Source organism: Ruditapes philippinarum, unplaced genomic scaffold (genome assembly GCF_026571515.1).
Source record: "Ruditapes philippinarum isolate M1 unplaced genomic scaffold, ASM2657151v2 ctg1213_1_1_1_1, whole genome shotgun sequence".
Taxonomy (NCBI): domain Eukaryota; kingdom Metazoa; phylum Mollusca; class Bivalvia; order Venerida; family Veneridae; genus Ruditapes; species Ruditapes philippinarum.
The window spans coordinates 68,360-212,538 of NW_026865813.1; the positions used below are offsets into that span (position 1 = coordinate 68,360).

Genomic DNA, 144,179 nt, shown 5'->3' on the forward strand with positions numbered 1-144,179 from the left:
AGCGTGGTCTTCAATATTGATTGGTTGTGGGTCTTCCAAATTTTGTTTTCTTCTGTTATTGTTTTAATCTTAAAGTATGAATAAACACGAAGTTAAAAAGATATTGAATTAGCGTTGTCATTCATTCCTTCAGGAACTTGAGTTATATATCTTGTCATCAGCGATACCAGAGTAATTGCTGTCTTCCCAGTCTCTTTAATGCTGATAACTTAATTATGTATGTATGTTGAAATTGAAATTACTTGAGCATTTAATATAATGTTTAACTATAAATGAATATGAATATATTACAACAAGTTAACCAGTCAGATGTAAGAATACTTCCATATACATGTTAGGGTTTATATCAGTTATTGTACATTTAATTCACAATCCCATCTTAGCACAATGTATGTAATCGAGTTCTTAAAAATATGCATTTTCTGTAAGAAATTTTTTTATAGAGGAACTGTTGCCCAACTTACCCACATAATGAAAATATCGAGAAAGCATGATCACTCGGAAGGATTAATTGAAACCTTTTATGAATGGATGGTGCATGACTTATATTGTCGCTGTATGAAGCTGATCAATTTAAACCACGTTATTTATTACTATTGTTGTTATGTTAGTGAGTACACTAACGGCTGACAGTGCTGTCATGTTGATAGTATACCATTCGCGTCGGTGCTTGAATTGTTCAATTCTCTTTCATTGTCATTAATAGATTGATGGACAGCACCATAATTTTCGGCAAAGAAAATTAATTTTGTTACAGTTCTATTATTAAATCTTACAAGGTTTATATCCTTAATAGGAAACAAATTGTCTTAGGAATCAAAACGCTCTCATACCGTAAATATGAGATATGACAAGACCAACAGCAGGAGAGCTAAGAAACTATTGTTTTACGGCAAAATATTGTAAAATACAGGTTTACCAATTATTTAATTAATAATTACAAGTGACGCCGCTTTTAACGCTCACTTAAGAATACCATAAATAGAACAGAATAACACAATGTCAAGACCCTGTTTATTTGTTGTTTAAGTTTATGCACCAGCTGGGGACCGAAACGAAATTGATCCTTTAAAATGAAAAGTTAGATATAAGCAATTCACCAGAAAAAATTTATGTTTATCCCAAATCATATGGATGAAGAAAAATGAGCTTGCAAATTTCAGAGAAAAAAATATTTGTAGATTCAATTATAATTTAGTTACATTTTAATCTGTCTTGACAGAACAGAAGAGAACAGATTTTATTATTCAATATGACTCGAACATAACAGTTCCTCGTCATTACACAAATATACAGCATACATTATATACAACGAGAGTGAAATACAAACGTACAAATTTAACATTTAGTATTATCATAGTAGTCATATACATTATTCATATTTCAAATACTAAATGCTTTATTACAAAATATTGCTAATCTATTCAAAGTATTTGTATTACATGTATTTAACAGATCAATCAATTTAACCATACTGGGATGCCTATAGTAATAATGTGGTATATAAGTAGGACAAATTAAAACAAAATAGTATTCATCTTCTATGTCGTTTAGGTTGCAAAATGTACATTTTCTTTCCAATCTCACAATGTTTCTATGTCTACCAGTCTCATTATTTAAACGGTGTGAAGACAATCTTAGTTTAGCTATTGTATTTCTCAATTTTGTGCAAAACATTTTATTTAAATAATTTGATAATTCAATTTTTTTTTCAAAGAGAATGAGCTTTTATTTTTTACATATTGTCTCCAGTTACTGATATAAATATCTATAAATCTTGTTCTAAGTATTGGAATAAAAATATTAACATTGACAGATTAAGGAAATAACCAGACATCATTAAATCCTGTTTCTTGTAACAATTGCTTAACTTTAGAAGCCCGGTTAGTTTGATTTGCATCTCTATCGGCAATATATCTAAGTGACATAATTACATTTTCTAGCAAACAAATATTACTTTTTTCTTAGTGTAATTTCAAAAAATATTTTACAATTATTATTTACCGTTATATAAAAAGCGGAAAACGACCAGTTTCACCGTACAAAGCAGCATTAAATGTAGTCATTTAAAACCCATTTTAAAAGCTTTCTATGAACCCTTTCTATTTGTTCAGACATTGTAAATCCCCATACTTCACAAGAATAATTAAGTATGGATGCAACATAACTGTATTGTCAAAAAGATAAAACATAATTTGTGCTGGTATTTCTGAATGTAAAGAGCTCATAGCTTTAAGTGCTTTTCCTGATAAAGTCTTTATAGCATTTGTAAATGAGCCACCGCTAGATAATACAAGTCTAAGATTGTTAAAAGAATCAACGATTTCAATTGTTTCTCCATCATACTTAAAACAATAGTTAGTGTTTTTGCTGTTACCACCTTTCTTGAAAATCATAATTTTTGTTTTAGCAATATTAACTTTAAGTTTCCATTTATCACAATATGTCTTGAACTTATCCAAAGATTTTTTGTAAGCCCTCTTCAGTTTCTGAAAAAATTACTGGATCATATGCAAAAAGTAATAAATAAATTGAAAGTTGATCTAGAGGCATACAGGCATCTTAATGTAAATGTAGTTCTACGTCGTTTATAGGGGCGTCCGTGGCCGAGTGGTTAAAGTCGTTGACTTCAAACCACTTGCCCCTCACCTCTGTGGGTTCGAATCCGTACAGGGACTTTGGATTCTTTCATGTGAGGAAGCTATCCAGCTAGCTTACAGAACGTCGATGGTTCTACTCAGGTACCCGTTCGTGCCTGAAATAATGCACGGAAGGGCACCTGAGGTCTTCCTCCACCAGTAAAGCTGGAACGTCGCGATATGACCTATACTGTGTCGATGTGACGTAAAACCCAAAACAAACAAACAAAAACGTCGTTTATAAAGAGAGAAAAGAGCAGAGGAGACATGATCTCCCCTTGCAATTATCACAATCGTATACATCGGATAACTGATTCAAATGTTTAACCCACAATTTAACATCATTATAAAGTGACCGTACAACATTAAATAATCTACCACTAATCCCCATTTTAATAAGTTTAATCAAAAGGCCATTCCTGTATATTGAATCAAAACACTTTTGAAGATCAATAAAACAACAGTACAGTTTAGATCTATTTTTCAATTGTTTTTCGATAAAGGAATTCAATAACAATATTGCATCTACAGTACTATTAATAGCTTTATAACCATTCAAAATCATTCGCAATAGACCATTTCTTTAATCTTTCATTTATAACATAGCTGAGAGACATTTTCATAATTTTTTTAGATAAATCAAGTAACACAGCAGAATTGTAAAAAAATGTAAGACTGAATTATCTTTTAATCCTTATTATCAATACTTGCAGAACAGTCGTATATTTGCTTTCCAAAATCATATGTACTAACGAAAAACCTATATTCCAAGAGATAGCATACATGTATAAGATATTTGCAAAATTTTGAAAGAAAACTAAAGTACATGATCATTGCTTTTTGCATGGACCCATCTTTCGCTCCCCCCCCCCCCCCCCCCCCAAAAAAAAAAAAAGAAAAAAGAAAGTAATAAAAAGTAAAAAATAATTAAATAAATGTGTGTATATAAATAAAATAAATATAAATCAATAGATAACTCTTGTTATAACTTGTTAAGTTGTACGTGTGCTATTTAGATGGGCGTCAAGCCTTCGACAATGTCTGGCATTCGGGATTATTTTATAAACTGATGCAATGTGAGGTACACAATACAACAAAAATCTCCATTGTCGAAATGTATAACGAGTGACTAGCTATGTTAAGTACATGAATCAAGGTATCAAATCAGACAGTTTTCCCGTATTACAAAGAACTAGACAAGGAGGGAAAAGTTCGGCATTATTTAACCACCTCTTCATTGATGGGTTGATAAAGGAATAAGAGAAGTGTGGATATGGCTTTTGTGTATATGACCTAAATGTTTCAACCCCAACTGTAGCCGATGATATGGTCCTAGTGTCCTTGTCGAAATGTGGTATGGACAAAATGCCCGATATATGCTCCAATTATTCCCGTCAATGGAGATATAACTGTAATGTCATGAAGTGTGGAATAATTGTTTATAACGAAAGAGATACGGAATCAAACGATAATCATGTGTTCAAATTAAGAAATGAACTGATCAAAGAAACAAAAAGTTATAAACATTTAGGCCTGGAGACTGACAAAACCCTCAACACCAAGAAACAAATTGAAATTGAACACAAAGAAACAAATATTTGATACCGAAAACAAACTTCGCGGCACTTTGCTTAGCATTCATAAATCGTCAACTTTTAAACCCAATCACCTCTAGAACTATTTATTGCTCTGTTGTCATTCCTCGTGCATTGTATGGTTGTGAACTTTGGAATAGTTACTCGTCTACAGATATGCAACAGCTTGAAATTTCTCATAGGTTTTGTGCGAAATTCATTCAGGGATTCAAACCAACAGACTTGGACTTAGACCTGAATGCAATTAACCTCAATGATATTGAAACTATCATACATTACAGGAAGCTTCAATTTTTCGGACAACTGTGTCGTTTACCTTGCAGGTATTTGGTAAAACACGTATCAACAGACTGACCAAGTATCTACTCTTTGATAAACAAATACATGTATTTGGATTTTTTCCTGACATTAACCGCCTGCTTCAAAAGTATAATCTTGAAGAAGTAGTGAGAACCTTTGTGAATTGTGGTTTATTTCCTTCTTAACAGTCTTGGAAATCGGTACTGATAAAAACTGTTTTACAGAGTGCGAATGATGATAGATTTTAAAGGTTGCTCTCAAAAAGGCAAGAGCTTCAATGGATTGTTCTGTCAGTTTGCTGCAGATAATGATGGGAGGATATTGCACAATTATAGTATTGCAAAATGCCTATACAAGTTGTTCAAGTATATATAATTTCATTATTGTGAGACATAACGTAACGCCTTAAAGGGAAAGACAAGGTTAGAATAAAAACTTGATTTCAGAAAAAGAATACTATAAATAATAAGTCTGCAAATTTTCTGCCGCCAAATGATAATATTAAACGAATGATAACAAAATTTAAATCGCTAAATCACCGATTTCTACAAATCAGTAAGCGCGGCCATGTTTGTGTATTGGCCGTATAAAAACAGGTGCGCGTGATGTCATTTCCCCACATCTTTAGATTCATGATAAATCTAGTTGAATCGTAAGGAAAATATTAATATAATAAAGTATTGACCAGACGATTTAATTTTCACAGGAGGTGTAGAGGAGATTTTTTATGGTTCAAAATACGTAACAATATCAAAAATAATAATAATAATAAATAAAGAAACGTACGGCTAGCCAAAAGTTCTAGCCGTACGTGAGTCACGAACGACTAGCCAGGACGCACTGTACGTATTGTCTAGCCGTACGGCACTTTTCAAAATTATATGGAAGTCGAACGTTATAAAATTGTTGATTTTCATGCTTATCATTTGTTGTTTTATTTGTATGAATTATTAAATCATTTTTGTTAATTTTAAGCACATGGATCGAATAAAAAATGATCGGAGTGGAATAAATAAATAAAAAGAACATTGAATGAAAAAAAAAAACGGTGAAATGCAAAAATAATTATATAATTTTCAAAATAGTAGATAAATATCGAACATAAAAGCACAGTCAATCAATTAATAAGCCTTAATTAAAACCTATCCAGGGACTGACAATAGAATTTTAGAATGCCTTTCACGGAACATGCAAACTTTCCTTGATGGACAAACTTCTATACAGTACCGTCGGTAATTGTCGCAATTATCAAGAGCCTAACAACAATCATTTTCAGTGTTTGTTGTTTTTTTCTCATATAAAAGGTGTCGAAAATTAAACTTAATGAAACAAAAAAGGATTATTATCAAAATTTTGTGAACTATTTCAATTGGTGTAAATGCAAGCAAAGGCTATTTTTCTCGACATCTTGCGATGACAAAGATCGATATATATAGCGATCAAGGCGATTAATCTCTAAAAAGTTAACATCCAAAGACAATTAATGCTGTTTCTTGGTTAAAATCCTCGCTTAAAGTCATAACATATGCATTTTCGACTTCCATAAAATTTTGAAAAGTGCCGTACGGCTAGCCAATACAGCGTGTCCTTGCTAGTCGTACGTGACTCACGTACGGCTAAAACTTTTGGCTAGCCGTACGGGCCCGTACGATAGCCACTTCCATTATAAAAACCCTACTAAAACGTGTTCTTAATAGTACATATAATTAAATTTTTGCAGTTTGATTCTGACTTTCAAATTTAAAGTTGTGAACATATGTTATAATTGATGTACACATTTCAAAAATATAAGCAACTCTTTTGAAAAGTAAATTGTTAACATGTCTGTCAACGTATGATGCTGCGCATCGTAATCGTAGCCTAATATTAACTGCAGGCAAATCATTTTTATTGGCTGCTCAAAAATCTAATTTGCATAATTTATTCACACAATTGCTGGTTCTTACTACTTATGTCTAATACTGCGCATTGTCCATTTGAATTGTTCCTTATTTGCACCAAATGTTCCTGTCACACTGTGTACTGACGATTTTTATTGCTCCTTGTATGCCTCTGTGCCGACAGACCTTTTGATCATGCACAATGTTGCCCTGATTGGTTAATCACCCTCGTCAAATATTCTAATGACGAAATAGTCACCTATTTTTTTACGCTTCATCAGTGAACTGAATGACCTTAGGGGGAATTAGGTTCCACACCTGTCAAATTATACTGTAGTAAATTACAGCACGTCATAAAATAGCAACACATTTTTTTCAGTTACCAATAATCATTTTAAATATTAAGTAGATTTATGATTTTTTTGTTTTATTGGATTAAATTTACGGTAGTAGAAATGCGTATCTGTCGGGGAAAGGAATTTGGTAAGTAGATAACGTGGAAAAAAGCTTTAGGGAACTTGATAAACCCGAGAATATGCGTTATTATAGGGAATGGGCAACCTGTTGCTGTTGGTACCAGTTTTGACTGGGTGCCTAAATAACCTAACGGACAGTTTTGTTTTCATACGATATTAGTCTGGCTGCCGATTTTCCTGCGCCTTTCTCATTTTTAGCGTCAATGGCGGAAAATCGCGTCCTCAGCATACTGGATTTAGTTGATATTTTACCTGAAAAAAAGATACATGACCGGCGATGTACCCTATTTGGACAGCTTGTCTAGCGAAAATTAATTACAAAATAAAAGGATATATCGTCAATTTGAAGAAGTTTCTCATAGTACCCAAATTAAATTTATGGTTTATCTTTGAAAATTAAGCAGTCATTGCTTAAATCATGTGGTGGGATCATCAGCAAGCTTGAATATCGGACAAATGATAATTAATGTCGCGGCGTCTTCAATTAATTAATTAAAGCAATTCAGTTTCATATGATGTTTTCATAAATAATATATAATGTACGCAATAAAATTAATAAGTTCTTCATCAAGATATATTTCAGTTGTACCAGCGTGTACACCTATACCGGAAGTGGGTATAACACGTCACAATCTCGGTCTCGTCTGTCTCGCGAGAATGACAGAACGCCAAAATGGCGGCGCCCATGAACTTATTTCTCAAGTAAAAAATAGTGTCTTAAAACACGAATTTCTCTCTTATAGGGTTGATGTCAATAGGAAAACTGTCATGGTTCCTCTTTTTAAATGATGAATATTTATATTAGACAGACATCAATCCATCCATTCCTATTCCTTTAAGGTAGAACGCGACACTTTGCGAACTTTCGAGTATAGTGTCTTGAAAATTGGCATGCAGAAAGTTGACTATATTTCTGATTAGGGTCCGTTGATATACAGTTGTTTGGCCGGCTCCGGCGCACTTTTTTCTACTTTTCCTGTCTGCATATAATTTAACAAATTGTTGGTATCCGATAGTAGATATTTATTTTAACTTCAAACCAAACAAATATTATATAAATTCGTCCTTCTGCTCAATTAAGAAAACTGCATTCAATTCCCAAGTTCGTTAAGCTTTTCAGTGTAGTTCTCAATGCGGATCGAGGCCCTGCATGAGGATCTTAGTTTTAGTTGAGCAAATACAAAAGATTAATACAGTAAACCACGACCTTTCGCCCTAATAATCATTTAGTTATAGATTTTGGCTTTATAAAACTTTAATGTGCCATCATGGTTGAAGTAAAAATAAAAAGGTCTGTGTCATTAAACAGTACCATCACTTTCAAAGCAAACAAGCATGTTAGTAGGCTTATGTGCATCATTAGTATGGCTACCAGAGTTGGCCACATTTTCAGATAGAATGCGCAATACAGTCAATGGTGTATATCGATCTCGAAGAATTAAGCTTAATGACATAGCAAAGCTACTTGCAGGTCACGTTTCAAGATCTATGCCTAAAGCATGTCAGAAAATTATTGAATCAGATGGATGTATTCATAATAGTTAAAGATTTTCGACATGTTCAAGAAAAAATAAGTGTAGATGTACTAAATTAAGTGTTTCATTTTTACTTTGAACAGTAACTTTAGTGAGGCAATGAACAATAGTATTTTTACATATATATTAATTGTATATTTAGTGCATGTCAGAAAATTATTGAATCAGATGGATGTATTCATAATAGTTAAAGATTTTCGACATGTTCAAGAAAAAATAAGTGTAGATGTACTTAATTAAGTGTTTCATTTTTACTTTGAACAGTAACTTTAGTGAGGCAATGAACAATAGTATTTTTACATATATATTAATTGTATATTTAGAGGATGTGCAAATATGAATATTAAACATTTATCAGCTTCGTAAATACGTTGCGTTGGGTTTTTTACCCGATAATCTCTCCATACAGAATATGGTATTTGGAACAGGTCAAATTAAGTATGTTGGTTCATACAGGTATAGATATCTTCATTATTTCTTTTTAGAAAAAAAAAAATTTGATACAGTTTTTGATCGCTTTTTTCCGCCAATTCTTACATTCAAATGATTTTTTATTCACAATTTATTTATAAATTGACACATGTATGCATATCGTAAAATTTTATTTCTGTAATTCTTATCTTTTATTTTTATTTTTTTTAAAAAAATGCATATATTGCTTTACACAGTTTGATTAATATTGCGCTAGCAATCGATCTCTGGGTGCCACACTTGGATAATATACCAGGAACCTCAGTTGATTTGTGAGACAGCATTGCTAGTGTGCTTTCATCGTCACCGGGAGAAAATTCTACTCCCCCACGCACACAGAGACGGAAAAGCTTGCTGACATTATTCGGACCCATCAATTCATTAAGAACAGAGTTTTTAAAGATTGCTCCGTAAACTTGCTGTCGAGACATCTTCGGATAAAAAGAAAACATTTATGAACGGCTTTTCCAATAGAAATACATGCAGTCATTAAATTTGGCTTGATAGTCTGTTTTCTTTAAAAAAGAAACAGTTTGAAAGTATATTTCGGCTCAAGCTATGGGGGATATTTTTGTTTATTGTTAGCACTTATTTGTTCTTATCTTTTTTGTTATAAGTTATTTGTTTATTTGTAATGAGTTTCTGTATTGATCGGCCATTTTGTACATCGTGAAAAAAGAAAGGACTGTGTTAAGTATGCCAGATATCATGTTAATAGCGTATGCATGCATTCTATTTATGTCCATGTGCAGAAAATCAAAAACTTCTATTACAGATAGTGGGAAGTGTTTGTGTATAAGACTTGTAATGAATTTTATGCAGTAAAATATTTTATGGACGAAATGGTCTCTTTTTTAAGTTAGTGATGTACAACAGCCGTTGTCCGTATTCATCTTTATCAGTTGCGCAACGTGATTTGCCTGCGCGTGCTTTCCCTGCGCATGCGCTCTTATTAGCGTCACTGTTGTAAACAAAAGAATTCATATACTTTTGTCAGCTTTAATTTCACGATTTTTATCGTAGCATTGCTTTTACCTCCTCCTCCCATTTCCTCCACCCAATAACTAGTGTAGATTATTTTCAATGTCTAAATTTTATTCTTCATGTTAATTTTGGCATAATCAAATATTTTACTTGTGACATAATCAAATATTTATTGTTACTTAATGTTTTGTGATTCTAGTCTTATGCAAGGCGTATTTTTATGACCAGATATAACATTTTATTGCGTACTATTTCTAGTCAAAACAAAATCTAAAGGTGCACTATATATACCGGCCTTAACAAAAGCCCAATTAACACTTTCTCATTTGTTTGTCGTTATATATTATGTTTAACAAGCTTCGCAAATTCTAGAACCTCGTTTTATTGGACCACTTGCTGGCCATAAAAGGATAATAGGATAACTGTGAGAAGAAGCGAAGTGATGCAAATTATGAAACACCTTAATCCTGGTGTTTCTGAAGAACGAAAGGCGCATAAATTATCTACAGCGAAGGATGTACTGAAAAAGGCCTAACTACGTCTGACAAATGACGACTATGACAAATTAAAATCGTTGGGATTCTGTATTCATGTGTGAATTGACCGGTCATGGGGCTTGAAGTAACATCTGGTTATAATGATCCCGCTGTTGTCGTGAAACACTATCTATGTCACAGGGTCATTTTGTCTTTTCTAGAATATTTCATAACCATACTCAGCTTATCATTCTCTTCATTTATTCATCTCGTAGAAATCACTTCATTGTAACACGTTGACGGGCCTCATTCAATTTATACAAATAGACACAGGTCATATCCACATACAGTCTGATTTGATTGACCTGTCATTTATGGATACATTATAGCACTCATTTAAATATTCGCTCCACCTCGGTACGAGAATTAATATGGAGTACAAAACTAATTCATTGAAAGAATAAGTCGTCGTTACAAGCGCATATGAAGAAAATGTAAATTAAACAAAGCCAGACGTGGCCATGAGTGTAAAGGTGGTGTATGTGAATGTTTTTGTGTACTCTTTTTTTACGACTCGAAAAATAAATCTTGTCATTCCGCAGTAAATCGTGCATCTTATTTATATAGAATGGACGACAAATGAGCCGCGTCACGACAAAACCAACATAATATGTTTGCGATCAGCATGGATCCAGACCAGGATGCGCAGGCTGGTCTGGATCCATGCTGGTCGCAAACCCATTATATATGTTGGTTTTGTCATGACGCGGCTCAAATTATGTTAAAACTTTAGGAATATATCACGGTTACAATATAGATACAAACGAGATTTGGATGAAAAAGATAAACAAAATTAAAAATTGTCTTCAAGTATGGATACCTGTAGCTAGGTAAAATTCTTCGTAAAATGAACAGGTAACATTACATAAAAATGTAAAGAAAATATTCGAGGTCTTTGGCAGTGTCCGTTACTTGTACGGACAAAAGCCGGATATTAGAAATGTAAACGGTTTCTTATATTGATATTGATGAATACATGTATAGCACAACAGTATAATGTATTCAAAATTGACAGATCGTTAACATTTGAAAATAGACAAGTATATGTTTCACATGCCCTTTTGTTTTTAGTTATTTTGTGTCAAAGAACAAAAACCGGTCGTAGTACTTTACATTCATTGTAAATCAGGAAATTGACACCCTGTATCCTTTATAACTAAATGCCTATTGTCTAATGCCTATTGTTTTAGATTTGTAAAGTTTATACACAATAAGCTTAAGAAAGTTTAAAACAAATGATTTGATTTAATACACAGGCATAAGTTAACTTATAGTATATTCTTAAAGGGGGTCATTATTTACATTTTTTTTTGGTTTTTGACACTTTTAAGATGAATACAGGTTATTTTATCAATCTGGTCATATTTTTTCTTCTCAGGTCCGATACTCGTGCCTGTGATTTTAATACATGTAGTTCATTTAAGTAGCGAATCTTATAATAATTTCAATGACTGCGTGTAATAATTACTTTGTATGAGTTAATTACGGGTATTTGGCGATATTATGACAATAATTAAACGGCATTTAGAATAAGGACTTTTTCTCATTTTATGATATTATACTCGTGTGGATAGAATGATGGAGAAGACAGAGCATAAAACACCATCACAGCCACGTGCTACTGGGATGGACGGGGTTGAGCTCTTTAATACGAGTTGTTCAATGTGTAGGAAAAAGAAGACTTTAACAGAGGGAGAGTACCACTGTAAGTTTTGTGGGGTAATGTGTGAGAATTGTTCAGCAAAACATCAAAAAACACCCAAACAAACTGGTCACTGGGCGCAACAAATCAAACGCATCCGTCAAGAACTGACAACAAACCCAACTTTCAATTCAATAAAGAAATGCGAGATTCACCCTAGTAGACATATCAAAGGTTACTGTTTGGACCATGGGGAGTTATACTGTAATGACTGTGTTAGGGATCGGCACTTTGATTGCCCACTTGAAAGCGTTGAAGTTATGAGCCAAGATGTGTCGCGTGAAACCCACATGATTGATGCAAGAAACGAACTGGTCGATCTTAAACGAAGAAGTAAAATAGCGAGTAAGGCCAAAAATGAAGAAATCGCTCATATGCAAAAGCAAAGTGAAAAGTTCGAAGTACACCTAAGGAAACTTAGAGACAAATTAAATGTTATTTTCGATGACATGGTTAAATCTGTTTTGCAAGACAGGGATGTTTTCGTAAAAGCGGAGGAGAAGTTGATAACGAAAAATATTTCTGAATGTTCGGATCTCGCGACAGTTCTCGAAACTGCGTCTACGAATTTGGACAGCGCTTTCCGTAGTGGGAGCAAGCCGGAAATGTGGATTTCGTTAAAGAAGCTAGAGCGAGTGGTAACTCACTATGACGAAATGGTCACGAAAATTGAAAATGAAAAAAGCAAAGTTGCATTTGAGTTTGTGTCGAACAGTCATTTGCAAGGTTTACTCGAAGACCCGGAAAATATCGGAAAACTGAAAATTACGTCGTCCAGGTTATATGGAAATGAGCTTACGGTGAATGATAATAAAATTGAAGTAAAGCCTACTCGTAAATCTAAAGCGACTCTTCCAGGGACAAGTAAGTATAACGAATTTAACAGAGATATCTTTTGCATATTTCATAAAATATGTTTTTCATGTCCGCACGAAGGCTTTAATTTTTCTTCGAAATAGTTTACCGTATTTCATATTCACGATTTTTTTGTTAAGCTAACAATTTTATGTCACCAACAGACAGAAAAAGTTATGGCATATGGGATTAAGATTTCCTTTATTAAATCAGTTAAGAATGTTGCTAATTTCAGTTCCTTAAAATAATGGCCGGTGTGACGTTTTTGTGTATACGTACTGTAATCTCAGCATTGGCATATTTTAGAAAAAAGCCTACCGTAATTTTCTTTCGCCTAATCTTTTAAAAAAAGATTTATGTAGCATCAAAATTTTCTTTTTTTTCTTTCCTTTAGAAACCGGCATTCAACAGGACCCTTGGAAAATCCAAAGAGTTGACACAAAAGCAAACGGGATGCTTCCCAAGATTACCGCTTTGTCAACAAATGAAGTCAGTATGAACACACCAACGACAAACTTTCGAGCAAACTCTCGAAATCGTGTAGCAACATCGTCTAGGCACGACTATGGAGGCGGTGATAAGATATCTGGTCCCGTGTTTGGTCCTATTAAGAATGTAAAAGTGACTTACATTGGACGGAAGGAGATCTTTTACCCTTCTGACACGGAGCTTACATGTGTAACAGGTTCAACATTTCTACCTAATGGGCGGCTTGTCCTGATCGATAATCACAACAAAAATCTAAAATTACTAAGTGGTGAGTTTGAGCTCCTGTCGAGCATAGTTCTTGAAGAACGTCCATGGAACATTACTCATTGTTACAAATCGGTTGTCGCAGTGTCATTTCCATACGATAATTCCGTGGATTTAATCGCAACAGGACAAGACATGCAAATTGAAGGAAAAATTAAAACTGATCGCTCTTGCCAAGGTCTGGCGTATCATAAAACAGAGAAATGGCTTTACATTGCATGTGGAAAAGGTACAGACGCCCAGATTCAAGCGTACTCCTTAGAAGGATATCTGAGAAAAGTTATCATTGCTAAACCTGGGGTTTTAATAGAGCCCTTATACATGACTATGTCAGACGATTGTACCAAGTTGTTTATATCTGATGTGGATAATGGTATAATTGGTTTCAATACTAAATCAGGTGACTTGATCAGCCAGTACAAAGACCATAGAATCAAGCGTTACTGGGACTTGACAGTTGATTCTGATGGACGCTTGTATGTAGTGACAACTGAACCGGACAGCATATTTGTTCTGATGGGTGAACACAATGGGCAACTATTGACCGAGTTCAGAGCCGGGAACAAACCATGTTCTTTAAGTTACAGTCCAATTATAAAAAGTTTAATAGTGACAAGGTGGAAGGTTGAAGACCTGGAAGTATTAAGATTTGTGTAAATGGTAAATGTCTCGAGAAGATACATTTATAGATTATGAAACATTCAACTTGGCAGAGTTTGATTCTTTTGTTACGTATGTGTTCTAAAACAATTATATCTCGAGAGTTTCAAAATACATGCAACATGTTAAGTTAGCAACTTGATATTATAAAACCTTTGAAATCGTGCAAAAAAAAAAATGTTGCAGTAAAAACATATACGTTATAGTTCCAAAAAATGAGACAAAACAACACTGACATTGTCGAAATATTCATGTTGTGAAAAAATTGCTTAATAAGTTAAGTTATATTAACTCTGCAAAGAGATGGAGTAAGTTTTGGTAGACATTTTTTTCAATCATTTAGATATCCATTCATAAGTTGTGTGCAAGTACGCAATGTTACATTACCAAGCGTGGACACTTGATTAATGATTATTTGATCAGCATACGTAATAGAATATATACATGTATACATGTACACTACAACGGAATGAAATATTTTGTCGTGCGCACGAGATAAATAAACACACACACACATGTCACCTAAAAATTTGCAATTTATATATTATTAAATGATCTAAATATAGCTGCAGTCTCATATTGGTCCAAACAGTAGTCAACATAACTATTCACTGGGCGTAGTATCATATTCACTGGCTGATATATCTGTGACTACATGCTAATTGAAACAGATAATTGCTGCGTTTTGTTCCTTATGGTATATTTCTCGATTAAAATGTCATTACTTTACTATTAAACGCAATGATGAGAATAAACTTGAATTACTTTTGTTTGCGCAACGTTCGTGTAGTTGTTGTACGCGCGTCTTTTTTTCCCGTGCTTCAACGAAACAGGCGAAGGTTGTACAGGTTGTACTTTCTGTGACTTTTTAGCTCACCTGAGCTAGCTCAGGGTGAGCTTTTAGGGTCGTCCGTCCACACTTGTTCGTTGACACTCTAGCGGTCACATTTTTGCCTCAATCATTATCAAACTTCGTCAGGATACTTATCTAGGTAATAGCTCAAATGAGTTCGAACATCGGTCATCTCGAATGAAAAACTAGGTCACAGGAGCTAAAAATAGAAAAACGTTGTTAACACTCTAGCGGTCATATTTTTCCCTCAATCATCATCAAACTTTGTCAGGATGATTGTCTAGGTAATAGCTCAAATGAGTTCGAACATGGGTTATCTCAGATGAAAAACTAGGTCACAGGAGCTAAAATTGGAAAATCTTGTTAACACTCTAGTGGTCACATTTTTGACTCAATCATCATCAAACTTGGTCGGGATTCTTGTCTAGGTAATTGCTCGGATGAGTTCGAACATGGGTCATCTCTGATGAACAACTAGGTCACAGGAGCTAAAAATAGAAAAACCTTGTTAACACTTTTTTTTTAAAATAGAGAATTTTTGGCCAATCATAACAAAGGAGGCAATCACTTTTAGACCAATGGGAACAGTCTTAACTAAGCAGGTGCCAGGGTGAAATATACCAATTAACGGACAAATTATATCATTTCCATGCTAAAACAAACTTGTTTTATAAATGTGGCACTCCATTGTGTACATATCTGATCAAATTAGTATCTATAAGAATCTACCACATTGAATTGGGGAATTACGTTCCTGACACTGCTTTAAAAAGACTTTCTTTCTTTTCTTTAAATATAGCATATTATAATAGTTGACCTGTTATAAGAGACGGTACTATTTATAAACGTCTCGGCCCTTTTAACTTTAAGTAAATTAAATATGCTGTTCACTATAAATACACGTAATTTTAACTTAGTATGGGAGCAATCCCATCTTATTCCTATCATGGGTTACGTACTTCTGTACGAACTTGTGATAAGAATTATGGCACACACGTAAACACATGTACCGATAAAACTATAGATTAATTAATACTAGTTCCCATATAAATTCAGTATGTTTTAAATGAAGTATATGCTCGCCCATATGGTTCATTCCGGTGGCGAGGGTAAACAAACTAAACACACACACACAATAGTGGTCACATTTTTTATTCAATTATCATCAAACTTGGTCAGGATGCTTGTCTAGGTAATTGCTCAGATGAAAAACTAGGTCACAGGAGCTAAAAATAGAAAAATCTTGTTAACACTCTAGTGGCTACTGTTTTTGGTCTGATTTTGTTGTTGTATTAGGTTTATTTTAGCTCGGCGCCGGAAATTCCATATGTCCGAGATCTCAGCGTCCATGCCGGTCCACTCTAGTAGTCTCATCGGGGACGTCTTTTTCATGCCGATCTTCCTAAGTCCTGTTCTTCGTTCGATGGAGGAAAGACAATACCGGAAAAGCATCAAGTTCCGTGACGGCTGCACACAGGCGGTTGACATAAAACGGCTCTTGTTAGCGCCACCCTCCAGAGTTAGTCACGACAGGTCAAGCAATCACCTCTGGTACTAAAGATGACTTGACCTTGACCTGCCGTGTGTCTTTTCCGCGACGTGCACGCCTCTGGAGGGATATAGAGAAGATTTTGGTCTGAAAGTTTGTTTTGGTGATTTATACGTCAAGATCGAATATAGGTCACCTTGGGTCAAAACTAGGTCACACTGCTGAAAATATGGATAATCCTTGTTAACACTCTAGTGGTCACATTTTTGTCTCACCTGTCATGAAACTTGGTCAGAATGCTTGTCTAGGTAATTGTTCGGATGAGTTCGATGGGTCAGGTGAGCGATCTAGGTCCATCTTGGCTCTCTTGTTTTTAATTATTGTAGCCTCCTTCTGTTTGGGGGGTTTGAAGGGGGCGGTAGTCCCCCTCATCGCCAAGAAAATAAATTTTGGACTTGTGAGAGGCTTAAAAATGATCCCAGGCCGATCATAAGGTAACGTGTAACCAACGCTGAAAAGCCTTTGACTCTATCTCAATCCATTGAGAAGTGGCAGCACTTTGAAATCAATTTTTGATGGAAAAAATCAATGCAAAATAGTGATTTTTGGCAATTTTGAGATGTCCCCTAGTTGCCATGGTAACAGGAAATTTAAGACTTACAAAGGCAATGGTCCAGTCAACATTTGCGCCAAGTTTGATTAGTATTGAAGCAGTTTTTATAGTTTTATAGCAACTTGATCTTGTAACGGGAGACTTTTCAATGGGTTAATTTAAATAAGTATAAATCCAACCTTATCCGGAGTTTGACGGAAAGTGAAGAAAAGTTGGTATTTGTTTAGTCTCTGCCTTAAATAGACTGGCCGGATTTCGGACAGAGCAGAAGCTTTCGATTAAAATTATATATTTATTATTTACAGACACTAGAAACTGACGTGAGCCAAAGAGATAAATTATAAGACATTATTTTCTTCAATATCATTGTTAAATTTTCGTTAAAAGCTACGTCTGTTTTACTATAATTTACACAGTTGTTGTCTTAGAATACAGCTACTTCCGGTCTTGCATGCTTGTGTTGAAATAATTTTTTTATTCAAAAGTATTGGTATAGTACTGTATATTTAGACTGTCAAGTCTATATAAAGTGGGTCTTTGCTATTCGAGAGATATTATTAGGATCATTCTATTATTCTGGTGAGTATCATAAAAAAATAAAGTTATAAGGATTGTACTGCAAGTTAGACTTGACAGAACTCTTATCACCTGATCACTTATTACTGTCTGGTTAGCATAAAGCTTTGATTTTTAGAGGTATACTGGTATATCAATATTAGCCAAATGAATCAGAGTTACTTTTAGTTTATATTTAAATGTAAAAAATATGTTCATTCCTAGTCAAACTATATTCAACAACTGTTCAATGAATCTGAGATAATAAAAAATTGAGACTAAATTATCTTTTGACTGCACTCAAATTCTTATATCAACTAAACATACATGTACATCCACTTTAAATGAACAACCAAATGACATTACATTAAGTGAAAATATTTTCATATCTTTATATCTGTAAAAGATGTCATTTTGCTTGAGATTGCTCAGCTTTGTGAATATTATGTGGCATATAAATTATAATACAAATTATACAAGAGCTTCAATCTGTAGTTATTTGTACCATATGGCTGGCAGAATCAATTCAACAAATTTGCTTGTTGTATTGGTTATTGTTTATTGAATATTAAAGAGCTGGCATTGATTCAGTTAAAAGCATACTGTTGATGTATCAATGTCGGATGACAAATGACAACAATACACTGATAAGTGATATAAATATCAATAACTACTCAGGAATACACTAACTAACTAATTAACTAACTTATTAACTAACTAACTTAAACTAATTAACTTACTTACTTACTAACTAACTAATCATCATACTTTAAATTAATTTACATCCTGTAAATCATTTATTATGGTGGAAAATTTAGAAATTATTGAAGAGTAGATGGATTTCGTAAGCATGACGTCTATTAGAAAGTATCATGATAAATTAATATTTTAAATGAACAAAAAAGTTTTACTCTTTCATGTTACTGTAGCAAAAAAAGCGCTGAAAATTGTTTCCTTGAACGGCTTTCAGCGCTATTCATACTTGCCGATGAATGGCTGTTGATGTTATCATCAAAAAGAGGCGAACGGCTGATGATGTTACTAAAATTTTGATGACACGCCAACTTAAATACCCTATAACTTTAACAGAAAAGCATTTTTAGCTCGACTTTTCTATGAAAAGGGGAGCTATCCTACTCGCCCCGGCGTCGGCGTCGGCGTCACACCTTGGTTAAGTTTTTCGTACCACCCCACTTTATTTCAGAAGTATTACAAGTATGGCTTTGAAACTTACCATACTTGTTCACCATCATAACCTCCATCTACAGACAAGAGTACATAACTCTGTCAAGGTTTTTGACAGAATTATGGCCCTTTTTTGACTTAGAAAGTGTATTGAGCTTGGTTAAGTTTTTTGTACCACCTCACTTTATTTCAAAAACCATTGGAGGTATTGCTTTGAAACTGACCATACTTGTTTACCATCACGACCTTCATCAACAGACAAGAGGACATAACTCTGTCAAGGTTTTTGACAGAATTATGCCCCTTTTTGACTTAGAAAATACATTGAATATGGGTAAAATCCACTTATTGCCTTAACCCTTTGAGATATTGCTTTGAAACTTTTAATGCTATTTCACATCATTACCCCCATCTGTACGCAAGAGAAGGTAACTCTGTCAAGGATTTGTTTTAAAAATTAAGGCCTTTTATCGACTTAGAATCTTGGTTAAGTTTTTAGTACCAGTCCACTTTTTGACTGAACTGTTTGAGATATTAATTTGAAAGTTGGAATACTTGTTTACAATCATGATTCCCAAACATGTCCAGGAGAAGGTAATTCTGTCAAAGATTTTATTTGAATTATGGCCCTTAACTGTCAATGTTTTGTATTATAGGCAAGCACTAAAAAACTTAAAAAATCTAAAAAAATTCATTCCTATCCACTTGTTCACTTTACCATAAATTATGTCATATAAACATTGCTGTAATATTCAAGGGTATCACACAATTCAGTAAAATAATTCTTCACTAAATATCTTAATGCTCATGGCCATTGTTCACTTTAAAAATACAGAGATTCTTGTATTGCCTTTTACTGCAAAAACTTTTTTTATTGGCAAGCAATAAAAAAGTCGAGCGCGCTGTCTTACGGACAGCTCTTGTTGAAGATATGGTTTGGAATATTTAATGACGAAATGTTGATGTTTACAAATCGTAAGATAAAAGGATTTATTATCATGAGAAAATATAAGTTATGTGACTAAAAAAATAAAAATGCCGCATCTCATCAGATAGTGCGGTTGTTTTCAGTCAAAATTCACATGAAGTAAAGCTTGCACAGGGCCAGAAATTTGTTAGTATGCTCCTTTGGATGTTGACTATGATTCCATAACATTGATTTACTCGAATACAGTTGGGATATGTTAAAAATAGATGAATACTTACCGTCCTTCAATTGTGTTTCGTGCGCTGACATGTATATACTGGTACAGCTGTCTGCCCATTTGATTGTACAGTGTGAAAATGTGTATTTTATATAGATTGACAGAAAAATTTCAATGATATCGTTTCTATCAATTACTGTTCTAATAAAAGAATGTATTTTATTTGAAATAGATAACTGGTTATTACTGTTAAGATAACATTCACAGTTTCAGGAATTATCAAAAATGAGCTCTCAAAGGGGAAATGTTCAGAAATCAAGAGCACCGAAATACCAGAATAAATCTGCATTTAAGAACGTTTATCATGATACAAGCAAAAAGACCCAGCAAATTGTGAGCACGGTGGTGTCTGGAGTTTGTTCGAGATGCAAGGACTGTATTGACTGGAAGATCAAATATAAGAAATACAAGCCACTAACACAGCCTAAAACATGGTATAGTTAAACTTCTTATTAAATAAACACAATGACCCTGCAAAGGGGGTAGGGGAAGGGGTAGCATAAGGTCGCTTCTTCATCCATACATTTGCATTACATATCAGTTTGAAATCATTTCATAAATTTTCCATTAAAAAAAACAACAAAAAGAACAACAATGCATAATGATATGATTATTAAACTTTTAAGTTAATATAAATATCAAACATTACAAGTCTTAGTAATGTAACAGTACTTGTGTAATAACCATTTCTTTCCATTCACAATATTGAATTATTATGCCCTTAACATGCTAGAAATGAAAACTTTGCCACCAGACCAGCTGGACATTAGTGTGTGACCAGGCTCTATTATGTTGGATGACAAACTTCAAATTTTCATCTTTAAATCCCTAAAATTGATAATGGATAGTTCCAAAAAGGATAACCAGACAAGTCCATTTAAAAAAAAATTGCTGGTCAAGGGTCAGATAGCCTGAACTGAAAACTCAACAACCAAGATTTTTGTTATGAGTATTACTTGGAAACTATTTTATTATCAAAGAGTCATAATTCTGTCAAGCCCTGTATTTTTTATTATCTCCTTTTGTTTATTGTGTCGCCTCTACGGAGTAGTGGCGACATATAGGGATCACTTCTCCGTCGTCTGTCTGTCCATCCGTCCGTCACAAAACTTGTCCGGACTACTCCTCATAAACTACTGGTGCAATTTCATCCAAACTTTACAGTAATGATCAGTACCAAGTGTAGTTGTGCATATTGTCAGCATTTTCCGGTTCAATGATTTTTGTCAGAGTTATGGCCCTTTAATAATTTTTATTTTTAAAGTTTGTCCGGACTACTTCTCTTATACCACTAATGCAATTTCAATGAAACTTTACAGGATTGATCTGTAGCTCAAGTCCTTACGCATATTGCAAGGGTTTTCCGGTTGCTTGATTTTTGGCTGAGTTATGGCCCTTTGTTAAAAGGTGTTTTTTTCTGTGTGTTGCCAGAAACACAAAAGCTTGTCCGGACTACTCCTCATAAACTACTGGTGCAATTTCATCCCAACCTTAGTGGAATGATCAGTACCAAGTGTAGTTCTGTCGAAATTTTATGGTTCAATGATTTTTGTCAGAGTTATGGCCCTTTAATAATTTTTATTTTTAAAGTTTGTCCGGACTACTTCTCTTATACCACTCATGCAATTTCAATGAAACTATACAGGATTAATCTGTAGCTCAAGTCCTTTCACATATTGCATTGGTTTTCTGGTTGAATGAATTTTGACTGAGTTATGGCCCTTAAATGAAAAAAGTGGCTTTTCTTGTGTGTTGCCAGATACACGAAAGCTTGACTGGACTACTTCTCAAAAACTACTAGTGCAATTTCATCCAAACTTAACAAGAATGATCAGTAACAAGTCTAGTTGTGCACTGTCCATCTGTCTGTCTGTCCATCTGTCACAAAACAATGTCTCCCAACATGAAATTGGCCATTATGAGGCGACACATGTGATTACTGATCGCTCTTGTTTTTAAATTACAACAATGTACATGTATTTTACTAACTGCAGCACAACTCTAGGACTATACAAGAGACAATACAAGACTTTAAAAATAACAAAAGAACAATGAGAAATGCTTGTTTTGGTTAATATCTACCTTTCTTGTGACTCAATTACAATGATACGTTTTTATCTTACATTCTATTTCTGTCAAACCTTTTGTAAGACTGTAGACTTAACCAGTGTCACTTTTCTTTATTTCTCAGCGTAATATGTAAACAGAAGACGGTGAAGCAGGCTTACCATGTGATGTGTAATAAATGTAGTGCAGACAGTAACAAGTGTGCAAAATGTGGTGAGAAAAAACAGGTTGTAATAAAGTAAGTACCAGTACAATGTGTACGAAAAAAAAATCTTCACCATTTGCTTTACAAGAACCTGAACTGTGTTTAATTTGTCTAAATTTTACATTTTGTAAATTCTTTTTTTCGTAAATTGTTCATTGTTTTTGAAAATTGTTAATATGTCTACTTATTGCAAGTAATGTAGCAAGCAAATGATCAAATGATTTGATAAATCTTTAAAAGCAAATCTTTTTTTATTTTAGACCTAAGTTATCAGAGGCTGAACAAGCTGTTGAAGACAGGGAGTTACAGTTTGAATTGGAGCAGTTACCGGAGAGGAAAAGAAGTAAGTGCTTATAGTAAAATACAGATAAACCTTTTTACTTTCAGGCCCAAGGTATGTTTCACTTTATGAAAATATATCCAACAAAGTAATGTGTGGAGGAGCAATATAGGTCAATAGTTCTGTTAGGGTGATGTCCTGTGCCTGAACTAATGCACAGGGTGTCACCTAATGGTTATCTTTCTCAACCATTTAAACTGAAAATTCTCATGTAAACTTAACAAGATAGGTATAACTTGGTAGCTAACCATCGATAAAAGCATAAGTCGAAATATCAAAGAAAATACAAGATTTAAAAGAAAATTTAATGGATGAAATGGCTATACATGTATCAGAGGTGAGGTGTCATGATTCTTAATATCGGACACCTTATGTTTGCCACCAATTTTATAAACAACATCTGGTTCCTTTCTGTCAAATCTACCCAATGGTGAGGAAAGAGTCGTTGTTTAGTCAGATCAGAATGATGAAAATACTTGTATGGATGGACCATTAAGTAGTTTTCACAAATGATTACAGTCTGAGACTGAGTATTGCTAGCATTATTCAGGTCAGTGTACAAGGTCATGGGACACCAATGATTATTAAATATTTCAGGGATGGCAACAAATACCAAAACTAATACTCCAGTACTCAGTCATTTTTCCTATCGAGTACTCAGTTACTCGAATGATTTCCAATGATCTTCTAAGTTTTATCACACAATATCAACACCGTCTGCATGCTACTTTTGTTTCCTATTTAAATTCATATAATTTGTAACTATAAATAGGACTGCAAAGGAGGTAACTTAGAATAACACAATAAACAAATTAATTAAAATTAAATCAACAACATTATATTTAAAAACCTTTTAATTAATGAACAATTTAAGGTTATTAAATATGGTAAGAGGCTGAATGACTTAAGGGTATGGTAAGAGGCTGAATGACTTAAGGGACACAGCTGTTCAATCCCATGTGTGTCAAACTGTTGATCACCTGGTTAAATTTAAGATATCATTTTTGCACCTCTGCAAGGATGTTTTGATTGCATTAAACAGGTATTTATGATGATACGTGTACATCTCCTAATAATCTTTCTAAATGACAAAAATAAAATAATAAAAAAAAATTATATATTTTTTCCAAATAATCGAATATCAAACTGGTATTTGAACGTTCGTTGGAGTGCTCCGTTAACCTAGTTACTTCTTGCCATCCCTACAATATTTCCTAAATGCATGGATGCATTTTAGACTTACTTGGTGCATATGCTCTCACAACCATCAGGTGTGGTGGTGCTCACATGAACCAGGTCCCTAGGTCAAAGGAGAGGGTCAACTTAGAGATCAGACTGTTGTACATTTTGTTCATTGAACTATTTATTCTAAATTTGTGTAATGATTCTGTCTTGATGTTGATTGAGATTAGGCTATTGTTAGATTCATTGTTATCAACAAAATCATCTTTGTACATAGCATTCATACTTCTTCATTCATTTTGGCAGTAAGTTATGTTACTTTTAATTTATATGCAATATGTTTACTGCATGAAGTTGGATTTAAAATTTCATTTCAGGAACGTTTCTAAGGTTGCAAGAGAAAGGACAACTGAATGGGATGGATGCTGATAACCAGTTTAATGGAAGTGATAAAGGTTTTGATGATGATGATGCTGAAAGTGGTGACGAAGATGATGATGTTAGGGCTCAAGACGATATGACCGATTCATCACCAATGAATACTGAAGACTGTAATAAACAATTTGCTGAAGGAACAGTGAGAAATGAAACAGAAAAAAACACTACAGAGTTAAATTCAGCTCCTGTTGTCACGAAAGTAGAGAATGACAACAAACCTGTAGATGGAAAGGAAGACATTGATGTATCTAAACTAGCAATTTCTGCATCTAATGAAAATGATTGAGTAAATATTTTAATTCTATGACTAAAAAACTTTGTGTAATAAAAGCTTGATACATCATTTATTTGTTTTGTTATTATCCCCCCACAACATATCTATGCAGAATTATTTTAAATCCATCCAGGAATGATGGAATAGTTCATCAATTCACTTTCATGAATAATTTATATCATGACATTGTCAAGTTCAATTCAGAATTGCACTGTACGAGTACACAGCATAAGACAAGGCACTAGCGGAGTCTTGTGTAAGTTTTGCAGCCTTGTACTAGTCCAATAGAATCAGTATTGTACTCATCAATATTAAATGATATCTTTAATAATCTTTGACATATTGACCATAATTTTTATTTTGAGAACAATAAAGATTTGACATGGATTATTGCTCTTGGATTGATGCAAGGTGAAACATTACTTACTCTTTTGGACTTGCAAAAGGAAAATAAGGCTCAATGGATAAGATTGGATCCAAAACTGATTTATTTCGGGAAATCACATGGTACAAACACTTGAAGTTCATTGTTTACATCTAATCATCTTGTGTGTAATAAACTTGGATATTTAAATGTATAATTCTGATCTCCTTAAGGAAATATTCTAGACATTGGTTGCAGTATTATGAAAATGATTTTGTCAACAAATAATAACAGTCAATGCGAAAGTCAAAATTTTTTTCCAGCCACAAGGACTGGGATCCTTAGATTTATTTCCGGCCCTGATGATTTTTTTGCGGCCCGGACTCTGAAAGGTATTTTTTGTAGGGGTGGGTGAGGGATTATTGCCATAATTAACAAAAATATTCAGCAAATATGAATTATCAGACTCAACTATAAGATACTATGAAGAAAAAAAATACAGAAACATAATAAATAAAACAGTTTTGCATATTTTAGGCCAAAAATTGTTTCAAACTGGCTGAAATTTTATTCGGACATGAGGACTGACTGTATCGAAATTTATCTCGGCCCTCCTGATTTTTAGTTGGCGAGGTCCGAGGACTGACAGACTTTCGCACAGACTGTAATAACATGTATGTATTTAAATTTGTCATTAACTATTTTTCATTTATTTTTTAATTCCACAATAAAAAAAATACAAAATAAGTCATCATACATCATTTCAAATTTCTTTCATTTTGTAAAGGCTGAAATTATTCATTTAGATGGGTAGAAAGATGGAAAACATTGCTATGATCCATTAATACAAGTATATAGCCCTAAATAATTTGAAAGCATTTGTTTAAATACCTGAATACAAATAAATACAAATTACATTTTTTATAATAACAGCTTCTATTAAAACATTAAAGTGAAGATGTTGCAGGAAACTTGTACAAAACCTGGTTTTCAACCAATATTACATATTTGGGGTCATAAAAATTATGACCATTCGTTTTTCTTCAATATACAATGATTAAATCACAAAACCCTGACAACATGCACATGTACTAGGACACTTGATGACAAATATTCTATGTTTCATTGAAGTTTCTTCAGACTGTAAGATCTGCATAATGAATAAACCATTTACGTCCAGCTGTGTGCTGAAGTTCACCAACTAATAAATGTAGAATAACAGTTTTCCAATGAAAAATCTGCTTTGATATAAGGAAACGATTATAGTTTACTACTGTAATCAAAGGATGAATTTCACTATCTGAAACAAAAAATTTTCAGATCATCTTTTTGAGATTTCTTTAAAATCATATCAAAATCATTAATTATTTGACAAACAAAATCTGAAGAACATTAATTCAAAGTTTATACCTGACGTGCACACTCAAATACATATATCACAAGTAAATTCTGATATTTAGCACTTATTTAATGATTCTTATTGCATGGTATAGTCTTTGTTGTTTTCCTTCTTCGATGTTTCGAAATATGCAAATCATATTTTAATTACATGTAGTTTTGAAATATAAGTCAACAAATGTGCATCTTTGCTTTCACATTCTTGTTGATTTCCAGCTACTGTCATATCCGAATATGGAATGTGCTGAAAATAGAATTTAGATTTTTTACATGATAGTGAACAAGAGGGTACTTAATTGCTTACATTGATACTCATTTTAATGACTGATGGTGTATAACTGTGAAGAAACCTTGTATAATGTGTAATCTTGGTGACTTGGAACATGCCAGAGGTGTTGTAAATTATATACACTTTCCAGTTGTTGATTTCCTCATTAAGTTGTTAACCATAATGCCAATTTGCAATAAAATTATTGCACCTCTGAATGGATGTTTTACTTACATACAAGAAATTTAAATGTTTTTGTAGTGAACATGTCCTCTTCGGAACATAACAAAAATATTAAAAAAAATGATAATCTTACTTAAGAAAATCTGGGGACCTTGAAATCACGTGTTCAAATTCAATGTAAGATAACATATTATCATCATCTAGATCAGCTTCCTCTATAACCTGAAATATTCAAAACAGTGATAACTTTAGTAATTATGTTCAAAAGGTTAAGTGAAAAAGATAGATAAGCAAGCCCTTTTATCATACAATAGAGGCCTTTATCACACAACACAAGTTTTTACAATAAAAAATAATCATACAATGTTAAGTCAATGCTAATCATATCACATGAGCTGATAGTAGGACAGTGTGCTTGACTATTATCAGTGTTTTGATAGTAAAAAAAAAAGTCTGGATAATGTAGAAATTATCATAATGGAAGATTTCATTTAAAAAATAAATGACATTCTAGAGTTTTGAATACTGTTGAAGGAATTTTGAAAATTCACAAAGGGCCATATTTAATAAAAAATTCACGCCAAAAGTTATAGGTCTTAGAAAGTGACTTCTTTTTAAATTAACTGTTTTAAGGGCATAACTGGTGATATGTCCGGGGTCAATACTTGACAGCTTACGATGCTTTTCATGCCTTAACAAATAGACCCTCATTAAACATAGGTATCATTCATATGTGGGTCAGTCTGGTGTTGTCCGTGTAAGAGAGGTAACAAAGCTGTAAATACATACTTATACACAGAAATCTCGGGGAAAACTATGCAGACTGAATTTATACTTAAGGCACAGGCATGTTTGGGGTAGAAGATAATGGAACTACCTTTTCCACAATAAAGGCAATCTCATCTTCTGTTAGCTCATTTCTTGTCAAGCATCTCAATGTATTTTGCAAATCTAAATGGTCCAAGTAATTGTCACCATCAAAATCTGAAGAAAATTAATGTAATTATGCAACTTTTACTGTATAAATATGAATTCATGAGTTACAAACATAATACATTTGTAGATTGATTCCTACCAAAAAATTCATCTGCTATTTTTAGTAAGTGTAGCCCATGTGCCATCAGCTGGTGTACAATTTCAAATTTTATTCTTTATGAATTTTATCAAGAAACAAACTACCAGTTATAAACAGTCCAATATAGGTTTTTACTTTTTAAAACTTCAAAGAATTTTACCATATATTTTGAATGCATAAATACATTTTATGTCCCTTGGAGCTGCCTCTGAAAACACAGAAAACATGTCCAGAAAATCATCAAAGTTCATATCACCTGACCCATCCTCTGAAAATACCTGGCATATCCTTTCACAAAATGGGTTCTCCTGTAAAGAAAAATAAATCATGGAGTGTTTATTATAACATATAACATATACTGGTTTTACACACACCTGGTATGCTAAAGTTATGATAAGTGAGCTTCAAGTCTTGTTTTGTAACATCAATTTCAACAGATGTAAAGGATTTTTCTTAGTATGACAATTATATATAAATCTTGAATATAGCAGAAAGGCAAATAGAAATAAATGATTTTATTAATCTCCATCAGCATTAATAATAAAGACTGACATTATTAATGACAAAGCTGAAAGCCTCCAGATGAGCAAAATATTTCAAGAAAATCAACTTAAGAAAATTGTTCTAAGATTTTAAGAAAAGCAAAAATATTTAAGATTCAAGTAATAATTTACATCTTTCATGTAATGAATGACTGATTTTGCAGTATTAATCATCATATTTCTACTGTGTGACTCACTGACTGATGCAGTAAGGGCTTTTCTGCATATTTTTAACATTGGTAATTTACGTGGACTGAAAATGCTGTTTTGCAATGTTTAACTTACTTTCTTGATTCACTTGAAATATTTTACTTTTTAACACATTTTTAAAATTTTCATGAAAATTAGCATTAATCTGAAGATTTAATTAACTTTTATACCCTCAGCTCTGGCAAAAGTTCCAGTTCTGTGTATGGTATTCTGCATTTTTTGGCCTTTCCATTTTTCATATCTGAAGGCACACGTTTAGGTGACAATTCTTTAAATCGTTTGAAAATTCTGTAACCAGAAACAAACAATTTAAGGTAATTGACTTGTGATATGATAATTAATCTTTAATCATGAAGTTATGAAAACATTTTTTCCATGTAAAAAAATGAGCAAGGAAATACTTCTTCTGAATTTGAACCAATATATTTCATCCTGTTTTAGATAAAAGCTTGTCATTTCAGCCACTCAGATAAAAGGTAATATTTTTCATATAGGTATGTCATGTAACAGTTTTTAACCAGGTTTTCCGAAGGAAAAAACTGGTTATTAGATTGAGGTATGTCGGCGGGCGGATGGGCGGACGGGCGGGCGTAAACAATTTCTTCTGTGCGCAACTCCTCCTACATTTCTCAACGGATTTTGACCACACTTTCACAGAAGCTTTGTCATCAAGTGCCCTGGCGCATATTGTCGGGGTTTTGCCATTGGATAATATTTGACCTAATTATGGCCCTTTGTTGTTTTTTCTTATATAGAATATATAGTGAACAATTTCTTCTGTGCGCAACTCCTCCATCATTTCTCAACGGATTTTGACCAAACTTTCACAGAAGCTTTGTCATCAAGTGCCCTGGCACATATTGTCAGGGTTTTGCGATTGGATAATATTTGACCTAATTATGGCCCTTTGTTGTTTTTTCTTATATAGAATATATAGTGAACAATTTCTTCTGTGCGCAACTCCTCCATCATTTCTCAACTGATTTTGACCAAACTTTCACAGAAGCTTTGTCATTAAGTGCCCTGGCACATATTGTCAGGGTTTTGCAATTGGATAATATTTGACCTAATTATGGCCCTTTGTTGTTTTTTCTTATATAGAATATATAGTGAATTGGGCAACTCCTCCATCATTTCTCAACGGATTTTGACCAAACTTTCACAGAAGCTTTGTCATCAAGTGCCCTGGCACATATTGTCAGGGTTTTGCGATTGGATAATATTTGACCTAATTATGGCCCTTTGTTTTTTTTCCTTATATAGAATATAAAGTGAACAATTTCTTCTGTGCGCAACTTCTCCTACATTTCTCAACGGATTTTGACCAAACTTTCACAGAAGCTTTGTCATCAAGTGCCCTGGCACATAATGTCAGGGTTTTGCGATTGGATAATATTTGACCTAATTATGGCCCTTTGTTTTTTTTCCTTATATAGAATATATAGTGAACAATTTCTTCTGTGCGCAACTCCTCCTACATTTCTCAACGGATTTTTACCAAACTTTCTCAGAAGCTTTGTTATCAAGTGCCCTGGCACATATTGTCGGGGTTTTGTGATTGGATAATATTTGACCTAATTATGCCCCTTTGTTTTTTTTCCTTATACAGAATTATCAATATATAGTGAACAAATTCGTCTGTGCTGAACTAGTCCTACATTTCTCAACAGATTTTGTTAAAACTTTCACAGAAGCTTTGTCATCAAGTGCCCTGACCGTTGACGCATATTGTAGAGGTTTTGTGATTGGATAATTTTTGACCTAATTATGGCCCTTTGTTTTTTTTCCTTATACAGAATATATTTTTTCCTTATACAGAATATATAGTGAACACTTCTTCTGTGGCAATTCCTCCTACATTATTCATGTTTTACTTTGCACATAGTTACATTGTTTATTGCTTGTATTTGTATTTCAAATGCAACATATTTATCTACAATGGAGATAATTGAAAACCTGGTTTCGTGGCATTGCCATGTTTCATGTTTTCCTTATCTTACAGTTTTTGATGTAATAATAATGTCAGAAGTGGGGCTTTGTAGTCTCAGAAATGGGGCTATGTAGTCCTCATTCACACAGCTTATGTTTTACAGTCATATACCTGCTGAAAGTTGTCGATCAACAAACGGCTGCATTCCTGGTTTTTAAACCAGTATTAAAATGTTGTTAAAAGTTCCATAGTATAGCTACCATCATTTTAATATCTTTCCCAAAATAGACAGTGATTTTTCTCACTTCATTGGGAAGAGGCCTTAGCCTCTTGATTTTGGGAAAAATTATCGCTAAAATTGCTGATTTGGGAAATAAAAAAGCTGGTTTAAGTTCAGATCTTTGGGAAAACTGCATGATTTCAAAGAAAATTTCAATTGGGAAGAGGCCTTTTTTCGGAGTCTGTTATTTAAGTAGGAAAATCACTGATAGACAAGAATAAATTGCAAAAGAATGGAGCCCAGAATATAACATTGTTATTTTCTGGGCTCCATTCTTTTGCAATTTAATTTATTCTTGCTTTAAGGACTGTAATTACAAGTTCAACTCTTAAAAGTTACTTGTTTGTGTATGATATCAAAGACTGGTTATAATTTCATTAAAATTTTACTTCTTTTAAAAAAAGTAAAGTAATAACGAGAAATTTCATTTACCTTAGAATTTCTTTTCTTGTAAAGAATGTGCAATCCTGCAATTATAAAGTTAAAAGTGAACAACATTATTGATCATTATCAGTAAAATAATTATGTCATAAAGATAGCAAACTGTATAGAATTCATGTTTATAAACTTTATTTAAGGCAAAATCTTACAAATTTCAAGTGAAACTTTAAAATCCAGAGTTATATCACTATCCGAAATACTACGCATTTTAGTTTACGGTAATATAATAATCATTTCCCCAAAAGTCGTGACTATATTGCCGAAAATGTTTAACCTGATATGCCTCTAGTTGTTCTTCACTAAATGCTGTCACTTTATTTCCCATTTTTTATTTGTAATTTAAATAAACTAATGTTTTCATTTTGTTGTTGTTGTCGTTGTCTGCTCTTTGGACCTGAAATCAACTCAAAGTTACAAAACTGGTGGCAAGGAAATGACTTGCCTTCCCATGTTTCGCTGAACAGTTTGGGGCCTTTCAATTCAACAAATTTTTTTCCTCTTTTCAGTGCTGTTTTTGTTTAAAAAAGAAGATTTATAATTAGAAAAATATAATCTTCCATACAGTAGATCTATCTAGTTTGGTCTTCTTAGCCATGTGTGTGTATTATATAAATTGGCTGTCGGGGTGATAGAGGATATTGTCAATTCGAGAACGCGAAATCACCCCGAAGTGCACCCTTTTCTTTAGATGTCAAATCATGATCAACAAAAACGCTTAATATTGACTAAAAATAGAAAAAAATAGTCAAAGGGAATTAACTAGTACAATATTAAATTCGGAATTATGTAGGTGTTATCTCCCTTACACACCAAAAAATATTGTTAATTGCTGAATAGTGAGTTATGCCAGAGTTGTGTACCTCAGGTTGTATATAAGAAATATTCCCCGGGGAATATATCCTAGGAGGGAGATATTCAGTCAGAACACAACATATGCATATGTGAGATATATAGAAGTATAATTATCATCTGTGCATGCCTTCGAAATTTTAGAAAGACCATATAAAGCCAATGTACAAACCTATAGAGACTCTACACAACTAAAGAGGATTGTTGACAACTTGACAAGTATACGAAGAAATTAAGAAAGAAGACTTAAAGAAACTACATGAGTTTTATACTGGTGGTAACAGTTTATGGACAGTTGATATACAAATTAAAATATGCCGTTAATTATATCTAAGAAATCGGTGCAATGCCATGAGAACGTACAGTAAGAGTGATTGAAGGAAGAAAGGACAAACACGAAACTATATTTTCAACCCAAAAGTGTTATGGATCTTGAACACTACACTACTTATTGACACATTTCCGGCTAGAATTAATTCCAATACTTTTTGTTGTTATGCTCCGCACATGGCCGGACAGACGGACAAGCTGATTCCAGTATAGACTCTTCCAACTTTGCTTTACAGTGGAATAAATATTGATTGAGATAATTCTTAAATGCAATCAGGTAAAATTTTGACAAGGATTACTTCGCGTTTTCTACTTGCTTTTTCGCTGATTTTTGAATGATGGTTAATGTTACATCACGTGATACAGGTATGATATGTTACCGATATGTAAAAAGATAATTATGAAATGGTACCCAGCAAACACGGGACGTTAAAATAACGTCGGATTGACGTTAGATTTTGGTCATGACGTCGACGACCAAAATACGACGTAAATCTGACGTCCAAAAATCGATGTCTATTAGTCGTTTCTTTTTGACGTCGTACTAAATAGAGGATATTGAATGAGTGTAAGTCCAATACTGAATTTATTGCACGAGTTGAATAAAATTATATTATGCGAGCCTCTGGCGAGCATAATATTATTTTATTCAACGAGTGCAATAAATTCAGTAATGAACTTACACGAATTTAATATTCTATTTATCACAGACCCAAAATAAAGACCATTTAAAGTGAAATAAGAGTCATTTTTCATTGACGCGCCTATAGTATAACGCTAACATTTAGCGCGTCTTTACACTATGTTTGTATTACGCTAATGACGGCACGTCAAAATATATGCACGGCCGTGCAATACCATATTTACGGAGTCGCAAAATCGGCACGGGTGTGTGATAAAGTCGGGTTCTGGTCGGTGACCTGAGGGTAAGTAATTATAACAAACAAAAAAACCTAATTACGCTGTTGTTATCATTTTTTTTCAAATGTTATTTGGCATAAGGGGTATATATACAGGTGCCTTTCGAAAGCGAAGTGCGCGGCGTTACAACCTAATAAAACATATAGGTGGCACTGTATATAGGCAAGTTGCATGTTATTATTATGAAATCTGTTTATAGCCACAGTACCAGGTACGTTGTACAAGTATAATTATGTTGACGCCTTTGTCTCCGTCACGGTTGCCGTACATTCAGAATTCGTACATTATTTCAGTTACATGTACCGACTTTCATATTCAGGACATTTCGAAGATTACCAATAAAATGATAGTAAATATACACCACCGGCCAGTGCAATGAAAATCTGCTTCTAAAAGTACGTCTATGGGGCCATTAGGTTTGTAGTTTGGTGCAAAATAGCAAAGGCTTTTTTCCAAGTTGCAGAGTGAAGGACTTTTAGCGAAAATTTTACCATAATTATAATTTTCCCCGCAGGACAGAGCCTTTAAAAGAGGTCTGTTAGTGCAAACTATGGCAATTTCAAGTTTTAGCTTGTAAGTACTTAAAGTAAGGAGCTTGTTAGTATTTAGAGTCAGGGGCCTTAAGGTGCTTAAAGTAATGAATATTGTAAATTTTTAAAGTAAGAAGGCTTTAAGAAATTAAAGGAGCTTAAAAGAACTGTACTTAAAGAACTTTTAAGACTTTAAGAAAGAAGTCTCTAATTAAGAATCTAAAATGTTCTATACTGTTAGTGACAGTTTGTTGATACCGACAAATACACGTACTTTCAAGCTTTACTGGTGGAGGATGATCTCAGGTGCTCCTTCGTACATTATTTCAGGCTCGAACGGACACCTTAGTAGAACCACAGAAGTTGCGTAAGGCCCTGTCACACTAGACTGCGCTTTTATTTTTGATGACACGGAGACTTCACGGCGATCATGGCGTTGCTACATAGCTTCCACGACATTGTTGTTCTCTACGCTTTCACTGCGCTTTCATGGCGCTCACACTGCGCTGAAATCGTAAAGTACTATCCGATTCCACTGCGATGATGCGGCCATGCTTGTGATCTTACTGCGATCACTTCGGCGTTCTGAATTTTCTTAGTTGGACGCCGTGAGAACGCCGGGCTAGTGTGACACGGGTTTTAAGTAGCTAACTGGATAGCTTCCTCACGTAAAAGAAGAATTTAAACTCTTGCTGGACCAATGGAATTCCTATGTGGTTACAGTTTACACCCTTATTGAATAATAAAAAAAACGCTAACACGTGCCGTAACTTAGCGCAAGAAAGACACTGGCAGTAACAAGTTATCAAAGAACTCTAGCTAGGCATTTGAAAAATCGGGCCTTGTTAGCCGGGGTTTTATGTATGCAACTTTCCATTATAATTAGGTAACCATGTACGGCAAGGAATAAGATCACAAATGAACAAGTCAATATGACCAAATAATTTGGAAATTTTACCCTACCAGAGTTTAAACAAGAGGCGATGAAAAATGGACTATAAAGTGTTCTTTTTTCTGACACATAATATAATATGTAAGGCAAGCTTAATCATCAAAGTTTAATAAACACATCAAACTCTCTTTTTAAAAGTTACAATTACCATTTTTGAGGAGTGTCTCTTCAGTATATACAAATGTTTACCGACGAAATCCGTACCGTTTCCAGAAACTCCGTGGCAGTTATCAGAATTATCAGAAGAACTCCTGACAAGTTACCATAAGAACTCCATTCTCCGTGTGACTGTCCCCCACCCCGTGATTTCTGAAGGCGCCAAAAAGTCGGATATCCTTTACTTATAAAATAATATAACATACTGAAGAGATTGCTTAATGACGAGGTCTAGTGTTTTGAATGTTGACTGGATTCTTTCTTTTTGAGTTCGCCTATTTATAAAAATCAGAGATTATCATATATCTTTTAATTTAAGTTGTTACTGTGATATTGAACAAGAAATCTTTTTTGAAATGTCCAGGGGTAATGAACAGATGGTAGGTATTTAACGGTAGTCAAAGTCCTGACTATTTCTTAGATATAAGGGAAATTGTGGTTATGAGTAAATGGTGCAGCTTAATATTCTTCTTGCTTTGTGCTGGTGATAAGCATTCGATTAAAAGTAAATCATGCTGAATTTGGTGTCAAAAATTTCAAGAGTTATATGAATATGTGTTTGTAAAATTGTAAAAAAAATCGCTTTCAAATTGTGACATACATCTTGAAAAACACAATTCGTGCTACGCTTCTGCCTATGAGTTTTTCAGCTCGCAACAACCGAGTGAGATGCAGTATTGTAAAATGGTTTGCGATCCCTTCGGAAAGGACTGCACAGGGTAATTATTATCAAAGGGAAGTAACTATCACATATCAGGTTTTTTATTATGAATGTACGATTTGTCTCCCTCATTTTGAAATGAATTTCTGTATATAGCTAGGCCAATGAAAAAAGTCGATGTGTTTCCTGTGTACCCTTCAGCTTCCATCCATATTTTTGTACCTAGAACATAGTCTTTACACCTTACAAGTCTTTTTAAAGGAATATTAAGTTACAACAAGTATTATTTTCACATTTCAGTGAATCTACCTGAAATTTCTGAGGACAGTATGACAAATACTGTTTCTTCAATGAAAGCGTGTGTATTCGAAGATTTTATTCATGGTTTCAAAGATATTTTGAACTATAAAGATACTAACATCAATAATATATGCCTTAAAATCGGTAATTCAACATTTTAAGAGCACACACACGTTTGTTTATTAATATGGAGACAGGAACCACATTGCTTTTTCTAATCTAGCCTTAGGAAAACAAAATTTCATTTGAAAAAAAGGGAAACTAATCTAACCTGAAAATCTACACTGTAAATTATCTCCCTTAGTTAGAAAATTTGGTGAAGTGGTAGATACATGATGTAGTCTTCTATTCAAATGTCAAGATGTGCTAACATTTATTATTATTTACCAGCCATTTATAGCCAAAATCGCACAACACCCCAAGAAAGCAAGGGGATAGTTGCGTATACTTTTATAGTCATTCCTACACTGCTTAAAGAGATGATGCGGGTGTGTCGCTTCGTAGTGTTGAGCATTTAGTGAAGATTTACGCCACTGACCAATGCATTCCTTATTATTTTACTTTTAAAATGCATGATGGTGGCAATTTTTTTTAAAGAATGTCCTATATGATGTGATGCTTTCTCGGGTCTTTCAAACAGAAGACTTATTTCATCAGTAGAAAAAAAATCAGGATAGATGAAGTATCTTTATAAAATTCATTTTCATAACATTACTGAGATCTTTAAACACTTACTGAAATTATGATCTTGGGTGCTATTATCTTGGTCCCTCATCTTCCACTGTACTGAAGCTACAAGGCTTTGATCCAGAGTCCATTGCGCAATTCAAAATAATAAATACCATACAACGGAAACATATTAAGTAATTAATATTGTGTAAATTTCAGGTTATGGTAATATTTCTTGTAAAACTTGTCTTTTTTTATAGGACAAGCAGCAGGTAACTCATTTACGAGGTTCTTGTCCTCCTCGTGTGCAGCTGAAAATGTTTCTTTTATAATACTTTAAGTTAGAAAAATAGTTTTCATTCTGTATACTAGTATCTGAAAGCTGTAGAGAATATCCTACATCCCATCAAGGCATAATAAATGCTCCCAGATTGATAGATCGGGAGATAATATTGACCAAGATTCGTAAGTTTGTTTTTGTTTGACGCTAAACTTTTAATCTTGACCATTCACCTTGGTGAGCTCTATCCGCCAGAACCACTTAAATGTCAAAGTCACCAAATAGCCAATATTTACCGCGGTCATAGAATAAAATTCAAAAATTTGAACTTCAGGTGTGTATGCATCTTCATAAGGTAACAGGTCATTGTTAATATCAACCGTGGCTGCGAAACAGATTCTTTCTTTCCGTCTTCAAAGCCTTCAAAGTCCAAAATGTATTCCACCTGATTCGCTCTACCAGTAAGACCCATTGGCAGGTCACATGGTTAAATTACAAGGGACAATTGATATTAATAACTTTTAATGAAGCGGACAATTAATATTAATAACTATTACTGAAAAACAGGCATTAGTTCAAAATGTAGGTCAACTGATATATATGTTAAAATTTACAGTTCTAGTTTCAAAACAAACAGTAGTCCACTAGTGCAAACTCCAGATTAACAAAAACAAAAAAATAATGTAATGTGATACTGTATAAAAGGTCCACATTTTAAAGCAGTAACTCAGAACACAAGAAAGAGGTCATGCACAAAGTAAAAGTATAGTCAACTGATAACAAAATTAAATACTGCATCTGAAGCTATCCAGATAGTCCAAATTTCAAAGCTGTAGCTCTTAATACAAAAAGTAGGCCACTGAGGCAAGTTCTTGGTCATTTGATAACAAACTCATTGGCATGTAAAAATGTACTCATTGTCAACAAAAATCGTCATCTATACAACTTACATCAAAATAATTCAGTGGTTGCTAAGAAAAGCGAACGAATGGTTCTATGGAAGATATTGGTTGCTAAAGAAGGTTAAAGGTTGCTATTGATGTCACTGGTTGCAATGGAAAGTCAATGGTTATTATGGAAGATAGTGGTACTTAAAGGAGGTTAACGGTTGCTGTGGAAGTCACTAATTGCAAAAGGTATTTAAAAGTTGCTATGAAAGTCAATGGTTGTTAAGAAAAGTCAATGGTTGCTATGGAGTCACTGTTGGCTATAAAAGTCAGTTGTTTCTATTGAAGTCACTAGTACTGGTGAACTGCTTGACAGCCTGCCCAGGAAAGATGCGGTGGCTGAACTGTGCTCTGGTTAATTCAATGTGGTTTACTGCCGTGATCCAGTGCGAAACTTACAATACCATACCATGAAGTCTTTAGTTGCTATGGAAAGTCAATGACTGCTATAGAATTCACTGTTTGATTATTCAAATGTCCATTATACAATGTCTAGACTCTTTAGGTTTTACTATATACATTACATGTAAAGCAGGGCTAATTTAACCACCAGGGCTATAACTAAAACAAACTTGGTAGCCATATTTCTACAGTTTGCAACATAGAAACATTTAAGGAAAAGTTAAAGGTGGGTTTTTATCTGTCAAGCAAAATTTAAGGGTAGATTTTTGTGTAGTAGGGAATTGTCTTCCAACCCAGGGTCTTATATGCTACTCTTACTAGACTTTACTTTCAGGTGCTAAATTTTATGATTTTGATATTAATTTTCTACAATTTTCAAACAGGTCATCAAGTGCACAACAGCAATATAGCAGCTATTTACTCATTCATGGACTGGAATCTTCGTTGAATCAGTAAGTTACCAGTGTTCCTTTTTCACTATGGTATCCAATCTGACAATGATTTATTGAAGTTTTCAAGAAATCAAAAAGAAGATGAAAATAATGAACACAAAATAATTACCTCATTTTATTTCATTAACAAATTCCTCAAAACCGTACAAACAAGATAAACAATAAGTCAACACAATGAGCAATTTTGATCAAAAGTCACATGCAAGGATTTCTGCCTCAAAATTTTTCTCATCTTCAATTGCTTCATCAATTTTGCGTATTTCTTCATCATAATTTATTTTCCTCTGAATAAGGTCATTCAATTCATATGACCCTACTAGGAAGTCAAAGTTCATCCAATGACCAGATGGTCCCCTGAATAGATCACCTTTCTGTTGTAATAATTCAGTCACCTGGATTTTATTTTCAAATGGCAGTAGTGAATCATTATTCCATTGTTTGACAATTTCTATGTTCTTATTGAAGTCACTATTTTGTATCTTTACAGATTGAATATCCTGAAAAAGAAATAAAGCAGAGAATGATAATCTAGAAAAAACTGCAAGATAACATCTACTATCTAGAAATGTGTCCATACAATTTGACCTTTGACCTCCAACTGCAACCTTGGCCTTGAAGGTGTAAAAATGGATTTTGCACACAACATATCAATAATATTAGACTGTGGTGAAGGCATATGCCAAATATTCTGACAAACTATCAAGTTATGACAAAGTTAGAAGCCCGACAAGATATGAACTTTAACCTCCAAGTATGACCTTGACCTTGAATGTGCGGACATTGGTTTGCTGACAGATGACTCATATGTATGGATGTATTTTGAAATCCCATCATGCATGCAGAAGACAAAATCCTGCTGCACTTACAGTTGAAGTTACTTTTAGTTAAGACTATATGACAAATATACTAAGTTCAATCTCTTGCTGTGACCTTGACCTTTAAGCAAGAGACATGGCACACACAAGGGTAAATTCTATATGCTCTGACCCATTTCGTGACAGGGACATAAACAACTATAATATAAACTAATATCATGTGAGGCAGTCAATGTATGAGGCAAATTTAAAGTAAATACTGAGATTAAAAACTTGCAATTTTGTATCACTTGTCCATAGATCAGAACTAAATGGTCAAAAGTAGTATGTATTTACTACGATTAACTATTAGTGAGTTTATTTACAAGAATAATAAAAAAATGTGCTCTTTTAAGTATAACTAATTAAAAGCTTCAAGACTCTACAATATCAATCATTTTAGTAAGTACAAAGAAAACACCATTTACTTGTAAAGTCATTCATGTATTTGAAATAAGTCACACCCATAGTATAATGGTCATATACCAAACTTCCCAGCTTTACTGCTGTAGGAAGACTTCTATGATGCCCATTTTGGTAACTGACATTTCAAATGTTCTTTTGACTAAATTGATACTTTACTTCAAGATGTTACTTTACTTCAAGGGCCATAACTCTGCCCTGCGCTAAAGAATTAACTAACCTTATAAGCCAGGATGAACTGTAGCAGATGACCAGCTATAAAGTTCCAGAACTGAGGACAAAAATGAACTCTTTTCAACATTATCTCCCTTTTTAAAATACAAATTGCCATAAAATCACACCATAAGAGACCTGAAATATAATAACTATTTATCAATTTCCATATTCATAACATAAAGATTTTCTCTTAAATACTTATTAGCCCATAACCTGCCAGGACTAAAAGTGGTCAGCATTTGTAACCAGTAGGTAGAGTCAGGCCAGTCTGTACATTTATACAGTATGACCAGGCTCTATACTGTTGGTAGCTCAATTTTTGTATTTTGATACTGAATCTGTATAAATCAACTTCAAATAGACTGTATTTTTTAACATATTAACTTCAAATGGACTGTTCTATTAACATATTAACATATTAACTTCAAATGGACTGTTCTATTAACATATTAACTTCAAATGGACTGTTCTAAATTCAAAGAAGGGCAAATCCATTACACAAATATAGTGGGGCATCGGGTTAACCAATGTTTCTTTTCAGATGTTTCAAATACATACCAGAGCTTTTTTCTGTTATTTTATTATCCCTTTTTTCTACAATCATTTACTCTTATCTTAATCCATTTTTAATTGCCTTTTATATATTTCTTCAATACAATAGCAGGTAGTTGAGTTATATTTGGGCAACTTATTTTTGGCCAAGCATCACAATTTATCAAATTTTTATTGAAAACACTAGAAAAAGCACCATACAAAATGTTTATCTAAGCTTAAGCATTGTAGTATCTGAGTAAAAAAAAATTGCAATGAGGAAGACGAAAATATGACTTAATAATACCTACAGGCCTTCCATATACAAACTAGATAGCTTCAACACATGATGGACTTTGCATGAGTTGAGAGGCAAGTTATTCTGTAATATCAAGCAGTTGGCCACATTAGCATTATAATAAGTTAGTGAAGTTTATATCGATGGCTGAACGCAACACTGGTCTAACTTGATTTTTTTTCAAAAATGACTTTTTTGCATTTTTTAGTCTATTTGCATGAAATACATCAGTAAATAAAATATTAGAAATATTTGTGAAATTTTATGGGTTTTATTTACCACTTGGCATTTTGCTCTATCTCAAATGTGATTATAACTTAAATGCAACAGAGAGCTAACTCAAGTTAGAACTGTGTTGCATTAATGGAAATTTACTTATTGGATGATAACACTGAACTAACTCTAGTTAGCACAGTGTTGCTGTTAAATTTCAATACAAGAAAAATCAGTATTGTTATATTTGCAGATATTAAGTTAGGTCTGGCATATTCATAAATACTTATTTCTACATTTTACCCATTTTTGTTGCCAAAATTGCAGAATTGTAAATTCAAGGCTCTTAATTAATTCTATTTTGTTTTCAAGGAACATTAATAAGTTTAAATTTGCTATATTATCTCTACATAGTCATATAAGATTGAAATAAAAAATAATAGTAAATTAACCTTTCAAAAAGATTTATCATAATATTCAAATCATATAATTCACTGTTGATGAAAATTATTTACAAGACAATTTGTGTTGTTTTTTGTTGTCGTTGTTTTTAATCATAGTGATCTATTAATACTGATGAAACAAGATATTCCACCCTTTAAAATTTCAAGATTTTATAATTATTTAATACAATTTGCTCCTAATTCTTAAAGGGACTCCAATTTTGGCATCATGGGACTTAAAATATATTTTCGAGATTTATGTACACCCCAATTTGATGACGGTCAGGACAAATAACTTGTGGTGTTAAAACTTTCAGATTATTTGCTAAGTTTTTTCCAGAGCAATTATGTGAACTAAAAAATTACCTGATATTGAAAAGCATATTAATGCAGCTTTAAACTCAAATTAGATTCTAATAGAACCATGATAAAAATTTTAATTTCATGTTAAGTATAATTTCTTTATATCTCTTGTGTATCTCTTTGTTTATGTGGCCCGAGTTGATTCATTTCATAAATTCAAATCTTAAGTTTTTTATGCTTTTGGACCACAGTGCAGTTTCTTTAAGTATCTGTATGTACAAGGCTTGTAATCATTAAAATAAAACTTTTGGTTTGGTTGGTTTTACAGCGCACCAACACAATTGAGGTCCTCAGAATAATGTCGTTGAAACAGGAAAGATTTTTTCTTGCATATCAGATAGGATTATCTACTGTTTACACCGGTGCTAGAAAAGCCTGTCTAACATCGCCCATGTAAGACAAGTCAATGTTTTTAAATGAAGTCATTCCCAAGCGCCTTTTATGAATGAATTGCTTTCTAAAGATGACATCATTTTGCCAAAACAAATGAAGTTGTAGAGTCATACGCTACTATACGAGAAAAGTGCTAAATGAAAGTATAAGTTATTGTCATTTCTTTACGAAATATCACTAATATGTAATATTGCGAGAAAAAAAAATCAAACACAAGCTGTTGTCACAGACAGGAATATCTAGCTCTTGGGTAACTGTGTAGTGGAAACTCTGCAGTCTGCAGTCTCTTTACCGCCATAAAAATTACCCTCAAGTTAGATATTCTGGTCTGTACTGGCAGCCGGTGTAAATTCCTTGTACGTTAAGTAAATTCCTTATAAGGTAACCTCGGATGTTACAAACATGAAGCAGCAGAACTTGGGTACTTGAGGTCTTCCTCCACTGGGAATGCTGGAGTATTGCCATATGACCTCTACTGTGTAAGTGCGACATAAAACCCAACAAGAAAAGAAATGTTTAAGAAAAAAGTGGGGTCAATGCTTGTAATATATTATATTTAGTGGGGCCAAGGCTGACAAAGAGGGTAATAGTGGAGACAATGCTTGTGAAATCATAGATGGGACAATGCTTGTGAAATCATAGATGGGATAATGCTGGTGATATCATAGTAAATGGGGACAATGCTGGTGATATTATAGTAAATGGGGACAATGCTGGTGATATCATAGTAAATGTAGAATAATGCTGGTGATATGAGGGCTAGTTGGGACAATGCTGGTGATATCATAGTAAATGGGGATACTGCTGGTGATATGAGGGCTAGTTGGGACAATGCTGGTGATATGAGGGCTAGTTGGGACAATGCTGGTGATATCATAGTAAATGGGGACAATGCTGGTGATATTATAGTAAATGGAGACAATGCTGGTGATATCATAGTAAATGTAGAATAATGCTGGTGATATCATAGTAAATGGGGATACTGCTGGTGATATGAGGGTAAGTTGGGACAATGCTGGTGATATCATAGTAAATTGGGACAATGCTGGTGATATTATAGTAAATGGAGACAATGCTGGTGATATCATAGTAAATGTAGAATAATGCTGGTGATATCATAGTAAATGGGGATACTGCTGGTGATATGAGGGTAAGTTGGGACAATGCTGGTGATATCATAGTAAATGGGGATACTGCTGGTGATATGAGAGCTAGTTGGGACAATGCTGGTGATATGAGGGCTAGTTGGGACAATGCTGGTGATATCATAGTAAATGGGGACAATGCTGGTGATATGAGGGTAAGTTGGGACAATGCTGGTGATATGAGGGCTAGTTGGGACAATGATGGTGATATCATAGTAAATGGGGATAATGCTGGTGATATGAGGGTAAGTTGGGACAATGCTGGTGATATGAGGGTTAGTTGGGACAATGCTGGTGATATCATAGTAATTGGGGATAATGCTGGCAATATGAGGGTAAGTTGGGACAATGCTGGTGATATCATAGTAAATGGGGATACTGCTGGTGATATGAGGGTAAGTTGGGACAATGCTGGTGATATGAGGGCTAGTTGGGACAATGCTGGTGATATCATAGTAAATGGGGACAATGCTGGTGATATGAGGGTAAGTTGGGACAATGCTGGTGATATGAGGGCTAGTTGGGACAATGCTGGTGATATCATAGTAAATGGGGATAATGCTGGTGATATGAGGGTAAGTTGGAACAATGCTGGTGATATGAGGGCTAGTTGGGACAATGCTGGTGATATCATAGTAAATGGGGATAATGCTGGTGATATGAGGGTTAGTTGGGACAATGCTGGTGATATGAGTGTTAGTAGGGACAATGCTGGTGATATCATAGTAAATGGGGATACTGCTGGTGATATCATAGTAAATGGGGATAATGCTGGTGATATGAGGGTTAGTTGGGACAATGCTGGTGATATTATAGTTAGTGGACAATTCTAGTAATATTATAACTTGTGGGGACAATGCTGGTGATATCATAGTTGGGACTTTGCTGGTGATATTATTGTTAGTTGGGGCAATGCTGGTATTATAAGGGTTAGTGGGGACATTACTGGTGATATTATAGTTAATAGTGAGGACAATGTTGGTATTATAAGGGCAGTGGGGACAATATTGGTGATATAATTATAGTTAGAGGGGAATATGCTGAGGATGACAATGCTGATGATAAAAGTATGATTGATGACAATACTGATGTAATGAGGTCTAATTTGGTGGCAATGCTGCAGCTTATATAGGTGGTGAGAAAGATAGTGGTGGTGAGATGAGAATTCAGAATAGTAATTTTGGTTAATATGGGCTAGTAGAGACTGAATGCTGTTTATATAAGAGCCGAGGATGATGATGGTGATAAAAATGCTGTTAATCATTTTGAAGGTGAAATTACGGTTTTTGATATCATTATGCTGGTGATGAGTGCTGGCAAGTGGAGAATGGTTAAAATGATACTTTATGTAATATAGAAAATAGTTATTAAATGGGGAAAATGTTAGATAAAAAAGTAAGAATGATGATAGATAAAAGATAAATGTAATGAATTACTGTAATAGGAATATGGGAAAAAATATGTTTAAAAATCTGACAAAAAATTGAGTATAACGGATGATGAGAAAGGAAGGTGGACAAAGCTATAGATACAAGTGCCATGCCAAGTTTAATTACAAAGAGAGGCAAAAGTTTTTTCTTTGGCAACTTTAGTTTATGCAAAATGTTCCTAAAGTTAACATTTTTCTTGAAATTCTGACTACATAAATAAACTTGAAAATATAAATGAAGATCCAATAGGCAAAAATTAGTTTCATTTTGAATAATATTGCCTGTGTTTTTAGAATTGCAAGTTTTATATACTAAGAGGATATTTTTTCGTTTGCGTGAAATATGGAATATATTTTCACGAAACATGATAAAATGCCACATATTTTCACGAGCCGGTACGGCGAGTGAAAATATGTGGCATTTTATCATGTTGAGTGAAAATATATACCATATTTCACGAAAAACGAAAAAATAACCTTTTTATTTAATTTCATTATCAAAGAAAATGGTAACGAATCCCCTTGCTTGCTACCAACTGCAATTGTACAGCGCGCAGTAATTTATGCGCAAGCACGCGCTGTTTGGCGCTACATTGTGACGTCATGTAAACAACTCTTTAAACGTCTGTACAGCGTTAATTACTGAATTAAAGATATTGGTGTTCGGATTAATTTTCTTAGTTAGACCATTTTCTATCATGCTAGATAGTTTTCAAAACAAAATTCAAGAAAAAGTTGTTTTGTATTTATCAGATTTTTCAAACAAAACGGCGAAAGAAGTCCCATAAAATAAATATGAGTTTTGACTCCGCCCACTTTCATATTTATATTTCATATTTATTTTTTAAAAATATGAAATATATTTGACTGATATAGCACCATATTTCATGGGTAAAATTAAATAAATGCTTCTATTTTTCAGTTATGAGTATGTGCTTAAATTTTAATGTTACATTGAATTATGCTTAATGTAAAAAATCTTATCTTGTCTACAAAACATTCATTCCGAACTGAAACTTTTTAATTAGAATTTTTTTTCTAAAATATTTTTATGTGATAAAACAACTGACTTTTAAGATTGTCTGATTTCTAGTATGTTATGCAAAAGTTGTCATTTTTGTATAATTTAACAATTGTCGGTTTCCTTATAAAAGTTGTTTTCTTTTAAAATAATCTATAATATGGTTATAGTTACAGCTTTTTTCTATTATATCATCCTATTTTTTCAAACATAGCACTTATTGATTATTCTTTTGGCCTTATTGAACCCATTTTGTAAATGCAACATAGGGCTAAGTCAAGTTAGACCAGTTTTGCTGAAACTTTATCATTGAAATTTGGTGATTTATAAATGGAAAACTGATCTAACTCATATCTTTTCAAATATCTTTTTTATTTAACAATATTTATTTATGAAACTCCTTTTAACTAAAATTTTAACTTATATGGATATAAAAATCTAAAAATAATAACAAAAATGTCCAATTTATAGAATTAATTAAGTTTTTATAGCCTCCTTGAAATTTTGTAAAAATCAAGTTAGACCAGTGTTGCGTTCAGCCATCGATATGTATAAACCATAAGCCTTCTCGTGGCAACCAAATCTAACCATGAGACCAGTGCTGACCAGGATCTGCCAGCACATCTGTACCGACTGATCAGGGTCTGCACTGTCTGCAATTGGGTCAGAACATCTTTTGAAATTTTCCCTAAAAATGATCAATGGATTTTCTATATTGAAAGATGGACAAGTCCATTTATTATGGTAAGGGTTAAACTTGCCTGATACCGCCATCTGACCATGCATCTGTATCAAATACTGTCTGGGAATATCTCTGTACATGCTATATACTGGAGCCTTAAACTCACATATCCCAGCAAGTTTTCTTGTAACTGGATCAATTACCACGGCATCTGGAGACACCCCTACTTTATCTGCAAGGTTAAGATAAGTCATTATTAACATTTCTCATGCATTTTTGTATGTTTAATTCAAGTAATATTTAAGAGCAAAAACATATATTCTGTTATATTTTTCTTTCAGCCGAGAGCCAATAATTAACTGATAAGCAGTCATCTAAGCATCAATTACCCAAAATAGAAAGAATTTTGCGATGCATTGCTTAATTTCGTTATTTATCTCACTAAAAACAGTATGCTTCCAAATAAGAAAATAAATCTGACTCCAAAATCAAACAGCACCAATCAATGATCACATGTGTCACCTGATGATAGCCAATTAAGCAGTTGTATGGGGTGGGGGGGGGGGGTTGATTGACCAGTTGAAAAATTTTCCCTTTATGTTGCGGCTATTTTGTAGAATGTAGTAGCTACTATGTAGAAGACATAAAAATCATTAACAGGCCAAAACATTTTTCCTTTTCCAGATTTTAATATTATTGTTATATGTCTATAGAGTACTTTGTCAAAATTAAGCACCTCAAGTTTGGATACCTCTTTTAAGTTAAAACCAAACAAAAAGCTTGGCCTGAAGCCTTAAAATGGGTAACTAAACAGCCATTCAAGCTTAGTGACTGCAGAAAAGTGGTAACCGTTAGTACAGGTTTGACTATAATAGATTTCTCCAAATAATATATTGCAAAAATAGAATTTATCTATATTGTTGAACCTTTCAAAGGATTGTCATCCTGCAGTATGGTCCAGAATCCAGATTCTCTGGTCATGTTTCCAGTGAGTAGATCATATGCTTCATGTATTATAGGCTCCATCTTGGTTCCATGATCTGTAAACATGTTACCTTCATCTCTACATGCATCATCTGTATAAATATTGACAAATTTGTATGCATGCAATACTGAAAAATTTACGTGAATAATTGAATATGTAGAATTATTTATATTTAGTTAAAGCTGCACACTTTGAGATGAATACATTAAAACAAATTTAAACTTAAGAAAAAAAAACACTGTATATAACACCATGTAGCGCCTGAATGTGAACATAATGACAGAATTTTGCTATAGTAACACCTGTGCAATACATGGCTGTAATGAGCAACATTTTTAGATTTACTAGAAGATGTATTGGTCCTGTTATTTATCATTGTTGATAAATTCAGCCATACATTTGTTATACTCCTATGCTAAAGTGTAACTATTGCACAATTCCTGGGTAATTTTCACATCCTTGTTGAAGTTATAACATGGACCTAAGAAGTTCTTCAAATACATTGAATATAATGACAAATTATAACTAAACTATCCAAAATTTTCATTATGTGTGTAATTAAACTAAAAATGCTGAACACATATTTTATAATCATTTATTTGAGGCATTTTATAGCTTACTCATAAACTTTACTAAGCAACATTTTTATAAATGAAATATTAACCTACCGTTCAACAGACTTTTAAGGAAATCATAAGCTTTCCCCTTCCCAGCACCTATGGCATCAGCAAACCTTGAGGCGGTTACCACCATACCTCTCCTCAGTTCAAACCATTTCTCACTTCTCTGTTTCACATTATGTTCCATTCATATCAATATGTACTTCTCAATCCTGAAATTATTGTATTATAAATTATAAATCAAATAGAATGGAGATCAAAACACCAGGTGAATTTATATCTTTATCTTAATCACTGCCGATTTTGGAAACATATACATGTACTCTTCATCAAGTTATTTACATATTAGTTTTTTGACAAGTTATATGGCTATTTATATATGGCCATATAACCTGTCAGAAATATTTATAACAAATTTATATTCAGCAAGCACCTTCTTTTAAAGAAAAATGTGAGATTTCTTCATAAATTGACAGCAGCCATGTATATAAATCTATATAAACATCACAATTATATACAATGAAAAGTGACATTAACAAACATGCAGTATTATAATATTATATTAGTATTGTATTTATTATAATCAGATCCTTTATTAATGTTTGTTGCAAAACATAAGCAAGCAAAATCATGCAACAAATTTGCCAAATAAGCAAGAAATTCATGCTTGTAATTATGCTAAAATGATGAAAAATACTGAAGTATAAAATAAGTTTAAACTGTAAATTTTACAAGTAATAACTATACACTTATTACTGTAATAATACCACAGCTATATGTATGTATAAACAGTTTATATACATTTATACAGGGCCATCTTCGTGAATACAGTTTTATACATCCAAAAACACTTACTTATTGCCATGATGTTAAACTTACAAAATGTACAACATTACATCGTATTCACTCTATATATACTTACAGACCATATCACAAACAAACATGTACACTTGTTAAGTGTGTATACGAAGTTGAATAAACCTGTATGATAAAAGTTTAACCTTTCGTTAATTTAGATATTATACTGCACAGTTTAAATGTTCTATTTAAAGTTAACAGTATTAAGTTAGACACTTGAGTTGCATTTTCTTAACTTTCGATTTTAAAGTATATCTAAAAAGTTTAATAATTTTTCTTAAAAAAAGAATAAATTACATATTGATATGCATGACTGCACATCTACCTTGTTTGATACAAATACAACCTCTGATAACTACAGTATCTCATGGATTTGCTTATCAGACTCAGTGGTCAAGAGCCTTGTTTGTAAACCGACAGTCACAAGTTGGAATCCAATAATTGGTGGGTGGGGGTTTGGGAGGAGCATTTTTTTTTTCCTCTTTAAATTGCAGATGCATCAGAGAAAAAAAAAGATTGTATGACTGTCATGAGAATTAAGCACTCTAGCTGGTATACAAGTAGAGGCAATTGTTTTTAAAAAAAATTTAGTGTTCATACTTTACATTACATTATATAATTCATTATCCAAGCAAACTAGAATTTCTCTTTATAAATCATTTGTCCTTTACAGGAGTCCATTTCTCAGTTTCAGTGCTTAATTAAATTATGTTCAATTCGTCTTAGTGATTTTCTTTCAGACAAAACTAAAATAAACACCTAAAATCATCAAAGATACAAAGCTTTTGCCTCAAAACACAGTTTAATTTTCAAATCAATGTTATTTTCAGACTTTCTTCAAATATATGTATATAATTATAAATACTGGTAAAATGATAACAAAACAGACTGATTTTCTTTTTATTTATTGTGCATTTTGCAACTTTTTGCAATGTGGTAATATATAAATAATATAATAGTAAAATTACTCTAGATGTATATAAAACAAAACAGAAATAAAACAATTATTTCAAATTTAACAAAGGATAACTTGATATGTGTTCATAGGACGACAACGATGCCTCCACATTCTACAGTTTTGTTTTTGTATAGTAGTAGGGGCAAGAAAAACAATCTTTTAATTTTTTTTTTTTTGAAATGTGAGGAATCTATAAAGCTAGTCAAAGGTTCCACTCAAGTCCAATGACTAATGAATGTTTTCTCTGGTTCGAAACAACTTAACAACTGCATGGATAGGAGACAACCTTTGAAAGATTACCTTTCTGTGAATATTGTAATACATGAAGTATTGAATTCCAACATAACAAATATTTTGTTAGTATGCAACAAAAAAATTATAAAACAAGAATATTTTAAAGATGTTTACAGAAGAATGATAAATATAACATTCAATAGATGTATAGTCTGATTTTATTGACCTGTCAAATATGAACTGTTTACATTATAGCACTCATTTAAATATTCGATCCCATTTCCATTTTGTCTGTTTATTTTACGAGAATTAATATAGAGTTTATAACAAACTTTTGGAAAACACCCACTAGCTTAATGTAGGTTCTTGTAACATCCGCAATAGCATAGTCTTTTATTCTTAGTGTATTCCTTGACTATTTTTTGTTTCCTCACATTTTTCTTGATTTAAGTGCCCTTATTGATCTATGTTAGATTTTCAAATTTTATGTTTTTCTGCTTTTGGACTTCAGTGGACTGCCTTTACAATCAGACAGTTATATAAGACTTGTGGAAAGCTTACTATAATTCTTAGAATATTTATCTTAATTTTAATACAAAAATAAAAGTTAAAAAAATTATGCATAAACAGAAACAACAACAACAAATTAAAACAATAAATACCATATCACATATATTATCATTATTATACATATTTGCTAAATGGTACTTTTTATCAAGAGAATAAACACAAAGTTTAAACATATATTTTCAAAAAGTTTTAACAATATGTATAAAAATTTTAATCAATAGGTAAGAGTATACTATCACAGAAAGTGGTAAATTATATGAACAAATACTTGTAAACATATCACAGATCATTTTTATTTTGTATATCTATGGACGATAAAAATTGGATGATTCTATAATTGTATAGTTACAACTGGAAAAATACTATTAAATAGTAATAATTGAATGGCAACAACAATTGTAACAAGAGGGCCATGATGGCCCTGAGTCGCTCACCAGAAACAACTGCTTTTCAGTGTTGGTATGTCAATATATTCTAATATTATATTTGAGCATAGAATATGTTTAAACAATTATTTGAAGAAATGCCATGACCTGGGGTATTTAAGCTTTAGCTTAAACGGGGCTTATCAAATTAATATGAGCAAACTTGATAAAAGATGACCTAAGAATGCTACAGACAAAGTTTGGTGATCATCCATCAATTAGTTCTGTAGAAATAGACATTTAAAGTTTTTTATTTTTAGCTTTAGCGGCCCCTAAAAGGGGCGATTCAATTAATATGAGCAAACTTAATAAAAGACTACCCAATAATGCTACAGACAAAGTTTGGTGATCATCCATCAATTAGTTCTGTAGCAATAGACGTTTAAATGTATATCTACTTTTAATTTTAGCAGCCCCTAAAAGGGGCCAATCAAAATAATATTGGCAAACTTGATAAAAGACTACCTAAGAATGCTACAGACAAAGTTTGGTGATCATCCATCAATTAGTTCTGTAGAAATAGACGTTTAAAGGTTTTTCTATTTTTAGCTTTAGCGGCCCCTAAAAGGGGCCAATCAAATTCATATAAGCAAACTTGGTAAAACACTACCAAAGAATGCTACAGACAAAGTTTGGTGATCATCCATCCATTAGTTCTGTAGAAGAAGATGTTTAAAGGTTTTTCTTTTTTTAGCCCTAGAGACCCCTAAAAGGGGCCAATCAAATTAATATGAGCAAACTTGATAAAGGACTACCCAAGAATGCTACAGACAAAGTTTGGTGATCATCCATCCATTAGTTCTATAGATGATGTTTAAAGGTTTTTCTATTTTTAGCTCTGCTGACCCCTTAAAGGGGCCAATTGGAATGACATGAGCAAATTCCAGTGTGACTGTCACAAGGATGCTACAGACCAAATTTGAAGTAAATCTGCTTAGTAGTTTCAGAAAAGAAGATGATTGTTGACGCATGACAACGGATGACGGATGCCGGAGCATCCCCCTTTGATACTAATAGCTCACCCCGAGCCTTCGGCTCTGGTGAGCAAATAATTGAATGGTAAAAAACTGGATGTTAATAATTGAATTGTAACAATTGGACAGAAAGAACAGGATTGTAATAACTGACTGGTAGCAACTGGATAGAAAAAAACTAAAGTTTATAATTGAATGGTAACAACTGGACAGAAACACAGGATGGCAATATTTGCTCAGCAACAACTGACCAGAAACAACAGGTAGCAATTGAATGGCAACAACTGGACAGTAATAATTAAACTGTAACAACTGGTGGACAGAAACAGCTGGACAGTATAAACGGATGGTTAGAACTGGACAGATATATTATATATTTGGATGTAATTTTCTTAATAATAATAACTGGACGGAAATAATCTAAAGCATATTGATAATGCTCATAGGAAAAAATATGATACATAAGCCTTCAAGCAACTATTACAAACAACAACTAATATATAAAAAAATTCAAAATTTCAGGTACATAGAAATTGCAAATTCTATTTAACATAATGCATAATTTCTGAACACACAAAAGATATATTACTACTATTTGAAACACTCTACTTGTATAATGTACATAATCTTCTACACAATACCAGTCCTATATACAAATATGTGAAGTACATACTAAGTACAAATGTATAAAAATCAGCAGGTTTTGAAAACACACCTAATCCCTTTAAAAGGTCCATTATACCTCAGAAATGCTTACTTTTTTTCCATTTTTGGTGTACCTTTAAAGTTCCAAAAAATGATTGTTGGGAAATTATCAGAATCATTTTGTAAATCATTTGCTTTTTAGCAATAAATACATTCAAGTAATTTCGTATTCTGCATGGACGTCAAAATACTACTTTGTTTACATTTTGCTACTTTTAGGACTAATAATTTCACAATTAGCGCTACCTTTTTCAGGTAAGAAGCATCTAACATGCTCTTGAACTATTATTCAAATATTATACAACTCATATTTGCGCTTTCTAAAGGTGTACACATTTATTCGTTTCTGAGGCAAAATGTGCCTTTAATGGAGTTGTTACAGCTGTTAGTTCTTCCTTAGTATGAAGAATATTCAATGATGAAATATTTATTTAAATTACACATACCAATAGTCATTGGAATTAGCTTTCATCATACAGTGAGCTGATGATCAATTCAAGCTATACAAGAAGCACTGTCCTACAGCAATGTATATATCTCTACATATTTAAGCTTTATTCCTTCATATAACAATGTTCAAGCACTACCCTAACATAATTCTTTTTTGTTTTTTTAGTTTATATCAAAATGTATCACATTTTCTAATCATATACAGGTTTGAACCCTGATTTTGTACTGGCTCCTTGTCCTGGGAATGGAGCATCATTTCCACTGGTAATTTGTCTCTGTCTGGGTATCGAACCCTCGCCATGTGTGAGAGCCAGATATCTGGAATCATCTTCCTCGTCACCAGTGAGAGCTATGTTACGTAAGTGTGGCATCTCGGCAAATGGCAAGTACATCTCACCTAGACATAAATGAACATCAAATAAGTTTTGTTATTTAAGTGAGGCATCTCTACAAAGGAAATTACATCTCATCTAGACATAAATAAATATTCTAACATGCTTTACACTATTCGCCTATCAAACAGATATAGGCACTGCACAAAAAAACGAATGCTTACACACCTTATGACATCAAATATAACGTCAATAAACCAAATGACATCAGGAAAATTACTTCTATGTTCAATATAGTTCAGCATATTTTTATCAATTTTCTTTGTTATTAGAATGTTTGAATGAATGGAAATTGATATCAATTTTTCTTCATTGTAATGAATCATTAAAAGGGAAGAAGACTAAAAGATGAACATATTAGTAGCAGTATGACTTACCAACAGGAAGACCATTAGCAGCTCTAACATCTTCTGTCTCGAAGAAAGTTTCATGATCCTCCCAATGTTTATCACACGCGGCACACAAAAAGTTGGAGATAAAGTGTCCACAACCACAACCTGAAATAACGAATTTTTGCAAATTTATGTCATTAGTATGAACACTTATGATACTGTCATTATAAACGTCATTGAACACTACTTGTTCTGGCATCTTAGTAACTTGTCATCATGAAATACTAATACTAAACTGTTTCCGTACGAGAATAAAGAAGGAAATGCAGTTGAAGAAAAAAGTAGTTTTTGTCACCTATGTGACATTAAAATCAAATCAATCCAAATGCGAAAATTGGGCAAATTTTTTAAAATAACTGTGTGACATTTCAATCCATACTTTTCAGTAGTTTTGCAGGTACATGTACCAATTTCCACGCAAAAACCTAACCAAAGAGTGACACTGATGCCTGGGTGAGTACAATAACTCTCTCTTTTCTTCAAATAATTGACCTAAAAACTCTTATGCACAGACTCAGTATTCAGCTAATTGCTATGACTTGAAGGGATGAAATGGTACTGGAGTTAACAATTAAAATATGATCCAACCTGTTTTACATCTCCTCATACCAGCCGGTTCATGCTGTTCATGTGTATGTTTACATTTACATTTAGCTCTCCATGTAGATGGATCAAAATTTCTTCGCCTTTGCATCCAGAACTCTCCCACATCCTCTGCTCGAGATGGGATCCAGGCAAAACCTTTACACTTACACCCTCCTTGTTTACAGGGAACCAGCACACTCTTTCCTGTTCAATGTATACTTTGAAATTACCAACTGATAGATCATCAAATATGTATTGAAAATAAGAAATCAATATTCATTTCTAAATATCTGTAAAAAGTATTGATTTGTCTGCAGGCACTTGATTTGTTTTACAATAAAAATTATTTAATTAAAGTGGTATTAAAATATCAGACAGCAGCACCATAAGCTGTGTTAACACTCGTCTGTTAAGTGTATGATTAACCAATTTTGACAAAATTCTAAGTTAAGAAGGGGCATGACTCCAAAAATATAGATCAGAATTATACCCCTTGTCTCACATCTGCATCTTGTCATGATAAGCAAGTATTTCCAAGGTTCATGTTGATAAATTTTAAAATGTTTGAGTAATGGACTACATTAAAGTTTTGGCATGATAACGAAAAAGCAGCGATGATAAGAGCTCGACTTTTTCTTCAAAACAGATAAGCTAAAAATAAGCTCCAAGTATGAGCCCTTAAGTAAACTTACCAGTATATTTGCCATGTTCTCCCAAGAGATGACCACAGAAACATTTGGACATGTCATTCACCCGTTGACAGTCATGTTTGAAATCAGGACATCTCCATCCAATATAAATACCTGCAAAACATACAAGGAAAATTTAAACAAAGAATGTCATGTAGTGCAGGATTTTTCTTGCATGCCTTATAATTTTGCAGTTTGAAAACAAGAAATTTGACTGCTAGTGTAACTAAAATCATTTCATAACAAGAAGAAACAAATATTCTGTCTCATCCGGAATGGATAAATCAATACAAGAGCCTACATTGTTACAGTCACAAGCAGATAGATCTATGGACTTAATATAAAACATGCTTGATAACTTTATGACATGAGTAACTGAGATGTAAATGGCGGGGTTGTATCCAATCTACAAAGTAATTGAATTTGTTCAAGAACATTGCTGTTTTTTTATTTGCAGTTTGGCTTCAAGTCGTACAGTACCAACACTGGTATGGTTATATGAAAACAACAATTTATCAAGCATTTATCCAAATCAATATCTAAGATTTTATCCAAACAAGAGTAAAACCACCAATCTATAACTTTGCTAGATTGCCATGTCACATCAAGTTCAATAAAACTTGAGGTTTTAAACCCCACAGTGTAGAGGGACACATGATTCAAAGTCATCAGGTTAAGCCATATATGCCACTAAAAAGATAATTACCTGTCTGTTGTGCCCTGACAGCTGCTTCTGTTTCTGGATCAAAGAGTTGTTTCAACCGTGGAGCAAAATCTGGGTTCATAGCACGTGCAAATGATTCCACATCATAGTTTTTGGCCGGTTCAATTTTCCTCATTGTATATCCTGTTACAGACAAATAAAATAATTCAGCCGACTCAGAAATTATTCAAAATAATTCAAATACATGTATATTTCTTTTATTTTCTGTGACATAATTGTGTTGTTTCCAAAGTTACATTTAAGTTCAAGTATAAATTAATTTTTACATTGATCATGTACTGTTAGGTCACCTAACAACCTCTTTGGTTGTATATAAATGAACAAATGATAAAATCATAAATTTTTAATCTGTTCCTTTTGTTTACAAGCATCAAAACTGTAAGTACTTATCTGGATGTGTTTATTAAAATAATAAATTAATGAACCCAACCTTACTAAAAATCAAGTACATGTACATGTATTCATAAAGTTGTATTGAAAAATTGCATTCAAAACAGAATTAAAACTAATACTCAAAGAACCAATCACATTGCTCTCAGAAAATATCTACATTATAAATAGATATAAGCAAGGAAAGCAATACATACTTATGCAAATTATAATAAAATTAATGTATCATGTTAACACATGATACTTCTAAATGCAAAACAAACCCTCAGGTACAAGCATTCCATCCTGTTTTTTCATTGCAATAGGTCCAGGCATACCCTTGGGAACCATAGTTCCAGACCCTCTTGGGACTACAGCTTTACTTGAGGCAGCTCCAGGTGCTGGCTAAAAATAAACAATCATTACTGGCTAAAATAAACAATCACATTACTGGCTAAAATAAACAATCACATTACTGGCTAGAAATAAACAATCATTACTGGCTAAAACTAGAACTGCCACTATCATGGCGTGAATACCCCCGCATACCACTTTGTCAGAATCAACAGTGGCCATTTAGAACTCAAGGACAACCACCCTGCCAAATCTGAGGTGACTAAGCCAGTGCATTGCTAAGTTATGTATTCTACATGCTTCAAATGTGAAAATGTCAAAATCAATACACTCTGGACAGGCATTGGGGAAAAGCTTTATTTTGACAAGGTCCCTGTGACCTTGACCTTTGGCCTGGTGACCTCAAAATCAATACGGATCATTTACTAATCATGACTAACCTCCATGCCAAATATAAAGACTGTGGGTCATAGGAACCTTAAGTTTTTGGGCGGACAAGCTTTTTGAAGTCAAGGCCCCTGTGACCTTGACCTTTGACCTGGTGACCTCAAAATCAATAGGGGTCATCTACTTATCATGACTAACCTCCATGCCAAATATGAAGACTGTGGGTCAAAGGAATCTTAAGTTATTGGGCGGACAAGCTTTTTGAAGTCAAGGCTCCTGTGACCTTTGACCTGGTGACCTCAAAATCGATAGGGGTCATCTACTTATCATGACTAACCTCCATGCCAAATATGAAGACTGTGGGTCAAAGGAATCTTAAGTTATTGGGCGGAAAAGCTTTTTGAAGTCAAGGCCCCTGTGACCTTGACCTTTGACCTTGTGACCTCAAAATCAGTAGGGGTCATCTGCTAATCATGACTAACCTCCATGCCAAATATGAAGACTGTGGGTCAAAGGAATCTTAAGTTATTGGGCGGACAAACTTTTTGACGTCAAGGCCCCTGTGACCTTGGCCTTTGACCTGGTGACCTCAAAATTGATAGGGGTCATTTGCTTATCATGACTAACCTCCATGCCAAATATGAAGACTGTGGGTCAAAGGAATCTTAAGTTATTGGGCGGACAAGCTTTTTGAAGTCAAGGCCCCTGTGACCTTGACCTTTGACCTGGTGACCTCAAAATCGATAGGGGTCATATACTTATCATGACTAACCTCCATGCCAAATATGAAGACTGTGGGTCAAAGGAATCTTAAGTTATTGGGCGGACAAGCTTTTTGAAGTCAAGGCCCCTGTGACCTTGACCTCCATGCCAAATATGAAGACTGTGGGTCAAAGGAATCTTACGTTATTGGGCGGACAAGCTTTTTGAAGGCAAGGCCCCTGTGACCTTGACCTTTGACCTGGTGACCTCAAAATCAATAGGGGTCATCTACTTATCATGACTAACCTCCATGCCCAATATGAAGATTGTGGGTCAAAGGAATCTTAAGTTATTGGGCGGACAAGAAAAAACCGACGGACGCCGGACGGCCAGACGGCCGGACGGACAATCTGATTCCAGTATACCCCCCTTACAACTTTGTTGTGCGGGGGTATAATAAACAATTTTATTTGTACCGTAAATACCATTAAAAAACACTATATTATTTTTCCTTCCGTATATGTACTAATTACATACATTGTATTTACTTTGGATACAAAAAGTCAATTAAAATATATTTTCCAAAACTGATTCATTTAAATGACTTTTGTGAACTAAAATTAAGAACATTGATCAAACTTATTATTTAAACTTCATTTTTTACAACAAATTATATGGTTACAGGGATTTCCTCTGCACAGAATTAAAACATATTAAAAGTTTTTTTTGTTTTCTTTTTTTCAAAATACAAAAATGTAATCTCTGTCTGTTTATCAATTTAATATAAAAGGTATCTAGACAGTAAGAAGTGCAGAATATTTACCTTTTTAGAGCCTACAGCCATCTTCCCTGTTGGTTGTTTCTTACTCATCTTGTTTTTTCGTAATAATTAACCAATTAAGCTGTTAAGTTTTATTGTCGGAACTACAAAACATGTATTTTAACTAAACGTTAAAAATCTTCATGACAAGATTTCTACTAAATAATTCATATGTATGTCAATTTTTTTTATCACTGTCCAAAATGTTCATTGAACCATATCTGATGAATACAAAATTGTATTGAATGACTCAGTAAGAATAATATGAGCAATATGAAAGTTTTATTTAAAACCAGTAAAAGCTGCACTTGTTATTTAACTAAATAATTATTTTTTCCCTCTTACATTTCATTTTTATAGTATGATAGGAAAAAAAATTAGCAGTTTTTTTTTTCCACAGGTTGGGGAAGCAGCCCTGCCCTTAATTTTGGGGAAAAATTGCACAGTATATTGGCAAAAGGGGAAGAAAAACGTTGATGTAAATTCAATTTTTGGGGAAAACTGCATGAATTTTTCTTTGGGGAAGCAGCCCTATAACAGCCCCAGCTATAGAAGAAAAAAGCCCTGATTAGACTAAACTATATATTGTATACATACAGTGATTTTCACCTTCTTTAACAGAGGCCTATAAAAAGCCTCTTCCCAATGGAAATTTTCTTTAAAAACATGCAATTTTCCCAAAAATCTTGTGCTAGCTTTTTTACTTCCCGAATTAGCAATTCTAATGATACTTTTTCCCCAAATTAAGAGGCTAAAGCCTCTTCCCAATTAACTTGAATTAACCCTTTACCACATATATACGCGAAACAACGCACTTTCGACCCCCCCCCCCCCTTTTTTAGGCCTCAAATAGTGAAAAAATGTCCTATTTGGGCCCCCAACATAAGTTTTCGTTTGAGAAATGTAGCTTTAAAAATTGAGCACTTTTTCGGCGCCGCCCCCCATCCAAAAGATACATCAGGGGGTTGCCAGAAGGGGGATGTGCCAAGAAAATTTTGGACTTGTGAGAGGCTAAAAATGACCCCAGGTCGATCATAATGTAACGTTAAACCAACGCTGAAAAGCCTTTGACTCTATCTCAATCCCTTGAGCAGTTACAGCACTTTGAAATAAATTTTGATGGAAAAAATCGAGGCAAAATAGTGATTTTTGGCAATTTTGAGATGTCCCCTCGTTGCCATGGTAACAGGAAATTTAAGACTGAGCATGTCGTTACAAAGGCAATGGTCCAGTCAACATTGGTGCCAAGTTTGATTAGTTTTGAAGCATTTTTCATAGTTTCATAGCAGTTTGAACTTGTAACAGGAGGCTTTTCAGTGAAAACGGCCATTTTTCACAATATGCTAATGGGGGAAAGGGTTAAGTGAGAAAAAAATACCGACATAATTTTTATTTTGGACAGTATCTCACTAGAAATGTAAGTGTGTACATGTATAATACAAGTTGTATTTCAGTTCACCTGTCAGGTGTCTTCTCTAAGAAGTTATAGTACATTTATGCTTCATTTCAAAGTGCTATCCAATCATAAAACATGATACATGTGCACTATTTTTTGATAGCCTTTAAATTATCTCACCCCTTTTTTACTTCAGCTGTTCTTGGCATATTAATAAGAATTTACTTAATTGACCTTTTCGAAAACCTAGCTAAACACCGTTTTCCGGTACGTTACGGATTTAGCTCTGGGGAATTAGACCAAATGAAGTACATAACACAGTTACATGATATTTCTATCATTATTTTACCGTTTAAGGTGAAAAAAATTGATGTATTTGAAAATTATCAATATTCCTTTAATATCTATTGCAAATTTTTCAAAAAATAAATTGTTTATAATAAAAATCAAAATGAAAATTAAAATCAGTTAACATTTACATGTACATTGAAACTTAGTAGATAGATATTTTGTTCTTAACGATTAACTGGGTCTGTACAAATCATTTTTTCAAGACTTGTTCTGGGTTTTCAATTCTAAAATATAATCCAAGTATTTCCAGACTGGTTCTGGACAGGAAGAATTAATTACTGTTCAGAACAAACATCCAAGTGGTTCAAAACTGGTTATGTCACTGTTCCTGCTACTCCACCTCCTTTGCCAGACAGAAAAAATTGTCCAGTACACTGGGATTGGGTTCTGATTTCTGGACCACAATTCACGAATTCGAAAACCTAGCTAAACGCCGTTTTCCGGTACTTTCTGAACATAGCTCTGGGGAATTCACCTAATGGAGTGTAATAGCGAACTCGATGTTTTCGGCCTTTTTTTAAAAATTAAATGGAAATAAAACAGTTATTTCTTTATAAGAAAATAATTGAATATCATTGTATGAATAATTCAATACAAAAAAAATAAGTACACAAGTTTACGCAGAAAATAACCTTATTTATTATGGAAGATTCCACTACGTCAGTTTAAATTTTACTGATTTTCATTATAAACAATTTATTTTTTACAAAAATTTGCAATAGATATTACAGGAATCTCGAACATACGATACGTACATCCCAGCAGGAATATTGATAATTTTCAAAAACATCAATTTTTTTCACCTTAATCGGTAAAATAACGATAGAAAAATAGAAATATCATGTAACTGTGTTATGTACTTCATTTGGTGTAATTCCCCAGAGCTAAATCCGCAACGTACCGGAAAACGGTGTTTAGCTAGGTTTTCGAAAAGGTCAATTCGTGCAGACCCTGGAGATTTATTTCAAAATATCTTTTTGATTGACAACACAATTACCCAGCTTTGTTTTTCGACTAACACTGTTTATCCTTAATACTGTTTTTTTCATGACAGTGCCTCCAAATCAAAATCTTAATTCAGGAGAATTAAGAGTAGAAGTATAATATTATTTGTAGTTAGCTAATTCGGTACGAATTGATTTAGGGACGAGTTGACTGCATTAATATAATTTTAATGCCTGACACTTGTTAAGGTCGATTCTAAAACTATTCTCGTTCAAATAATAAAATAGAAAATTAAATAAAAGTTTGCTAGCATGATATTTTCTTCTTTTTTTCAATAAAAACTAGAGATCTATCATAACATTTCACCTGCAACTACGCGCAAAGGACCGCCATTTGTAAACAATTATTCGGGACGTTCCGGTAATTTACGTTTCGTCCGTAACGCGCACCTGCTACTTGTGCGTCAAAATGGCCACCAATGTTTCCAGGGTAAATATTTCACATTTTTAAAGAAAGTAGAAAGTATTGTTACTTTTGACATTGATTTTGTCCTTTGAATAACAAAATAAAATGAAAATTCATGAATGACACTAAAATATAAGTTAGATTAAGTAATGTTAGAAGCAATTGTCATTTTGTAATATGTTTTCGCGAATATCTTTAGAAAAGTTGGCTATGTATTGTTTTTGAAAACATCCGTAAGAGTGTTAGATTGAATTGTTAAACTGGTTTGAACCCCAGACCTCCTAGGCAGACATTCAGCAACCTTGCTAAAGGCCAAAAGGGTTATTCATTTAGACTTAACCCACAGAATCTTCTTACACATATAGGTTATTTCCAGGAATCTTGCTGTTGGGTTAACTTTGAGTGTCCATCTTGTAATCAGGTGGGCATGGTTTTAAATCAAGAGTCTAAGGAATTTTAATTTTTCAGGTTTGTAATTATGGTGACAAGGTCACAAAGCATAATGACAATGCACATTAATAATGAATTACTGCAGGCACCAGAGCTTCAGACAAGACAATCTGACATGTTTTTTGCATATGTACTCATCTAAAATGATGAAACATGCACCAAAAATCTAGGAACAAGTATAAGAATCTTACACCTGCTGCCGGTACAGACCGGAATATCTAGCTAGAGGGTAACTGTTTACGGCGGTAACGAGGCTCTGCAGAGTTTCCACTAAACAGTTACCCGAGAGCTAGATTTTCCGGTTTGTACTGGCAGCCAGTGATTCTTTTTCTTGCATATTGCATATCAATTATTTTCAGAACAGGAAATTACAAAAACTAATATTCTCATTACTCACTTTTTTCTTATAGTAGCGTATGAACTTACAACTTCATTCATAACTGTAAAATGACGTCATCCTAAGAATGCAATTCATTCATAAAAGGCGCGGCAATGACGTCATTTAAAACACGCGACTTGTCTTACATGGGGGGTGTAAGACAGGGTTTTCTAGCACCGGTGTTAAAGGTAGATAATCCTGTCTGACATGCAAGAAAAATTTATCTTGCCATAGCATATTTATCACCACAATTATCTTTTTTTTTTTTAAATGAAAACATATTTTTGTATCTAAACGCACCAAAAAGGCATGATAGATAGTTGGCAAAACTATGAGCAGTTAAGAATTTCTGAAGCTAAGAATTTCCATAAGGCAATTCTTTTACATAAAATAAGATCCATGAATTTCCATTGAAAAGTTTCTGTTTGGAAGCAAATGATACAGTTACAGTTACGGTGATACACATCAGCTATTAAGGGGAGTGGTGGCCTAGTGGTTAAGGTGTCTGCCTCTCAACCCAGAGATCATGGGTTCGAGCCCTACTCTGGTCAAGACCATGTTTCTTCATATGACACCAGTACTGGTTGGTTCTAGGAAGCAGACTTGAAAGTGATTAATATAAGTTACAAGAACTTGTTTTGCAATCAAGCTTAAATAAATATGTTTAAACCATCCATCATTTAATAACTTAAAATCAGTAAAATTAAAAAGTTTTTTGATTAACTAGGAATATTTGGTCACATATTTAGAGTTTATAGAAAAAGTAGCACCACCATTCTACCTAGAATCAAATTTTTATCAAGCAATTACATGTATAATTGTCATATACATGTTCAGTATGTTTTGCTTTGTTAACTTAATTGCTCAGTTGGATAAATTAGCAGTTTCCAGTGGACCACTATACAGCTCTAGTCACATTCACTTCTCACTGTGACACATAATATTTCCTTGTTATCATTGTGTAGATTAACTGAGCACAACAATATAAATGCAGTAAGTAATACATTTAACACCTATCTCATAGTAATGTTTCCACAACTCAACAAGGAATTTTTTCAGGATGAAGAAAAGGAAAGAGCCATTACATCATGGAGAAATAAGACAGAAGCCTCAAAGAAAGGGGAGCTTCTCAGAGAGATACACAAGCTCAAAGTACAGTAAGTACAGACTGTTTCTGATCATCTTTTTAAGAGTAGCAATAATTTAAATTATAAATTTCAGAAGTTTCTAAAATGCTTTGTTAACCTAGTACTACATTGTATTTCTTACATCAAAGACTGTTCTTACTACAAATTAGGGAAAAAAACTGGAAAAAAAACATTATATTACTGTTTACAGACTTTGTTTTGTTAATGCTGTTAAATAAATTAATAAATTTAATAAGCTTTTTGTAAAACTAACAATATTAATTCTAATACTATTCAACAGAAATGATGCAACTACCAGCAGTTACAGCATGAATGTCTGACTTGCACCTTAATGTTTGCATCTAAGTGACATTATGACAATATTAACTGTATTTTATAACTTCTTAGATTTTCAGTATTAGCTCGAATGTCATAATACTATTTTTATGATAGCAGATATTGTAAATTATTTTATTATTTGACTTTGTAGAATTTCACATCAGACAGTTAATTCATGATTATATTGACTGTTAATGATTGTTTTAGGATTCAAGCTATGGAGAGAGAGAAGTGTACACATTTATACAGCAAGCGCAGTGACTTCAGACATGATTATTGTCAGCTCGACGAAATGGAATCCAAAGCTATTGGAGAACGTAAATCAGAACGTGAGTCATCATTGTTTCTTTGTTTATAATCCAGTTCAAAAACAGCTGTTGTTGATGGTTATATTTTTTATTATTTCAATAATTTAGTACAGAAATTAAAATGCTTTTGTCTACTATGTTTGCTAATGTATAGTTTATATTGATTAGTTAATTAATCTTTTAATTAGATCAAATTGAATCTGCTGCAGTTTCACAATATCTCTAGGTAAATTTAGAAATAAAATGTTGTAACACACATATATACTGGTAGGGACTCAGGAGAGTGATTTAGAGCCAAGACTGACCCTCTTGTTTATTGTAGATATTTTCTTTTTCAGAGATAAAATTGAAACATCAGCTAGAGAAGATAAGTCATATGGTGAAAAGATTCCACAAGGAATTGAGAGACGTCCAACCAACGCCTGAATGTAAGACATAGATAATATTGAGTTTTTTTATGGATTGTAAAATAAAGGGATATCATTATTGTTTATACACCATTTCCTAAATAATGAATTACATAAAAAATGGTAAAGTTGAAATAAAAACTTTTTCAATTTCAAGTTTTAATCATGTTTTAATTGGTATGTTAAAAGAGCATATTTGTAGATTTAATTTAATATGAATGTAGGTAATAGTGTTTCAAAATTAGTTTCTCTAGAGTCTACATGATTTTGTTTTGAAATGAAAAATTTAGCCACCATGTAAGTAGTGGTTTTATTTGAAAATGACACTGACTAAGTTCATATGCATGTTAGTTTTAGGAATGTACATGTGTTGAGTTCTGAAACTATTAATTAATTTATTTACCAGTATTTAAAGTTGAAATATGATAGCATTATTTTATTAATTTATTTACAAGTATTTAAAGTTGAAATTGGATCGCATTATTTAAACACCACCAAAATATTGATACCAAATGTTATTGGAAATATTAAAAATGATTCCTAAAGTTACTGTAAACACAGCATATAAACAAGTCTACTTTTTGTTTTGTAAAAAGGAAACAAGTTAAAATATATAGGCTCCTAAGAAAGGTACAGTGATTGGAAGTAACAGGAGCTAGACATGAAGCATAGATAATTGTATAGGCTTGGAAGACATGGTACAGTGATTTGTTTATCCACTGCAGTAAGTTGACAACGGTTTTTTCATGTAAAAGATAAAAACACATATTTACAGTATATGTCATATTAAAGTAATATATTTTGATTGTTAGTTGTAGAGAGGTTGAAAGTGATTATGGAGGAGATAGAAGGAACTATCAATGCATTTAAAGATCAACAAAGAAAGCAGTAAGATCTTTTACAAAATTTTTGTTGTTGGTTTTTTTATGGCTTCTTTCATAAGAAATAGTAAATTGGTTATATTACGTTATGCCTAAAATTATTCTCCGTAATAAATGGATTTTTAATTGAACTCATTCATTTCTAGGACAGTTTTAAATGACTTTGCTAAAAAATATATGCCATGTTGAGACATTGAGGTTAACTTAGAGTTTAAACAAATCTCTGGATTTATTATTACTGCAGACTTATTATCCTTGATACAGGTTTTTTCTCAAAGGTTTTTGCTGAGTTTAGATGATTACTCTAATAGATATTCTAAATTAAAAGATTGGGAGGGGGGGGGTGGCAACACATCAAAATACCAGGTCGGTTTATGTATTTATTATAACTATTGGTTTCGAGAACTATATACCCTTCTTCAGGTTAAATATAAATTCTGTCATACAAAACATGACATATTCTACTGATGTTTTACAGTGAATTGATAAAATATCTTTTAATACTACATGTATGTGTCAACTTTGCTACATCTCTCCTGTTTCTACTTTAAAACATTGATAGTTTGACATATACGTTTTGTATAATGTATTGGTTATATGTAGTGTGATACTTATAATAAAAAGTTATAAAATAAAAAATTCATTTGCTTTTTTCATTTCATTGTATTTTTCAATTGAATATAGCATTCTACTGTACATATTATGACTATTATATTAGACCTTCTTGTTTTAAGGTATGAATCTATGTTACTAGAGGAAAGGACTTCTTGGCTGGAGATTCAAGCTTTAGAAAAAAAGTTTGATTCCTGGTCACAGATAGGGAATGATAGTACACTGACCAAAAGAAACACAAGTGCTAGTAAACCACTTGCTAGTGCTAGAGATATTACAAAAGATCTGCCACCAGAAGTTGCAGCATTTGAGGTATGTTAATATGATTGGTCTTTTTTTCCAAGTTATTGTAAATTCGGTTAAAAAAATTACATTCATCAAGGCTAAACACTTGCTGTTTATTTTCTCAGGCAAAAGGCTTGTTTCCACCCCACCCCCATTTTGAAATGATAAATTTCTAATTTTAATAAGTTTTTAAATAAAAATCAGAAGAAGGAGACATAAGTATTTTTGTAAAAGGCAGAATACCTTTTTGTGGAATTCTAAAAATCATGAAAATGGGCATAATTAATCTTTGTTATTTAGGTATAACAATACAAAAGTTAAAGTTAACCACTTACAGAATTTAATATTTAAATTATTGGTACCAATTTGCATGAATGCCAGAGACTTTACAAGCTTCAATTGTAATGTTTCACTTTGTCTTGACTTTGATTTTAAATCTTAATTGCTATCACCTAAAGTTGTTTCATCTCTTAATATAACAGATATTTACGAAATTTATTGATGGTTATTGCCAACTTAAGTTAGGTTTGGTTTGAATAGATTACTATATTCACTAATTTTACGACCTGATTTCAGAAATTTGTGGAGCAAAATGGTGGTGTGCGAGGTGGCTGGGATGAATATGATCATCAAACTTTCCTGAAATTTAGACAGCGCTATCAGGTTTGTGAAATAGTTATTTTTGAAATATATAAAGGGCTTCTAGGTTTGTTTAATCATTTCTGAAACACTGAAAGCACTGTCAGGTTGTTCCTTGGTTTCTAAAAAAATCTTTAAATACTTAATACTATTTATTATTGTAAGGTAAACCTGTTTTCTGTCTATTTATTATTGTAGGGTAACCTTGTTTTCTGTCTATTATTGTAGGGTAAACCTGTTTTCTTCCATTTACATTTAAAGATTAAACCTGTCATCAGTCTATTTATTTTTGCAGGGTAAACCTATTTTATTCCATTTATAATTAATTGTTAACCTGTTTTCTTTCTATTTATAATTTTAGGGTAAACCTGTTTTCTTGCAACATTTACTGCCAGCATTACCAACAAGGACAGAAGAGGAGATAAATTCACATGAAGAATGGTACCAAGAGTATTTGTTCCTGAATGAAACAAAGAAAGAAGCTATTAAAAGATGGCGCGAAAGAAAAGAGGTATGTATGTATTAAATGATATGAGCTGTACTGAAATAGCTGTCATTGTTAGCTCGACTATTCGCAGAATAATCGAGCTAATGCAGTCACCAATTTGTCAGCGTCGGCATCCCTGTGGTTAAGTTTTTGCGTGTAAGCTGGTATCTCCATAACTACTGAAGGGAATGGATTGAAACTTCACACACTTGTACTCTGCAATTATCTAACATGACTGGCACAAGTCCCATAACTCTGATTTGCTTTTTTGCATAATTATGCCCCATTTTCGACTTAGAAATTCTTGGTTAAGTTTTTGCATGTAAGCTGGTATCTCCATAACTACTGAAGGGAATGGATTGAAACTTCACACACTTGTTCTCTGTGATTATCTAACATGATTGGCACAAGTCCCATAACTCTGATTTGCTTTTTTGCATAATTATGCCCCTTTTTCGACTTAGAAATTCTTGGTTAAGTTTTTGCGTGTAAGCTGGTATCTCCATAACTACTGAAGGGAATGGATTGAAACTTCACACACTTGTTCTCTGTGATTATCTTACATGATTGGCACAAGTCCCATAACTCTTGATTTGATTTTTTTTTCATAATTATGCCCCTTTTTCGGCTTAGAAATTCTTGGTAAAGGTTTTGCTTGTAAGCTGGTATCTCCATAACTACTGAAGGGTTTGTGCCTTTTTTGGGACAATTTTATGCATTCATAATAATAAAGCAGTGATTTACTCGATAAAACATCTTAATAACAAGCCTTTGTACCTTTTCGGACAATTTTATGTATTCATATAGGTAAGCATTATTATACTCGATGAAACACCCTTGTGACAACTTTGTGTCGAGCATAACTGTCCTCCAACAGTTCTTGTTATTTTAATAGGAGGAAATACAGGAGAGATTATTGATTCAAACAAAATTTGGCCTGTTTCAAGAGGTCAAGATTACAGGAAACAAATACCTTTGTAACATTTTTGATTCCGTTTTTTGTTTATGGGCAATATCTTCAGTAGTGATGCTGTAAGGAGGATGTGTCTTTATGAATTCTGCAAGTGACAAAAATTTGTCATCATTTTAAAAATTTACAGTTAACTATCCATTACTGAGTAAGTGGGATATGTTGCTTTTTTAGCTTGACTATTCGATAAGAATAAGTAGAGCTATTGCAGTCACCCGAGCGTCGGCGTCGGCGTAACCACTTATGTTAAAGTTTTTGTAATAGTTCAAATATTTTCAAAGTCCATTGACATATGGCTTTGAAACTTTGCACACTTGTTCACCATCATGACCCCAACCTGTAGACAGGAGGAGGTAACTCTATCAAGCATTTTGACAGAATTATGCCCCTTTTTCGACTTAGAATTTACGTTAAAGTTTTTGTAATAGTTCAAATATTTTCAAAGTCCATTGACATATGGCTTTGAAACTTTGCACACTTGTTCACCATCATGACCCCAACCTGTAGACAGGAGGAGGTAACTCTACCAAGCATTTTGACAGAATTATGCCCCTTTTTCGACTTAGAATTTACGTTAAAGTTTTTGTAATAGTTCAAATATTTTCAAAGTCCATAGACATATGGCTTTGAAACTTTGCACACTTGTTCAACATCATGACCCCAACCTGTAGACAGCAGGAGGTAACTCTATTAAGCATTTTGACAGAATTATGCCCCTTTTTCGACTTAGAATTTACGTTAAAGTTTTTGTAATAGTTCAAATATTTTCAAAGTCCATTGACATATGGCTTTGAAACTTTGCACACTTGTTCACCATCATGACCCCAACCTGTAAACAGGAGGAGGTAACTGTATCAGGCATTTTTTTTTACTATCAAGCACTAAGAATAGTCGAGCATGCTGTCCTACCGACAGCTCTTGTTAACAACTCTTGTTTAAAAATATTTGATTTGAAGGTACTACAAATGTATATTTTATTAAACTCTTCCAAATGTGAAGTTCAAGGTCATATTATGAACTGCATATAGGTCTAGTTTTCTATTATTTTATAAGCTTGTTATAATTTTATTCCAGGAAGAGAAAGAAGAGTTACTTGCAAAGGCTGGGGAGGAACCAGAAGAAAAACCTGATGTAAAACAAGAAATGTTAAAGGCCCAGATAGAGAAAGAAAGAATGGAAAGAAAGTCTCATCTTAACGCATATAAAGTACAGAAAGAACTGGAGAGGGCACAAAAGGAGGAGAGAAAGTTACGAGAACAACTAGATGAACAAAAGAAAAAACAGGAATGGAAAAGGAGACAGGTCTGTTGAATATGGAGCACTTGTATTATATAGAGCACTTGTGAATACTAGTTACTGGTTCTAATTAATATAGAAATGTTTTTAGTAGTGCCGAAATTGTCTAGGTCATGAAATCCTTATGATTTTTTTAGAACATATGAAAAAATCAACTCTAATTTTAGTTTAATAGTCAAATGTTTTAAGATTAATAAAAATTTGAAAAGATCAGGTGTGTGATTTAAGTTTAAAGTTTTCTGTAATTTAAAGAAAATTAGTTCATTACTGACACATCTACAAAGACACTGCTTGCATATTTTGATATGCAAAGCAGCATGATAAAGTATACCTTTTCTTGGCTCTTGGCTTTGCGTTTTACATTTTCTTAACCTCGTTTCAATTTATTATCATACTGGTTTCCTTATTTGGAAAATAATAGTTTTCCGTAATGTGAAGATTTTCTGTACAGATTATAATATTTTAGTAATTTTTTGTTTTTTAAAGATTAAATAAACTATGGGGTTATGGTTGTTGATTTCAAACCACTCACTGATCATCGTCACAGGTTTGAATTCTGCCATAGACTTTGGATTCTTTTGTGTGTGGAAGCTATCCAACAAGCTTACAGAGAGTTGATAGTTCTACTCCAGTGCCTTCTTATGCCTGGAATAATACACGGTGGGGCACCTGAGGTCTTCCTCCACCAGTTAATCTGGTAAAGTGGCCATTTGGCCTTTAGTGTTGATGTGACGTAAAACCCAAACAACAACATTAAAAGCTATCAAATATGGTGTTTTATTTATTCAAACAGGAGGAGTTGAAGGCCAAGGTCATGGTTCATAAGAAACAAAGAGAAGAAGAGGAATCTTACTTAGAAATGCAGAAGAAAATGTGGGAGGAGGAAGAAAAAGAGAGACAAAAACAAATATCCTCGAGAGAAATTGCTAAATTTAGACAAAGGGTTTGTAGAATAACTTCTTATAAAGATAACAGATGAAGGCAATGATAATTTCACTGTTAAAATGAAGAATTATACTAATATCATGTAATAAAAAATGACTTGTATTTTTAATAGGGTTACTTCAGATGCTTAGACTTTTACTTTGATAAAGAAATCTGTTTTGACAATAACCATTGCAATGCTTGATTTGGCGTGGTATGATCTGTAATGTGTCAGTATGTTGTTAAACCCGAAGAAACAACCAAACAAAACATGAATATGGACTTGTTCATTATGTTTTATAAAAGATTGCAGTATCATAAGTACTTGAATTCAGCAGGTAAATATACATTTTATCACCACAAAAAATCAAACTGTTCCATAGTTTTAGATTATTTTTTAAATTGAATTGTGGATTTGAAACCAATAGTTCACATAGTTCAAATAATTTATAGATAAATTAAATAAACAACATCTTTTTATACAGGATGAAACTGCATTGTATCAAAAACTTGCAAAAGAAAAAGAGAAAGAAGAAGCCTTGAAAGAAAAGGAGCGCAGACTTGCAATGTTAAAAAGTCAGGTACGGTAGAGTTATTTATTTTTCTCTTGTTTTGAGAATTTTACAATTATTATAACATATGTAAATACTCTAACCTGTGCTTTAAAGGCATTTTTGTGGATGTCCAACTTATCCTGGACTTTTTTCACTGATAGAGGAAGAGGCCCTTCACTTTTAGTTCGGAAAAAATAATGTGGTATTTTTGCAAATAGGGACAAAAAACTTGTTTTAAACAACTGAAGAATATAATGCTGCTATTTTAAGCAGGGTTTAAACCATTTTACAATGATATTGGCACTTTTCACTTTAAAGGAAATAAACTAGCATTTTTTTTTCAATATTAAAACAATAACAATAATTTTTGCAGCAAATATAAAGCTGCATACTCGTTATAGACAACAAAAGTCACTTTACAATTATTTTGTATCCTGACAAAGGTATGAACTGAATACTTGTACTGATGTATAGTAAATAAGTAACCTGTATAAACAACTCTTTATATAACAGGTAGAAGTTGAGGTGGAGAGAGATCCTAACAGATTGTTAAAGCCGACAGCTGGTTGGAAAAATCGTAAGAAGGATAAAAGTTCAGCTGGAGGTCAGGTGCTACCCAATATGATGCCTCACAGGTAGTGGCTGTTTTATTTCTAAGTGTAGAAAATACTAAAGTGGTGAACTTTTGTGAATGTTGTATCGCTTTTATGCTATCTTTGACCTTTTATATCCACAATTTTATTAAACAGCATCTCCTCTCAGACTATTTGGAAAACTTTAAAACCCTCAAAATCTGGAAGTAAGAAATTTTGGCATGTATCATATATAGTAGAGCTTCACAAAAGTTATTTTTCTCATGTTTCTAGTGTATTTTATATAGTCTTTATATTGTAAAAGCAACTTGTAATATTACTGAATCTTAAGTTCAGAGAAAAGACACATTTATAAAATGACCCTGCCTTTAAAGTTTTATGTTGACATTGTATAAACATGTATTACAGTAGAATCATTAATCTTACATAAGCTTCCTGGATATATTCCTCACATGAATAAGTCCTCGGTGCCTAGTGGCATTTGAACCTACATTTAAGAGAGGCCAGTTATTTGATGTCCAAGACCATATGAACATGGCCACAAAGAGTGCTAGCTTTTTCTTTAGGAAGTATTCTTGTATTGAAGGGAAAATACCAGAAAAGAAGCGAAAATGATGTGTCAGAGAAAGATGTCCCGACAACATTTTATTTAAACACCTATAAATATATATAATTTTTTTGTGAACAACATAACAACATCTGAAATAAATAAGCATCTTTCAGAATGTGTATTGAGTGAGTATTTCTATCTATTTCAGAGCGGTTCCAGCATGGAGACAAGGTCCTTGAGAGCCTAGACTTGGCGCATTCAATCTACTTTAGGATATTGGAGCCAGTTGTCACACTGGAAAAAGAAAGACCAGAAGATTAGCATTAGCAAAAACTCGGCAAAGGTTTTACTGCACAAAGTAGAGGCTCAAAACAGAGCTCTGTTCAGGCATGGAGACAATGCCATTGAAAGCTTCAAAATTGAACATCGTGTGAACAATAGTAAAACATAGTATAATAATGTCTTGTGATCTTTATTCTCAAAATACAATGTACGTCAGAATGTTAAAAAATGTTGACAAGCTTATCACATTGAATAAAGTAAATATGTTGAGAAACAGGGCTGAGTTTGATCAGAACAGGAACAAGACAGTGGACACAGTGTTGGGTGTAGCATTCTTTAATCGGTGAAGTGTATTCACAGATGTTGTACTGCAAGAGTAGTATTATTAATTTAACATGTCATATGGTTATTTATTTCTTTTTCTTCTTTTTTGTCGAACTTATTTTCATTTGTACATACAAGGATGTAATTAATTATCTATAAATGCTTGAAACAAAGTTTTAACTGTAAAAAATTTAAAGATTATGCTTTTGTTTCTATTTAAATTTTACACAATTGAAATAGGATATGGTTATGCTTAATTTATTCCCTAAATTTAATGTACCTATAAGATTTCCTCTATTCCAAATTTCAGAATTAGACATATCTGTTGAATTTATATAAACTAGTAGTTTGACCAAATGCTTAAACTGATTTAACATTTTTCCTTGAATCAATGCAATTGAATTGTGTTATAATAAATTTTTTTATTACAAATAGGGCTTTGTTATTTTTCGCTTTCGAGCAAATGTTAAAGATAATAGATATAGTTTCTATTAAAATTACCAATTGAAATAGGATCATGGTTTAGTCATTTTATTCCCTAAAATTAATGTACCTATTAAGACTTTACCTCTATTTCCAACATGTTCTAGAATTGAGACAATATCTGTGTTTAATAAACTAGTAGTGCCATAATGCTTGAGAACTGATTTAACATTTTTCCTTGAATCACATAGCAATTGAATTTTTTAATAATTTATTTTATTACATACATTGTTTTGTTGAAATATTAAGATTCTTTGATTTTAAAAGGGTTACTTCTGTTCTAAAATGCTTAAGGAAATAAAATCAATTGAAAAACTTGAATTTGTTAGTATTTTGAGTATCGTCATTTATTAGGACAGTATGAAACCAGATCAAGCAGTCTTTGACTCAGACCAGCTAGATATGTATGAGCTCTGATTTAAACATATGAAATGGTTACGACCATATTTATTCCACCGATGTGGAAGTATTATTGCCGTTTCTGCCAGAATCTACTAGCAGAAATTTCAACTGCTTGAATTGTAATTTAGTGGACTTGTCCTGGTCAAGGCAGTGTAGTTAATCTAATTTTGGTACCAAACGTCCTGTATACAAGGTATAAACACGTTTGACATCTATAATATGTCACATTAAAGCCATTTTCGTCCAACACCTCTGAAAAGCTTGGAACATCTACACAAATGCCCAAAAGGTCAGCGTCCCATATAGAACGTACATCCATGACAAATCCCTTACTAGTATATTCTAAGAAGTTTATGTTGTAAAGAACAACAACGTAAAGAAGAAAAATTTCAATTGGTATTGTGCTTCAAAATCTTTTTAAAATTCACCATCCTGTATGCATATGGAAAATTCACAATGTAATTTGAATAACTATCATATGCTTGTATATGTAAAACATGCTTAAATAAAAACCAGATAAGGACTTCAAAGGATAAAATGTTCGCTTATGATAAATTTGCAACAGGACTGATATTACATACATACAAACACGTGCAATATTTTTCTCCTTAAAAAAAATACATAGTAGTCATGGCGATTTGGAAAACGTATCAAAAATTAATGATTTATGAATAAAGCACGCTCTATTTGAATGGAATTGGATCGAGTGCCAAAAAAAAAAAAAATCACCGCAACCTCTGGGTCAATGGAGTGGTTCCAGATATAACCGAACCTGCATTAAAGAGGGGGGCGGGTAACGGATAATAGGACCTACTTCATCCTTCATGGTATATTTTACCAAAGTTTTCCTAAATTTAAAGCCTCCTCTATTCTCCGGGGTTGCATAGGTTTGAAACGTCAGGTGTTTCAAATATAAGTGATTCCCAATTTAACTATGAATGGTAAAGTGCATAGAAAACTAACTTACTAATATGCTGATCTCCACTTAGTAGTATTGTCCAGAATTTATCCGTACAAAAAATACAGTTGGAAAGGAGCTACACCGAGCCAAAAAAAATCTTATAACAACTGGAGCACTTTGGGAAAATATGAAAAGGATGATAAAGAATTATACCAAAAGTCAATTTTAAGTTCGATTGAGTTAAAAGCGTTCAAACGCTTATCATTTAGGTCATTTTGCACAAATAAAATTATTCTTATCATTCTGGAGAATGATCTGAACCTTTCCACGCATGCAGGTTATCGGAACAATTCAAATACATATAAACACGTATTAAGTCCCGTCATGTCGGAGCCCTTTTACAGGACATAACTTTGGTAGAAAAAGCACTGAATATGAACATAACGCTACTATATTGGTAATAAATCTTCCTATGAGTGTTAGTTTGGGCACTTAGAAAAATTCGAGATAGACAGACGAAAGGGTGGACGAGAGTCCGGCGAACGTAAGAAGCGACAGCTATATTCATCCCCACTGTGAGGATTTTATTTTATTTATAAAAACTGATTTTATATACATCTAGTATTTAGCGCTACTTGCGATGTACAAAACCCCATCAATCAAAGTTGTGATTCGTTGAATAATCTTAATTTGTCACATACATTGGTTAAATTAATTTCAATTCTGATTCATATATAGTTCATCATCATGAAATTAGTGACCATTATTGAATAAAGTTTGTTTACTTGTGTATTTGAATGCCTTTCGGCAGTTTTTATTGAATATATGTAATAACCACTTCCGCATACATTGTACAAGTAAATGAAGACTTGTTCTCGGCAAATACTAGAATTTTTTTCATGTTGAGTTTAAACTCTATAAGTCGGGGAAATAAACGTGTGACATGAGGTGTTATATGAATACATTGGAAAATACTTAATATTGATTTAAAAAACTAAACGATAAAACTAAAACATTCAAGTAGCATCTTTCGCTCGTACATAAAAAAATAAGGACTTACAATTATGTGGATAAAATTTGTAGCGTTTCTCTCTTGTTGTATAATAATTTCTGCTTACCCTAACGGACCACCAAAAAGCGTGTGTAAAGACGGGATGCCAGTTCATGTAAAAGATGGACGACATATATCCTCCTCAAAATATATCTAGCCCTTTCATCATAGACGTCAATACGACTGTTATTCGACCGGGAGAAACCATTCGGGTCAAAGTTCGCAGCAACAAGGGCGAAATGTTTCGCGGTCTTTTTCTCCAGGTTCATCCGATTCCAAATTCCGCAAATGACGAAGTTAAATATGAAGCCGCTGGTCTTTTCGATAGAAAGTTAAAAAATGTGAAGATCATGACGTGCAGAATACTTTTAGACACGTTGACTCATAAAGATCCATTTATGAAAATAGAAGCTTCTTTTGATTGGAGAGCTCCCTTATATCTTACACGGAATCTTGTTGTCAGGGCGACAATTTTGAAGAATTTCGACACATATTGGCATAATGTTATGTCGCCGAAAATAACTGTGATAAAAGACGAAATATCCGAAGTTAAATCTTTGGAGAAACCTTGGCTAAAAGAAATTATTAAAACTATTAAATCTGAATACGACGTCAGTGCTAGACGTGATATTGTAAGAGCACGATTTGAACGCGGTTTCAGACAAGCCATAGATCGTAACGGTATTGTTATGGTTAATTTTGTAACCAATTTACTACCGTTTGAAGACAGTCATGTCCCTAGAGCTCTAAATTCTAATCAATCTGTATATTTGAAAGGTGAACCCATACAAGCAGTTTCGTTAAGTGATACTTCAAATGTTACACTGTCAACGAATGATACTAATGACATATCTCAATCAGCAGAAAATGAAAATACTACTGACATAAATTCTATTGAAAAAGTCCCTGTCGAGGAGGCTGGAGAGAATATAACCGCCGCTGAAGTTGCAACAAATGTTGAGAGTAGCTTAGACTGGGATACCGACAACGGAGAGGAGTTTAATGATGAAGATATAGATTTTGATCACAATGTTGCGGGTTTATTTAACGAGACATTTGACATGTCTCACGAGAAGAATACGCCCATGATGGAACAATATTATGAAGTTCTTGTGAAAAGTTTGTTAAAAGGGGACGAAATGGTGGCGGATACACTAAGTGAACTCTTAGAAAATAACTAAAACCCTCCATTAATATATTTGTCAAATAAATGGAATATACACGCTATAAACATTTTTTCTCTTGAAAATTTAGCCAGTGGAATTGCCTCTCGAACTATCTATGGTAACGTAAAGGGATTAGATAGAATTGAAGTTGTGATATAAAATTTACTGATTAAAGTTTTAAAAGTCCAATCATACCGCTGGAATGTAACAGACTTGCATGTCTCCATCTATACTAGGGATATGGGCCTTTCATCATATTGTTGAAACAGTAATTAACAAGCAATTAAATGTCTTCCTCAAGTAAATATCGTTCTTGTCACTTAAACCAGTCACATCAATATACATGGATAATGTTCTATTTCTAACTGAAACTCACTGCTTCAAAAATGTTTTTTTTTCTACTCATCAAAATGAATTAACTTTTTTTTAAATGGTACGTTATAATATCTTGTTACTATCATTTATTTTATTTATTTTTTTGTAATAAACGACATTGGACAATGCAATCTGATATAAGATCAGATCTTCTTATAAAGTGTTTTTGTTCGGTTTTACATCGCAGCAGCACAGAAGAGATCAAAAGGCGAGTTTCCAGCTTTACTGGCAGAGGAAGACCTCAAGTGCCCCTCCGTGCATTATTTCAGGCCCGAGTAAAACAACTGACGTTCCGTTAGCTAGCTGGATAGCTTAGATTCCTAACATGAAAAATTCCCTTTCCAGACGGGATCTGAGCCCACAGAGGTGTGGGGCAAATTGTTTGAACTCAACGGTCAAAAGGCACACATGGTATCTATATGTAATTATTTTAAGGACACACGGTAAGTTTTAATTAATATATAACAACCTGAAAAGCCTGTGCGTTTGAAATTAAGAGGGTACGTAATATAATCCCGATACAACACTGGCCAATCCTGCATAAGATTTAAGAGGAAAAAGCACGACCTTTTTTGGCACATTTGTTTAAGTATGATTTATTAAAATTTTTATTTAAGATCCATATTGTTAAAACCACATTCGGATCAGTTTCCTGGAATTCACTAGAACTGGTGGGGTTATTTTCATGACCCATCTGACTTAAGTTCAGATTTATTTTAGTTATTTCTTGCATGTAGTGTCTTAAGAGGCAGACACCTCAACCACCAGACGACACTTTCCTTCTACTGGCCTACCAGTATTTTATCATGCTTGACACTTTGTTGGGAAAAGAGGAAGCTGACTTCTTTAGCTAAGGTATTCCATGTATTAAAAGAAATGGCCACATGTACCAGCTTAGTAATAAGCTTACTCTTTATCAAAATTTGACTATACATGTATATAAATAGACTGCTTACATAATTTGGCCTGGAAAAACTAAACTTAATGTCAGTGGGGAATGTGTTTAAATCTTAGCATTCTAGTGACAAATATATGAGAACATGCTGCAACATTCAACTAGCATTGAAAGACGATTTGTAATAGTGTTTTTGAAATTATAAGAAATTGTTTTAAATAAATAAAATGATGGCATTGATGATTTGACTTTTAAAACTTCAAAAACAATGAAAAACACTTAATCTTATTATTCAACTTTAATTATATTTGTTATGCATTTGATAATTTATTACAATTATAATGAACACTGCTAAACTAATTAAATTGTTTTTAATGATAATTTGGTTGATAATTGATCTGAACAAATAAAAAAAATGTCTTATCAAACTTATTTCAAACTTATTTACTTATAAAGGTTAATTTGATACATAATTATAAATCAAACAAGAGCTGTCGGTAGGACAGCATGCTCGACTATTCTAAGTGCTTGATAGTAAAAGAGCCTAATGTTCAATTTTTTAAGTTCACAAAAGGGCTAATTTTTTTTATAAATTCATGTTTTAGGCCTTTGTCTAATTATACAGTATTGGCTTGACTATTCGGAAGGTAATGTCACAAGGGTGTTTTATTGAGTATAATAATACTAATTACCTATGAATACATAAATTTGACAGAAATGGTACAAAGGCTTGTTATTAAGATGTTTTATGCAGTAAATCACTGCTTTATTATTATGAATCCATAAAATTGTCCCAAAAAAGGCACAAACCCTTCAGTAGTTATTGAGAAAACAGCTTACAAGCAAAACTTTACCATGAATTTCTAAGTTGAAAAAGGGGAGAAAAATCAGCCTAAATGCAAGATAGAATTATGGATCTTTGTCAGTGACCTACAATTATGACCCTAAATGCATATGTGAAGTTTTAAATAAATATCTTTAAAAGTTATTGAGATATGTAAAACTTGCATGTAAACATTAACCAAGAGACTAAGTAGAAAAGGGGATATGAATCAGCCTTAATGCAAGATAGAGTTATGGAACTTGGTCAGTGACATACAATTATGACCCTCCAATTATGACCCTAATTGCATGTGTAAAGTTTCAAGTAAATATCTTTGAAGACCTTTAACCAAAATTTCTAAGTTTCAAAGGGGCAAATAATTCTGCAAATATTGCTGGCAGAGTTATGCAATTTTGCAAACTGATGTACATTGTTACTATGAAAAAGTGTTTTAAATTTCAATTGAATATCTCAAGCAATAATTGAGATATTTGACTTTACAAAAAAACTTTAACCAAAATTTCTAAGTTCCAAAGGGGCATAATTCTGTCAATATTGTAGGCAGAGTTATCCAACTTGTCAATCTGATGAACCTTGTTACTATAAATAAGTATTGTAAGTTTCAATTGAATATCTCAAGCAATAATTGAGATATTTGACTTTACAAAAAACTTTAACCAAAATTTCTAAGTTAAAAAGGGCCATAATTCTGTCAATATTGTAGGCAGAGTTATCCAACTTGTCAATCTGATGTACCTTGTTACTATAAATAAGTATTGTAAGTTTCAATTGAATATCTCAAGCAATAATTGAGATATTTGACTTTACAAAAAAACTTTAACCAAAATTTCTAAGTTAAAAAGGGGCATAATTCTGTCAATATTGTAGGCAGAGTTATCCAACTTGTCAATCTGATGTATATTGTTACTATAAATAAGTATTGTAAGTTTCAATTGAATATCTCAAGTAATAATTGAGATATTTGACTTTACAAAAAACTTTAACCAACGCAGACGCCGACGCGGACGCTGACGCCGACGCCGACGCCGGGGCGACTACAATAGCTCTCATATTCTTCGAATAGTCGAGCTAAAAACAAAAGTTCATTATTCATCAATTTTAATGGAGCATAATAATACATTAGAAACCTATGAAACAAGGGATTTTGTCCGGGTAGGTAAGGGGATTTTTTCCAGCCTTGCAAAAACATGAAGGGGATTATGTCCACCCATGGAGGGGATTTTGTCCGGGTATGCGAAGGGGACTTTATCCGAAGGGGGATTATGTCCGTACACCGATACAACATATACTTGAAATAAATGTAAGGAAATAACTGTCATGAAAGGAATGACTGACATATAAATACGAATTTCATTACGCACAGCAAATACCATGACATGTATTAAATATACAAATATATGTTGAATAAATTCCTTTTAATGCTTCAATTGTAAACTAAATAAAAATATAAAAACATACTGTAACTTGTTATCTTTCTCAAATGTACAAAAACGACTATCAAAGCAGCCTTATTTTTGTTTCTTAGTAAGTTTTCTCAGAGTTGAAAAATTATGAAGTAATCTCCTGGGTGAATTCTGTAGGTGCATGACCTAGAGATAAATTCTATACACTCGTGTGACCTGGATGATTCTGCAACATCACTGTGGCATGGATAAATTTTGTACCCTCATGTGGCCTGGATAGATTCTGTATACTCGAGTGATCCTTAATTTTCATTTCCAGGAGAGAAGAACAAAGTTTCTTGGTGAAAGTTCTGGGTCAAATACTGGCACTAAAGCACTTACATGTCCTGAAAAAGATTTCAAATGCATTATTTTTGACAGTAAATATAACAGGAATTTGAAATGAACTTAATTTCAACAAATGAAGAAATGTAAATCAAAACAAAATGTACAGAATTTTATATACAAATGTACAAAAGAACCTAGAAAACTCATTTAAGTAAATTAAATCCCTGGGAGGTCTATTTAGTCAAAAAAGGGGCCTATACCAATCAACTGAATAAATAAAGGCAGAGGGTGGGGCTAGGCACTTTAATAAAAGAGATAAAAAAAATTCAATCAGCCATTTTTTATACAAGTATGTATATCAGTCATATGCATTTATAAAATTTTGGGATTATTCTTATGGGGAAAACTAACAAAATCTAACCAGATGTTTAAGACCAACACATTTAAACACAATTTATTACTGACAGCAAATATAAGCCAATCTCAAACAACTGAAAATAATTTTAGAACTATCACATAAAAACTTAAATTTGTGCATGGCCGAGTGGTCAACACGTCAGATTAGTAATCTAATGATCGCAGCCTCATAGGTCCAAACCTCGTCAGGGGAAAGTTTGTTTCCTTGAGCAAAAACTTTACACTTATTGCTCAGTATGGTTGGTTCCAGGAACAGATTCAAAAGTGTGTCTATAAGCTTATAGCTTCCTACACAATCAAATCAAATAAATCCTGTATGAAACAAATTTATCTAATATTTCTATAATCTGTACAATAAGTGTAACTATTAGAAGAATGTTCTACAAATATTTCTTACTTCTACCTTTTTCAAATAAGAACATCATCCTGTCAAGAAGGACTAGTGTTTCTACAACAGGGGCTAAAGCAAGACGTATTGTATAAAATGCCACCACATCTTTCCATCTCTCTGTCATTCTTTCTGCTTGATGGAATAACTCCTCTGTTAACTGGTCTTGTGGAATATTCAGTTTTTGTAGACCAAGTTCAACATATCTGTTTGAGCAAAAAAAATACAAGAATAAACATTGGACCAAATTTATTTCAATGTAACAAACCGATATATCTTAGAATATCTACTAGAACATCGTTCTTCTATAACAGTTATACTTTATTCTTGCATAAAAACTGCTCATGCAGGTATACATCAACAGAAAAGAAAACATGAATAAACAGATAGATTCTTGTGTCCATGTGCTGTTGTTGCATTGTTTTGTTAAATGAGACTAAGGGCCACATATCAAAAAGCTTAATGCAATAATGACCCCAGTAGTTGTTGTATTTTTGTTTTTGATAAGCATGACTAAAACAGCTTAATGAAATAACAGCCCCAGTAGTTTTTGGTTTCAAGTCATAACTAAACTATCAAGGTCCTATGGCTAACTTTAATTTTTGAGGATGAGAAAAGCCCTCCAGTAACCTTTCCATCCTTTTATTCACAATGGGCACCTACATGTATGTAGGACAAAAACCCTGAGATAGCTGCAGCTTAAACATTCTGACAAAATAGAATTTCAACATTCCTGATAGATCTAGACTTTTAACTCAAAGCAGTTATGGGCAAGTACAATAATTCAAAATTTGTAACCTTATAAAATCAGTTATGAAGGTCCCTAAATTGATAAATGTATATTAGTTTATCAGAATCATCCATACTTTTCAAACTGTAGATCTTTCATCTTCCTTGAGGGTATTTGCACTGCAGTTCTTTTAAAATCTGGACATAATTTATTGGCAATCCATTCAAGAGCAGCTCGGTAGCTGTGAATCTTCAACAAAGGTGGACTTTCTGAAATTTAAGAAATCTTGGTGAATAAAACAAATACATCTTACCAGAATAGAAGTTATTTGAGAAATATTTTGGTTGTTGCTAAAGTATGTGAATACATATACATGTACTAACACTGAAAAGAAAAAAAAACAACTAGAAATACATGTATGCTCACATGACATTTATTCCCCACTCTACATTTGGTGTCACATTGCATGTGAACATACTTATGCATATTTTAAGTGTTATATTTAATTAAAACATAATATACATATATGATGATATTATCATTAGTAAGTTTCAAAAAGGGTCTGACCGAAACAAGGCGGTGATATGCACATCTCCTCATGGTATTGAAGGAATCCATAAAGTTTAATTGAATTACAGCCAGTAGTAGCAGAGAAGTAGCCCAGAAACAATTATTGCTCTATATGCATACTGTATAACTAATCAAGGGCCATAACTCTAAGTTATATTTTATATTTTCATAATCTGAAGACATGCTACTTACCTACAGGTACCTTTAAAACATTATCTTAGTCCTCAAAAACCTACCTTTTAATCTCTGTGAATATGTATCAGCAAAGTGACAAGCCAATTCCCTGCTGGCATAAGATTGCTGGTGATGAGGTAATGATATACAGAAATTACTCATTGGATAACCAACCATACCAGTCTCACAACTGTTAATGAAATAAATATAAAAGTTATTATAACTTATTATGACTAAGCAAGGACTTATCAAGGACAAATCATGCTAAACTAGGTATATTTAAGATATTTGCTGACACAGATGAAAACTGTATATAAATCAAATAAAATGTTCCAGAACATAATATGATGCTGCTATTTCAAGAAAAATTTTAACTGATAAGCAATGATTTTCTGCATGCACCTTTAGATGAAAAGGAAATGTAACAACATATTTCTTTAATACAGGCATTTTGGAATTACATGTATTTTCTTTTCAAAAATTCAATCAAAAATTGTGTAAACGGCAGGCAGCAGATGTTTAGCTTTATTCACTTTAAATATTACTAAATACAGAACAAGCTCTGCGGGACAACACCCTTCGCGAGACAAAGATTTTGGTTGCTGCATAGAGGTGTTGTTCTGGTGCGGTCAAACTTATTGTGAAGCCTTACTTTTGGAAAAAATGACTGTTGTACAGAGGTGATTTCTCTACAGAGGTCCACTCTGTCGAGATTGTACTGTAATTACTACTTTATAGAATAATACCTTTCATCTGATATCTTCATATAACAACAGCCAACTGATGCCAAACCAACTGCTGCTTGGCAATTAACAAAGAATCGTAGAAATGTGGGTGTCAGATCACCACATGCATGTAACCCCGTCAGCATAAACTTCCAGTTGTCAACATCAAGATGACCTGTGACCTCTGACTTACAAGCAACAGAATAATCTTGACCGGTACTTAGCTGTGTATTATGCCGGCTTTTGAAATCATTGTCATCAAATGGATTCACACAACTGTCACATCCTTCAGTAGTCGTTTCCACAGAATTACACGATAAAACATGGTCATTCTTTATATCACATTTTATTGATTGAGTTTTTGATTTTTCATTTTCATTAAAGTTTGACTTAGATGTTGTATCACTTATAGTAACAATGTTTGACTGAGTAACAGATTCTGAACAGTTTTCTAACTTCAAACAACCATCTTGTGCAATTTGTGATTCAACTTTAGCATATTTGATATCTTTAATTCCTTCAAGTAACTGACTGTTATCCTGTGTTCTTTTATTACATTCATTTAAACGATTGATCATTTCATGATGAACTGGTTCATTGTTGGATTCTAAATCATCACAGCTGGCATCATCTGGTTCATTCTTATGGTCAATCCTTAATGCAAGATCTTTATTGGTGACATCATAAGCACATACCCTGTTTATTTCTGAGTCTTTATCTCTGACATTCATAGAGTTTGACACAAAAGGTTGTCTAATAGTTTCAGTGTCATAATTTTCCTGACATTGTGACGTTATTATGGCTATAAATTCCTCGGCAGTCATGTTAGGGTAAATCATGCTCGTCACGTGGCATGGAAGAGGAACCTGTTCACTACTTTTCCCTTTAGCAGCCTGAAAAAGATATTTTACAACAAATCCCCTATTTTACTCTATAAATGCTAGGCATAATAAGGATTAACCTACACTACCAGTTTAGAGCCAGGATACGTGTTCACTAAGTGGGGTTGAGGAGGGGTAGGTTAATCAGGCTATAAATTATGAGCTATCCATTGTTAAAGATCCTGTAACACATTTTTTTCATGGTTTTATTTCATGATATGATGCTCAAATTAAGATATTTCAATATTGTAAGTTCCAATAAGCATTATTTACAAAGATATTACCCAATTTAACATTTCATGTAAATAAAGGGAGGTAATTAGAAATTTATTTTCTATAAATTCTAAGTCAAATTTTCCAATAAGAAATGAATGCATGTAATTTATTGATTAAATATAATGTGCACAAATATTTGCAGTACACATTTTACATATTCTTCGATGTTTGAAAATTGTTTTATTTGCATAATTATAAACATATATAATTTTTTGCAAGTGTGGTATACACACTTATGCTCGCCCATATGGTCTCTTTTCGGTGGCGAGGGTAAACAAACCCAAACACACACACGTATACACACAGTAACAATATCAATCACAAAACATACAGGATCTTTAATATAAAGGATTTTAATATATACAGCAGAAGACAACACTGCATGATTCATTAACAAAAGAAATAAAAACACTTGAATATAGATTATTCAAAAATTTATTATAATTCACACTACCAAAAAAAAAAACAACAACAAACAATCAAAAGTGATTTCTTGAATAAATTATGAAATATGACATAACAATATCAGAATAAATATTTCACCGGTTTGTAGAAATAGATATGCAAAAAGTGTAACACAATTATTACTTACCAATATTTTCTTTTTTATCTCTCTATCAATTTCCCTGAAATATTAAACTGCTGAAGTATACTTGCACTTCAAGCACAAATTTTTTTTAATTGACTCTTTAACTCTTAATATAAGCATGTTTACGGTGAAAATGCAATATGACATTTAACTATATCGTCTTACAGCAATTCAACTACATTATTATTATCTACAGACAAGCTTGAACAACTGAGAGGTCTTACCAGAGTTTATACTGTTCATGTTGGCTGCTAAAAATTAGTATTTTGTCTTGTGTATTTAGTCTCGCGATCTATTACCGACTGAGATATGCGGGCTGGCTATTAAATTGGCAACATATAGTAAATAACTTTTTGCAACAGAAATTATGCACTGTAGCTTACCTGTCATATTTGGTGGCTTTAGGTGCATGTGTCCCTGCAGCCTCTACAGATGTTACGTTCAAGTTGTAGCCAAATGACAGCAACCTAGCCAGATGTCCTAGACCTGAACCCACATCAACAACATTCTTACAATCAATATGCTGGCTTAACATATACACAACCTGGCATAAAAATAATATGCTGACTTAACATATACACAACCTGGCATAAAAACAATATGCTACCTTAACATATACACAACCTGGCATAAAAACAATATGCTGGCTTAACATATACACAACCTGGCATAAAAACAATATGCTGGCTTAACATATACACAACCTGGCATAAAAACAATATGCTGGCTTAACATATACACAACCTGGCATAAAAACAATATGCTTGCTTAATACAGTTGACTCTCGGTAACTCGAAATCCAAGGGACTAGGTATTTTACTTCGAGAGAAACGGAATTCGAGTAACGTGGGACTATCGCCATTACGTTGACTTCGTACATGTATATACATGTACCTGATTGAATGTGCAAAGAAGTAGGTTTCTTATTGTTGTTAGCGGCAATGCTGCAATATTTAACCATTGAAATGACGGTAAATCACTTTCAACTACAAATTATAAATGAACAAAAATATATCATTCAAAATTTAATACATGTATATTAATAGTGAAACATAAAACACACAATTATATTTGATTTAATTGATCATCGGACGAAAACGAAATTAGCAACTATCGTGAACCGGAAGTACAAAATTAATGTTTGCAATATGACGGAACATTAATTATACAAATATCATTTACGTTGATAATACACATCAATACCTAGGCTGTTATTTGACTAGGCTGTTATTTGACTAACACCCGTCAGACTGGCACGAGTAAACTTTTTTAAAGAAATGTAATTAAATTTTAATTTAGTTATCTAATTGTTAAAAACCAATTAAGTCGTGAAACGGATTAAAGACACTTACTTTTACGACGTGTTAATAATACATGATGACCGGCAATTAAAAATTACTATGAAACGTGTAAATCACGAGTGACAACATCTCACCTTGATGTCGCCGACCTTTGATCAGTCGGCTGTTTTCACCACTTCGACTAATTGAGATGAAAAATATGTGGACTTTAATTGACGGGACCAAATTTTCTTTTCGACTAAACAGGAGTCTCGGTAAGTCAAAATTTGACCTAAGCGGAGTTAAAATACAAAGATAAAGAAGGAAATTTGACGGGACTTTAGAAATTATTCGACTAAGGCGGAATTTTGAGTAAAGCGATTTTGACTTATTGAGAGTCAACTGTATATACACAACCTGGTATAAAAAAACAATATGCTGGCTTAACATATACACAACCTGGTATAAAAGCAATATGCTGGCTTAACATATACACAACCTGGCATAAAAATAATATGCTACCTTAACATATACAACAACCTGACATAAAAATAATATGCTACCTTAAGATATACACAACCTGGCATAAAAACAATATGCTTGCTTAACATATACTCAACCTGACATAAAAATAATATGCTACCTTAACATATACACAACCTGGCATAAAATCAATATGCTGGCTTAACATATACACAACCTGGCATAAAAACAATATGCTACCTTAACATATACACAACCTGGCATAAAATCAATATGCTGGCTTAACATATACACAACCTGGCATAAAAAATATTATGCTACCTTAACATATACACAATCTGGCATAAAAACAGTATGCAGACTTAAGATATACACAACCTGGCATAAAAACAATATGCTGGCTGAACATATACACAACCTGACATGCAAACAATATGCTGACTTAACATATACCGTAATAATTCTATTTAGCGCCCATCCTCTAATAGACGCCCACCCCCCATATTTTGGACAAAAAACGGCCATTTTTCAGCCCAAAGTTGAAAAATTAACTGTCCCTTTTAAACGCCCATTCCCCGATTTGAGTACAATTGAGCTTACCTTTACAATTCAAGTTTCCTTATTTCCATTTTCACGTAGGAACGAACTTCCCTTTTCTTGTCTTTTTTTCCGTAAAGTTTATATGTACACAGTATTTCAATGCCACCACCTTTTACAAAAGTTCCTTTTGATGATGAACGCGGTTCTCCAAGTATTTTGGCACTGATTTCTACAATAAGTCCATCTTTGAATAACTTTGTAAGAGGCTGACATAATCCCTCCGGTACTGTATATGTCCAACAAGAAATCCATTTATTTTTTACGATAATTGCGCTATCACTATGTTCATTTTCTGGTTCCAAATTACACTGAAGTATAGTTCCGACTGGGCATGTATATTTGTAAACGTGATATCCCTTAATAACAGATTTTAATAGACACAAGCATAGGGTTTGCCATAATTCAATGTGTTTTGTGTATAAGATATATATACATGTATAAAAAAATAACCATTCCGAGATGCCAAAAACTCACGCGCCTATTTCATTACGTCAGCAAGGTCAACGTGCGGGTTCAATGTATTGGGGCCCAACATGGAGATTAGTTCTGATTAAAAATTAATTTTGAACAATAGACGATAGTCTTTTTATATCAAAATCCCACATCAATCCTTTAAGAACATATATGCTTGTGTCAGTAAAATCGGTCAGAACTATTCTTAACTTTTTATATCTTACAATTATATTGGTGGGTATAAAAAAATGCATAATGATCGGACTCGAAATATTCCATTGACTTTTGAATTGTATAGAACATCCCCAGATTACAGAGTTAATTGGTACCTTTACATAATATTTCGTTGGGAAAAATCATAATATTTTTGCAGGCTCATTTTTTATTCCCCTTGCTCGGATACCGGACTCTACATGCATCGGTATTATAAGTGCGGAAAAAGAACAGACTTTAGCCGGTACGTTACGATACCGAAATCCGACTTTAGCGTTGTCTGCAATTATAAATCAACATCCGCTCTATCTTCGGATTCGATTTCTTCTTATAGTTATGAGGGGCGAGTGGATTTATAAAGCCTTGCTTAGAAAATTAGTTTGTCTTATGAAGATGCGTCTCCAATTAACGCCCATCCCCAACTTTCGAAAAGTCTATGATTATAATAAAAGCCCGGGCGCTAAATAGAATTATTACGGTACATGTGTACACAACCTTGCATAAAAACAATATATATACCGATTGAGCATTCATACAGCCTGGGCTTAAAACATATAAGATGGCTCTATGTCAGTTGGTACTCTGGTTATAAATTAAAACAATGCCATTTATCAAGGTCATCTTGACTAACTTACTAAGTCAAAGAGTTTCTACACAATAAGAGCAATCATCTATTGAAATTTGCTGACTCTCTGTTTAATTAATGTCATATAATAATCATAATCATAATACTGTTTGGAAAACAGTTTTCACATAAAAAAATTCTGTAACTTTGACCTATCATACCCAAAAACCTGCTGGGTCTAGCTACCTACTAAAAAACTTGGTAATCTTCCTATGAAGTTTGAAGACACAGTGTTCTCTCCAGTTATCCATTGAAATAAAATGCTCTAATGATTAACTGACTGAGAACAAACATTTGCAGAACAATCCCGCCTCTTCTAAATCATTATGCACAATTGTCTTTCTATAAATAAATTACATTTATCTTCACTTTTACTCCTGACATACTTTTACTACAAACTAACTTTATTCCTTAAAAACAAACCTTTGCCAAGTTTTTAATTTCATGCCGTTTCTTTGGTTTCACGTGTTTCTTGAAAAAAGCATGTAGCTCTCCATTGTCATCTGCAAATGCCATCAATGAAACAATAATAATCGTGTGAAAGAAAATAATCTTATCAAAGATAGTACATCATGGTTTAGCAAACACAAGCGCGGCGTGGGGTGTTAGTGCTTGTCTGTTCAGGGCAACAACAGACCTGGGGATGATAACATTGATCAGTAATTGATTTAATTACAATTAATGCCGCAACAATTATAACAAGAGGGCCATGATGGCCCTGAGGTCACTCACCTGTATATAAGCCCCCGGAGCGGGGCCAGTTTAAACCCCAGGGCTTTTATTTGAACAAACTTGGAAAACACTCATTAGAAGATGTTTCACAATGTTAAGTTTTTACTACACACATGTAATGAAAAACAATGATCTCACCCGCACCCCGTCTTCCCCCCCCCCCCCCCCCCCGGGCAGGGCCAATTTTCACCCAAGGGCATTTTATTTGAACAAACTTGGTAGACATCCATAAGAAGATATTTCATGCTAAACATCAAAGCTTAAGCTCATTGGGTTTTTTAAAAGAAGATTTTTAAGTTTTTACTACACACAATATAGTTAAAAACAATGAACCCCTGGGGCGGGGCAGTTTTGACCCAGGGCTTTTATTTGAACAAACTTTGTAGACGTTTACTAGAAGATGTTTAATTTGCTTAATATCTAAACCTCTAGCTATTTAGGTTTTTTCAAAGAAGATTTTTTAAGTTTTTACTATATGCTATAGGGAAAATTTCAAGACCCCCCGGGCGGGGCCAATTTTTGACCCCAGGGCTATTATTTTGAAACAAACTTGTAGACACTCACTAGAAGATGTTTCATGCGAAATATCTAGACTCTAGCTATTTGGGTTTTTTTTCAAAAAGATTATTTAAGTTTTTTTGCTAACACATACAAAAGGAAAATCACAATGGACCCCCGGGGCCCGGGGCGAAATTTTGGACCCCATGGGATTTTTTTGAACAAACTTGTAGACACCCATTAGAAGATGTTTCCATGCTGAATAACTTTAGCTCTAGCTCTTTTAAGTTCTTTTCAAAGAAATTTTGTAAGTTTTTAGCTATATGCATATAGGGAAAATCAATTGACCTCCCTGGGGCGGGGCTCAATGTTTGACCAGGGCTTTTATTTGAACAACTTGGTACACACTCATTAGAGATGTTTCATTGCTGAATATTTATCTCTATAGCTCTTTGGGTTTTTAAAAGAATGAAATTTTTACCGTTTTTACTAATGCACTATAGGGAAAATCAATGATCCCTGGGGCGGGCCAATTTTGACCCCAGGGATTTTAATTTGAAACAAACTTTGGTAGAGACTGCACTAGAAGATGTTCCATGTCCAAATTTCTAAGCTCTAGCTCTTAGGGTTTTTTAAAAGAAGATATTTTAAAGTTTTTCTTTCGGTTGCCATGGCAACCAGAGTTCTGCATGGAATAATTACTTTTAACAGTCCTTTTTAAGGTGACCACCAAAGGAACATTCCTGTGAAGTTTGGATGAAATTGGCTTAGTGGTTTATGAGGAGATGTCATTTAAAGTAAAAGTTTACGGACGGACGGCCGGACGCCGGACGGACGGACGCCGGTCGAAAAGCGATCACAAAAGCTCACCCTGTCACTTTGTGACACGTGAGCTAAAAATAAAGTTCCAGAGTGTTTAGTATTATCACTGTTATGCATTTCTCAAAAAGGTGAATAGCTGTGCTGTGTGTTTCGTGTTGATATCTTTAAATTGTTTAAGAAATGCGCTACATTAAAGATTTAGCATGATGATGATGATGACGCCAATACAGGGATCATAATAACTAAACTTTTCTTTAAAAGACAGATCAGAAATGACTACAGAACTGTTTGTCGGTTAGGAATTTATATTTATAAGAATGATGACTCTTGACTTTCAGGAAACACAAACTATGGCTCCCTGGGTAATGGTTACATTTTTGTGCTGTAGTAGATTTAATTTCCTTTCATTTGTTCAAAAATTATAGGGAGGACATCAATTGCTAACAGACAGATGGATGGCATACCAGGTGCACAATATTGAAACATCAAATTTTTTAGTTGTATAAAAAAATAACCAAACAAATAAATAAACCAGATCAAATCTTTAGTATACAAAAGACTGATTTACCAGTCATGTAGGGAAACAGTAATCTGGTGAGTGAAATGGGTGTACACATCTTAAAGACTGCAAAATGTTTACACAACTAGACATGGTAACTTACCTAATGGATTAAACTTTACATCTGCATCAATATCATCATTGTCATCATCAGATCTTTCAAATCTCCCTTAAATAAAATCATAAAAGATAAAGCTTTGATACATTTTAAAATTAAAGTCAAAATGTAACTATATAATATTTTAAAGTTTCCTGTAAATAACTCGAAACCATCACTAAGCTCCTCTTTCATCAATCACTAACATTAATAATCTCTTTGATACTATTTCTCAATTACATTTCTGATGAAATTTTACACCTGGACTGCCAAATTTTCTCACACATAAAATAAGTACCAGTACGAGTATACAAAACTACTATAATTAAAGGATCCAAATGAAGTGTTTTTTTTTGTTTTTGTTTTTTTCAGTTCACGTATTCATGAATTAAAATGCTTTGAAAAATTTATTTTAATTATAAAGGTCAGGTCCATTTATCATTATAACATTATTGAGAAGCACACAAGACTAAGTTAAACTTGCCATTCCTCGGGTGGGCTTTTGCCTACTTACATTGTTTACATGTCTTAATAAAACCTCACATACACCCATAAATGGGATCTACAGGTATAAAATTAGAGCTTGTAAAAAAAAAAAGGTCAGAAAATCAGGACATGATTAATGCATTTACCAGTAGTGGAAAATCCTACTTTCAGTTTTAAAAAGACAAATAGTTGAAAGTGATCTTACATTATTTTGTCACAGTATGGTTTTAATCGAAAGTTAACAAAAAGTCATTATTTAGAAGTTGATATCATAGCATTTACAAATTGATCTTCAACTATTATTTCATTTGAGCCGCGTCACGAGAAAACCAACATAGTGCGTTTGCGACCAACATAGATCCAGACCAGCCTGCACATCCACGCAGTCTGATCAGGATCCATGCTGTTTGCTTACCAACCCTATTACAAGTAGAGAAACTGATAGCGAACAGCATAGATCCTGATCAGACTGCCCGAATGCGCAGGCTGGTCTGGATCCATGATGGTCGCAAACATACTATGTTGGTTTTGTTGTGATGCGGCTCATTTATTTTTTACCATGAGCAACAAATACACAACATTATACTGTGACAAATATAATTTACAATAGATAATAACAAAACATGATTTTTATTACAACTACCTGTACTTACCTGTATCATTTTCATTAAACAGTTTACATAACTTGTTAGTGATGTCCTCACATTGTCTATCCAATGAGTATGAATCACAACATGTCTTGAAACTTAGCAACGACAAAGGAACCACTTTCCTGAAACAATACTCAGTAGAATCAGTTTCTAATAACTGCCACAATTCTATTAGTATCAGACAAAGTTTTAATTAACACAAATAGAAAAAACAAATCTGAATGGATTTAACATGATGCTGCTTTATTTCATCACTACAGATATCTCTCTTCGGAAATTAAGTTTAAATTAAACAGCAGGTTCAATCTTCAAAACCTGAAGCAAAATATACTGATAAAGAAAATCAAAGACAGCAGCAGATTTACATCAGATGGAATCTTAGTCACATGTATGAACAATAGTAAAAGTACACATCCCACTTGAACTCAATAAGGAAAAACAATTTTCAACAAACTTAACAGAGGATTACCTGACTAACAGTGCTGTTATAATTTTCTGGTCCTTCTGGATCATCGATTTAGGCACGTTTAAGTGTAAAAAATCGAGTACCGCTCAAGCCGGTGCCAGGGGGCCTGAGGGATATGTTGCACTTTTTCATTATCCCCTATATAAAGACTCAATCAAACTGAGTCTGCAACTTCCCAGGGGTCACACTTTTTCCAGATTAATTTTTACAGTATAACAGCTATGAGTTAACCAAGATACTCTTAACATAACAACCACCATCAACAACAACATTACATTCAAAAGTAGTGGTTGGAAAGAAAATAAACATTGGTAAATGAAAAGGGCTTACTGTAATTTCACTGGCCTTTTGTCCAGCAAAAAACTTAACTCTTCTGTTGTTAGTTCAGACAATGTTGTACACCATGATTTTGGCAATTTATCCCAGTGATTTTTGAAATAAAAATCCTGAAAAATCCAAAAGAAAACATAAGTAGTTTTCATATAAAAAAAAACAATGATGAATTATTCAAAACATTACAGATTTACTATACAGTATAAGTCCAGTTGATTTGGGCAATCACCCTTCTTATTTCTATAATAAATGTCAGTATATTTTACATCATTCTTATTCCCAACTAAATGTTATCATATATATTCAGATGATCAAATGATGATGTTAAATGCATATTAAAGATTTCTATTTAGACTGATCTTTAAATTGGTGTTACTATCATTCTATAAATGAACAATATCTGGATAACATTCAGTAAATCATATTCAATGAAATTTTTGTATAACTGTACTAAGGAGTAAAAATCTATATTATACCAGATATGTTTTACTGTTGAGTCTGAACACTGCTTTTGACCACTTTAAATAATATATCAAAGAGGCATACCCTATTTTTCAATCTGGACAAAGCTGCTCATCTTGATTAAGAAAAAAGTTCAAAATAAAAATTACAGAGTGATAACTACCAGTCTCTCAGAGAATATTAAAAGATTTGGCTTGATTTTTTTTTTCAGTTTGATGTTTGTGTATATAGTATAGCATAACGTACTTCCATGTTAACCCATACATTTGCAGAGCAACAGATAATGTGCATATTTGCATATTCACGCAATTAATTTTACAAAATATGCAATTGATTATTTTAAAATGTGTATCAAGACCCATTTAAAAATAAATAAAATACCCAATTGTCTTAAATATCAAGGCATATTGTCATTTTCATCACTAAAGAAAAGTACATATGGTCTAGTGCACTGGAAGTGCACACTGTCTGCACTTCTTGTTCAGCTCTAGAAGTACAGAAGGGTGGGAAGTTTAGTGTGAACTCAACTGTAACCTGTTGTCGCTCATTGTTCTTGGACAAAGGTCAAATGCATGCTCTCAGAATATTACCAAATGTAAATCAGGTCTTACTTATCGACAGTCCCCAGTCTCCAAAGACTACCATTTAAAGTTGAATCAATTAAGCACTAAAACTGCCAGTTTGTATAATTATCTACTAATTGACGGTCTTTACTGACCCGCAAAGAGCGTGAATGTGTATATGAATGTCCCATCATGGGCATGTGAATCATTTGTATCAATAGACGCCCTGAAAGAAATATGGCATGCCATCATACAAGCGGGGACGAAAGAAGAAAAAAAAGATTTGAAACAAACAGAGCTCTAGTTTAATTACTAAATTAAAACAGTTGTGAAAAGTTCTAGTAAATTGGTAAGTGAAGTAAGTACTATCTATAATTTTTTTAAAAACATTTTCAGCTTTACTGATATTGAACCATGAAATTCCTATCTTCATAAATGAATACCCAATTGTGAGATCTAAAATCATAGGGTAATGAAGGTCTGAATGAAATGATGGATACCCATTTCAGTTTCAAAACTTATCTGTTGCTCTGCATTTGTGTTGAATAACTTTATCTATCCGAGTAAAACATCCTAATGTGAAATGTTTCGTTAAGGAAACGTCTGTCATCTGTTAAGGATAAAATGCTAAATTTATATATCGCGAATACTAGTTACAAAAAGATATATGAATCGGTCTGAACAAAGTTATGCAATAAAATACATAAATAATTACTGAAACGTAAGCATCTAATATCCATGTGTACTTGTGTAAGAAAGTTGTGAGCTGCTGAATATACAATTTCACTTTTTCAAGGTTTTCTGGCGATAATTTGATCATGGTTACTGAGCGCTTGAACCATAAATCCGTACCGGCTCGTCATTTATCGCGTCCGTAACGCGGGGATTTTGAAATGTATTTTTTTGCAATGTAATCTGTTGTAGAATATATAACGCATCAAATATCTGCTAGTTAAAAGATACAGTTGTCAAAAAGTAAAGTTTTCTATAACCTTTAATATATGCAGTTTTAAAGTTATTGAGATTTATTACGTTCAGGGCTAAATTCTGTTGACCCGTATGTTAAATTTCGCCTGGGACCAATCTTCTGCATATCTGTAGACGAGAAACTATTCCAAATTTTACAATCATAGAATGCACGAGTTTTCTTGGTGTGACTTAATTTCAAAATTCAGGGATTTTTTTGGCTTATTTTATAGCCATTATTGGGTCATATTCTCAATTGAAAATAGTATATTATTTTCCCAATCCACAGGAAAAAAAATCCCAATTGAAAGTTACAAAATAAAAATATCGAATAAAAATTTTAAATTCTTTGCAAATAAAGGCTTCTTCACTGTAATAGTGCTTAAATGTTTGAAGATGCCATCATAGACAGTAATTGTTTGATTCCAATTAATCACTGCAAAATTTCAGTCATGCATTTTTCCAAATTTTTAACAAAACACCACTGAAATTCCCAATTCCATGGGTATGAGTCATGTTCCCAAAATCCTGAAAAAAATTCCCTGAAATTATGGGATCCATATCAATATGAATATGAAAGCTCAACACTTATAATTAACGTACCGCGTAATGCGTTCCAACATGTTCGGTCAGTTTTCAGAACTACATGATGTTGAAAATTTTCTTTGATCACTTCATTCTTTAATCTGTTAATCTGAATGGCTGTCGATTGGCTCGTATATTTTTCATTATAAACAATGATTCCATACTTCTTTACATTGCAGCTACATGTACGTATATCTCCACTAACGGGAATATAATTAGTGAGATGATTTATCGAGCATTTTGTCAATACCACACTTTGACAAGGAGACCAAGGCACATATATCACCGGCCGATGAAAATTTCAGGTCATATACACACATTCCTCATTCTTTTTACTTATCCACCAATAAAGAACAACAAGATAATGGCTACAACCTTTTTTCCTCTTGTCTAGTTCCTTGTATTGCTTTTATACCATGGTTGATACTTCACTCACTCACATAACTACATGTGGTCACTCGTTTAGACATTTCCGCAATGGACTCACTAGAGAAGGACCAATCAATCAAATGGAGAATATTGTTGTACGTTTTGTGAACTTCACATTGCATCAATGTATAACATAAGACCAAATTCCCTTGTCGAAGGTTTGACGTCTGTCGGGAAACAATATGCTTTCATGAATGCAATAAGAATAAAGTCATCAAACATACAAATTTCTCCTGAAACCCTTTGTTGCGTAAAATATGTTCATATTTTTAACCAATAAAAAAATTATGACTGTCCCCAAGTACAATTATGCGTGCGTGCACGTGTTCGAAAAACTATATAACTCGTGTCCGGTTCATAACTTAGTAAATGTGTTGCATGCTAGACTTAGGACTCTAGCACAAAGGTCAAGCTAGGACATGGCTTAAGATAATTATATTCTTATATTTCCTGTAATTTCCTGATAGTGCAATGGGCCAGCAATAAAGATTAATTTTTATGGTTTAATGGTGTTTGGGCGGTTAATAGACCCACATTTCATTATGTAAAAGGTCAATTTTCAGCAGTGTTGGGCCTGATTATATATTCTTCGGGTTTACTTGATTTTTTTTTTCAAAACACATTGTATTACAAACAAACTCATTTTTTAGTACGTATCACGTTCATTTTTTGGTCACTGCCTTAATTGTTCATATTGACACTATAAAAGATAATTTTAAAAGCTAAAGTTTGCCATAATGTGACGTTTATGACATTTGCGATGGGATCCGTGTCCTCTGAAAATGTCCTTCATTCTTAGTCATTATATATCATAAAAATTTATATATCCATTATGATGGCATTGATTTCAAAGATACCAAGAGTTTTTTCAGTACATGTAGTAGTGTGGTGGTTGAACTATTGTTGTTGTTGTTGTTGTTGTTGCTGCTGTTGTTGTTCTTCTTCTTATTTCTTATCCTCCTATCTCCTTTCGTCTTCTTTTTCTTCTGTTTCCTATTTTCCAGTTACAATTACACCGACGTCTACTGTAAAATAAGAAGTCCTCATGTGCCCCTTTGTGAATAACAAGACTTGAGCGGACACTCGAGTAGAACTAACGCCCTTCAGTAAAGCCATACTTCATGAGCTTTTGGAAAACAATGCCCTATTTATATTCAAAATCTAACGGTTACAAATTCAAATGTTAACGAATCAAAACCTGTTCTTCAGATGGCAAAGGAAAATACCTTTCACCATTTCTTGTACGACATTATTTAAATCTTTAAAGGGGGCCATTTTAAAAACCAATGCAAAGACATTTTTGCTACGATTTTTATAACGTAATCGGCGTCCGCTTTTTTTTTTTTATTTTTTTGGGGGCCGCGCCCCCACGGACAATAAACCACATTTTAACATGGGTTTTGGCGACCCTAGGATCGAATCCAGACCTACTCGCAGCATTCCCCGGCCCGCCGCCCTCCCCGAACGAAGCGGAATGATGCTTTTTGGGGGGCTGGTCAGTTTTTCTACCTTGCCAATAGGGTTTTAATTGCGAACCCCAGCATGGAAAACCTGATTAAGACTGTTTCGAAGCGCAGGCTGTCTCAGATTCCATGCTTTGTGTAAAAACCATTTAAAAATTGGTTTTGTTCATGAGCGGCTTCAAATTTTTGATTATTGACAGAAAACTAGTAAGTAGAAAAAAGAGAGAAAGAAAATGAACGCAATTATGGTAAAATTAACTAACAATAATTACGGTTTTATGAGCGTAGGTTCAAATAGAAACACACGCTAAGTTTAACAATCAAATCAACTTAGGAATATGTAGTGAAAAGCAATTAAAATATCCTGACTCGGATTATAAAGTCAACGATAATCTTTGAAGATTATCCGACTGTTCGTTAATCTAAGCATTCGAGGTTACTGCGCTCTTTGTCCGTCGGAAAGATAATAACATTGATTTCTATTATTTACAAATCTTTCATTATACAAATGCTTGGCTAACAATAAACAAACAAAAAACCCTCCGTTATACAATACACAACAAGAATAGAATTGTTAAACAATAGTACAGGGCATGTTGTGTACAAAGCTACCTATTAATCATATCAGTTATTGTGAACAGTCGTTCCATATTGATTCAAATTGTAAAATAACGCAAGTGTTGGTTTTATTTAATACTTAAAACGTTTTTAAACTTGTTTCATAAATGGAGTATTGAACAGGCATGATTCAAACATAATTGGTATTTCTATTGAACATTTGTTCTTTCATTATATTTCTATTACAAGATGTGTTCAAATGGTTTTCTATTTCTTACGCGGAAAATGGGCAAAAAAAGTGTATAGATAATAGCTGCAGTTTTGAATAGTGCATTATTGATGGATTCAACAAAATTTATTGTGGTAAAATTATGCGTCATTGCATGCGATGTTTTGTTAATATAATTAAAGATTTGCGACCAGAAAATTTATGAGATATAAAGAAAATGGGATGATCAGTTTAAAGAAAATGAATCAAGGATTTTATTCACAGCAAACACACATCTGTCAGTAAGTTCGGATTATTTCAAACATCTTTAATTGAATTCACATTATATCAAAATATATTAATTCTATTGATTAACATTCAGAAATAAAGGAAACGTTTTATCAAAAAACATTTTAACTTGCATTGAAAAAATCCGACTGAGGTTTTGCTACTAGTATGTCAGATTCAATCGCAATTTTTAGACCCTAAGGACTATTATCAATAATAAGCGAGGAGTTCCGATTGTATCGGATTAAAATATTTTTGAACGTGATACACGACATTACAATCTGAACGAGAATCATTGAAAATACATGTATAAACACACTGTTTTGCAAACAATTGTAAAAATAGACAGCGAACTGGAATATTTACGGAAGAGGTAAATCGTGCCTAGAATATCTACACTTGTATATTCTTTAGGTAGATTAAAACAAAAACAAAAACAAAAAAAAGAAAACAACTCAAACGTCATGGCGGACTTTGAGTCTCAGTCATGGAAAGATCGCTGTGACAGATACTTTACATCTATTTCTGATACAGGAAAAGATCGTGATCAAGAAAAAACGGCGAAAAATGACTCAGAAAATTCGCGAGAAAAACGTGCAAGTCTAGATGATTTCTTCGATGATGGAGAGAAAGGTTGGAAAGATCTTTCAGAAATAAAGAAGGCTTTCTCTGAACATTGGTTTTTACGTCATATCAGAAATGCTCTTTCAGTGCTGGATATACACGGCTCAAATATAGCCAGCAAAGCGAAAAACACCGTTGGATTTACAATTTGGGCGATTCTTACTTTAGTGTCTGTTATCACGTTTGGAATTTTATTATATTTTATGTTGCAGGAATATTTAAATAGGCCCTCTAGTTTTCGTGTTACTAGTTTATCAACTTCAGAACGAGTAGTTTCATCTGACATCTCACTGACAGTGTGTAATTTGAACGTAATTAAAAAATCTAGACTGCCTGACACAGGATTAAACGAGTTGCACAAATTCGTGTCTGGTGAAACTAAAGCTGCACCAAGAACAGAAAAAGTCACCGTCAAAGAAATGATAGAGAGTAATGAAAAACTGACTGAGTTTGTTACGGAACATAACCCTGGCAAAGTATCAGAGTTAGTTAAAAGTATTGAAAATGATGTTATTGTGCAGGAACTTATACATTCGTCGGAAGAATCGTTATTGTTCCGTCTTAGTAAATATGCAAGACCGCAGATATTAAGAGAAGTAACTCATATCACTAAGGATGATGTAGAAAGAGCTGGACACGTGACTAATGAGACATTGGTCCAATGCTGGAGAGATAACTCAGAATGTCAATTAAGGTAAGATATTTTATTACTTATTTTATTCAACATTTCAGGGAAGAAACGTTTGCTAATGTTATGAGAACTCGCGATGAGCGGCCAAGTGGTTAACCACAAACTATAGGCACGTGTAAAGAATAGTACTAAATACAAAGTACCTTGAAATAGTGGAATGGAATTACATGTACAAGTCTGGCGATCGAATTATTTTATGGAATACATGAAATAAATTTTGTTTATCACATACTCAAAATAAGAACAGTTAACAGTAAAAAAGATTTTTTTCCTTCAGTAGTTAATACTGTAACGCTACAACTAGCATGTGTTGACGCTATGTACATTACATTTGGACGACCGTGACTTTCCATTTTTTACGGAGTCGTAAAACTGCACGGGCATATCTTCAATATTATAGACCATGTAATGATAATTAGAAAAGCTTAAAGCGAAGCATTTTTTCTGTAGCAGGGACATTCATACGGACAGTGATTCTGAAGAAGGCAATTGTGTTGTTGTTGGTGGTCTTAGAAATTCTACACAAGGTAAGACTCTTAGACCATTATAGAGAAAACTTTATTCATTTTGATAACGACTCATGAACCAACTTTTTCAGACCCGCCACTAACCCCCTCCCGGCAAACACTTCATATAGGTCCGATGTCATCAGTATCGGACTGATATCGTCATCTGATGTCAGTATGTCTATTTTGGATAGATATCGGTCCGATATCGGAAGACCGACTGCAATATTCCGACTTATAGCCGATATAGGTCCGATAGGTATGATTGCTAGGCTGCCACCCCATCCACTCTACCTACAATTAAAAAGAGTTTAACTAAGAACTAATTACCTTTTCCTTTGATATATTGTTACATCCGTCTTAATGCACGTTCCGCTTCTTTACAGCTAGAAACTATCCGAAATATCCATATATTTGAACGACAAAATTTGTCCTTACGTTCGCATACAAATACAAATGTAGCAATAGGATATAAATTTATAGTATAACACGTACAATAAAGTAACTGAAGTACAAAGAATTTGTATAATCCACATGTAATCCGCACCATCTGTCTACAGAAACTGTACACATCTCAAATATCAGTTAGATATTTATGATGAGCAAGTATTTGCATAAATAAACCAGCTATAAATGATTTGTGTATCAGTTCAAATACACGAATAGCAAAAAAGAATATCAAAAGCAGTGACATTTGGTGGGTGCAGAACGATAAAAAATATGCTGTTTTTCTTTTCATTTTATCATTATCCAACCAGTCAAGTCTTTTTCTTACCTTCTATAAAAGCAATCAGACGGATCATAATGATTCAAATTGAATATAAGTATTAACTTGCAATTCCTATGTACTTATTTGAAAAATACTGATCTCCCTTTTGGATTTTTTTTCTTGTTTTCAGTAGACATTGTCTTGAATGCCCAGACAGACGAGTACATACACCAAATAACTCCTTCAGTTGGATTTAAGGTGTATCTAAGTGACAGTGATGGCACACACTTGTTTTCAAGTTCAGTGATAGAGATATCACCGGGATTTCGTTCAACAATATCCCTGAATAAGGTACGTTGTCACTTCCAGCATGCTTAGATAGCTAGACTTCTTTTACTTTGTACATGTGTTAAACAAATAATCAGTTTTTTTTTATTTTGCTCACTAAGAACTAGTTCTTGAGAATGGTTTTCGCTCGTGGGCCACAAATGGCGACTCAGATTAAATGTAAATTTCATTAAAAAGATACATACAGTCCAAGAATGATACCCATTTGGTCCAAGTAAAACGGCAACTAAAAGTATGTTTCGGCAGAGTGCCATAATTATATTGATCACACTGTCCGTTCGTAACATACATGTTACATTTACAACTATGACAATAGGAAAAAAACTGTCGCTGAGTGAACGTTTTGTTGTTTCCAGGTGACAACAGTTACGCGTTTGGAGAGGTCTTGTAGCTCGTCCAGTGGTAGCAAAGCGGTAAGTACGTATTACTAATCTAACTTGTTATATATTTATGATATTACAATGCATATAAATATTTTAGTGGAATATGAAAAGCCTGATAAAAAAGTACTCTGCAACTTAAGAAAATTACGAACATACTCAATGCCAGTTATTGGATATACATTTCCTAAACAAGTTCTTTTTTAATACAAATGAAAAAATTGTGAAATATTTTATTTACCATCTATTTCAGGAATGTGAATTGAACTGTTTGGAGAGTCATGTTGTTAACATATGTGAATGTAGCACAAATAGACAAACAAGCAATACGAAGCTGTGTATGATGAACTTTGTGTCCGACTGTACGTACGTTTACAACATGTATATTAATCTTGCTCATATAACAAATTCTCTGCATGATTGTATTTGATGAAAGTTTATGAAATCTTGCACTAAGATAAATTTACCATTTTCTCTTGCCAATAAAATAAAAATAGTTTTTCTTGTTTCAGATTTTAAAGATTTATAGGGTGTTTTTTTCTATTATTTTTATTATTTCCGACTTGAAATTGAATTTATTATCAAACATGTTTTCAGATATATGCGTACAGTCTATCAAACAATTGCAAACACAAGGACACTTGCCGTGCCAGTGTAGAGAACAATGCAGGTAACACATGATTAAATATAATTATAACATTTAATTCTTAAATACATGTATACATGATATTTTAGTCATGTACTTGTCTGCCATAGTAAAGGAAAGTAAATATCACATGATAGCTATATATTATTCACATTATTCTATTTAACTGAAATGTTTTTTCTATCCACCATTAAAGATCTTGCCAAAAATCAAGGATGCTTTAGGAAGAATAACAATTATAGCTCTTTAAAATATTGCACTTTAACATGAAAACGTGATAATATTCGCAGCGTGGGATAAAAGAAGGGAAAAAGTGTGTCAATACTCTTGTATGAAACATGTTCGCTTTGAATTTTCAGAGAAAAGAAATTTGACTTGAAAATGTCTACAGTTGGATGGCCACATAAACAATATATGGTAACTATGAAAACCTACTGTTATAGCATTACGGTATATATATGCGTCTTACAATATCGACCATGCCATGGAAAAAATCTGAGACAGTTGTTTTAAACTGAATTCAATCATAACCTTCTATAACACATTTTGAAACATATAAGAATCAAACACAAAACATTAATTTCCATTAGGGAGTCCTTTGCTAAATTGGTCTTCAAATCATATTTAATGTTTTATAATTATTATGCCAAGCCTTTTTAATGTTACTCTGGTTGCCCCTCTTTACACAAATTGATTTCCAATGGGAAGATTTATTGCAATTTTGATATACATTGTATACCATATAAGTAAAAGTTTTTGGTAAGTTCATAAATGATAAGATTAGTTAATAATTTATACAAATATAATCCAAACATGAACTCATTTTACTTCTATTGTTATTTAAATGATAATCATAAGCAAATGATTTACAGGAATTATTTGGAAGTCGATTGTTACCTGGTCACCAAAATCTTAACGAGAGCTATCTAAGGTAATTTCTATCCTTCAAGTTAAATGAGCCGCGTCACGACAAAACCAACGTAATGCGTTTGCGACCAGCATGGATCCAGACCATCATGCGCATCCGCGCAGTCTGATCAGGATCCATGCTGTTCGCTTATTTACCCTATTGCAAGTAGAGAAACTGATAGCGAACAGCATGGATCCTTATCAGACTGCGCGGATGCGCAGGCAGGTCTGGATCCTTGCTGGTCGCAAACCCATTATGTTGGTTATGTCGTGACGCGGCTGAAATTAAGAATTCACGTCTGCATACGGAATTAACTTTTCGTTTATTTTATCAAGGAAAAACCCTGGCTTTGTGATGAACTATAAATTAAGTTACATGTCGGGCCTCGACACTAACTTTTTTAGCAGGTGGTACGCCGGACCACTAGATTTGAAAGTTAGGTGGTCCTTCCAGAAGTCAGGTGGTCAGTTATCATTATTATATCATTTTATTGCAAATGTAGAAAAAATGTTTAAACTTTATGACAAAGATGTATTATTAACCTTTAAAGAAAACAGATATTTTTAGATATATATTTTTCATCTAATCAGAAAAGGGAGAGCAAGTCAGTAGGTATTTTATCGTAGAGTTATTTGTTTATTTGTTTTTATCTCAGTCAAAAATACACAACAGAGATCTTATTTATGTTAACTTATATATTAAAGTGATTTCTCCCTCAACTCAAGTTACAAAGTTAGGGAATAGTGAAGCCATTTGTGTCTGTGAAGTGTTATTTTCTTACTGTTATTCAAATATTCATTGCTGATACGTGGTACATCTTATAATCATGATAATAACATAGCATTTTTTAAAGATTAACATTTTTAATGGAACTAATAAATTATCTTATTCTTGTCTTTGAAAACAAGGAAATATCTAAATTATTAAAATAATGACAACATTATTATTTACTATAACTTATCTTATTTTTCTCACAGATTTATAATACAGAATTTTACCTCCCTGTTGCTTGTTGGTTGATATTCATTTTTGACATTGGGTATTTTTAACCTTTTAAAATAATTTTAACTCTAGAAGAAACAGATCTCTTATCGTTAAACAGTTAAAATAAAGATAAATAGCATAGAATTACTAGATGTATTTTTCCAGTTCCTTTCGTTTGCTGCCATTATTCAAGTATCTGAAATTTAAGTTTATTCAATATCATATAATTACCATCATCGGATACTCACGGTTGATTAACATGTAACATAACATAAATGTTAATGGTTCCGCTGTGGGTATCAGACGACGCATAATTACTAGCACCATTTGAATGAAATTTGTACCTAAATTAATATCACAAATTCTTAACTCTTTTAACTTGCATAAACAAAATTTTAGCGACTTAAAATGACAGTTATTGATGACTTAAGAACTTCTTTAATTAATCAGAGATTAATGAACCATATACATGTACATCGGACATAGATTAATGATTTTAAACAAAATCTTATAACATGTTTTTGACCAAATCGCCATTCTCCCAAATGAGCCTTGCATCAACCAGAAAATTCAAGTGGTCCCACGGACCAGTGGGTTTTAAAATTAGGTGGTCCTTGCCAAAATCAAGTGGTCTCGGACCAACGGACCACCGCTAATGTCGAGGCCTGATCATGTATAATACTTCAATTCTTTTATTAAATTATCGCAGCATATTTTGACTTATAAATCCATCATTTTACACTTGTAATAAATAACTTAATGGGTAAAACTTAAAAAAAGTTAAAACATCATAACATAGCATCTGAGATCTACATGAGTTCAAGTTGTTTCTCTCCATGCAGCATAATTTGCATGAAATCATTTTTTGAAATAACTTAGAATGCTTTATTGCAGACTGAAGCCAAATTAACGTAACTTTATAATTTTCAGTTCTAAAACGTGTTTTGTTTTGTTTTTTCAGAGAAAATATCGCTTTCCTGACAATCAACCTTCAACCAGCGTTAACTGAAGATATTGAGGAAATCGAGCCGTTTGAGGTAAATGAATATTCAATGAATTTTAAATATATATATGTAATAAATAAATTTCGAGAGAGAAATCTCACTTTTTCAAGTACACGTCAGAATGGTTATGTTTCAGAAAAGAATGCACATGTTCCTTAATTAAACGCTTTGAATTTACTAAAAATACTAGAAATAATGATAATTGAAATGTAATTAATGATACAGATAGTATTTAAAGTTAATTTACTACCGAAAAACGATTTTGTCCCAAAAATAAAATTTGTAATAATAACAATAATAATACTAATAGTTTATTTGTTTATAGATAATGGACATGCTAGCAAGAATAGGGGGCCTCTCGGCAATTATTGCTGGGATTTCTGTTATCACGGTTATAGAGATATTATATATAGCGCTGCAAAGTCTGATCCGATTTATGCGGTATATCCGAAAAAGGTAAAACATCAAGCGTTTTTCTTTGAGTTTTAAATAAAAGTATCAGTTTTGCAAGGTTTAGAAAGACCAAACACGAGTTTTATAACTTTCAGGCATGTTAATTAGATGCCGTACCTTTTACCTGAAGTAAGATGTGCTGAATGCAATAAAAGTAGCAAAATGAAAATAAAGTTTTACGACTTCCATACAAAATTCTAAATCACTATAACAGTACTAACTGCCAGAAGCAGCAGGTGCAAAGGTTGGTTCTGGCAATTGATCGGTGGTTAACTATTTGGAAACTAGTAAGACAACAAAACAAGAAAGCTATAAAAGCAGTTCCAGGGTATACTGGGCCTTTAATATTCGAGACATTTACACACTTTATAACAATACCTTAATGTGCACGTCTGAATTAAAGTGGTGTTTCAATTCATTGTTTAAATATACTTTGTAAAATTTGAGTGCAACACCTTATCCGATAAATTCAAAAGCATAATGTTATTCAAAAATATTGTAAATGCATATTTGTTTTACTTTGCGTAGGTCAGGAAGCGTTGCGTCTCAAAAAAGGTTAAGTGACTCAGAAATAACGTCAATCACTTGGGCAGTGTACCGTCAACGACGTCGATTTGAAGAAGTCAACAAAATGAAAGCTGATAATCTCGCAAACAATGTTGGCGTGAACGCTATTGGAGGCAACGTACACGCCCGCATATCAAAGAGAAGTAGCTACGACAGAGAGCCAAATAACGAGCATGTGGTCACTAACAATCATAAACAATATCGACCAAATGAATATTCTAGAAGATATGATGGGAAGAACCCTTTTTATCAGCCGAGGACACGCGATAGTTTAGTGAAAGACCCTGATTTCCCTAAAGAAAACAATGGTGAAAGTTACGCAGTTAATGTAATTCGTCCTCATCGTCCAACTGATTACATTTATGACAGTCGCCCCGATCCCGTTCATACTGGACATGCTTTATACAAAAATGGAACTAAATATAAGGAAACCAATGCTGGCGACAGACATCAACCACAGAATGTCTTCCTTTACGATGGTGCCGTGGCTTATTTCAATCCTGCCAATGTTTCTGAACCAGTCTATTTATAGATTTATTTTATTTTCTTTAGAATACAATGCAATAACATGAGTAACTATAGTTGTATATTTTAAAGTTTTGATCTTTGTAAAACTTTTATCCAACTTTTTGAATCATGGTAAGCGAAAGTGCATAGAACTTCAAACATTATAATAAAACTGGTTCCCTCATATAAGTGCATTGCTTATCCCACATTGAACCAGGGTCTTTCAAATGTTCTGGTGTGCTGAACATTGTCTCAATTACAGACAGAAAGACCAACCTTCCTGAAAAGATTACATCCTCTACTGTACTGTATTATAGACCTTCCATTATAGACAAATTCACTTTAATCTACAGAACACTCTCACCCGAGATATAGTTTATTTACTAAATCAATCTCTAAACCTCAACATACACAACAATAATAATTTTCCACACTCATAATGATCAATCAATAAGTTATATCTATTTACTATTATACTTTACTCATTCTATACTCTACTTACGCAAGTTCTTAAAAGAGTTCCATGCAAAGATGATATAATCTGAATTTAATTGGAAAAAGTATTTTTAAGTGCAATTCTAAGCCAGCTTGATTCTTAGCCTGCTCGGAGTTCATAGAACTTAAATGCTTTTCATTCTTTGGTCATTCTGCACAAAAAATGAATATTCTTGAAAAACAGAATGAGCAAATGATTTGATATTTTGTACAAAAGTAATTTGTCCAGACATTAATAAATGTTGAATAATTCTTAAAAAACTAGAAATGTGTCATCATGCCACGGATGCCCCCGCATGCAGCCAAAATTTCAAATGTTATTATATTTAGTTCCAAATTTGTTTGCACAAATTATTTTTTTCATTCTAAGTTCAAAGCCCTTAAATCTTTTCAATGTTAACACAAACCATTTTTATACAATGTTCAAGGCACTGAAATTATTCAGTCTTAACCTTTTGAATATAGCATATTGCATACTTGTAGCCAAAATAATGGCTATATACATTTCCACAAAAGTATGGTGCTAAAACTGTAAGTTCAAAATTTCAAAGATAAGTTTGTCCAAAATCATTGAACAACGACCAAATTCAAACTTAAACTGCTTATCCCTAAGATGTATCTATATTATTTTCAAAGTGAAAGGGACATAACTCTGCCAAAAAATCATCGAACCATGACCAAATTCCAACTTGACCTGCGCATTCCTTTGACATATCCATATGTCAATTTTGAGTTGAATATGTAACACTGTTGGCTTGATAATGAACAGAAACTGTAAATTTCATATCATTTTCAAAGTGAAAGGGGCATTACTCTGCCAAAAATCATTGAACCATGACCAAATTCGAACTTGGCCTGCGCATTCCAAAAACATATGCATATGTCAAATTTGAGGTGAATGTTTAATACTGTTGGGGAGATAATAAACGGAAACTGAAAATTTCATATTATTTTCAAAGTAAAAGGGGCATAACTCTGCCAAAAATCATTGAACCATGACCAAATTCAAACTTGACCTGTATTTTCTCATGACATATCCATATGTCAAGTTTGAGTGGAATTTGTTGTACCGTTAGGGAGATAATGAACGGAAACTGAAAATTTCATATTATTTTCAAAGTAAAAGGGGCATAACTCTGCCAAAAATCATCGAACCATGACCAAATTCGAACTTGACCTGTATTTTCTCATGACATATCTATATGTCAAGTTTGAGTTGAATGTGTTGTACCGTTAGGGAGATAATGAACGGAAACTGAAAATTTCATATTATTTTCAAAGTAAAAGGGGCATAACTCTGCCAAAAATCATCGAACCATGACCAGTTTCGAACTTGACCTGTATTTTCTCATGACATATCCATATGTCAAATTTGAGTTCAATATGTGCAACGGTTATTAAGATAATGAACGGAAACTGATGATGACGGAAGGACGGAATGACGGAACAGGGTAACACTATATGCCCCTGCCATTATATGGCGGGGGCATAAAAATTAATTCATGTCAAAACACCTCAGTGCAGTCCCTTTAAACAGCATTATATTCTCTTTGCACTTGATGGCTCATTCAGTTCACATTATATCAGTGAAAATTTTAAATAACAAGAAAGAACTGTCATAAAATTTATTCCTAGCATTATAAAACATTCACCAACAGTTCATACTAACACACATATGATGAAAGCTAGTTAGTATTAACACTATCTCTGACAATACAAAGGGTATTTCCCATAAAATTTAATTGCCTAAAAATAACCTGTTATTTCATTTAATATGTAAATAATTACTATGGAAATAATTTTTTGACATAAATATTCCATTTGTAGGTCTAGACCAATAACTGAAGTGCAAAATTTCAGATCATTCCCTCCGTTTATCCATATTTTTTATAAATGTGGAAATGACCAAAAATTTCAAATTGGGCAAAAAATAGCACAAAATACAACTTTTAACTAACTTGTTTTGTAGTATATTTCTTAATAAAAATAATTATCTTTTACACATCTTTCTGTTTTAAGTGTTTATGCTGATATTTGTTTAAATTTTATGCTTTTGGACCTCAGTGGAGTTCCTTTAATTTAAATCTATTTTTCAAAAGTACATGTACATATAATGAGATTGGGACACAATGTATAGTCAGAAATCTGTCAATACCGCTGTTATATTAAAATGTAAGTGTCTATATGTTATATGATAATATGTCTATTTCTTCTTCTTTGGTGTATGTTTAACTTGTACAGGTGCAGCAGCTGCATACTTCACTTGTGATATTTTGTTAATGTAGAACAATGCAACCAGCGAGAATATCAAACTGGAAAAGAAAAAGAGAAAACCATCTAATGTTAATTTCAAAATATCTTAATTGGAATTTTTTTTTCATACATGTACATACAAACTTACTTCAAAATATTTAAATCAATTAGTGAATTTACTATTTGATGCAATAGTTTCAACTTACAATAAATAATAAAGTACACTATCTTTATAGTATTCTTGATGAATAAAATTATTTCTTTTATTCCCCTCAAGCACATAATATTTATAAAATTTAAAGTGTGATGTTAATAAAACAATTATTATGTAACAGTCATTTGTAAGCCCTAAAAAAAACACACACACATAATGGCAGGTGAGCTAAGTATTAAATAAGGTGTTATTACCATAAAGCTTTCTTGGCACTGCTAGGTCTTTGTTTTGTTTGGTTTTATGGCACACCAACACAATTGAGGTTATATGGCACCAAAGCTGTAGACAATTTTGGCTCACCTCAGGTGTTTCAACACCAAGAGCCAAAACCACTTCACCTGCTGGAGCTAAGAGATGCGTAGACTCCAGTAATTCGGATATTTAGTCGCCTCTAACAATTACGCCAGGGCATTGTTATGTCAATGCAGTAGTTTTATTTATACAAATTACATAGCAGTAAAAGCTAAAGTCAACATCTGTGATTTCCTACAGGTACTAAATGTGGGGTTACTTGGTTACAAATGACTGGTACAAAAAGCATTGGGAAGCCTAGATTGGTCATATTGATGTTAAATCTCTAGCTGAAACAAGATATGTTTGTAAAACATGTATGCTCCCTATCGGCAGCCAATTAGTCATGTGATCAGGTTATTATGCATGACTTCTGACCCAGTGAACAAACAATTAATAAGGGTTATCTAGTATCTACTGGTCATGACTAGTCGCAAGGTAATAATTATTGTGACCCCATAGGTTGTGTGCAGCAATTTAAGTTATTACAAATCTTACCAAATAAAATATGCATAAATTTTATGAATCATGTAGGCCTCATTAATGACAGCCAAGTTGTTATATTACATAAGACCTTCAAATGTGTATACCAAAAGCATTTTTAGTTTAATATAAAAATATCAACCAAGGCAACTTGAAACCGTCATTAAGTACAAGGTCAATATGACATTGACCCCTTGACCCCAAAATCAATAGGGGTCATCTACTGGGAATGACCAATCATCATACCAAGTTTGAAGTTCCTAGGCCTAAGCGTTCTTTAGTTATTGATCAGAAACTGTTTTTACCTACAAGGTCAATGTGATCTTGATATTTGACCCCTTGACCCCAAAATCAATAGGGGTCATCTGCTGGTCATGACCAATCATCAAACCAAGTTTGAAGTTTCTAGGCCTAAGCGTTCTTAAGTTATTGATCGGAAACCGTTTTTACCAACAAGGTCAATGTGACCTTGACCTTTGACCCCAAAATCAAAAGGGGTCATCTACTGGTCATGACCAATCACCATACCAAGTTTGAAGTTCCTAGGCCTAAGCGTTCTTTAGTTATTGATCGGAAACCTCTTTTACCTACAAGGTCAAAGTGACCTTGACCTTTGACCCCAAAATCAATAGGGGTCATCTACTGGTCATGACCAATCACCATACCAAGTTTGAAGTTCCTAGGCCTAAGGGTTTTTTAGTTATCACTCGGAAACCATTTGGTCTACGGACCGACAAATGCAAAGCAATATACCCCCTCTTCTTTGAAGTGGGGGCATAAAAAGTTCTGATAATTTGTCAGTCAAATACTAATATATTATATTATAAAAGCTTACCATGTTGTTACACACACTCTGTGTACTAGACCAGATGAAATCATTGCTACCAAAAGGCTAAATATAACTGAAAACAGAATAAAGTAAATATTTCTTAAAAATGTATTTTGTTGAAGACCATGATTTAAAAGATGTATCAATACATGCATGATGTGCAATTGCAAATAAGCTTAATGTCTAAAAATATTGTAAAAAATCTGAAAACTCAGTAATAAAACCAACAACTCTTCCACATTTTTTGTTATTTTTTTCATGAATGAATCATCAAATAAGCATGTAAGGCTAAAGTTATATTTAAAGCACTGTAGTGTAAACTTATAAAACACCTTTCATTTTTATTTGTTTGGGTCGTCAGACCAAACAAATAATGGTAGCGAAATTTCAGAGTCTAATGCTGTTAATTGCAAATGCCGAAAGTAGTTCCCTTTATATGTACACTAACGCCGAAAAATTCAGGGGAGATCACTGCGTAAAGATGGTCAAAGACAGGCACATTAATTTTCAAGCAAAATAATTCCCGAATGGTCGAAGATTTCTAATATTGTTTTATTGTATTTTCTGATCGAAAATAAGTAAATACAAAGCGGACAATCTCTGACACAGAAGTTTACGACAAACCTAACAACAAGTAGTTCTCAAACAGCTTTAAACTAGCGATTTAAAAAGAAAGAAATATTTTTATTTTGTTACAAGTATCCAACAAATTACAACGCATTCAAAGTTTTAAAAATAGCGTTGGCTTATAGAATTGTCAATAAATGCACAATCACAAATTACGCGGATGAAATATGATTTTATCAATGAAAATACTATTTTTAGCGATGTCGATTACCGAATACTACACAAACCGATATAGATTCTACATGTCGGACTGTTTGAGCGAGAAGATTTTCGCTAAATTATTAACTTCAATTTTAAACAAAGGTTTATCCTGAACAAAAAATACCTCGAAATTAATAAGGATTATAAACCCGAAATGCAATGGAAGTTCTAAATTTAGAATGACTTGATGTTTTCAGACATTGCTTGTATAACTTCTCCGTGGTGCAGGGTAACGCGCTCGCTTAGTGAGTGAGAGGTCTGGAGTTCAAATCCCAGTCAAGGAAACTTTTTTTTTAATTCTTTTTAAGTGTCTTTGTTAAGGAAGTAGCCATGATATGCAAGGATAAAGTGTGGCTGTTGTAAAAAATGAACATAAATGATTTTTTGATGCAACTCTAGTTATGCAGAATTCCGTATGTATCAAACTCTGGTGCCTTGCAAAATGAATTATAATACATAAAAATAAACTTATACAGGAAAATACATACAGATATACAGTGCGATTTAGATTGCAAAGATCAGAAAAATACCACAGAACTTGCAGCCCTTGATTCTTTATAAAAATATACATGCTTATAGTAAGCTCCAGGATTATTTACATCTGTGTTAAACAACAGTTAAAGTCGTTACAAGCCCTAATTTAGATCGAATAATATGGTTTTCTTCAGGCCGTACACATATAAATTCACCGTGGCTGAAGGGTTTTCGCACTCGCTTAGGAAGCGAGAGGTCTGGAGTTTAAATCCCAGTAAAGGCAACTCATTTTTTTCAATTTGTTTAAGTCAAATAATCATTGGATTGAATATCAGTGTTGCAATTAGTCTTATAACCAATTTACTACAATTAAAACGCTGGAAAGCATTGGTGGCACTATACATATAATCTCACAACCTGTACCTTTCTTACATTCTGAGACCCAAACAAATTCAGCGCCTTCTGTGCTTTGATTTTATTCCTTAGCATTTTGCTGTAGGAATCTTTTTACATGCATTTAATTCTTTACGCATTCAACAGTTGTACAGTACAGTACTCATTATAATTATTAGTCAATTACCAAGAATATTTTATTCTACACAGCTCATGCAAATGAAGTTTGAAAAATTACTGGAAAATATGTATAAAATGTGAGGCAATAGTATATCATAAGAAACATAAATTCATTTATTACCTTCTGGTACTTTGCTATGGAAACCTTCTCCAAACATCAAGCTTTCAAAGTTGTTTACTGCCTATTTTTATAGTCAAGGAAATGCATTTATTAAGAAGTGCATGTACAAGACATACACACTTCTTTCTCCTCTGCCATATAATAACAAGATTAACCATTAAAATGCAAGATTTTGTAACTTTCTGACGTTTACTTGTGGAGAAAATGATAAAATGATTGAAGTCAAAAAAGTTTATGCGATATTAATTGATACAAGACTCACTTTCTGCAGGAAATTTGAAAAGTAATTTTAGGGGGGAAAAATCTGCACAATCAGTTTTGTTTCATTTTCTGAATTGACAATGAAATGTGGTTTAACCTTCCTACTTCCTAAGGCTATCATCATAGCTCACCCTTTGAGCATTTCATGCTCAGATGAGCTAAATAGAGAAAAACCCAAATGCAAGGAAATTGAAGTAAAATGCTGAAAGGATACAGTTAGAACTAAAATGAAGACAATAGATCCTATGAATCCTCCAACAATGGTCATATATTCTGCTCCACCAAGTTGCTGTCTAAACATCTGCATACCAGCAAAACATAAAACCATCAAAGTGGTTGACAACATCAGTGAGGCTCCAGTTGATACAGCTGAAATATAAGTAAGTATTTTCTTTTATTTTATCATGTCACTATCGTATTAAGTTCCATTGTAGCACTCCCAACTCATTCAACCTATTTGTCTTTTGACATATTGTCCACAGACAAGTAAACTGCAAAATTTTACTTGCCAATGCCCGAACTTACAATTGTACGATTGGGCAACTCGGACAATTGATTTTGCAAGCGCTGCATACCACAGTACAGTGTAGCAATTTGTAAATGAATGTGTGCATAAAACAGATAATTATTGTCTGACAAAGGCCGTGTGATTTCATGTTGAGCGGTTCTGACACTCGGGTATCTATAATTTCATTACTTATCCGAAATGCTATTATCCGATTATAGTCCTTTTCCCGTTAATAGTTCTACAAGCTTCATATTATGTATTTTGGCATACAATACATGATAGTTCATCAGAGTTTAAATTTATAAGGAAAATAAACAAGTAAACAATAAATGTTAAAGCATTATTTACCCATTTTGTCGATATTTCTTTCTTTTCGGCAAATTGCCACTTGTTTCCGGTAGGGATAAATTTCTGACGAATTCTGTCTGATGAAAACGAAATATGTCAGACTTCTTCAGGTTGAATACCGCTAAATACTATTCCTTCCAACTTGTTCACACCTAGACTATAGTCTATAAACTTTATTTGAAAGTATAAATTGAAACACTTCGTCAATTATGAGTTCTTCCCTCACCGCTGTAGGTTCGATCCTCACTCGGGTCGAAATCTTTCATGTGAGGAAGCCATCCAGCTGGCTTACGGAAGGTCGGTGGTTCTACCCGGGTGCCCGCTCGTGCCTGAAATAATGCCCGGAGGGGCACCTGGGGTCTTCCTCCACCAATAAAGCTGGATAAAAAATCGACGAAAAAATCTCGGCGGGACGCTCTAGGATGGCCCGACTTGACTGTACGGTCGCCCATATGGGCTTTCCGGCGGCGACCTTAAATAAACGCATTAAAAAAAATTATGAGTTCTTTTCTCGTTGAAAAAACCATTAAAACAGAGGTTATTGTTTGTATAACGAGTACCGAATGTACCTATTTAACATATGTTACATTCGTTACTCGTTATCTTTTCCGGAAACACTATGATATTTAACAATCGAATTTAATTATAAAAAACATACAATTATAATCAAATCCTAAAATTGTCAACAGGTATGTCATTTTAACTTTCAGTTTCTAATATCATATGATATTATTATTAGCCAAAATGATATTTATTACTTTTACAACTTTTGATTTACTTAATTTAAACCGACATTTCAACGATATCATGAAATAATCTTACACAAAGAAACAAATCTCAACATTTACTTACAAAGAAAATTGGGGGAAAACCTTTCAGAAAGGAGATTGCGTTTTATATATGACTATTCTTCAGATTCATACGATGATTTAGTAAAAAGCTCCAATATCTTAATGTTAAAAGAATCAAAATTGTTGCTTAGAAACTTTTTAAATATTCAGTAAACAGGAACCAAGTTCATGATCGTGTTAACTTTTAATACTCGAAATATTAGTTAAGATGTTCAAACAATGTAGATATCCAACAGTCTCGAAATGAAAAGTATGTAAAAATATCCTTTTGCGACTCGGGGGAGGGAGTCGGGGGTGGGGGCAGTTTGTGCAACATATTCAGGCAGTGCTTATCTTACAACCAGTTCAAGTTTCATTTATTCTAATACATGTATTAAATGATAATTATGAAACATTACTATATGCAAGAACCTTTGCAAGTTTATACACGTACCTACCTGTTTCAAAATATAGTCTGATATATTCTGACTGTATAAATTACCTGAAATAATTACAAGTATACGATTTGTTTACAGGAGCTGTGGAAGCTTGCCATTGAGTATTACATATTTTGCTGTATAAATGTGTCTTCAAAAGGAAGTGTAGACTGCATATAGACAGACCCTGGACATATCGCCAGTCATGCATTAGAATTATTTTAAGCACGAAGATATATGTGATTTTCCACAGGGAATTAGCCAAAGACAAACTAAGGTCTCTGTCCAGCGAGCAATGAACACCTATACGTACATGTAATCTCGTCGTCAAAGTCTACTTTATAGGACCACCTCCCTCGATTATGGTCATGGCATCGGTTGTTCGTCCGCAGAACGTTCGGTTTTCATTTTCGTCGTGCGTGGTTCTTCAGACCTTCTGCCTTCTGCTGATACCCTATGCGAAGGCGTTATACACTTAAAAACTGTTATGCATTGATTACAATGTATATTTTCTAATCCATCTATACCAGATATTGACTTGTTTATATTAGTACAGGCAAAAAAAATCTGGAAACAAAGTGATCCCTCTGAAGCATTAATCACAACAAAATTACATGAAAATTGCAGACTCTGTTTGATTGAGTCTGTACATGAGGGATAATTAATGAATAAGTGCAACATTCCTCACGCCTCCTAGCACCGGCTTGAGCGGTACTCAATTCTCAACACTTAATAGCGCTTGCATCAATGAACCCGAAGGACCAGAAAATATGACAACACTGAAGTTCAACACAAGTATGGTAATTGAAGATGAAGAATCTTTTATTTCAAAATTAACTCCAAAAGAGTTGCATGTATAATACAAGCTTTCATGATATACACAATTACATGTATGCATCATAAAAGCTTGTATATGACTATTATGTAAATTATCATGACTGTTTAGTAAAGTGTCATAAATGCAGACTTCTAAATTGATGACTGACTGTAGTATGATACAGCATATTGGAGTCTTCATCATCATATCACACCAACCTTTCAACGTCAGTACATCTTATAGTTGTACACCTTAAGCACCATCAGTGCTTTGTCTTAAAAAAGATAAATTGCTTTGGTTTATAACATAGTTTCAGTAGATTAAGAAATAGACTTGAAGCAAACACTTACAGAAGTCATCCAGTTTGTAGCGTTAGCTGTAGTTCTCAAATTGAGCATTACTAAAATTTCTAAATGTATATTCTTAAAGGTTGAGAAAATATTTATTTATCATTTATGAAATAAATAAATAAATAAAATAAAAGAAAAGAAAATAGTTAGATTGTTTAATGTAACAATCATCGGTGTAGCAGTCATATGTTTTACATATCTTTATTTATTTATAAGTATTAGTAATATTTTCAGGATACTAAAATAGTTTTCACTAAATTTTATGTTCTCAGCTCATTAGATTTTATGTTAAAGCGCAAAACTTTTCACCACGTTTCGTTTGAAACAGTGTGCACGAACGTACACACGCACGCACACGGGGGCGCGCACACACATATGCATATGTTCCGCAGCATTGGTATTTAATTCCTTCATTTTGTCTTGTGTGGCATGGGTGTGCGTCGTTAATTGAATACAGCAATGCTGTTAATTGTCTTCATGCAAACTTGAACTCTTGAACTTTTGAAATTTATGCATTGTTAAAAATTGAGTTTACAACATTTTATAAAAATTATACTGATCTTATTCCCATATATCCTCGCCTAAGGTTCTGTAATACATGTATCATAATTGAAATCTAACCGAATTCTTTCCATAGGATAATGTATTGTGAGCAGCTGTTTCTTTGTCTTCTTTTGGAAGGTTATCATTTCCCAGATCTTCTGGAAGGTTATCATTTCCCAGATCTATAGAAGATGACCTTATATCTCCATTACCTGACTCTGTGATTGATGGATTAAATTTAGTGGACGTCCCTTCTGGAGTTATTTCAACTGAAGACTGTTCCTCATTTAATGTTTCTATCATATCTTCATTCCTATTTGTTGCCATTTTTTCATCGTTCATTGATTTATACTTTGAAGCTTTTGCACTTTCGGTTTGAAATATATTGCTGTTGTCTAATTTAGCAGAAGCAGGTGTCATTTCTACAGTCATTTCACTTGGACCGACAGCATTTTTCTTTGTCGTAGTAGCAAGAGTTTGACCCGTTTTAGTATCAGAAGCACAGGAAGTGGCTGGCCCTACTTTATTTGTAAATGGAAACATTCGCCGGCGGATGGATCTTGTGGAAAAACAGTAGAGAACAAAGTTTGCAAATCCCTGTGCGCTGTCACCAATACCCTGTCAATTGACAAAATATGTTTTACTGATAAAATATTTTTGACCTATGTCTTTAAATCATTCAGCGTCAATATAAAAGAGTGAAACAAAACAACAATTAACCCTAGCCTACTGGCGGCAACAATTTCGGAACATATGCTGTGTAGACCAAGATTATTCGTGCGTGCCATCTGATCATGATATGCACTGATCACTCACTGTCAGTAAGTAGTTACAAAAAGTAATTTACACATTGCAAACGGCATTTAAAAGCCACGTAAATTACCAAAAAAGAGGTCAAAATAATCAAATATTGCGTCAGTCAGTCATTAATCGCAACTTACATGCAAATTATTAATCCAATCTTGAGTCATATATTTCTTTTCTTAAAATCTGAGTACATTTTTCTTACGGTTGATTTTCTTGAAATATTTTGGCTGAACTGGCTGGAGGAATGCAGCTTTTTAAGGCTGGCTCGAGTAAAAAAAGGTTTAAATATCATACCTGTAGCGGATTTATCCACGTTACATACGGTTCATTAACTATGTCTTGACCAAAATTACCAATAAGAAATCTGAGAGTTCCCCATATTCGACAGACGATAAAAACCAAGGGCACAAACGTCAGTTTTCTGTTGGCTTCAGCGATGACATCTCTCCTCGTGCGCTTTGACCTCACTCTACCAATATTTTTCTTTGTCTGAATAGGACCCAAATTTCAACAACAATTCTTTAAAATGTCATTGTGGTTAAGTAAATAATAAATACATTTGTATTAGTATGTATGTTATAATGCCTAGACAGTCTTATTTGCCTCTGTATGCTCTAACAATGTCAAATGTGCTACGGCCATACTTTACATAAATACAAACATCTTCTAGTATTCGATAGGTATATGTCCTTTTTGACTTGGTTACCACAGAGTTAAAGCAGCATTAGATAAATTTTATAAAAATAGAAATATAAAAATTCTTTAAAGAAAAGGTGTTTCCTAGCAACACTCGTTCCTATTTTGTTGTTCAGATAATTATAATCCTGAACTATCTTCAAATAAACATGTACATAACAAGAAAATTTGTTATTCTGGTATTTAAAGGCATTTTCATATCACATACTCCATTTACCTCGCTCACGTTGATTGCAAGAAAAATCATAAAATATTGAAATAACAAAATATGAAAAGCAACTTGATACTTTATATACAATGTAATAGCAAAGAGCGGTACTGACAAAATCAAACAAGAATAAAGTAGGACGTTTTCATTACAGATTCATTACAGATAGTTGTTGGTACTCAATAGTCTATTTCTTGTTTGCCCATATACTGGTATATGTACAGTAAATGGCCTGCGTAACCGAGGATGTGTTTGCATGACTTTGGCGCTTTTGACAAAATCAGTGATTTGTTATTGCATTGAATCGTTTGACCAACGAAAACAAAACATTGCTACAACAACATTTATCAACTTCTCTATGAATTATTTAAGCTACAAAGGATATACGAGTACATGTACTTAGTTTATTGTATTTGCTTCTATACAGTTAATTGTTGATAGTGTCAAAAGATTTACCTGTCGCACCAAGAACACCTTTATAGATGCATATAAAACAACTGTTGTTATATAAGCAATGATTTCAAAAGACTTCCCCGTAACAAACTGCCAAAGTAAAGCATTCGGAACCCTAGGATCTATCCAACACCAGCTCGCTTGTTTTAAAGTTGTGTCTGTGCCGAGTACGTTCATACTGAGGGCCAATATTGTAATTATCCCTGAATAAAATGAAAAATAGTATTGCTTATTTATTAATATTTCTTTACAGCATACATTTTTTTTATCTTTTCATATCGGAACAAAATTCAACAAACGGCAGGATATGCGTTCATAGAATGTCGCTTCCGTTGTCGATCGTTGTTTATCGAAGAAATAGAACATTTATAAATATAAAATAATGTAATCATTTATAATAATATCTGAAAAAGCAAAATGTTCTCTAATTATATTTTTATTGAAAGAAACCTAGTGCAAAAAAAAGAAGAAAAAAGTCAAACTTTAAACATATTTTACGAAATATTTTATACACCAAACATTCCTATTATTGCGATATCCAGTTATGCCGGCTCGCCACGGCGAGCCGGTATTACGTTAGGATTTTACTGAGAAACAACCTAAAACTCCGAATCCATCCAAAAATTTAATCGAAGCTTGGCTTCCAGCTTTCTATAAAAATTTATCTATCAGGGCTAGGATCCAAAATTATTTAGCCAATCAAATTTAATCTTACATAGCGTCAAAAAACCTTCAATTTTCACGCCATATTTAAAAAGCAGCAAGTATTGCTTTGAGCGCAAAGATATTATGATGATTAAAAATGTTTGTTTTCATGAATTCTTTTCAAAAAATCATATTTACACTGACTTTTGATTTAGCGATCTGATTTAGTGATCCGGTTCCTTTGTAGTAAGCTTTTGTTTGGTTAATTAACATAAGTGTACATCTAGTTCTGTACATTTTTTCCTTTTTTCCGGTCATTTTATCCTTTCCGGTATTTAGTGTATATATTTACTGGCCGGGATCCGGGACGCCCGGACTGGCCGGGATCCGGGATCGTATAAGATATAGAGGAAAAACTAATAAACTATATTTGTGTTGATTATTGTCGTAATGAAAACGTTAAGTTTTTTATTGTATGTAATGAACGATAAATTCATTAAACTTAGGATATAAATATATTTAGAGCTATTTATCAACAAACTTAAAATGCGGAAATAACAATACTTATAATTATATGCCTAATTAAGTGGAAAAATCAAAGACTACATTCTTGAATTGGTCAAATCCCGGGATCCCTTTATGTTTTAATGAGATCCCAGCTTTTCTGAAAACTATATTCTTGAACTGGCCAATTCCTGGGATCTCTTTATATTTTAATACGATCCCGGCTTTTCTGAAAACTATATTCTTGAACTGGTCAATTCCCGTGATCCCTATATGTTTTAATAGGATCCCGGCTTATCTGAAAAGCATCTTAGACTGGTCAATTTCCGGGATCCCTATATTTTTAATAGGATCCCGGCTTTTCTGGCTGAATTGATTGACAACTTGTGTTTACTTTAGGACTTGTGTCTGTCACTCATTCCAATACTAAATAACAGATTATAACTTAACTTTGTATAAAGAGACATCTTTATGAATTCTACCTATCTAACATTTATTTGGTCAAGGTCAACAGGCTATACAGTAAATGTGCATAGACATAGGGTCTTCATTCTACCTGTTTACATGCATCTTCATATATACTCATATTCCTCTTTGTTAAACTGAGAGAACTGGCTTCCATAACTTTATGTCACTTTATTTTGATGTTCGCTGAAGTCTCTTCAGCTAACAGAACTGTCATTTTTACATTTAAACGCACCCCTGGAAAAAAATTACGAAGCGAGTCGCTACAAGCTTTTTTAAAAGCTAACCTTGTTGCATATATTAATTTATAAAACAGAGAAATGTGTTAAAAAATTGGCGAATTTGATTTGTAAAATTCAAGTTTTTTCTCATAAAGAAGTAGTCTTCGGAAGGTACATGCATATCTGGAATACTCTTGCTTTTCTTTAATATAAGCTATACAATTGATTTTATTATACATATGCGCATGTTTCAAAGTTCCAAGTTTCAGGATTTCGTGATTATATGTTGAGTTCTGTTTAAGCAACTGTGATAGGGGCTTGTATTAACAACTGCTGTTCATCAAAACGAGTCTGCAACATTTTCAACTTTGCCGTTTTTTCTATTTCTGACTATTTAGTTTAACCAGGAAACTCAAATTTAAACCAAGTCAACTCAATGAATGACAGCAATTATTTCTTTGAAACAAAGTACTTGAAGTCAATCGCAGCAGGTCTATAACCTTGTGTGATAAGGCTCCTGATAATTGACAAGTTAGATAAGACATGCAATATCCTTAACATGTTGACAAGACGATCAGTGACTTCATCCTTATCACAAGGATGTCGGTCATCTAGATATTGATAACTATTGAGCTAACAATTTTGAGCTTTTAGCAAAACAATGCAAGGACAGTAACCAATATAGAACAATAATCGTTTTAATGTACTGATACAATAAAAATATAGAAACATAACAAAAGCTCATTTAATCGATAACGAGTATACTAGAAGAAAAAAATTGTACGAAACTTTGATGAAATGAAATAAATCATATTTGATAATTACATAAGCATGAGAAAAAACTTCAAAGATACAAATTCAATCAATTTATCAAAGCAAACATTAAAAACAAATTTCTCATCAAAATGGAAAAAGGATTAGGATAACCCATACCCTGTTGGTAGCTATAGATTCTGCCCATGCAACCATTTCAGACAAAGATCAGCCGGTATCCGTGCCGTCAGATACAATGCAATGTTTGCAGTACATATTTAGAAAAAAAAAACCAAAACATAATGAATGGTTATGTCCAGATTATAAACGGACAAGTCCATTTAAGACATTAATTAAGCGTGGTAAAGGTAATTACCTGGAGGTATCCATGCCAGTATGTGGAACAGTTTCATGTAAGTCACAGTAAAATTTTGCATGTTAAGTACCACAGTAACGAACAGGCTAAAACCCATAGTAACAGTCCATGCAAATGATGTCATACTGAAATATATTGTCATCGCGCTTTGAAAATCACAATATGCCTCACTTTTATTAATAATTGACGAATCACTATACAGAAACCAAATGATTCCCAAAAGATTTCCAAGAGCCAGCATTGCGTCTGAAAATGCTAAAAATAGCAACAGTTGTCGTGCGGGCGAACGAAGGTCTTTGAATGCAAAGTATAAAACACAAATACATGTTCGACCAAATATAGATAATCCTGAAGTTACAGCCGTTAATATAACATAAACATACTCCGAAGACGGAATTTCATCGTCTGTAACATCATCGCAGCTATTATTACATGAATTGTTTTCCATATCTATAACTTTTAACGTAAAGAAATAACCATCAGAATATTTATTCTTATTATTAAATACCCTTGCTTTATTTCTGATGAAACTTTAAAGTATCCAAAGCGCTTAATATAACTCTAGTCACAGAAATATCTCTGCTTTTGCAATAATTGCCACGTTATTGATAATACATTTCCTTGAAAAGTTCGCGTTCTATCGAAACTCTTCAGAAGTGCCGTGTTTTTATAAGCCTCCTAAATTGGTTATGGTGGGGATGTACAGGTGTCTTGTGAAAGTTAAGATCTAGCACCCATTATGAGAAATAATGTAGAAAGTTGATATATGCTGAAAATTAGAGATCAATTGAAAATAATTAAAACAAAATTAATAAGTGGATTGTAAATTCAATTGATAGAGCGACAATGACTGAAATATTTTAACCTCGCAATATTCCTTATTAATTTGCACTCGTTAAGTTCTATTTATTTCCCTATTACTCTATTTCCTCTCGCACAGACTTTAGCGATATTAATTCTCGTTTGCACGGCCCTGCAGCAAAGACTATTCCTTCTTGTACCGTCCATAGCATGCGTGCACTGTTTATTCTTGCACCGTCTAAATTCTAAAGCCGCAACATTCTCTCTTGCAACGGCAATATTATTTCTTTAGCACTAAAAGTAACGTGGAGTAATTATCTCAAATGATCAGAGGATATATAAATACAAATTAATATAAAAAATAATCTAAAATATTATCTGTAGTATCATTTACATTGTTTTGTTCAAAGTAAAAAAAAATAAGAAAAAACTGAAATTGAATATGCAGTTTTGTTTCTTGTTAAGATATTTACAGTGCAGTATAGACAAAATAAAATGATATACAAAAATGCGTACACTGTATTTTACAAGAAAAAGTTGACAAATTCCTATATAATGAAAATACCTCTGTGCCACCCTCAGCAATGTTCAACAGATAAGTGACCTTCAAAAGGATTGATTCTAGATATTAAAAATCATGTTTACGAAACTTTAATGTCAAGCAATTACAATCGCCAGTGCAAACATAGTTGCAGAGGTGTGGATTTAATTGACTTTGAAAAACAAGTTTCTAAGTGTTATAATAAATCATATAAACATAACTATGTCATTTGGTTCTAAAAGTTTGTTGACTGAAATTTACAATTGGAAACCATATGCAGGCAAACTTGCTTATGGAAAAGGTCAAAGGGAAAACTTTATGCGTTGCAATTAAATGATTAGCTCCGATCAAAGAGTACAAATTAGTCTGAAACTATAAAAAAGCTATCAGTAAATAATACCTTAATCTTTGATCAAATTAAATGAAACAAGTTCGCCTAAAGGTATTCTTTCTAACACAATACTTTTTGATTTTTGATTAATAGTTGCTTCCTTTAATGTTGTTTATTTCCTGACCAACATTTAAAGAATAATGTTAATAATTATAATACATGTATTTATAGAATTAAATATTTATAAAATAAGTGTAGAAAAAAGGTTTCAAAGAGAACATTTCATTAATAACAACAAGTACAGCTGTACATGCATTAACAACTTGTCATGCATAGCTGTTGTTTCTTATTATTCATAAATTATCAATAATCTTGTAGAAAAAAAATTAGTTGAATACCAATACATTGTACTTAATTCAGCGAAAGAGCAGAGTGATTTGAAAATGTTGATTCACGTCACTTACTGTTCAATAAAATTATTAATTTAGAAACCTAAGGAGATGGGGGCGTTTCGCAAGCCTCTCCTTTTTCTTGTTTGTTTACATAATGGTCATAGCTAGCTTTATAGTTTATTTAACAGATTTGAGCTGGTGCAGTATCCAATCGTAATATATTAAACATTTTCTGTCGTTGATGTTACTTTTGTTTATTCTGACAATCTCATGTGAAAAGAATTAAAATAAAATATGCACGATGGGAAACAACATCTCGTTCTTTTCGTTTGATCTGACGTGTCTAGTTAGTTTCTTTATCACACTTTATATCCCTTTTAAACAAAATTAAAGGAGATAATTATAAAATCATGTGTACACAATGTAATTACATATGATAATATCAATTATCATATTATTATCATATTATACGATCAGTTATACATACATGGTTATAGGAAGATTGTTTATTAAAGTGATATGTGTTATTTACAATATAATCATATACAAATATTTTAATAAAGGTATTTAAAACACCCGGCCTCATGGGCCTATTAGTCACTGTTGACATTTAATACAGTATCTATGTATGTTATAAGCTTATATTATTTAATAAAGTTTCATCTTTACATAATTATATTCGTACATATTAATTAATATATATAGAACATAGTTAGTAGTTTCTTTTTATCTGAAGAGTTATTGATTGTTTTAGGCAAAAATGGCATTCAGACATAGAAAAAAATATCGTACTAAACACTTTGTATAGTTATATCAAAAAAGACTTGTTTTGAACCATATTCAAGAAATATTTATTGCAAAGGTATACGTATAAATATTTGTAGAATTAGAATATCTGCTCATAACTTAAGGATTGAAACTGGAAGATACGGACGTAACAGAATACAAAGAAACGAAAGATTATGTCAATTATGTAATTTACCAGAAATTGAAGATGAATATCATTTTATTTAAGTTTGTCCATGTTATCAAGATATTCGAAGAAGATTTATCAAGCGTCACTACTATATTAGACCTTCTATGTATAAATTATTAGATTTTCTACAATCAGAAAATAAAGCTATATACTTGTAAATTAGGAAAATATAATATAGATGAAGCAACAATTGCTGCTACCAGTTGTAAATACATAACATATTTGTAATATTAATTGGTTCAACTTATTATCCATATTATCGCTAAAAATATACATGTTAAACTATACTTTTTACGCCGTAATTTTTCACGTCTTTCTTGTTTTTGGTGTTTTTCTTTCTCTCAAGAACTTTTTTTTATTTCTATGAATGATAATGATATGTTGTGCTTGATTTGCAGCTGTCTGTTCTCTGTTTGAAACAAATTTTCTAGAATGTCATTAGTTAAAACTTTTTATGTTCCTATTATTAATATTTTCTTTGCCTTTGTCATGTGACCACAGAATTATTATATTTGTAATTATTGTATGTAACGAGATACTGTAAATGTATAAGTTACCGAAATAAACTATTTCTTCTTCTTCTTCTTCTTCATCATCATCTTCTTCTTCTTCTTAAAATACAAACATAAAATACATGATATGCCATTCTTCTTCTTCTTCTTCTTAAAATACAAACATAAAATACATGAAATGCCATTCTTAATAGAATTACAACGAGACTGTTTACTTTTTGCTTCTAATAGAGAAAACTCCACAGACTATATCACATCAGTTTACTGTTTTGTGCACTGAGGAATTGCGCCCTAGCTACACACATTTCACATGATCATTACCTTTCATTAAAATGTTTATAACAGAATAATCATGCAATATTATATATACATGATATAAACATATTTACATACATGGAAAAAATTGTGAAAATACTATATGAAGCTGATATTTTGAATATAGGCGATTATTAAATATTCCATTTAAATTTAGTGTTTTAACGATACAAAAAAAAACAGTATGCTTAATGGTGGGTTTATATCCTATCTGATAATGGACAGAATAGAACATTGTTCAAATAAATTCATCATCAATATGTGTCTCTGTCTCTGTCAGTTAAACTGCTGCATATTATAATTTTCATATAAGCAAACGGTGTGAATAAAAAAGAGTGATACTTGTTGAGGTTAATTATGCAAAAGTCCATGAGATCTGGGACATAGTGATGACATATTATGTCCCAAATGAGACGAAGATCCATTATGGCGTCAAACTTAAAAATACTGAGAGTTGGGGGGCAGGGGGGGGGGGGCGTGGGGAAATATTCACGAACGGTAAAAACTGGTTATTTAAAGTTATTTTAACGGTATGATACAGTCAGGTGCAAAAAGTATTGGTGATTTTGGCGGCCATATTGGATTTATCTGAATCAATCAATCATAGATTTCCTTCATATAAACAAGTAACTAGTTTGCTCAAACTGCAAAAAATAATTGTTTTCTTACCTTAATACTTAGTCAAGTGTCTTTTCAGTCTGATAACTGACATTAACCTTCTGGGTAAAGACAAAAACAGGCTCTGAACATAACTGGTAGGAATGTCCATCCATATCCTCTGAATTTCACTAAAAAGTTCGTCATTGCTGTTGATTACATGGTGTCTGTATTGAAGTTTTCTTTTGATGTATAACCATATATTTTCAATAATATTAATGTCAGGTGATTGTGCAGGCCAAGAAATGGACTTTAAACTGTTGTCAGCTTTATATTGTTGAAGTAAGTGAGATCTGTGTACTGGGGCATTATCATCTTGAAATAAATAATTATTATCAGGAAAATGCCTTGCAATAACAGGCCAAATGTTGTCCTCAAGAATATCTTTGTACTTTTCAGAATTAATAATTCCTGTCACTTTACTTAAAGTCCCCACTCCATGCCAGCAAATGCACCCCCATATCATCACCTGAAACTTCCTGTTGCTCTTAGCGGCCATTCTCAGTTAGAATTTACACCCCTATCAAAATTTTATAAAAAAAACAGATTCGCAAAAACGCAAAACTGTTAGTCTTTTTACAAACTTAAACCATCTGTGAAGTTCTACTGAAATTATTTTCAACATCATATCAGTAGTTTTTGTAAATCGGCGGTTTGAAAAGTGTATCCATTTTACCTTTTTAAAATGCCGGAAATGTTCGTGACAAAGTACCGTTTACTCTAAAAAGGGCTGCTTATAATTACATTGATGATATCTTATTGGAATTTACTTTTAAATATCACATGGTACATAAATTTTTAATTGTACAATTGATATCACGAATTACTTGACTAATTAAGCTTATATACTTTTTTAAAAACTCATATGCAAAAAGTGCAAATCAAGATATACTGCTTAACTGTGATTACGATTTGTCTCATTATTATAAGAGCTACGACCCGGTGTAATAAGTATAGTTCTTGGCATAAATAAAAACAGTAGTATCTCTGCTAGCAATTGTATGCGATGTATATGCTTTATTATTAGGTAAATTGATCACCTTACTAAAATTTAAGTACTATGTAAAGCTAACGAACCTTTCAACCATAAACTCAAACAAAAAAGAAGCCCACTTAATACCCCAAAGCATACATATAGACATCAGACAATGATATTTAGTATAAAACCCATTATCTGTCTTGACTTTATAGTATACTGGTTCACATTATTTTGTAGTAAAATAAAGCATCGAATAGTATTTATGTAAAATGATAGTAACTAAAGACATAGCAATACAGCATATCAGTCTAAAACAATTGAAACAACAACACCTTAATTAAAAGATAAACATGTATCAAGAAGTAGAACAGTTTACCAGATCAAATACATTGCTGGTGCTAAGATTTTAATCATATATTCACTAACTTTTTCAATTCAGATATGGTATATAAAATAACGAACCTTTCATTGTCAAATCAAAATTTTGATGATGCTAATATAGATACATTTATATTCAGATATAAAGTTCGGATATAGACATTCGAATACAATTATATTCATTACCTAATGATATCTATTGTAATCTTTTCATTTCTCAAAAATGATATTAAATTGGAATGGCATCTGTAGTAAAACAATTTATAAATGTTTTCTTCAATTTATAACAACTAATTCAATCCAATGAAAACGTGTCAATATGGTAATAATACTAGATTTTACTTTTAAAACAAATAAACATAAGCTTTTTACGAAGAGAAACATTCAGCTAGTATAAAAAAATATTAGCTATATAACGCAAGCATATCAAATTATAGGATCGGAGTCAATTTCTCTAAATTAAATGATATGTTCGTTATTCACTGAAACTGCTTTTTTGACCAATTCAATGTTGTCACCTCCCAATTATTTAAATGACCTCCGCGAATATCTTGTTTCTCTTGGCTTCATAACCTTTTAGGGTGTGTCCTTGGGTTCAGCCATATCTTTTCTTCGCCTACTGGACATTGCAATATGTCACGCAAATATTAGTTTTCAAAAGGTTAATCACAATTTCACAACATTGAAGAAGCAACGTATATTTTCATGCTTGTAATACTAGTAATATATTCTTGATATTTTTCCGAATCTTCTTGTTTTATTATTTTACTGAATTACCGCATGTTTTCAGGTTTAGACTTCAGCATAATTGTCTGCACTAAAGTAATTCCAAAGCTACAATTGTCTAGCTTGAAAAAGACGGTTTTTTTACTTGAAAGGTTCGTGGCCCAAGACAACGAACCTTTTATGGAGTTAAATGTTTATTTTATCATGTTTTCCTCATCATAATAATTTATCTTTATAGAATTGTTTTAAATTCACTTCTTATTTTGAATTTATAATCACACAAATATAATGTTTATTTGCTTTTTTTATAAAACAAGCTTTTCGGGCGAGTACGAGGTTTATTTTTTACATACATCTTTTTCAGTTGTAACGTCTTGTAAAAATCAGACATTCTTTTGATGTTCTTTTTCTGTATAAACAAGATATACTCACAAGATTTTTCTTAAATAATATTATATACATTACAGGATAAGATATATTATTTTATTCATATAAATTATCATAGGAAAGGTTCGTGACTAATGGTCACGAACCTTTCCTTGTTTGTAATCCGACATGGTATTGATAAACATCATAAAAATATAAATTCGCTTATTTCATTTGAAACCAATATCGTTTGTGATTCGGTAGGCAATAGAAAATTTTCTTGAAATTTAATAATCATGAAAAGTAACAAAATCACTTGCCAAAGGATTTTGATGGGAATTCTCGATCATGTTTATAACATGCGCTGCGAATAAAAAGCAACCATTATAGAAAGAGTTGAAACGTTTCAACCCAAATGACATCATAGTACATATGTTTGTTATCCGCAGCCGTTTACAAACAAGCATAGTGTAGGCGGCATCGAGTAAGATATATCACCGCACGAACCTTTCATCACGAACCTTTTCTCAGCATATTTCAGATTCAATAATGTTGTTTAAACAGCAACAAAATGTTTCATTTTTGGCATAAAATACTAATTTTTACGTAACTTAGAACATTTTATGTGCTGGGGGTACATATTGCAGTCATAAACCCTTTAAATCAGGTAACGAACCTTTCAATTTTAACCCAAACCACATCACAACGTTAAATTCTACATAAATAATAAAAAAAATGTGCACACTATGAACATGGTGATAATATGAAAGTATTATATTTTGATATTAATACAAAAAAGAACATCTAATGTTGTTTCAATGATAAAAACACTTCACTTGCAATATATGGTTAAAATGATAACGAACATTTCATACTATCCGGCGACAAACACTAATCCCTTACCATTTTTTATGAGTTATTGTTACTGAGATCTAATTTACAAATTTACTGGTTTGGGAGATAAACTCGGCCGAAAATCAGTGTTTTAAGGGCATATTTCATTTATTTGTTTACGTATTCTGATGAATCTTGCACCATAATAAACTTCAGCTCTTCGATTTTCCGGTATCACCATAAAAGTTATATTTAGAAACATAACGGGTAATTTTGAGAGGCCCTGGAAGAGGTACGTAAAAAGGATATTTTTAACGCGTGCGAGTAGATAATTCCGGCTCTTTGTTTTTCTTCTTAAATGAGTAATTTAAAACGTAAAATAACATGTTTAGACATTTTATTATTTCTTTGCTATTCATTTTGTCAAATAAAAAATATTTGTTACCAGAAATTGTTAAGCATTACTTAAGTTGGTATAATGAATATCTTTGATAACACGATATTTATATGCAACGTACTATGTAACATATAAATCATTTTTACGTAAAACACATGCATTATCATTAATTAACGTATAACGAAATATGTAGTTAAAGAATTAGATCTAATGATTCAAATTTATTTTTGCGTAGCGTAACAGAGTGAAGAAGAAATTAATTTAGTGGTATTCAACCTACACATAAAAGGAGCATTTAACATCAGTCTTTAAATCCATTCCACTTAAAGATTACAATTGAGTAATCAGCCTTTTTTCTGAGTTAGCAAGACAAAAGTGAGTCTGAATTTCATCTACAAAATGTATAAGTAAAAGTCGTAGTCGGTCAATATATAAAAGTACTCCTGTGCGGGCCTCAAAATGAGCATCTGCTGCACATGCGCACAACAATGGAATTCCCGTACTTTTTATAGGCATGTTTTGTAAACAAACAGGTAAAAGTCTGTGTTATTTTTTAAATATCTTACCAAACTTGACAAAATTTCCTGATATTGTCGAATTCCAGCGATAGTATGAGATGGTGAGCTTGATTAGATTAAAAATTCCGATAACTCGATTTAATTATAAAAAGCCGACTTTATCAACCAGCCGAAGTTATCTCCCCAACCAGTATAGTCGTGAATTGTTCCAAAATAATACGGCATCAAAGAAAATTAAAACAATACAATTAAAGCATCTAAATACACGTTAACTTTTTATAAATTGGACGGCGACAATCACGAACCTGTCATTTTCGTAACTTTAGGTGAATATTATTAAACAATTATTCATGATCAAATGGCGAGTTATTGTGTGTTATTTAAGGTAACATCTACCTTCTTAAACCAGCATAGATTTACAGGCAAATAACCTGCAATAATGAGGATAGACGGTGGCGACAAGTAAAAACTAAGGGTGTAAATTCTAACTGAGAACGGCCGTTAGGTGGTATCAAGTCTGGTCTATAGCCTTCACTGTTCTTCCGCCACACATATACTCTGCTATCATTCCCAATAACAATCTGACTTTCATCTGAAAATATTACCTTATCCCACTGTCCATTTACTATCCATTTTCGTTTATTTAAACACCAAGCAAGCCGTTTCTTTCTGTTATCACACTTGACGACCACACGTTTTCTAGCAACACGTCTATGAAATCCATGTTTCCCCAAAAGATACTGTACTGTACGTCTAGACACTTTTTTACTTCTATTATCATTAAAAGTCGATGTTATATCACTTAATGAGTCTCTTCTGTTGACCTTAACCAAACGCTCCAGTTGACGATAGTCCCTGTCAGTTACAAGTTTTGGTCTGCCACTTCTTGGTTTGTTTTCAGTAGAACCACTGCACAAAAATCTTTTAACAATATTTGACACAGTCATGTAAGGTAAATTCAACAATTTTGTAATGTTACACACTTTATGACCATTCTTGTATAAATCCACAATGACTTTTCTGACATCCTGTGAGATTTCAATTCCCTTCCTACCCATTTTAGATAAACACAGAAAAGAACATAAACACTCAAAAAAAATTCCAAAAGGTAAACAGTGTAGTATTCTAGAACTATGATGTCATCTATGACGTCATATTTAGCCTTAAAAATGATGTAATCAGTAAAGAGAGACTAGCAAAAGTAACCAATTTTCTAAGCATGCGTCAGTTACTTCCCTTTTCACCAATACTTTTTGCACCTGACTGTATTTCGTTGTTGTCTGGATGTAGTTGTTGCTGTTGTTTTGACACACAATTACCTCTATATTTTGCTAGTGGCGTCACATTTTTTTTTTATTTGAGCAAATGCACCTTTCATTGGTTCTTGTGAAGAAGCCTACTGAATATATTACAAATTATCAGACCAACTCAGTCTTTCGAATAATAATTTTTTCTCCGTGATACTTATATACATTATCAGAACTTCCTAACATGACATAATCAAATTTAACTTTTCAACTTATCTGCTCGCCATTACTTGAAGATATTCCTATCTTTGAACTGTTGTCTTTATATACCTTATAATCTAATTAACCACAGACACTTGGGGTGTGGAGCTCAAATTGCCTTAAAATCCAAAATAAAATGTATATTTGTCAGTCCCAGCACATGTATGATCAGAGGTGCACATGTAGTGCGCATTGATTTTATAATATTTATATATTATATTTGTATGGTTTACTAGCACACACATTAAACAAGATCCGATCGAAGGATGGTTAATATATTCTATTATATGTGTTGAAATCAAGTAAAAAAACTAAACAACTCATCATACAAAACCCAGAAAACCCTTTAAAATTTAACATATCTTGCTATTTTTGGTAAAACAAATTTGCTCCCCCCCCCACACATAAACTGCACTTTGTGTAGCTCAATTGTATCAAACGTTGTACATATTGTAGTTTAAACATTAACCCTATAATTTTTCTACCATTTTTTATACATGTATATGTATTTGTTAATTCTAGTGTCTTGAAGTTTGAAATCGTGTTTTCCTTTATTTGTTTTGAATTGATATACAGTATTGGATGAAACGATTTAGGACCAACTACAAATTAATCTCGATTTCATTGATTTTTTTTCCCAACATCTTAAATATAGAGTTTAGAGTTTATTTCATTTATTCCATAAAGATTATTTTCGCCCTTTGTCTTCACGTGACATTAAGCTCATTCAAGAGTTTATAGTGAGTGAACAGGTGAAATTATCGGGGGAGGGGGGCACTGCAAGTTCAAGAGTTAGTGGTGTTCACCCATTTTATTTTGGACGGATGGATGGATTTTAATCTATTAATCAACGCTACCAGAGATACGACAAAAAATTATTCCAAACAGAAATGGATACTTGTCAAAAATGAAATCGAATTTCAGAAAATTGTTTGATCTGAAAATCACAGAGTTTCGAATTTGAGCGTGACGACAACGACAAAATTCCTCCGATATACAAAGAGGGCGCTGTTATTCAAGATGGAGGTATTTGTCAAATGTCAGACTATGTTGACTAATCGATAAAGAAAGTGCATCATTTAATTCTTCTCTGTATTGAAAGTTGACGAGTAACTGTAAGTAATTTCCCTCTTTGAAAGAGTTTTATGTTAAAATGCTTTTCCCTTTTTATGTTTTGTTTTGAGACGGAAAAATTTTTGTCAAATTTTTAAATTTTTTTTTAAATCAAATCTGACAAATTATCATCTTTATCATAATTTCCAAAATTTTGGGAAAAGTAAAGAAAAAATTTTTTTCTGTGGGTTTTATTCGCTAAAAAATGATTTAATTTTCCAAAGACAATTGACCCCTTTTTTGGTGTCACAAAACCCGGGGATTAACCTTTCCCTTTTTTTGAATTAAAAGGGTATTGTGGAAAAATTGGGCCCTAGTGTTAAAAACCAAACAAAAAGGAAAATTATGAAAAATTTCATTTTAAGGGGGCCCTAGTTACCCCAATTAAAAATGATTAATTCGGCGTGAACGGTTTGACCCATTTTACAATTTTATTTTTTTGATTGTCAAACCATTTAAAGACTTATCTCTTTGACAAGTCTAATTGGTTGGACTAGCCCTAGCCCAACAAATTGTCACAAATTACGGACAGGGCAGACCGTACCAGGGTGGACTGTATGTTGGGACAGACGGACCATATTTTCTGACAGGGTGGACAGTGACTCGAGAATATGGTCCGCCCCGTCCAAACATACGGTCAACCTGGTACGGTCCGCCCTGTCCTACGACCATTGTCACCAGGGCTTAGGACTTGAAAATATCGGATGTTGTAATTGGGTTAGTGATTATTGCTATGTTTGAATGCCCTTGGCATCAAGCAATCAGAAGGCCTGGGTTTAAATATTTGTCAGTCAGTGTGCAGCAGTCAGAGAATTTATCAGGTCTACAAAAGTGGCAACAAGTTTAAGATGCATAATGACAAGGCGCACTCAAAAGTGTTGTTCTTAAAATTTGAAACGTTTGAATCTAAGACTGTGTAAAATTACTTTATGTCATTTGCATGAAGTTTTATGTTAAGGACATTAAATTATACATTGTATTACAAGAGTCAAGAGATATTATTTTTTCACTATTTTAATCATTTGTTCTTTACATACATTTGTAACCTGAAATATTTTATTTTTAAAGAATAATCATTTGTTCCTATCATTTAAATGATCTAGATAGAACTGGTTCTTACAAATGATATTTATTAATTGAACATTATTAAAACCATATTGTTACAGCCTCAGATAAGTAGGAGAAGGAAGGGTAAATCTTCCTGTCAATAATAAGATCTCAATCTATGTCAGTGTTACATATTATCAGAACTTCATTCATATCATGGTTAACCGTTAGAGACATTTGGCCCCGCCAGATACATAAAAAAATAAAGGAAGTGATTTCTGATACAGCATAAACATTTGACAGGAATCATGACCTAAAAGATAACACACTACGATATAAATAGGCCCTGTTTTGACATATTTTATTGATCTAATCATCTTGACTTTCATATAAAATGTAGGAAAACCCATATATCTTCTCAAATAAAACTACTAGGCTCTAAACTAAGATATTTGCCCCTGTGTCAATAAATGTCACACTAAGACTTTATCTGGTAATAGATCACAGGTGAGCTATATAAGGTCTTGTTCTTTCTTTTTTGTACTGAAACTGGCTTGTAAAATTAAATTTTTAAAATTCTATTTCAGGAGAGGATGGCTTTTGGTGGTAGCTTATATGGTATGTAGTTAACTTTTACACTGCTGACTTTGTATAATGAATTCATTTGTCATTAAAAATAATATTGATAAAGCCACACTGATGTGAAAAATGGCTGCCGCTTTGATCAATACTGGTTGTAAAATTTATTTATTGGTTATATTAAAGATCTAACACAATTTTTTTTTATGGTTTTAAATCATAAATATGATGCTCAATTTAAGATTTATCAATGTTGTAGGTTCCAAAAAGCATTATTTATAAAGATATTACCAAATTTAACATTTCATGTAAATAAAGGGAGGTAATAAAAACTTTATTTTCTATAAAGTTTATGTCAAATTTCACAATAAGAAATGAATGCATATATTTTAATGATTATATATAATATGCACAAATATTTGCAGTACATATTTTACATATTCTTTGATGTTTGCATTTTTTTTATTTGCATAATTATGTACATATATATATAATTTCACTTAATGTGGTTTACCACTTTGATCACAACATACAGGATCGTTAAGCTTTTTTTACTGGTTAACCGTCACTCCATCTCAAACTATAGCCTAATGCATGTATGTTAAATGAATATAAATCTGACTTATTAAATGACAAATCTCTTGTAAACCCCTACAATTTGAGACTTGGGTTCAAGACTTGACCGGAACAGGCGATTGTTTCCTTGAGCAAGAAACTTGACACTCATTGTTTGGTACTGATTTGTTCCAGAATTGGATTCAGGTTTTTGTCTATAAGCTTAAAGCTTCCTACTCAATCATAATAAAAATATTCTGTTTTAATCTATTCTAATGGTAAGACTTGCTGTTTCATTGTAATTTGATTTATTATTTGGGATTGTTATTTTTTAAAGTATTTTGCTTTCACTGCACATCTATATTTCAGGGAGCTTCACCTCAAATTGCCTTGATGATGTCCCATTTAAGCTTGGTCCTAAGTTCAAGCCACCAACTAAGGTAAGTAGAGTTTTTGTACACCTCCAGAAGATAATGTTCAGAAAATCTACTGTTGTACTAATATTTTAAAATCTCTCTTTAAATACATATAAAAAGTAAAAGACATTGAAATATCACTTTATAATGTGCATATTTTGACATTTTTGCTTTGAAAACATGCAGTCTGTTCCACCATCAAGATATACCTTCTTAAAGCCTACTAGGGCTGCCCTGGAAGTTCACAGAATTATGTAGACACATTTTAATTTGTGTAAGTTTTGGACTTGTTGTAACATTTTGGATTACATTTATTATGATTTAATAAATTTGATAAAAATTGTAACAAATGCATCACTTGTTAAAAAAAACTCATCTCCATGGTAATGCAGTTACAAACACCTAGAGCAGGCAATAAATAAGCATTTGTCTGTAATTTGTAGCCTTTGAATTAGAGCTCAATTAGCAGTATAAAGTGCAGGTAGTCCTGGCTCTGGTGGCAAAGGCTGATCATATCTTGTTCTTGCAGGTCAGAGTTTGATAAATGACCAATTAACCCTTTCCCCCATGAGCATATTGTGAAAAATGGCCGTTTTCACTGAAAAGCCTCCTGTTACAAGTTCAAACTGCTATGAAACTATGAAAAATGCTTCAATACTAATCAAACTTGGCACAAATGTTGACTGGACCATTGTCTTTGTAACTTCTGGCAACCCCCTGATGTATCTTTTGGATGGGGGGCGGCGCCGAAAAAGTGCTCAATTTTTTAAGCAACATTTCTCAAACGAAAACTTATGTTTGGGGCCCAAATAGGACATTTTTTCACTATTTGAGGCCTAAAAAAAGGGGGGGGGGGTCGAAAGTGCGTTGTTTCGCGTATATATGTGGTAAAGGGTTAAAGCATAGATAAAATGCAAGGAATTTACTCCAAACTTACATTATTAAAAGATATGAATTGGAATGGATTGTTTCTAATTATTTTCCTTCAAACATTGTAGGTAGCGTTGCCATCAGATTTTAATATATCTTCACAGTCCAGTGCTTTGAAGGAAGAGGTATGTATCTTATATGGCATTGTTATGCTTAATAGTTTATTCTGTTGTATGTTCTTGGAGATTAAACAGAAGGTGAAACAAAAGTTTTTAAAATTCATTGATTTTAAATCATTTGAATAGGATCTTGACCCTCAAATTGACTAGATACTATTGCATAATGGCAAAGTTTGATGGTATAGAAACAAAATTAATCTACTTCTGTTCCTACTACTTAGTGTTATATTAATGTGGTGGCTAAGCATTTTTTTCACAAATGCAGTTTTGTTCTCTTTTTTTTCAATTTTTTATAAAATAGATACAGTTGACTCCGGTTATAGCAAACTCAATGGGACATAAAAGTATCGTTCGTTATATCCGAAGTTCGCTAAAAGCGAAGTAGCAACAACTTGCTGACTTGTTTGGATAGGGAAATTTGCCTTGAAAAAGCCATACTTTTTACTTGTTACCGGCGTAAAGGTATTTTACTGCAGCGGTTATTAAATGGTTATTTAATGCGAGACATTTTATTAAACAATATATTATGTACATGGTACACGTATTTATTCATGTTGTACTTGTCTATAAAGTATTCTTTTGCTATTTGTTTATTATCGTTTGGTTAATATTGCAAACAAAAACAATCAATTATTTTGTAATTATTGGGTATTAACAGCAATCAACTAAGGGTGCGAAATACAAATCTTCAGTAACAAGTAGGAAATAATGTTGTGAGAACCTTTTATCAAAATCTTTATTCCCTGAAGCCATAACTAACCTGTGCAATCATTCGATTGTATAATTATCGGATAGCGTTATTAATGTACTGATCCTAATCGAGCGCATCCCGATATTTCAATTATAACAGTTTGTTCCGTCATTTGGGGCTTGAAAAATTGTTTGTTATAGCTGAAAATTCGTTATAAGCGAGTACGTATTAAGCGATGTGATTTAATATAAAATAAAGAAGGAATAGGCCGGGGATGTCAGATTTAGTTCGCTAATAACAATAATTCGTTATAAGCGAGTTCGTTATAAGTGGAGTCGACTGTAAATACATTTTCATTTTTTTAAGAATTTATTTTTATTTGTAGTTTATGCCTATGATAAAATCATGTTGATTCTATAATTGTAGTGTGAGAGTTACTTTAAACCTCCTGTTTAAAAGATATTTTTAAAGAAATTGATTAAAAAAAAAAAAAATTTTTTTCAATTATATACAAAGTTAATGTAATGAACAAGTCCTGGATAAAAGTTGTTATTGTTTGCATCTTCAGCATTACTTATTATTAAACATGGAAATAAACACATTTTTATGAAAGATTTTCTGGACTATCCATTGTCATGTTTCAGTATACATTTGAAGTAGAGGAAGCTGTGTTAAAATGGTCAGCAGAGAGAGAGAAACAGTTGGCAGAACAGCGTCGACTAGAACAAGAAATAGCCCAGTCAGCTAGACAAGCTTCTAGCAGTGATGATGATTCTGATCAGACTGACAAGGTGCATGCCAATGAAGGTCTCTATAGCAACAAACAATCTGGTACTGAACCTTTATATGAAAACCCAGGTATTTTGTTACCACAGCCTGCACCACGGCCAAAAGTCAGACCGAAACCTAAAGATGAATATGTTAATGTTTTAGTTCCAAATCCACTGATTGCAAACATCTCAAATGATATTTTAAAACCTACACTTAGTAGTAGTCCTAGTGAAAATAATTCAGATCTAAAACCAGCAACAAATAACATAGATTTAACCTGGTTTGAGAAAGAGGATGATCCGTTTGATAATTTAGAACTACAAACTATCAATGACATGGAGGAGTTAGCAAGCGTTCTTAAAGAAACAACAAAAGTTTCACCTGAACCAGTTGAAGTTGTCGAAGTTGATGGTGATGTAACCGGCAATGGTATAGATAACCATGATGTTGAAGAAGGTTTAAACAATTATGAAAATGTGGAATTAAAACTGGTTGATTTAAAAGTTGCGAACAATGAAGTTGTTTATGATAACATTAATGGGGCTGGGTTTTCAATGACAAATTTACCCCCTGTTCCCCCAAGGCGGGACCTTGTGGGGCGATCTCCACCTCTACCCCCAATTAGTCACATTCGTAGCGACCCAACAGTTTCTGAAAGTGTTTACCAGAATATGAATCAGAAAAATGGAGAGAGTCAAAACTTTGATAGTGAAAATTCTGATACCTCATCATTCCAAAGTGAGGAAAGTGTAACAAAAGTCATATCAAAACGTAGAGTAGCCCTACCAAAGCCTCCGCGAACATTCACGTACAGTAGACATAATCTGGATGATAGTGAGACTGACTCTAATGTGGAACCAAACTATGAGAACACTGAGATAACTCAACCTAGTGTGTCTATTGATAGTGCTGGAGCAAGTATGAATGTGCAATTTACAAACAGTCCTCAATCACAAGACTTGCAGTGCAAGCCAAATTCAAGTGAAGGTCTGAACTTTGTTAACCATCATTTTGGAGTGAAAGAGACTAATGGATGTTTCAGTGGAGAGACAGCCCCTCTACCTGCTCCTAGAAAACCTCCTCCACCTCCAAGACCAACATCACAGGTACTGATTACAATTGAGTATTTTGTTGAAACTTTTTTAACTTTTATCTGTTTGAAATTGCATTACAGACTGTTCCAAGTTAGGTAGATCAGTTGAAAGATATGAGAAAAGTAATTGCTCTTTTTTGTGTAAGATTATTTGCTTTTTTGTGTAACAAGTTTTGTTGTCATGTAAGGTAGTTACCGGTACACAATTTTGTTTGAAAAGCTGACATTTAGAATATGCTTATTAAAAATCAGAAATTTGGGTCTGTTAAGAACTTAAGATATAATGGCAGAAAAGGAAGGGAAGGGAACTCAAAAATTATTACCGTAATGTAAGTTGTAAGAACTTGTTTCACAATCGGGCTTAAATAAATATGTTTAAACGAAAGTAGTACTAGTTTTTTCTCAGGAAGACTGGGGAATTAACTTTTGTTATTTCTTTAACTTTATTAAATATAACTTTGTTTTATTAATTTATTTAGCCATGGAACCGATACAGTCCATTACCACCAACCCCTAGATCAACGTCAGATCAACCTAACAGTGTATCCATGCCAACTAGAACTAGTCCAGATACCTATAGCAATTTATCCACTGAGGCTCAGGCTTGCATTGATAAACTTGCTGCAATGGGCTTTGAAAGAGATAGACTTGCCAGAGCTATAGAGAAAATAGGGCATGATGAAAAAGAAGTAAGTAAACTTAGTTTCATGTTTAACTCATATTTATAAGATATTGAAGATCTTTTTCTGTTTCCTTGTTTCTTGAAAATGTATTTTATAATTTGGGAAATCTGGGGGCAAGAAGTGGGGGACACCAAAAAATATATGTATTTTATAGACATCTTAAGAGTTAAGAGAAAACTATGAAATGATTCTTTATATAGTAGTTTGAAATTGATCTTATAAATTAAGTTAACTAGGATATTACTCCTGTCTAGAAATGTATCCTTGGACTTTTGTCAAGTCATTTTATTTTCCCCAAATTCAAACAAATGATAAAAGTCGGCGAACGTCGCTTGTACAGGTAGAAGGTTAAACTTTATACCATTTCCAAAAAGTGGAAGTAGACACCTATAAACTTTAATGTAATCTCTGTTTATAAAATTATACATGCATGAAATATATTACATTTAAGGTGGTGGAATATTTATGCCTGGTTGATCAGCTTATAGAAAAAGGATACGACACGTTACTGGCAGAAAATGCACTACTTTTGTTCAAAAACAGTATGAAACAGGTGAGTTTACTAGTACATTCATGTATACAACTGTAAGTTTTGAATCCATACACCAGTGGAACTAGACAAAAAGTTTTAAGTTTTGGAATTTTCGAGAAGTGAGGAATTCTCTGAGCGATTATAAATGTGTATCAGTTGTTTTATGGCAGTGCAATATTATATGAGCCGCACCATGACAAAACCAACATAATGGGTTTGCGACCAGCATGGATCCAGATCAGCCTGTGCATCCACGTAGTCTGATCAGGATCCATGCTGTTTGCTATCAGTTTCTCTACTTGTTATAGGGTTTATAAGCGAACAGCATGGATCCTGATCAGACTGTGCGGATGCGCAGTCTGGTCTGGATCCATGCTGGTCGCAAACCCATTATGTTGGTTTTGCCATGGCGCGGCTCATATTTAGTCATGATGTTTTCCTCATAGGTTAATTTAATCTTTTACTTAAAAGTTAGTATCTCCAAAACAACAGAAGGAATAAGTTTAAGTTCACACATTTATTCTCTGTGATTGCACATGTCCCATAACTCTTGAGTTACCTTTTTACAGAGTTATGCCTGTCGAGCACTAATATATGTCGGGCGTGCTGTTCATCATACAGCTTTTGTTCAACAATTTACTTCTTAATTTCTCAACTTTCAAACTTTAATCAAAGCCTTGTTATGCCTGACAGGTTGTGATTCTAATAGGATTCAAGGTATATTGCCAATGCTTTTTGGGAAAAACTAACATTTTGATATTTCAAGTATGATTATCATTCACACCCTTTTCTTTTCCTAAATTGTAAAAGTAAATTAAAATGTTCATTTTTCAAAAATTATGTAAAGGGGCTTTTGGCCCTAAAGTTAAGTTACCCAGAGTTTTCAAACTTCAAAGGAAAATTCCTCTTATTGACAGTGACTAGCAGATCATATTCATTTTTGTTTTCATCTGGAAAGTATATAGTTAAAGGTACCTTATTTATTTCTTTAAATTATTCTATGGCTTATACATAATCTCTGTGAAAACATAAATTTTTATCATATTTAATCATAGTTTTTAGTTAATTAGTCTCACCGTATTTCTAGAAATGGTCATTCTAACATGTCTTGTTTTGTTTCTTATAGGCATCTGATTACCTGGAAGTTTTCACACAGATGTTGGAGCTTGGCTTTAATGACGACAAGATCAA

General features: G+C 32.9%; 12 protein-coding genes across 18 annotated transcripts in view; 6 read left to right on the forward strand and 6 right to left on the reverse strand.

Annotated features, from left to right (window-relative positions):
* The first annotated feature begins 11,697 nt into the window (after positions 1 to 11,697).
* On the forward strand, positions 11,698 to 15,146 carry LOC132730398 (uncharacterized). Its single transcript, XM_060716312.1, has 2 exons — positions 11,698 to 12,982; positions 13,368 to 15,146. Exons 1-2 carry the CDS (start codon positions 11,992 to 11,994, stop codon positions 14,381 to 14,383), a joined length of 2,007 nt encoding a protein of 668 aa, XP_060572295.1. The 5' UTR covers positions 11,698 to 11,991; the 3' UTR covers positions 14,384 to 15,146.
* A 2,434-nt stretch (positions 15,147 to 17,580) lies between these two features.
* On the forward strand, positions 17,581 to 24,863 carry LOC132730393 (uncharacterized protein C9orf85 homolog). Of its 3 annotated transcripts, none has more exons than XM_060716306.1 (5): positions 17,581 to 17,661; positions 20,494 to 20,720; positions 22,478 to 22,591; positions 22,819 to 22,901; positions 24,458 to 24,863. In XM_060716306.1, exons 2-5 carry the CDS (start codon positions 20,512 to 20,514, stop codon positions 24,802 to 24,804), a joined length of 753 nt encoding a protein of 250 aa, XP_060572289.1. In that variant the 5' UTR covers positions 17,581 to 17,661; positions 20,494 to 20,511; the 3' UTR covers positions 24,805 to 24,863. The 3 variants fall into 3 exon arrangements, with proteins under 3 accessions (XP_060572289.1, XP_060572290.1, XP_060572288.1); XM_060716307.1 differs by having other exon boundaries at positions 17,587 to 17,681; XM_060716305.1 differs by lacking the exon at positions 17,581 to 17,661 and adding an exon at positions 17,733 to 17,920.
* A 978-nt stretch (positions 24,864 to 25,841) lies between these two features.
* Positions 25,842 to 31,911, reverse strand: LOC132730395 (calcium and integrin-binding family member 2-like). The gene is made up of 7 exons (XM_060716308.1): positions 31,758 to 31,911; positions 31,475 to 31,509; positions 29,003 to 29,120; positions 28,241 to 28,388; positions 27,883 to 27,989; positions 27,139 to 27,227; positions 25,842 to 26,798 (listed from the first exon to the last, which is right to left on the reverse strand). Exons 1-7 carry the CDS (start codon positions 31,806 to 31,808, stop codon positions 26,777 to 26,779), a joined length of 570 nt encoding a protein of 189 aa, XP_060572291.1. The 5' UTR covers positions 31,809 to 31,911; the 3' UTR covers positions 25,842 to 26,776.
* Positions 31,912 to 39,033: 7,122 nt separating this feature from the next.
* On the reverse strand, positions 39,034 to 62,269 carry LOC132730405 (uncharacterized). Of its 4 annotated transcripts, none has more exons than XM_060716322.1 (6): positions 62,195 to 62,269; positions 48,597 to 48,760; positions 47,870 to 48,019; positions 47,023 to 47,175; positions 40,430 to 40,560; positions 39,034 to 39,429 (listed from the first exon to the last, which is right to left on the reverse strand). In XM_060716322.1, the coding sequence occupies exons 2-6, from the start codon at positions 48,733 to 48,735 to the stop codon at positions 39,121 to 39,123; spliced, it is 882 nt and encodes a 293-aa protein (XP_060572305.1). In that variant the 5' UTR covers positions 48,736 to 48,760; positions 62,195 to 62,269; the 3' UTR covers positions 39,034 to 39,120. The 4 variants fall into 4 exon arrangements, with proteins under 4 accessions (XP_060572305.1, XP_060572307.1, XP_060572306.1 ...); XM_060716324.1 differs by lacking the exon at positions 62,195 to 62,269 and adding an exon at positions 49,471 to 49,604; XM_060716323.1 differs by lacking the exon at positions 62,195 to 62,269 and adding an exon at positions 49,350 to 49,462.
* Positions 53,331 to 59,201, reverse strand: LOC132730404 (protein FAM221B-like). The gene is made up of 7 exons (XM_060716320.1): positions 59,140 to 59,201; positions 57,158 to 57,278; positions 56,487 to 56,627; positions 55,784 to 55,894; positions 55,095 to 55,295; positions 54,492 to 54,611; positions 53,331 to 54,119 (listed from the first exon to the last, which is right to left on the reverse strand). The coding sequence occupies exons 1-7, from the start codon at positions 59,185 to 59,187 to the stop codon at positions 53,914 to 53,916; spliced, it is 948 nt and encodes a 315-aa protein (XP_060572303.1). The 5' UTR covers positions 59,188 to 59,201; the 3' UTR covers positions 53,331 to 53,913.
* Positions 62,228 to 73,710, forward strand: LOC132730403 (coiled-coil domain-containing protein 112-like). The gene is made up of 13 exons (XM_060716319.1): positions 62,228 to 62,317; positions 64,182 to 64,279; positions 64,796 to 64,917; positions 65,235 to 65,324; positions 66,116 to 66,191; positions 66,919 to 67,108; positions 67,658 to 67,744; positions 68,082 to 68,231; positions 70,252 to 70,479; positions 71,267 to 71,416; positions 71,883 to 71,978; positions 72,465 to 72,586; positions 73,303 to 73,710. Exons 1-13 carry the CDS (start codon positions 62,297 to 62,299, stop codon positions 73,331 to 73,333), a joined length of 1,461 nt encoding a protein of 486 aa, XP_060572302.1. The 5' UTR covers positions 62,228 to 62,296; the 3' UTR covers positions 73,334 to 73,710.
* Positions 73,711 to 76,388: 2,678 nt separating this feature from the next.
* Positions 76,389 to 77,736, forward strand: LOC132730400 (uncharacterized). The gene has a single exon (XM_060716314.1). It carries the CDS (start codon positions 76,660 to 76,662, stop codon positions 77,716 to 77,718), a length of 1,059 nt encoding a protein of 352 aa, XP_060572297.1. The 5' UTR covers positions 76,389 to 76,659; the 3' UTR covers positions 77,719 to 77,736.
* A 3,434-nt stretch (positions 77,737 to 81,170) lies between these two features.
* Positions 81,171 to 96,489, reverse strand: LOC132730408 (methyltransferase-like protein 25B). The gene is made up of 12 exons (XM_060716327.1): positions 96,335 to 96,489; positions 94,592 to 94,707; positions 93,799 to 93,917; positions 92,666 to 92,731; positions 90,375 to 90,454; positions 86,681 to 86,841; positions 86,301 to 86,334; positions 84,573 to 85,444; positions 83,889 to 84,016; positions 83,219 to 83,351; positions 82,368 to 82,558; positions 81,171 to 81,606 (listed from the first exon to the last, which is right to left on the reverse strand). Exons 1-12 carry the CDS (start codon positions 96,437 to 96,439, stop codon positions 81,530 to 81,532), a joined length of 2,082 nt encoding a protein of 693 aa, XP_060572310.1. The 5' UTR covers positions 96,440 to 96,489; the 3' UTR covers positions 81,171 to 81,529.
* A 4,071-nt stretch (positions 96,490 to 100,560) lies between these two features.
* On the forward strand, positions 100,561 to 108,849 carry LOC132730406 (acid-sensing ion channel 5-like). 2 transcript variants are annotated; one of them, XM_060716326.1, is made up of 11 exons: positions 100,561 to 101,434; positions 101,885 to 101,958; positions 102,837 to 102,997; positions 103,351 to 103,407; positions 103,628 to 103,736; positions 103,972 to 104,044; positions 104,380 to 104,437; positions 104,893 to 104,951; positions 106,876 to 106,951; positions 107,244 to 107,374; positions 107,900 to 108,849. In XM_060716326.1, the coding sequence occupies exons 1-11, from the start codon at positions 100,581 to 100,583 to the stop codon at positions 108,468 to 108,470; spliced, it is 2,223 nt and encodes a 740-aa protein (XP_060572309.1). In that variant the 5' UTR covers positions 100,561 to 100,580; the 3' UTR covers positions 108,471 to 108,849. The 2 variants fall into 2 exon arrangements, with proteins under 2 accessions (XP_060572309.1, XP_060572308.1); XM_060716325.1 differs by having other exon boundaries at positions 101,882 to 101,958; positions 107,900 to 108,848.
* A 2,278-nt stretch (positions 108,850 to 111,127) lies between these two features.
* On the reverse strand, positions 111,128 to 116,271 carry LOC132730409 (keratinocyte-associated protein 2-like). The gene is made up of 5 exons (XM_060716328.1): positions 116,124 to 116,271; positions 115,482 to 115,636; positions 115,007 to 115,067; positions 113,017 to 113,083; positions 111,128 to 111,252 (listed from the first exon to the last, which is right to left on the reverse strand). The coding sequence occupies exons 1-5, from the start codon at positions 116,125 to 116,127 to the stop codon at positions 111,144 to 111,146; spliced, it is 396 nt and encodes a 131-aa protein (XP_060572311.1). The 5' UTR covers positions 116,128 to 116,271; the 3' UTR covers positions 111,128 to 111,143.
* A 2,514-nt stretch (positions 116,272 to 118,785) lies between these two features.
* LOC132730402 (G-protein coupled receptor 157-like) lies at positions 118,786 to 124,913 on the reverse strand. Its single transcript, XM_060716318.1, has 4 exons — positions 124,229 to 124,913; positions 121,268 to 121,467; positions 120,202 to 120,396; positions 118,786 to 119,718 (listed from the first exon to the last, which is right to left on the reverse strand). Exons 1-4 carry the CDS (start codon positions 124,674 to 124,676, stop codon positions 119,161 to 119,163), a joined length of 1,401 nt encoding a protein of 466 aa, XP_060572301.1. The 5' UTR covers positions 124,677 to 124,913; the 3' UTR covers positions 118,786 to 119,160.
* Positions 124,914 to 135,424: 10,511 nt separating this feature from the next.
* LOC132730392 (ubiquitin-associated protein 1-like) overlaps positions 135,425 to 144,179 on the forward strand; it is a 12,310-nt gene continuing 3,555 nt past the window's right edge. Inside the window, exons 1-8 of the mRNA XM_060716304.1 lie at positions 135,425 to 135,574; positions 137,207 to 137,237; positions 138,123 to 138,193; positions 139,168 to 139,224; positions 140,554 to 141,786; positions 142,253 to 142,462; positions 142,908 to 143,009; positions 144,115 to 144,179. The exon at positions 144,115 to 144,179 is cut by the window's right edge and continues 3,555 nt beyond it. Of these exons, the coding sequence (XP_060572287.1) occupies positions 137,213 to 137,237; positions 138,123 to 138,193; positions 139,168 to 139,224; positions 140,554 to 141,786; positions 142,253 to 142,462; positions 142,908 to 143,009; positions 144,115 to 144,179 (1,763 nt within the window). The 5' untranslated portion in view covers positions 135,425 to 135,574; positions 137,207 to 137,212. The remainder of the gene's footprint in view (positions 135,575 to 137,206; positions 137,238 to 138,122; positions 138,194 to 139,167; positions 139,225 to 140,553; positions 141,787 to 142,252; positions 142,463 to 142,907; positions 143,010 to 144,114) is intronic.

What these genes read in the sequence shown, in the direction of transcription:
- LOC132730398 (XM_060716312.1), top strand. Translation starts at nt 11,992, where the DNA reads ATGATGGAGAAGACAGAGCATAAAACACCATCACAGCCACGTGCTACT. An exon ending in AGCGACTCTTCCAGGGACAA is followed by an intron (nt 12,983 to 13,367) that starts GTAAGTATAACG and finishes TCTTTCCTTTAG; the next exon opens with AAACCGGCATTCAACAGGAC.
- LOC132730406 (XM_060716325.1), top strand. Translation starts at nt 100,581, where the DNA reads ATGGCGGACTTTGAGTCTCAGTCATGGAAAGATCGCTGTGACAGATAC. An exon ending in AACTCAGAATGTCAATTAAG is followed by an intron (nt 101,435 to 101,881) that starts GTAAGATATTTT and finishes TTTTTTCTGTAG; the next exon opens with CAGGGACATTCATACGGACA. An exon ending in CGTCCAGTGGTAGCAAAGCG is followed by an intron (nt 103,408 to 103,627) that starts GTAAGTACGTAT and finishes CATCTATTTCAG; the next exon opens with GAATGTGAATTGAACTGTTT.
- LOC132730408 (XM_060716327.1), bottom strand. Translation starts at nt 96,439, where the DNA reads ATGATCAAATTATCGCCAGAAAACCTTGAAAAAGTGAAATTGTATATT. An exon ending in AAAGCCACCAAATATGACAG is followed by an intron (nt 86,335 to 86,680) that starts GTAAGCTACAGT and finishes TTAATATTTCAG; the next exon opens with GGAAATTGATAGAGAGATAA. An exon ending in ATGAAGATATCAGATGAAAG is followed by an intron (nt 84,017 to 84,572) that starts GTATTATTCTAT and finishes TTTCATTAACAG; the next exon opens with TTGTGAGACTGGTATGGTTG.
- LOC132730395 (XM_060716308.1), bottom strand. Translation starts at nt 31,808, where the DNA reads ATGGGAAATAAAGTGACAGCATTTAGTGAAGAACAACTAGAGGCATAT. An exon ending in AACAACTAGAGGCATATCAG is followed by an intron (nt 31,510 to 31,757) that starts GTTAAACATTTT and finishes TTATAATTGCAG; the next exon opens with GATTGCACATTCTTTACAAG. An exon ending in AACTTTTGCCAGAGCTGAGG is followed by an intron (nt 28,389 to 29,002) that starts GTATAAAAGTTA and finishes TTTTCTTTACAG; the next exon opens with GAGAACCCATTTTGTGAAAG.
- LOC132730404 (XM_060716320.1), bottom strand. Translation starts at nt 59,187, where the DNA reads ATGAGTAAGAAACAACCAACAGGGAAGATGGCTGTAGGCTCTAAAAAG. An exon ending in TGTCAGGGCACAACAGACAG is followed by an intron (nt 55,895 to 56,486) that starts GTAATTATCTTT and finishes TATGTTTTGCAG; the next exon opens with GTATTTATATTGGATGGAGA. An exon ending in AGAACATGGCAAATATACTG is followed by an intron (nt 55,296 to 55,783) that starts GTAAGTTTACTT and finishes TACATTGAACAG; the next exon opens with GAAAGAGTGTGCTGGTTCCC.
- LOC132730403 (XM_060716319.1), top strand. Translation starts at nt 62,297, where the DNA reads ATGGCCACCAATGTTTCCAGG. An exon ending in AAAGATCAACAAAGAAAGCA is followed by an intron (nt 66,192 to 66,918) that starts GTAAGATCTTTT and finishes TCTTGTTTTAAG; the next exon opens with GTATGAATCTATGTTACTAG. An exon ending in GATGGCGCGAAAGAAAAGAG is followed by an intron (nt 68,232 to 70,251) that starts GTATGTATGTAT and finishes ATTTTATTCCAG; the next exon opens with GAAGAGAAAGAAGAGTTACT.
- LOC132730405 (XM_060716322.1), bottom strand. Translation starts at nt 48,735, where the DNA reads ATGGAACATAATGTGAAACAGAGAAGTGAGAAATGGTTTGAACTGAGG. An exon ending in GGATGACAATCCTTTGAAAG is followed by an intron (nt 47,176 to 47,869) that starts GTTCAACAATAT and finishes TTAACCTTGCAG; the next exon opens with ATAAAGTAGGGGTGTCTCCA. An exon ending in TGGTCAGATGGCGGTATCAG is followed by an intron (nt 40,561 to 47,022) that starts GCAAGTTTAACC and finishes ATTATATTTCAG; the next exon opens with GTCTCTTATGGTGTGATTTT.
- LOC132730393 (XM_060716306.1), top strand. Translation starts at nt 20,512, where the DNA reads ATGAGCTCTCAAAGGGGAAATGTTCAGAAATCAAGAGCACCGAAATAC. An exon ending in AAAAAACAGGTTGTAATAAA is followed by an intron (nt 22,592 to 22,818) that starts GTAAGTACCAGT and finishes TTTTTATTTTAG; the next exon opens with ACCTAAGTTATCAGAGGCTG. An exon ending in GTTACCGGAGAGGAAAAGAA is followed by an intron (nt 22,902 to 24,457) that starts GTAAGTGCTTAT and finishes ATTTCATTTCAG; the next exon opens with GAACGTTTCTAAGGTTGCAA.
- LOC132730409 (XM_060716328.1), bottom strand. An exon ending in TCTTCATTTTAGTTCTAACT is followed by an intron (nt 115,068 to 115,481) that starts GTATCCTTTCAG and finishes CTATAAAAATAG; the next exon opens with GCAGTAAACAACTTTGAAAG. An exon ending in AGAGTGTGTGTAACAACATG is followed by an intron (nt 111,253 to 113,016) that starts GTAAGCTTTTAT and finishes TTTCTTTTCCAG; the next exon opens with TTTGATATTCTCGCTGGTTG.
- LOC132730402 (XM_060716318.1), bottom strand. Translation starts at nt 124,676, where the DNA reads ATGGAAAACAATTCATGTAATAATAGCTGCGATGATGTTACAGACGAT. An exon ending in ACTGGCATGGATACCTCCAG is followed by an intron (nt 121,468 to 124,228) that starts GTAATTACCTTT and finishes CATTTTATTCAG; the next exon opens with GGATAATTACAATATTGGCC. An exon ending in CGTGGATAAATCCGCTACAG is followed by an intron (nt 119,719 to 120,201) that starts GTATGATATTTA and finishes GTCAATTGACAG; the next exon opens with GGTATTGGTGACAGCGCACA.
- LOC132730400 (XM_060716314.1), top strand. Translation starts at nt 76,660, where the DNA reads ATGGACGACATATATCCTCCTCAAAATATATCTAGCCCTTTCATCATA.